The sequence below is a fragment of the Ursus americanus genome, chromosome 7 (assembly GCF_024610735.1).
Source record: "Ursus americanus isolate L20-20 chromosome 7, mUrsAme1.1.p, whole genome shotgun sequence".
Taxonomy (NCBI): domain Eukaryota; kingdom Metazoa; phylum Chordata; class Mammalia; order Carnivora; family Ursidae; genus Ursus; species Ursus americanus.
The window spans coordinates 40,014,576-40,158,754 of NC_142133.1; the positions used below are offsets into that span (position 1 = coordinate 40,014,576).

The 144,179-nt window shown below is 40.4% G+C and overlaps 3 protein-coding genes across 8 annotated transcripts; 2 read left to right on the plus strand and 1 right to left on the minus strand.

The window, feature by feature from the left end:
• Nucleotides 1–10,305: 10,305 nt before the first annotated feature.
• On the plus strand, nt 10,306–38,400 carry LOC123786100 (uncharacterized). 5 transcript variants are annotated; one of them, XM_087863620.1, is made up of 8 exons: nt 10,306–11,044; nt 14,091–14,250; nt 16,837–17,071; nt 18,200–18,314; nt 19,481–19,556; nt 20,226–22,775; nt 22,889–22,988; nt 33,124–38,400. In XM_087863620.1, the coding sequence occupies exons 1-2, from the start codon at nt 10,626–10,628 to the stop codon at nt 14,203–14,205; spliced, it is 534 nt and encodes a 177-aa protein (XP_087719746.1). In that variant the 5' UTR covers nt 10,306–10,625; the 3' UTR covers nt 14,206–14,250; nt 16,837–17,071; nt 18,200–18,314; nt 19,481–19,556; nt 20,226–22,775; nt 22,889–22,988; nt 33,124–38,400. The 5 variants fall into 5 exon arrangements, with proteins under 5 accessions (XP_087719746.1, XP_087719744.1, XP_087719747.1 ...); XM_087863618.1 differs by lacking the exon at nt 33,124–38,400 and adding an exon at nt 24,726–27,363 and having other exon boundaries at nt 22,889–24,315; XM_087863621.1 differs by lacking the exon at nt 33,124–38,400 and adding an exon at nt 24,726–27,363.
• Nucleotides 38,401–43,191: 4,791 nt separating this feature from the next.
• MRPL19 (mitochondrial ribosomal protein L19) lies at nt 43,192–62,658 on the plus strand. 2 transcript variants are annotated; one of them, XR_015725229.1, is made up of 7 exons: nt 43,192–43,345; nt 43,519–43,639; nt 47,312–47,430; nt 47,642–47,776; nt 49,820–50,001; nt 50,142–61,197; nt 61,863–62,658. XR_015725229.1 is itself a non-coding variant. In XM_045788381.2 (6 exons), the coding sequence occupies exons 1-6, from the start codon at nt 43,243–43,245 to the stop codon at nt 50,361–50,363; spliced, it is 882 nt and encodes a 293-aa protein (XP_045644337.1). In that variant the 5' UTR covers nt 43,192–43,242; the 3' UTR covers nt 50,364–62,658. The 2 variants fall into 2 exon arrangements, 1 of the variants encoding a protein (XP_045644337.1); XM_045788381.2 differs by having other exon boundaries at nt 50,142–62,658.
• A 4,734-nt stretch (nt 62,659–67,392) lies between these two features.
• GCFC2 (GC-rich sequence DNA-binding factor 2) lies at nt 67,393–114,866 on the minus strand. Its single transcript, XM_045810876.2, has 17 exons — nt 114,503–114,866; nt 111,030–111,155; nt 106,559–106,783; nt 105,551–105,645; nt 101,009–101,124; nt 95,171–95,357; nt 93,311–93,434; nt 92,286–92,367; nt 91,695–91,807; nt 90,098–90,297; nt 88,048–88,198; nt 83,445–83,566; nt 76,983–77,059; nt 74,726–74,792; nt 73,034–73,180; nt 69,738–69,862; nt 67,393–68,976 (listed from the first exon to the last, which is right to left on the minus strand). The coding sequence occupies exons 1-17, from the start codon at nt 114,774–114,776 to the stop codon at nt 68,859–68,861; spliced, it is 2,349 nt and encodes a 782-aa protein (XP_045666832.2). The 5' UTR covers nt 114,777–114,866; the 3' UTR covers nt 67,393–68,858.
• Nucleotides 114,867–144,179: the final 29,313 nt, after the last annotated feature.

The window sequence follows — 144,179 nt, forward strand, 5'->3', positions numbered from 1 at the left end:
AGAATCCCCAGGTTGGCTTAGCTAGAGAATAGAAATCACACGCATCGCACCCAGGAATTTAAACAAAAATGGAAAAATTCCAGTAATATCTAGTTTAGGATCTTCTGTGCACAAAAGTGATGCTGGGGCACTTCTCCCAGTTGCAAACAATTCATGACCAGTGAGTCCCAAAGCTGTCTGATCTTCAGAATCACCTGGGAAACAAACAAACAAATAAAAATGGCAATGTCTGGGTCTCACACCTGAAGATTCTAATTCAATATATACTAGAATGTGCCCCAAGAATCTATATACCCAACCCCCAGGCCCCAGGATTCTCATGATCATTAGATTTGGTAACTTTTGCTGAAGACATTCAAGTCCAGCCGTTCTCATGCAAGGCAATGCACCAGCCTTTCCACCTCACATACCACTGAGACCGATGAGCGACCAGGATGACCCAAAGTGAGCCATGAGCTCCACGGCAACGGAGTGAAAGGAATACCAGCAGAGAGTCATAATAACACCTACTACTTGGTCCTTGTTCTGAGTATCAATTGCTGCATAGCAAACCAGCCCCAAATTTAGTGATTTAAAATAACAACAATCATTTCATTTGCTCAAATCTACATTTTGGACAGGGCTCTGCCGAGATGGCTGTTTCTGTTCCACGTGCTTCCAGGAAGGAGGGCTTGACTGGAGCTGAAGGACCCACTTCCACGTTGGCCACAAAATGCTGAGTGTCAGCAGGGGCTGTTGCCCAGGGACCCCAATTCCTCTCCACGTGTGTCTGTAAGATGCTACTTGGGCTAGCTCACGGCATGGCATCTGAGTCCCAAGAGTACATGTTCACAGAGCAGAAAGTAGAACCTTCCAGTCTCTTAATGCCTGAGTCCAGAAACGGGTACAGTGTCACTTGGGCAGCTTTCTATAAGCTACGTAGTCACAGAGCCCGCCCAGATTCGAGGGGCGGGATACAGTCCTCCTCTCAATGGGAGAAGTGTCAAAGCATTTGCAGCCATCTTAATCTGCCACCATCCTCTCTCTGCCCTTTGGGCTCAGGCGTCTCACCTATGAAATCAAAGAGTCAAACTGGATTATCTTTGAGGGCCTTGCTAATCCCCAAAGGCTATGAGTCACTGGATCTGATGCATAATTTGCTGACTGACAAGCCCAGGTTGCAAATCCGTGCCCTTTGTAAACTTGTGCGCCATGACAGCTGAACAGAGCCTGACAGACAGGCAGGGCTCACTGGGCAGCAAGGACCCTGGGCACTCAGGCTCCTCTGCATTTCTCGCTAAACTCACCACTGCTCTTCTTCCCAGAGCCAAACTGGTGTCCTAATTCCTGGAACCTGGCAGCAGCTGCCCTGAGGGCTTCCTGACCCTGCACATCATTCTTGCCCCATCTCTTGGGCAATAATTCCTAAGTTAAACATGCAGTAACTGAACAAGAAATCTCAACAGGAGATTGGCAAAGCTCACGAGCACAACAAAGGGCTTCAGTAGGTGGGCTCTAGTCCCAGGTAGCCCGGGTTCAAACACCCCCCAAGACCACGTTCTAGCTGCGGGAACTTGCGTAACGTGACATCATCATTTTAAATTTTATATTTGTTTTAAAATGTTGATATAAATAGCACCTATCTCGCAGAGTTATTGCAAGAGTTACTTGAAATAATGCATATTAAACACTTAGCACAGAGCCCGATCCATAGCGGGCACTTGATAAATATTAGCCATTGTTTTATTTAAGTCACGATGCAAACAGTCACTGCGGCCATTGTTTGTCATGCATTTTGCTGAACCGGAGGAGATGGGTCTTGCTGGAATGAGCAGTGTTAGCTCAGGACCGCCAATCTGCAGGAGGCCTGGCCACGGATCACCGGAGTCCCACAGGGAAAAGAAAAGGTGCCACACCAGCATCTCCTGCTCACCCTCATCGGTAGGTGGAGAGTGCAGCATCAGCTGTGCATGGCTGGTCAGTCGTTTACTGATCCTGGTGTGGACACACACCTCACATCCTAGGCCACCCAGAGCCTAGAGACACTTGTTGAGTGTCTACCAGGAGCCTATCAGAGGCAGGGGCTGCAAGCGGGAACGAAGCAGCCAGGGACCCTGCCTTCATGGAGACCTCCATCTACTGTTTACTGTATTTGAAGGGCACACCTTCCAGAAGCCCTTGGCTGAGTCACTCCAGTCTGCCCTGACTTTCAGGCTCACATTCGAGAATCTGCAGCTTTCTCTGACACCCCAGAGCGGGCTTTGCAGCCTGCGGGACGGCTGAGTGGGTGTGCGCGACGGGAGGGGAGACACTGCCCACGCTCTGGACAGCACTTTTATGGCCATATGGGAACATTTTGGTGACGCAGTAAAGTGCAATTCCTCAGTGTTATTACAAAACTGCCAGCTCATTTCTGAGGAAACGCAAAACACAAACAAGCCGGCCTTGTTTGCTTTATCAATGCTGCTCCGTAGTGCTGAGCTTCGGGAAGCAGAGGCCCCGGCAGCATCTCGCTGTCCCTGCCGACTCCCACAGGAGACGGCTGCAGGGCTCCAGCGCTTCTGAGGAAGGGAAAAGCTGAGTCAGGTGTGCGGAGAGAGTCGGACGTGGAAGAACCAGGCAGCAGAAAACACGGGCTGGCACTCCGGTGGGTGATGGCCGGCGCCTGGCAAAGGAAGGACCCTGGTCCACTCGGGGTCAGCCACACCACGCTCCGGCCCATGCGGTCCTCTGCCCCTCACAGCCCCTTGACCACGACCTCGCCCGAGGTTTCTCTTCTCAGGCCACTCCCTGGCTCGCTGCCATCACCTCATGCTGTTGTCTCTTTGCTGGCAGAGTCTAAATAAAGTTGCAGCCCAGGCATCTCCCCTGAGCCGTCCCTCCCATTGACCCAGAGGCCTCCTGGACGTCTCTACCCAAGGTCCCACGGCCCTTCAAACTCGGTGTTCTGTGTTGAACTGTGTTCCTTTGCCCCCCCTCCCCCACCAAAGGCTGTGTTGAAGTCCTAACTCCCAGTACCTGTGAATGTGGCCTGAGAGAGAAATTAGGGTCTTGTAGATGTAATCAAGTTCAGATGAGGTCATGGGGGTGGGCCCTAATCCAATATGACCAGGGTGCTCAGAAGAGGAGGAAAGTGCCACAGGAAGACACGCGGGGAGAACACCACACGAGGACAGACGCAGAGACCAGAGCCATGCCGCTGTAAGCCAAGGACACCAAGGATCCCCAGCCGCCGCCAGAAGCTCGGCAGAGGCAAGGAAGGATGCCACCCAGAGTCCCAGAGGGAGCCGGCCCTGCCGACACCTCGACGTTGGGCACCACCATCTAGAACTGTGAGAGAATTCCACGTCTGTTGTTGGAAGCCTCGCAGTTGGAGGCACTCGGCAGCCCTAGGAAAGGAATCATCTCAACGCGGCCCACACCCAGTTCTCCGCTCTCTGCCTTCCTCAGACTTGCCTCTCTTCTGGGTCATCTGTGTCGTAATAAAGAAAACAAGCTGCCAAATCAGGAATTTGAGAGGCCACTTTGACTCCCTCCCCCTCCCCCCTGCCCATCCTCATGCCAACCCCTCAAGTGCCCCGTCATGTCAACTCGACCCCCTTTCACTGCACCAGTCCCCGAGCTGGCTCACCAGGGGAAGACTGCAGTGACCTCCTTCCTGTTGTGCACCCTTGGCCAGTCTCCCATCGTCTGACATCATCTGAGCCCCCCACCTCCCCTTCGCATCCTGCTGGTGTGATCTAAGCCCCCTCACATCACACCCTGCTTAAACCTTCCACAGTATTGCCCCCTCTGAACTCTAAACTCACAGGCTTGGCCTGCAGGGACCTTCGTGAATGATCTGGTTCCAAGATAACTACCTCCGTTTATCTTCTTTCATTTACTCCTTTCCCCAACCTTGAACTTTATGCTCACGCAATATTAAATCACTTGAGGTTTTCAGACTCGTCATGTTCTTTGATGCCTCCGTGCCCTTGCAGGGGCTCGTTCTTGTGCCAGAAACATCACTCCATCCTCTTATTTCCTGGTAAGTGTCTGCTCATTCTTCAAATCTTTGATTAAATGTTTTCTCACTTGTGCAACCTTCCAGATGTCCCCTGGGGCAATTTTGGGTAACTTATGTTCCCTCAGTCTTCAAACAGTAAGTATCTTCTTGTATTATAACTGGGCTGTTTACATGCGTGTCTCTGCACCATGCAATCTTGAGGGCACAGACCATGTTTCTTCCTTTGTATTTCTAATGCCTGCTCTCCATTCTTTCGTTTCATCCTTCTTTTCTTTATTCATTCAACAAACATTTCTTGTATTTAGTACCTACAATGAGCTAGACAAGGTACTAGGGACACCATGACAAATGGTGCCTACCCTCTTGGGAATTACTGTCCACTGGGGATAAAATTAAGTTAACAGGTGATTAAGGGGAAAGCCCACAGCGTCACCAGGGACATCGGTACAAGGAGCTAAAGGAATCAGTAGGTGGAGACTTAGCTGAGCCCATGGAAGGTGGCTCAAGGTGTGTGGTGAGAGCAGAGTATCTCGAGAATGTTTCTGGGCCTACACAGCTGGAACGCAGAGGGGGAAAGGCAGAACAAAAGGAAAAGAGCATGGTGCTGCCTGTGGAGACCAGATCCCAGGGGCCTCGTAAGTCCATTAAAGAGAGCGGACTTCATCCTGAGGGCCCAGTGAGTCATAGAAGTGTTTTAAACACTTTGTCCTTTTTTTCCCCTTTGAAATTGCCTTTATCCAATTGCTTTTAATTAAAAAAGCAAAAACATGATTCTTGTAATAAACATAAAGACCAAAGATACAGAAACAAGAAGTTAAAAATTATGCCCGTCTCATGCCTCAGCCTGGGGGTAGCACTCCCTGTGAAGTCACGGTTCTCGACACTGGAACACATACACGCACACACACGATGGACGTGGGTGTTAAGTTTTATGTGCTTTTAGTCAATTTTTCTACAAAAAGGGATCACACTATACACACTTTCCACAACTTGCTTTTGCTCTTAATACACCTCTCCAGAAGGGTATGTGGATCAGTCAGCTCTCTGCGATAGCTGCATACTACCCCACGGCACGGAGGCACCTGGTTTATTCCATTGTTTATTTCATTCCATATTTCGTCACAGCAAAGAGTGGTCTGTGAACATCCATGTCCCTCTATTCTTGGTACCAGTGTCTGTATAGCTACTGGAATAACTGCCCAGAATGGGGCTGCTGAGTCCATGGTGGCATTTCGAACTCTAGTAGCATTGCCAGGTTATTTTTGCTGGAGGGTTCTGCAGTTCATCATCTGCAAGGTGTAAAAGTGTTCCTCCTCCTCCGTTCTCTCAGGCGCGAGATGTTATTGGTGTGTTTAATTTTTGCCGATCGGACAAATAAATCATCAAATTCGACTTTCCCTGACCAATCCTTTTCGACTCCACTTAAATCTTTATTTTCTCTTCTGTGAATTGCCTGTCTGTGTTTTTCCTCACGTTGTTATTGCCTTTTGTCATTTTATTACCAGTTTATATGAGCTTTGGGCATATTCTACCCCCGTTCAGCTGAATCTACTGTTTGCCATTTGACCTTCCTTATGGTGTTTTTTTCTTAAAATTTGAAAAAATATGTAGGCACGTGCCCTTCTTTTTCCCCCCTCAGTTTTGTGGATTTCTGCAATTATTAAAAATATCCCTTCTACTCCAAAGTTACACAAACTTGGAAATTTGGAAAGTGAATTTTCCACTAAATTTTCCTCAAATACGTTATGTATTTATTTGTTTACTGGCAGTTAGATCTTTTTTTTTTTTTTTGAAAGATTTTATTTATTTATTTGACAGAGAGACAGCCGGCGGGAGAAGGAGCACAAGCAGGGGGAGTGGGAGAGGAGGAAGCAGGCTTCCAGCAGAGAAGCCTGATATGGGGCTCGGTCCCAGAACGCTGGGATCACGCCCTGAGCCAAAGGCAGATGCTTAAGGACTGAGCCACCCAGGCGCCCCAACTGACAGTTAGATCTTTAAACCAAACCCATCTGAGATTCATTGCTGCATATAGGAGCAATAGGTAGGAGGTAGTGTCTACCTTGATTTTTTTCTCCCAAGTGGAGAGCCAATTAGGTCAACACGATTTCTTGAATCAATCATAATTTTCCCATTGAATTGAAATGTCACTTTTATCAGATGTTAAGTATATCAACATACTATGTCCATTTGAAGTATGGACTTCTACTATACCTGACATCTAGCCTATTCCATTCCATGAACGTATTCCATTATTCCATTTACTCATGTGCCACAATATATACTTTCAATGACAATTACTTTATCTTAAATTTTAATATTTGGTGAGGTAAATGTTCCCAATTTTCTTTTTCAAAATTATCAAAGTCCACAAGTGATCTATTACAATGATGCACTATAATTACCCTTTTTAATTAAATTCCTCTGTGTTTCAAAGAGGATGTGGCTGAGAGAGTCTCAGCAAATCCTGGATGGTTGCATGAAGGAACGCCCAGTCACTCATGCAGCCTCCACCACCGCGGGCACCCTCATGAGCAGCCCCACACGCCAGGTCCTGCCCACCAGACTACCTCAAATATCTCAGAACTCGGGGCCTTGCTTGCTTTTCTCCCCTTTCCCGCAAGTTCTGGGGATCATTTCACCCAGATCCCAGGGGCAGCGCTCTCCTCTGGCAACTCTGCCCCAGGCAAAAGGGCTGCCTGCTGGGAGCTTTCCTTCCTTTCAGGTTCCTGTCAGTTCTAGGCACAAAGGCAAAGAGGAGCAAATCCCAGCACTGCTAGCTGCTCCCCCTCCCACGGGCCATGCTTTCCAGCACAAACGCTCTCCTTCCAGCACGTTTCCCTGCTTCCAGACCACCCTTTGATTTCTCCCTGGGGCAGCTCCCCAGACCCTTTCCGAGGCACAGTCACTCTGGCCTGGTAGCAGGAGGGCAATAAAGTCAGAAACATGGTGTTATGGTTGGAACTATGTCCCCCGAAAATTCCTACCTTAAAGTCTAACCCCCAGGACCTCAAAATGGAACCTTATTTGGAAATAGGGTAATTGCAGATGTAATTAGCTAGGTCATTAGAGTGGGCCCCCATCCAACAGGACTGGTGTCCTTATAAAAGGGGAAATTTTAGACACAGAGGCACATGCACAGGGAGAACACCTTGGGAAGTTGAAGGCGGAGGTCAGGGTGGTCTTGCTCAAAGACCACGGCAGTCTCGGCACAAAGCAGCCACCAGAAGCAAGGAGAGAAGCTTGGACCAGAATCTCCCTCACAGCCCTCGGAGGAATCAACCCTGCTGACATCTTGATCTTGGATTTCTAGCCTCCAGATCTATGAGACAATGAACTTCTGTTTTTCCAGCCACCTATTCTGTGGGACTTTGTTACAACAGCCCTGGCAAGCTAATACCCCGGCTGACACAGCGGACAGCAGCCTGCCTCCCCTCTCTCTGATCTCTGCTAGGGGCAGATCACAACAAGCTTCCAAAATATGTTTTGGGCCACAGCGACACTGGCCCCGGGAGCCTTGCTCTCACCTGGGAGGGAAGCACCTCAGGCCGCTCATTGCCACCCTCAGCCTAGACCCTTCGCAGAGGCAGGCTGAGGGCTGTGACTTCACAAGGGGGAGCGGAGCTCAGGAGGGCAGTGTGGCACCTACGCCCCAGGAGTTCAGTGGGAAACAAGGAGTTGACAACAGCTCTGCAAACGACCTAAGCACGGCCTGTGGAGGTTTCTGGGACTTACCCTCTGGTGCCTCCCCTCTGTCTGTCCGACTCTCCTGCACAGGATCCTCAATCTCTGAAATGTGTGGAGATGACCTGTGGGCATTTATTAGGACTGTGTCCAATCATTCCTCCTGCCACCCCAGGGCCTAACCCTGGGCCTGCCTCACAGCAAGTACTCAATCTTTGTTTATGGATGGATGGATGGATGGATGGATGGATGGATGGATGGATGGACAAACGGGCAAGGGGATTCCTTGGGCTAAACTTTCAGTGGTAGAGAGTCACCAAAGCAGCTATGAAGTCATTACCTCAAGGAGCTTCTGGGAACCGAGTAAGCCATTCTGTCCCTGTGGATCCCTGTTCTTGCCACATGGACCCTGCATTCTTTCTCGTTCTCTCTGGGCGGGAAGTCTCCCAAGTGCCAACTACCACAGCAAGGCTTCCAAGTTCCCTTCTTTAGTGCTCCCTCCTGGCAGCTCTTTACAGCACTTCACACAAAGGAGGTTTAAATAGCCTCTGGCAAGTCTCCCTGGAATTCACAGCCACCCCCCCCCACCCCAAAATCTACCAAAAGCTTCAGACAAAACATAGGAGGAAACTCTGCATTTAAAAATGGATCTCTTTCCCTGGCGCTTCAACAGCTTCTTCTTTTTAGAAAGCACAGGATCATCTTGAAACAACTGTCCCAGGGAAGATATGTGAAGAAACAAAACAAAATAAAACCCTGAGGCCGATGTGTCATTGTATTCCAGAAATTTCCACAGATGGGAACTGCACTGAGCAGAGTGGCTGCCAGACCCGGGGAGAGACTGCAAGAGACACAGGGGACTTGAGAACTGGAAATGGCAAGAAAAGTGCCCTGAGCTTGGCCCAACTTGGCTCTTAAAGAGAACCCCACCACTCATTAACCAGCCCTAAAACCTGCTAAGTGAAAAAGAAAAATAAATGAGCTCATTAAATCCAGAAGGAAGGAAGACCTGGAGGCTTAACCAAGGAAATTCCCAACACCCAGTTAGAAAAACAAGGGGGTGTGGGGCACAATTAGATTCATAGCCAGGAGTTGGCACTGGCCCCCAAATGAGGGGTTGAGTCCTCTGTGGAGGGCTGGAAACAGGCACCCGCAGGGGAAAGCAGGGCTCAGAATGCAGCCAGCTGGGATCGTTGGTGTGGTTTTCCAAGTCAAGCGGTCCAGGTCTTTGGTCGCGCTGGTGGGGAAGCCAGTTGGGAAACACCGGCGGAAGTTCCAGGAGGATGACGAGCTCAGCCCAGACTGCCAGACTGTGGTCACTGCCCATGACCAACAGGGCCTCAGGTTTGGCTTAAGAAGGCTGCTCATCACTTCAGCCTTTCCACCCCCATTCGTCAACCACTTACCAAGGACTGGCCACCTGTATGCAGGCACCATGCCACATGCACCTTGGGACCTGACTTGGGCTCGCTCCCACCACCCCCTCTAGGTGCTGGCTCCTGGCCCAGCTCCGCCCCCCCACCACCACCACCATGACCCCCTTTTGAGGGAGATCCCTTCAGATCTCCTTGTTCTTCAATGGTTGGGGCTCATTGCCGGTATCTGCTTTTGTCTTGAGTAAAAGAATTCCCCTCCCACCATGGCAGCCCTTGGCCTACACAAACAATGAATAATGCCTTGAATAATAATGGGAACACAGATGAGGGAGTGCCTAACTCCACCTGGGTGTTAGGGGAGCCACAGGGAAAGAAAGCCTTCTTCTGCAGAGGAGATAGACTTTCCACAGGTGGAGCAGGGTAGAAGTGAAGGTAAGTCCAAGCAGAGGCACAGTGGGGGCAAAGGCACAGAGAGATGAAGGAGGATGGACATTAACAAGAAGCCCACATGCTACCAAGAAAAAAGGAGTGGTCATGTTCATTCTGTGCGCTTTGTTCCCACCCACTCTTTTTGCCAGGGACTAAGCATGATTTTCATGGCTGACTCACAGGCAAAGCTATCATTTGTCTAAACTTGGAATTTCACAAGGAACTCTGAAATACAGCAAGATCCATTCCCAACTACCTTTTCCTTGCCATCCACTTCCAAGGTAGACACCACTCTTGAGAGGCAGCATAGCTTGATGGGATGAGAATGAGTTGTAGAGTCCTAAGATCTGGGTTTGAATCCCAACTCCACTAATAACCAGCTGTGTGACACTGGATTGGTTACTTAACCTCTCTGAGCCATACTTTCCTCATCTGTAAAAGGGGGAGTAATAAATACCTACCAAATAGACTGATCATGAGGATTAGAAATAACAAGTGCAGAGTACCCCCCGCCCCCAGATGCTCTGAGTTATGCCCATGTTCAAAGATGGCAGCCGGTGTTATCCCGGACTATGGGATGCACCATCCCACCCCGCTCCCCTCAGTGCCTGGCTCCTGCTCAGCAGAGTGAAGAGGTGGCTTAGTCACTGGTGTGACACCCAGCACTCCGTGACTCCTATCTCTGCAGCAAAAATACCGGGTTCCCCACTCTGCATTTCCACAGAGTCTACCCTTTGCTCTTGGAAGCTTTAAAAACTAATCGCCATGCATGAGCAAGCCCTTGGAATCTAAAGTCACTTACTTAAAGGCGAGAGGTTGCCTGCTGCACCAATTTCAAATGTGCTCCCTGAGGTCTGCTCTGAAGGTCAGGGCCGCAGACCGTTCTAGATCTTAAAGCATGTTAGACACAGTTTCACTTCGAGGCAGAGTGACTTACAAGAGGCGGCCTGGGAAAGATTAAAAGATTACACTTGTAGTCCCTTGCTTTCGTGAGAAAAGTGCCAGCTTCTTCTTGGTCTGTGGACTCAGACAGAAAACCCACTTGGCCTTCACGGGCTATTAAGCAGAGGTGGAGGGGAGGGGCAGGGAGAGCTAGGGCGTCCTGGACTCCCCTAACGAGTCACCCAGGGTACTTTTCCCAGAAGTCTAGATGGATGCCAGTAGCCCCCTGTCCAGACAGGGAGGTGATAACAGCTCGCTTTGTGTGGGGAGTGGAAAACAAAGGCTCGCTAGGATTCGCGGGAGCCTGCGCTGCCCTGGGGCTCCTGGGACCAGCTGGCACCTGGACGGCGGCTGTGAAAAAACACTGGAGGCAGGACTCAGCTGAGCTGCAACCTCGTGAGCTCAAGCGGGGGTCACCCCTGGCTGAGGTTACGGCAGAGGGAATGGGGTCATCCTCCCTGGGAGAACCTGAGCGGCGGCGCGGGGACGCGGACAAAAGCCGCTTTGTGGAGGCTGAGAGTCCCTCGACGGCGCCACCGTGTGGCAGCGCCGGGCAGCGGCAGCGGCGGCCGCGGCGGATCCCAGGGCTGTCCCGCGCCCACCCGGACCTTCTCCGGACCGGCTGGGACAGGTGAGTCGGGCGAACCTCAAGGAGATACTGATTTTCTGCTAAGTAGGTGCAGGTTACTTGCCATGCAGTGGACAAACGAGAGGGATAGGCTCACATTTACACAACAAGTCTGTGGAGCAATCTTAGCCACTTCCATACTCTGCTGAATTTAGTCCCAGCCAATAGCCTCACCTAAACATTGATGACTTAAAGGCCAACCACATTGAACGGAATAAAGACTGCTTAGACGTTAGGGCTGTCCAGTCCCCCGGTGGTTGCAGGTTCCCGACTCTCAGAACAGACATTCAGTGAGGGAGGAGGGCCAGAGCAAAGGAGCTGTGAACTCAGAGGGCCTGAACTTGACATTCCACCTGCCAGCATTTCCAGCTGCAATGTAGATGGCCTGGCAGATGGGACTTTCGTTGTCTCACCGGGCCCCACAGAGCTGGGTGTGAGTCAGGTCCCCATATCTAGAATTCACAGAGGAAATCTCCTCCAGCAGGTTCTGTGATCCCTGAACCCTGTCCCCTAATTGAGAATACAGAAGGGTCTGTGCAGTGTCAGGAGGGGAGGGGAGGAGCTGAGAAAGATTTCTTCTCAGGCCACTGTGGCCAAGTGCCCACTTCGTTTTCAAGGAGTGCTGGGGCAGGGGGCGGCCGACTCCCCTCAAGCCTGACCAGGGGCCTTCCACGGCTACAGCAGGCCCTCCCCGCTGTGTTCCCACAGACTGGGGGTGCAGGAAGTGCTCCAAGAGCTGAGGCAGCCTGGGCAGTAGGCTGGGACAGGAGAGGCTGCACAGGACGGAGCTGCTTTCCCAGGACTCATCAGTGAGGACCGGCAAGTGCTTCCCAGGCCCCTAAGAGCCTGGTCAGCGGGGTTTTCAGCTCTGCCGGACAGCAGAGCCTGGGAGGCTGAGGGGACCCCAACAGTGAGATTGCGTGCACAGTGGGCCACCAGCGAGCCAGGGGCTCGGGGGAATGACATCCAAAGAGAACACACTGCCCACATCACAGGCACTGCGGCCACCGGGAGCCACAGGGGGTCTCTGAAGAGTCCATGAAGGCAGGACAAGTGAGAGCCTTAGCTTCAGATAGCTGCCTCTTGACGAAGCTCCCGCAGCCGCAGTCCCACCACACGAGACCCTGTCTTGATCCCTAATTATCTCGCCTCCCACCGATTGCCACCCTTCACTAGCAAGCTGTGGGGGCAGGAGCTGAGAAAATAAGAAGCTGACCACAGGCCATTCACACAGCGGGTTTTCACCAACCTTCTGCTACAGCTAGGAGGAGGGGACAAGACTGAATGCTAATTTCCAGTCTGATGGTTTTCATTATTATTACACAAACTAGCCTTTCTAATTATTTGAGTGAGACTATTTACAACCCAAGTGACTGCAAGACAGTTACTGCCTGAGTGAGAACAGAAAAGTCTAGGGTCCTAGGCACATTTTAAAAGGATGGTAGAACAAAAATAAAAATGTATTTTGACTACGTCCCACTTGGGTTTGTTCAACATAGAGGTTACAATATATGCAACAAACCTTTCCCGGGCACTCTCTCTGTACCACGCCCTGCTGGGGAGCTACAGCCTCTACCCTCGAGAGCCCCCCAGTCCTGTTAGAGAGTCTAGTGCCTCCACTGGGACACTTAGTGGGAACAGGAAGTTCCCTGGGCATCAATGCGGCTTGGGTGCCCTTGAGTTCAGAGATCCTTGAGGCTCTCTCACTCTCTCTCTCTTCCTTCTTCACGGAGGGCTCTGTGGTGATGGCCTGCCCTGCGAGGCTCTGCCCAGCTCCTGGAGCACACCACCCTCCAGGGGCTGCCCCAAGCCCTGTAACACTCTTCAGAGGAGGAGGCTGAGGTGGCAGTTCTGGGCCTCAACTTTCCTGCTTCTCCCCATCACAGCTGTTCCCAGCTCTCTCTGCTGCACCACCATCCCCAAACTCCTCCCCCCATGACTCCCATCCCTCCTCTGCCCATGAGGGCCCCCCACCCCCATCCAGCACCCAGTCTTCTCAGGACGCTGACCTGGCTCCACAGTCCCCTCCCTGCTGCTGTCCCGCTTCCAGGGACAGATTAATCAGCACTGGCTGTCATCCGCAGTCCCTCTCCCCTGCCTCCTTACATCCTGCCCCTGCCTAGAAGTGGGACCATGCTGTGATCCTCATTTTACAGGGACGGAGGACCGTCGTGACAGGTCATGGTGTGGAGACTGAGTAGCAGTGTCAGAACTAGAAGGGACGTCTCTGGTAAAGACTCTTGGAGGAAGGGACATTTGAGCCGAAATGAGTAAGATGATCAGAGTTAGCCAGATAAATGGAAGATGGAATTGGGAAGGCCATTTCAGAGAGGAGGATGCTGGGAGGCAAGGAACCAAGAAAGTTCATGACTGATCACACACTGTAATTTCTTCACTGAGAGTTCTTTGGTGCCCCCTCGTCATGTGTGGCAGAAAACCCGTCTTCCTCCATACCATAGAAAGCCCTGGTCCTTCGCCAGCCTCCAACAGGCTCCCAGCACTCCAGGCGCCTGTTCTGCTCTCTGCATGAGTAGGACTAATGCTTTCACCCTTGGCGCCTTTGCACAAGCATTTCCCCCTTGTTTCCTGGCAATTTGCAGCTCAAACGGCAGCTCCTGTGGGAACCTCTTTGACCTCTGTAGACACAATCATACGTGCTTCCCTCGGACCTACACACGTTGACCTCACGTGTGCATTTGTAGACTTGTCGACTGCGCCAGGGGCTGTGCATAAGGTCCCCACAGGCCAGCTCTGCCCATTGCCATTATGTATCCCCAGTGCCTGCGACACCCCTGGCACAAAGCTGGTATTCAAAAAACTAGGAGAGGGTGAAGAAAAGGGGAAGAGAGGGAAGAAGTAGCCAAGGTATGTTGATTTCAAGGTCACACCATTGGGAGTGTTTAAAACACTCATGTCTGTGTCGGAACTCAGAGAATCTTGTAAGGTTTCATTAGGAGAGAAGCACACCTCACTTTTGTGGACACAAATTTCATTTTCAAAACAAGATAAGGTGCCAAGAGAATCTTCTATGTTTTGTGGGTTTTTGCAGGGTGGTATTGCATTTCAGAATCCACACCCGTAACGAACGCATCCTCAGGAAGATGAGAGGTCTGCTGCTTTCCCACGTCCACCTGCTCCCACAGGCCGCTTCAGCCAGGCACTGAGATTTCATGGCACACAAGCCACGTTGACTGTCAAGGCTCCAAAGGGTACTTCTGCTTATTTGTTTTTCTTGCAAAACACCCAGATTAGCTTTCAAAATTGCAGCTCCATCTAGGGCAAATAACTTACAAGAAAGGCAAGGGTGAGTCACTGAGTAATTATTACCTGGTTTGCGCCCAGCTGCTTGTATCTCGGCCGCGTTCTCCAGCTCAGCTTGGCTTAGCTTCAGAGCTGTTCAGTAAATGGCCCTGATGTCCACCCGCAGGGTATCGACCAGGGTATGCAGTGGTGCAACCACAGGGTTTAACACTCTGCAAACATTCACACTGTGTTGAACATCCACGTTTGTTCACCCAGGACAGTGTTCCTGACGTCTTGTTGGGTTTGAATCATACATGGTTCTTTATGCAGAAAAAAAGGATCTGCAATCTGTAAACCAAAATATTTATTATTTTTGTTTCTGTAATGTTCGGAGTTTTTAATAATGAACTCAAATTGCTTGTGGAAAAGTGATAATTTTAAAAAGTTAAATTTAATGATCAAAGCAAAAAAAATTAAATATATATTAGAGTTAGTTTAGGCGGGGTCATATGTGTATTACAAGGTATTCTATTACGAGGGAGATTTTACAAGGTCGGGAGGCCTACATTCCCCAGTTTTGGTCACCTGGGAAGGTGCCACTCCTACTTCAAGACTGAGCTCAATTGCTCCACTCCAAGAGTCTAGGGACTCTTCCTGCCCAACTCTGTATAAATGCCATTTCTGAGCATTCCAGTAGTCCCCTGGGCCACCTTACACGCCAGCAACCACTATACATAATGGTTTTCTCATAGCACGCTAGGAGCCCGTGTCAGGGGATTATTCAGCTCCTGGTCCCTGGGTCTACTTGCATATTGAATAACAGACGACCCAATACATTGATGTGCGATGTTGGGCACGTCATTGCTTCTCTATAAATCTCAGTGTCCTTATCGTTAAAATGCGGATCAGTGTGCCCATCCCAAGAGTTGCTGTCAGGATTGAACCAATGCTTTGTGCCCTGAAGAGCATGGTAGAGATCAGCGGACCTCACAAGGAGAGCATATTCGACAATCGGATCCTGGGGCCACGCCACAGCTTATCTGCTTTCAGCCCATGCTGTAGGTTGTTATCTGCTTCCAGCCCATGCTAATGAGACAGAGAGTTCCATTAAAAAATCACTTTGTCCAAGCCGTGAAGGGGAATTGTGTGCATGTGTTTTTGTTTTATTGTGTTAAGTGAGAATATAGTGGTCCTTTAGCCTCCTGCTCTCCTTCAAGGTCTCCACCAGAGGGCAGTCTAAACAGGGCCAAATAGGGCTTTCCAGAGCCAAGGACTCAGTTTGTAGAACTGGGTTCTTCCCATAGCTAGCCTAGGGCTTTAGAGCAACAAAACTATTTAATTTTTGTGATTTTGAATGGAAAGTCTTCTAAGGGTTCGTAAGTCAACACAACACTGTAAGAGACTTTTTAAAAAGATTTTATTTATTTATTCATTTGAGAGAGGGAGAAAGAATGGGGCTAGGGGCAGAGGAAAAGGGACAAGCAGACTCCCTGCTGGGCATGGAGCCTGACATGGGGCTCAATGATCCCACACCTTGAGATCATGACCTGAGCCAAAAATCAATAGTCACACGCTCAACCGACTGAGCCACCCAGGCGCCCCTGTAAACATTTTTATAACCATTTCTTGTCGTTAGGCTATTTTTCTTTTTAGGTAGTAACGTCATATACAAATAATAATGATAGCTAATATTAACTTTGGCCTTACCTTTCTGCAGACACCATTCTGAATATTGTACATATATTTGCTCAATGAATCTTCATAACAAATTATAGGAGATGGGTGCTATTGTTATTCCCATTTTCCATAGGAGGAAACTGAGGCCCAGAGAGGTTAAGTGAGGTGCCCAAAGTCACACAGCACAACATTTAACCCTAGCGCTGTGGCTCTGAAGCCCACAAGCTGGATATTATGTTACAGCAGCCACACTACACAAAGAGCACACGATGGGGAGAGAGCTGGGTATGGACTGTGACTTCGTTTCTCATTCCATTACGAAATGAACACGTACATATTATAGAACAGATTGAAAATAAAGGAGAGAGGAGGAGGAATCGCAGATCCACCAACCAGTGTAAATACTCTCATTTATACATAGTACCCAGCAGGATAATAGAGCGATTACACACAGCAGTAAAGCCATCGGTTGATGTGTGGGTGGTAGTGAAGTAAATAGGGCAGAAAGGTTATCGTTGTGGAAAATGTTCAGTGTGTAGTGAAAATCTAGCCAGACTGCACTAAATAAGGATTGTGCGTCTCCCCCTCCACCCCTGCAGGAGCATCCCTGAGGGCTCCTGGCTGCCCCCATATGCACGCTTATGATCATCCTTTAAAGGCCCTACAGTTCCCTCTAATTCCCTCTCTCCCTGGGCATGCTGAGAATTCCCTCGCAGAGTCTCTGCATGAGGCTCTTTTCTAGCGGAGCTGCTGCTCCCCGAACGCTGTCAAATGTGAATCAGGATTTACAAAGCCACTAGGGATCTTCGGGGCCCATACGCGGAACACGGTGGTCACTCCGAGCCCTGCACTCAAAACTTCTCCCTCTTCCTCAGGCTGCCATGCATTCGCTTTTGCTCCTTCCTTCACCCATCCCCGCAGTGAATGTGTCCCAGGCCCTCTGCCCCCAAGGACCCGGGGCCTAGCAGGAGAAACCAAGGGCGGAAGGTGGTAGGACTGATCACTGGACAGACAAGGTGCGAACAGCCACGTGAAGGATGGGAAGAGGCAGCTGTGATTTCTCAGCGTCAAGCCCTTGGACTTGCCAGGCACCCGATGGAGATGAGAAGGGTAAGACCTCCAGAGCGGGCAATGAGCCGGGGAAAGGGCGGGAGCGACTGTAGACGGAAGGAAGAGCACATAAGAGGCTGGACACCTTTGGGATCTAGGGCCTGCACCTCCCTGGCTACTGATGAGGGGGCACTTGCCCAGAGAAGAATCCGTACTAAGGGCGGGGCAGGCGCCCGATCCCGGATGGCTTCGGCCACAGGCTGGTCTTGGAATTTTCTCCTAACTGCGCTGAGCAGCCAGTGAAAGGACGTGAACAAGACAATAACGGAGAGGAACGCAGCATCCTCGCCCTCAAGGAATTCACAGTGCTATAATTAGATTATGAACTCCAAAAACTTTAATTCAGTCTGGGTAAAATTCTTAGATGATAGAGATCTCACTAATATTTTACGAGAAGGCTTGTGCAGTTAGAACCGTGTTGACAACTACTTTGAGAATTTCAAGTTCCCTTCTCTGGCTGTTGCCCTTCTCGGTAAAGATAGAGCGAGTCAGGGAATATTCGTGTTCTGGGGACTAAGGGAGCAGAATGAACAGAATACCGAGGCCAAATAGGATAAGGTCTTCCTTAAGTTTGAATGGATAGAGGTGTTTCTTATCATAAATTATCATTTCTTTCTTTCATGTTTGCTGGCAAGAATCAAGAAGCTTCATGATTTACTACATTTATTAATTTATCATGAAGTAGTTATTTTTCACACCACCTGTGTGTTTGACATTCGACATTATCTTTGGGCTCTTAGCTGATGGGATGGCAATCCACAGCCCATGGGCCAAATCGGGCCTGCCGCCTGTTTTTATATGGCCCATGTGTCATAACCATGTCTTGTCTTTGCTGTATTCCGATGCTCTGACACCTGGGGCCTGGCCTTCCCTGAGTTAGCCAATTCTTAGAGACGGTAAACAAATGAGTGCACTTTTCAAATATAAACCAACCAGTCCAGCGCCTACAACCCCAACCACCCCCTTTACTGGGTTCTCACTCCAGGCCACAATCCACCTGCCCTCCTCACCCCAGGGCCCGGTACTAGATAACCCAGGAACAGACCCTACGCCCTCGAGACTGCTGAAATAATTCAAACTAGCCAATCCTAAACCTGCTTACCCAGGCTCACTCATTCCTTCCCACAGAAACCACAGGAAAGGCTTCTGCCTGCAATTTCCCCCATTCCTCCAGAATGACCCTAATGCTTCCCTGTGTGTCCTCCCAGCCCATGGCATGGTGGGCCCTTGCCTCTTGGGAACCGTGAGTAACAAACTATCTTGTTAATGGCAATCATCTGATGTGTAGGCCTTTTTAGACCTCAAATTTTCTATTAATAAAGTATATTTTTAAAACACCATTAGCTAAGAATGGCTTTTACATTCTTAAACGGATGAAAAAATCAAAAGCAGAATTTTTCATGATACCTGAATATATATGAAATTCAAATTTTATTGGAATCCAGTCATATTCATTTACATGTTATCTGTGGCTGCTTTTTGCCCTACCCTGGCAGAGTTGAGTAGTTATGACAGACGCCTTATAGCCCACAAAACCTAAAATATTTACTGTCTTCACAGACAGCTTGTTGACCTCCATAACATAATCCCTAGTTATTTTATTTGCTCATTTAAGCTCTGAACTTGTATCCGTTGACCCATTGCTCTCTGTATGGTGTAGGTCCCCTCATAGTTTGAAAGGTTCAGAATCTCTGGCTATAGCTTTCTTCCTAGGGTCTACCCCAAATGTCTGAGCCTCCAATGTTTGTTTTTTTAAATTGTCCTCAATAAGAGGAACATTTTATTGTGACTCAGAACATCCAAATAGATAATAGAAACAAATTTCACGAGGCATTATTCATCCTTATAATGTCTGGATCACTTTGACGGTTTCTGATCTCTTCTTCATTTTTAAAATGTACTGCTCGCAGTCTGCTGTTTTCAAAACCCACTCATGAGTCAATGTGCACACTTTAGTTAACATCATGAATCTAACTGAGTCGAATCCAAACAACACAAAGTGTTTCTCTTACACGCTCTGCAGAGGAAGACAAATTTAGAAACAAATAATAGCGATAAAACACAAAAACATAACACAAGTTTAAAAGAATGCTCTAGAAGCAAAGAGGAAAAAGAGCTAATTTTTTTTTCTTAGAGCTGTTGGACAGGGTTTCGTAGAGCAAGTAAGATTTAAATTTAGTCCAGAAGGATGGTCAGGAAATCCTTGGTAGAGAAGCAAGAGAAAGGCTTCTGTGGCGCCCTGAGGGATTCTCTAGGTACTGGTGCAGAATGAGTACATGGATGTGTGATCCTTTCACTGAAGGCTGCCACATTCTCTACTTGCAGTCAAACCCCCATGCCCCGTGCCTTCTGTCGCATATACTTTTAAACCGAGCATGTTGTTTCCTTCCACATCTATAATTCTTCCAGACCTCGTTCAGAAAACAATGGAGTCATGTGGCCTTCTCATGATGGAATAAGCAGAAATGTTTCCAGGAGTCTCCTGGTAAGTTAGCATGACGGTGAAGCATTCATAAGAAAACAAGACCTGTGAGGGAGGAGTGTCAGTCTTCAGATTCATATGAAAGAGGCAGAGCTTCATCTAGCTTTAACTCAGTTTCTCTTTGGAGTCCCCGCACCACCAGGAGCGCAGAAGTCTGTAAGGAAGAGCAGAAATTCAATCCCAATACATTCCAGTCCATCCCCGCCCACCCTCACCGGGGTCCGCCTCCTCTTGGCAGTTGTAGAGAATTAACCATCGATTCCCCCACGGGGGGATCACTGCCTGCTCACTGGCCGCAGGTCCCCTAAGATCTCCCTGGAGTCCTATCACCCTTTACTCCCCCACTCACCCAAGAACTCTGCCCAGGTAACATCATACACGGGCCCTCCCTTCAGGACCCACTCGATCCTCTGCGCCTCAGGCCTTGGGAACCACTGGGAGGCTGTGGCCATTCCTTTCTGGAAACCTCCTAACTCTTCCGACTCCAACACCAGACTTCCTCCTAGCTCCCCCCACCCAAGGGAACTCTTCATTCAACTTAAACTGGCCCAGCTTCTTGGACCGAGGTGGTTGGGGGTACAATTCAGAAAATTTTGAAAGGAAATATGCAAGAGGGGGAAAAAATCTCTCAAAATATGATTCTAATACTTATGTTTGTTTGTATTTCCTCAGAAGTGGACCTTATCTCTAGTTCAGATCATTTCACTGTAGCTGAGACTCATATCAACTGCCAACTCACTCCCTCCACTTGAATGTTGAGGAAACACAAAGAGACTGTAGACTTCGTGCTGTTCTGAGTGTTAAGAATCTCCAGTGACACTGAACCCCTGCCACAAAGGAGGATTAGAAATAACCTCACATCTACACGTAAGCCATACCCAGTTTTCTCTAGTGGAGGTAACATGGACTTTCTAGGATCCCCTCACCACAGAGAGGAGGAGCCCCCCAGCAGCTGGGAAGCCGGTGTGGTGAGGAGCTACTGAGTTAGGGTTCTGGTAGCAGTTGGGTGATAATGGCTTCTGGTTGGTACTTGGGTGGTACTATGCTAATTAGGTCCTTTATGACTCAAAGTTTCTTTAAGAAATAATAGAGTCCAAAGTGCTCTGTTAAATTTGCAGAATGAGGGACACGTGGTTGGCTTAGTCCTTTAAGTTGCTAACTTTGGCTCAGGTCATGATCTCAGGGTCCTGGGATCGAGCCCTGTGTCAGGATCCCTGCTCGCCAGGGAGCCTGCTTCTCCCTCTCCTGCTCCCCCTGCTTGTGCTCTCTCTCACTCTCTCTGTGTCAAATAAATAAATAAAATCTTAAAAGAAATTTGCAGAATGCAACTGTAATGAATGTATTTTTCTAAAGGGCATTGGAGATGGAGGGTGGGAGAAATCTCCCCCTCAACGACATAGGAATAGACTTTCTAGTCCCAGCAGAGGAAAATGGACGCTGCCGAGGACTACACGTGCAGGCACCATGTATGTAGTATGTTATCAGAGAAGGTGTCTGAACATCATGAACGTGTGGGGCATCAGCAACCCCAAGAATGCGCTGCCGTGCCTGCTGTCTGCGGGGTGCGGCGTTGACCAGTGGTGCCACCTGGTGGAGCTAGTGTTTGCCTTTGCTGGTTGGTCTTTTCTTGCCTTAGGAAGGATGAGAGCGAGAACCCCAGCTGATGGAGTCCTTTCTGACCTAATGGCTTGCGTTTTGTTCTTCATTCTCTTGGTTTATTCCTTTCCCTTTTCAGCAAAGGAAAAACGTAATATCTGGTATATTCCTTTATTCCAATTTTCTTATGGCAATACTAAGGGTGTGTTTTGAAGCAAAATTCTCAAAAATGTAAATTAAAGGTTTAACTCCTTCATGACTACTCATGCTATACCAAAAATTTGCTTTATCAGGCAAGGCACTTCTTTTCTGCTTACCTTTATATAACAAGATATTGATACAGTTTTGTTTTGGGACCTGTATCTTCTCACCGAATGTCCACATAAGTACGTATGTTTATAATTATTTTTTAAATCTGTGCATAGTATCTTAAGATAGAACGAACCATAGTATATTTAGCCATTGATGTGCCATATTATATTTGGCCATCAGGTTTCCTTCAATGCTTTGCTCACAAGCAGCACTGCAATGAACATTGTGTGTTGTGCATATTTGTGACTTTTGGCAGGGGAGTAGATAAGAAGTGAAATTATTGAGTCAGAGAATATGTATACTTTAAGTTCTGAGATACTGGCAAATTCCCTTTCAATTCAGACTGAAATTGTATACCGTTAGCAGTATGTGGGTTAATACCTTGTCCTCACTCCTGTTCTCTCTCTTTCAATCTAGAGAGGAAATAATCTTTTTTTTTTTTAATAGGCTCCATGCCCAACGTGGGCTTGAACTCACTTTCCTGAGGTCAAGAGTCGCATCTCTACCAACTGAGCCAGCCAGGCAACCCGAGAAAGGAAATAATCTTACTGTTGCTTTCACTGTAATTCCCCTGATGACTAACTAGATGAAAATTGTTTTCATGTTTCACAGTCATTCATGTCATTTTCTGCTGTGAATGCCTATTCATGTGTTTCGTATAGTTCAATATTCAGTTGTATGTTTTTCTTTTTCATTTTTAGGAGTTCTTTATATATTCTGGGTATTTGTCCTACTCGGTCTTCAATTTTGTTTATGGCATCTTGTGTTCTTCAGAGGTTATCAATATTGATATAATCAGGTTTGATCTTTTTCATGCTTTTTTCATTTTTGTTATATATATATATATATATGGCAATCTGTACCTTTTGACCCTCCCTCACCCATTTCTGCCACCCCCACTGGGCTAGAGCAAGGCAGAGGGAGAGCGTGAGGAGGGCAGCCGCCAGTCTCTGTGTTCCAGCAGGCTCTTCGCCGTGTGTGGTAGACTAAACGCTGTACTCGGACTGGCACTTTAATATAAGCAAATGAGCCTCTCTCTCCTGAAGTCTGGGCAGTCACTGCTTCTGCCCTGGGCGCTGGGGCGGGAGTCTCAGCCTACGGGCCCTTTAAGAGCCGAGTCTCACTCAGATCGCTAGTCTCGCGCCTCTCAGGCACGCAAGCTCTGTTGGTTTTCAGAGCTGGATGTCTGGGCGCTCATCTCTCCGATGCAGGTCGTATAACTTAGGGTGCTGGTGTGGGGTTGGAACCCTTCACTCCTCAAGGAGAAGCTCCAGATTTCGAGTTCCCTGCCGGTCGCTGGTCGCTGCCCTGGGGGTAAGGTTCAGGGCGAGACCGTGTCCTCCCCTCGCCTCCCCTCTTTGAGGTGATTTTCTTCTCCTTTGCTCCATGCATAGTCGTTGCTCAACTAGCCTTTTGGTTATTTTCAGAGGAAATTCTTCCCCTACGCGGCTGTGGACTGTAGGTCTGTGGGAGGAAGTGAACTCAGGATCTTCCTCCGTCGCCATCTTCAACTGGAACCAGCAGAAGGTACGTGCCTTTTGTATTTTCTTCTATGACTTCGTCATTTTTCTATTAATTTCGTTAACCCACAAGAGTGTATTTCCATAATTGGTTAAGGATCTATTTCAACCTTTTCCCGTACGTATTGGACACGATTTGTTATTGAGTAGTTTATACCTTTTTAAATCGATTGGAGTAGCCATCTTTTTCATGTACTCAATTCCAAGGTCAGCAGAGATATCTTGGCCAGAGACACAAGGTCGGGAGAAATTGGCATTTACATGACATTTGGGGCTTGCATGTAAAATCAGTCTCCTGGGGGTAACATACAGAATAAGAAGAGGTCAAGAAGGAGACTGAAGACACAATTGAAGGAGGACAAGCAGAGATGTGAGGTCGCTGCATCCAGGCCCTCGGAGGAGCCTCCGTAGTCCTGCCCTAGGAGAGTATAAAAGCCCCCTCAGGGCACAGGGTCTCACCTCCAGATGTCTCTCAGGTCACCCCTGCTGGTTCCTGTGGTTCCACATTCCTCCTCAGTATCCCTGGGTCTCTGACCAGCATTAAACGCCTTTCTAGCACCACGTGTGGGAGGAGACATTGGTTCTTACAACCAGAGGGCACGGACACGTCATGCACGCAAGCTAGAAGTCCTAGAGTGCTGGAACTGTTTTACACAAATGCACAGCTGTCCTTCCCAAAATGCCAATAGCCTTTTCTCCTTTGAAAACCCTTGAAAGACAGCTCAGTAGGGAAGCAAATGCAAATCTACTGAAGAAATGATGAAGACCAAAGCCAGAGCAGTGACAAAGGATCCAGAGGAGAGGGTGGGTATGAGGAGTATTTATGAAGTAAAACCAACAAGACAAGGTCTCGGTTGATTGACCCAGGGTAGGCAAGAAGGAGGAGTCAATGAGGATTCCAAACATTGTAGTTTGGGCAGCCGAGGGGCTGAGTATTTCATCCACCAAGATAGAAATACAGAAGCGGATCTGGGTAGATAGAGAACAATTGATTCAGTTTGGAACATGGTGAATTTGAGATCCCTGTGGGAAATTGTGTGGCCATGCCCGGCAAGCCAGGAGTCTCTGGACATGTATGAAACATATGGAGAAAAATCCCACACAAGAGATTGAGGGGGAACAACCAGCTTTAGGAAGCACTCAGGGACTAGTAGCATCTGTGGGGAACAACCCGCCAGCACACACAGACCACGGGTCATTCTAGGTCAGCCCTGCTTCCCCACTGAAGCTTGCCTGTGGCCCTGAGGACCCACTGAACAGATCGTCTGTGGCCAATAGTCCTGGCTGCCGCAGAAACAGCACGCCCTTCCTGACCTGAGCTGGACCAAACTTTGGCAAGTGCAAATTTAACAACACTGGAACCTTCATAGCGTCTGTCTCTCCTGGGGGAAACAGCAAGGGGAGGAAAGATAATAAAACCAACTAATCATGAAGTTCTATCCCATGTGGCTGGGTGGCTGGGAAAAGGCATTTAAATCACAAACCCTTCTCGCTTATCTCTATCTGGGAGATACATAGGATGCAGATTATAATTTTCGTCAATGTCTCCTACAGTCCTCAACAAACACAGCTTCAAGCTCCCCCTACCTACGCATTGCTGTACCTTTTTAGAATATATTTTAAACTTTAGAATACATTTTAAACCTGCGTCTAATTCCTCCCGCAACTGAACCCTGGGGCTGCCGCTAATCCCATCACTGCTGCTTCATGGACCTCTCACATTCTTGTCCTTAATCCTTCCTAGGATGTGTCGTTAATGCTGAGTCCAAGGAGGAAGGATTCTCAGAACATCGCTCCCAGCAGAGAAGGACTGGCCCAAAGCCAGCTGTCAAGCCATGATTTGTAGATTAGAAATGTGCCCACCTCTGAGTTCCTAAGAGATCTACTCGATATTATTCAGGAGGAGAATTGCTTTGTTCATTTCTTTTGTTTCTTTCCCTTATTCTTCTGATTGGGGATCTCCCTTCTGTTGGCTTTGAACACCCTAACTTTGCCCTCTACATGTCCCTTGTTCATTAGCCTCCCAGTCTTACATGAAGGAGTTGATATGGATTCTAAGACTCATCTTCTCTCTCCCATTGCCATAACTATCCTCTCCCCAACCTCAAATCAGGGTAGACATCCAGGATGTAAGACAGGTCTTTGCTGGACCTTGAGTTCAAGGAGGGATTTCCCAAGGGGGTGACATATGTGTATCAACTGGGGAAGATCGGACAATTTCTTGCATTCACGGCTTGTATTCATTTCAAAATATCTTTGCTAAGTTTTTCATAATGCAGCTCTGTCAGCACCTGCATCAACTTCTCCTAGGGTACCCATTAATACCACAAATTTCTCTGCTTCTCCCCAGATCATTCCATCAGATCCCTGAGGGTAGGGCCTGGAAATCTCCAGGTTCGACAAATACCCGAGCTGCTTCTCAGCTGTTATAGGCTGAGAGTTTTGATAATAATCATCCAGTCTTATTTAACTCAGCCTCAAAATATCTGAGTCGTGCAATGCATGGTGTTTTTCTTTTCTTTTCAACCAACACACACATTTCTTTGAATATAATCTCAGTCAGATACTCGAGACATGCAGTAGACCAGATCGCTGGTTGGGGCACCGGCTGGAGTTGGGAAGGGGTAAGGATTGATGTTCCACCCTCCGTTTCTCACACGTTCAGCAAACTTTCTCTCTTCCCTGCCCTGAAAAGCACAGATTTGGGGATTTGATAGACCTGGTTTGAATCAAACACTCATTTTGCTGAGTGAAAGTGACTTTGAACAAGTTATTAAACTCAGCATTCTTTGCATATACTGGGAGCAGTCACACCTAACACACAGCTTTTGCAAGTGTGTTCTTGACCTGAGGGCACTCCCTTGGTTGGCTGATGTCAAGGCCCATCAGAGGAAAGGGCTGGGAGTGGCATTAATTGATTACTATTTAGTTAAATTTCTGCCCATTCAAAGATGTATTCACTACAAAATTCTGTCTCCACCAACCGCAGCCCTTCACCTCTTTTTTGATAAATGGACCGATTGACTGAGGGAATGTTAGTGCTGTAGGCTAAACTTAGTGGCTTGTAACCAACTATGAAATGGAATTTTGCTAATACGGAACTAGGAGATTAAAATTTTCATTAAGAAATACTAATCAACAGAGTCCAGGAAGTTTTTTCTTGAAAACAAAAACAAACACAAAAAACCCAACTTGTTCCAAAGTGTTAGTGTTTGCTAGGAGAGTAGGTTGCACAGGTTGGGGACCATGACGTGACCACCCCATTAGGGATTATTTCTAACGTGTGCTACTGGTATTTCTGGGCCCCCAGCTCCCTGGCTTCCAGGACAGCGAGCTGTCACACTGAGGGAGACAGCCAGCTTGGCTTGTGTTGTTACCTGAGTGGCTTGTGTTGTCTCCTCTTCCCTTGGGAAAGTGACAGGGTGACAACACAACCCAAGTCATGGTCTTCTTCTCAGATCTCATCTTGGTTTATTTACTTAGTTGTTCAAGCTGAGCATTTGCTTCCTTTGTAAGAGTATCAAGAGAGATGTTGATGATTTCTTGTATACTTTCTGCTCAATTCATTTTCTGTTACATTTTTAACGTCACGTGCATCTTTGCTAATACTATCAAGGTATATAAATACAGTAGTTTCCTCCCAAGGATTTTACACAGATCAAGCAATCATTTTGCCCACATCTTTAATTTTGAAAGGTAAAATAGCATCTTATTTAGCTATTACCAAAAAAATCACATGACATCATTGACGTCCATCATAATGAACACTTGGTTTATAAATACTTGCTTGAGATTTCCTCGGGTTTGGTTTCCTGAGGCCAGAAGCCTGAGCTCTTGGTGCCTAGGAGAATTTCCAGTCTGGTCGCATCTCAATATATATTTAATAAACTGAATGAAGAGGAAATAATGAATAGGTGATGGAGCAACGTAAAGATCTTTGAAATATGGGGCTCCGGGGTGGCTCAGTGGGTTAAGCGTCTGCCTTCAGCTCAGGTCATGATCCCAGAGCCCCGTTCAGCGGGGAGCCTGCTTCTCCCTCTCCCTCTGCCTAACACTCCCCCTGGTGTGCTCTCTCTCTCTCTCTCAAATAAATAAATATAGGGGCCCTGGGTGGCTCAGTCATTAAGCATCCGCCTTCAGCTCAGGTCATGATCCCAGGGTTCTGGGATCGAGCCCCACATTGGGCTCCCTGATCAGCGGGAACCCTGCTTCTCCCTCTCCCACTCCCCCTGCTTGTGCTCCCTCTCTCACTGCCTCTCTCTCTGTCAAATAAATAAGTAAAAATCTTTAAAATAAATAAATAGATAGATAGATAGATAGATAGATAGATAGATAGATAAAATCTTTAAAAAATAATAAAAATAAAGATCTCTGAAATATGACACAGCTTGAGGAACAGGGGCCTTCTGAGCTCAGAATTGAATGTGGTGTTCTGCTGTAGAGATCAGTCCTTATCTGAAGCCATTTTGGGGGGACTTGCTGAAATTTGGGGAGACAGCATGCAAGTGAAAGACAAGGGCTTGAAAGTGGGCAGTCGTAGGCTCCTTGAGGAAATGCTCATCACATTCTGAGACAGAGGGCATTAGCACCATCTTGTGGGCACCTGAAGTATCAGCCTTGAGATTTAGGGAAATGGAGACCCATTTGAGTCAACCCAGTCCCAAGTAGTAAGGCCAATAATGTATGAGGAGTTTTAGCTATCCCTAACAGGAGTATTTGTGTCACAGTTTCAAGAATGTTATCACCTGAATTTTATGTGTGACTCCAATGGGTGCCCATAAACCTCGCTCAGCTTTGGATCCATTTTGTAGAACTAAATTAACAACGAAGTTGGTGGAAAATGTTAGTAGGAAGTAGATTTTACTCTATTTCTTTTCTCACCTTTCCTGTAATAAGTCCTATTGGGAGAGAAAATCCTCCACAAGTCTCTGGAGGTCCTACATGTCTTCCTGGGTATGCCAAGAGTGCAAAGCTCTGGCTGCTCTTTATCCAGATCATTACTCAGGGTTGCGTTTGCAGGAAGCAGCCTTGAGGGGTAAGGTCATGTTTCCCCAGGACAAAGAATAGGCTTGTTTACTGTTTGCTATAAAAGCAGGATTCACCAAGTTCACTCTTCCTCAGCTGCAAAGCATACCCATTGCATGCGCACCCGTCCATTTACCCCTGGTGTCACCCGCGTGGGATCCGGGGGCAAAGGGAACTTGGCAAACATGCTGATGCTCGTGCTGTTTTCTGTCGTGAGCAATAAAGTCCAGTGGCCTTGTGTTTTCTACCGGTAACCATGAAACAGCAACAGGCTCACTTATTTTTACTGATAAGTAGGGTAAAATCAAATCCTCCTTCCTTCAAGTATGTGCTACTTTTGTGATAGCAAACCAATGAACATTATTATAAAATTAGAAATTATCCTTCTCTAGCAGCTTGTTACTTTCCCTCCTTGATTCTCTAGTTAACATGGAGTAAAATGCAGGGATATGTTTGTATAAACAAATACCTAGGACAGAAAATAGGAGCCTAAGTCATTACATTTTATGACTTTTCCTTTCAGATTAGAAAACATATTTCTCAGGCTAGTATTCCTCAGCAAAATTCAGTCTCTAGGAAAACTAATTCTTCTGGACAGTTGGCATCTCGCAGTGATTTCCGCATCCAGCTTCCTATATGCCTAACAGTGGGCAAGGGGCTCTGCCCACACATTGTGCATTCCTCCAGTCCCCAGCCCCCCTTCTTCAGTAGCAGCAAGATCTGCTACTCTCTCTAGATTGGGGGCTGCAACCTCTTCTCCAAACAGTGGTCAATACCCTTGTCTTCCCAGGAGAAGCATGATCTTCTCGGGGTCCTAAAACCCATAAGCTCTGGATTTCCCTGGGGGTTGGAAAGAGGGGAGGCCAACTCACATTGCCTTCCAGTGCCGGTGGGGGGAAAAAGCACTAAGGCTAATTAGCTGTATCTCAGCCAGTTACTCTGTAACATCTCTACTCAGTGTTTTCAGTCCCTCCACTCTGGGGGCGCCTGGCTGGCTTAGTCAGTACAGCATGGGAGTCTTGATCTCAGGGTCAGGAGTTCAAGCCCCATGTTGGGCGTGGAGCCTGCTTAAGAAAAAAAATCAATCCCTCAACTCTCATATGCTCTCTAAGAAGAACTAATTCATTGAACACCAGCAATGTGGCTTCTTACTAAACGGTGCTCCCTGAGGTTACCACTCAACTCTCTGGAACGACATCAAAAGCCAGTTGTCAGCTTCATCTCAGCAGGCAGGCCAGGGCTTTGGTGCTGACTGACCATCCGTCTGCTGCCTCCTCTCTTCCATCAGCATGCCCACACATCCAGCTTTCTTGCTTTCTGGCAGCTCCAGATAGCAGCTCCTTCTCTGGGTCCCTTATGGCTCGTTTTACCTACGTGTTCCCTAGAAGTTGCTCTTCACCAGGCTCTGTCCTAGGCCCCCTCCCTGTCTCACATACCAGCCCCTCCAGAGTGGCCTCCTCATATCCATGGTTCCACTGGCTGCTGCCCCACCCAGGCCTCTCTCCTGAGCTCCAGGCTCCCCTCTAGCTTTCTAGTGAACTTTTCTTTTTTTACTTCTTTTTTAAAGACTTTATTGGGGCACCTGGGTGGCTCAGTCAGTTAAGCCTCTGTCTTCTGCTCAGGTCATGATCCCAGGGCCCTGGGATGGAGCCCTTCATCAGGCTCCCTGCTCAGCAGAGAGCCTGCTTCTCCCTCTCCTTCTGCTCCTTCCTGCTGTGCTTGTGCTCTCTCTTTCCCTCAAATAAATAAATAAAATCTTTTAAAAAATAAAATAAAATAAAAATAAAAAGATTTTATTTATTTATTTAGGAGAGAGAGAGAGCATGTGAGCAGGGGAAGGGGCAGAGGGAGAGGGAGAGAGAGAATCTTCAAGCAGACTCCCTGCTGAGCATGGAGCCTGCTCAAGGCTCAATCCTCGGACCCTGAGATCATGACCTGAGCCAAAATCAAGAGTTAGATGCTTAACCGACTGAGTCACCCAGGTGCCTTTCTAATGGACTTTTCTGCTTGCAGGTGACATGCGCCCCAAAGTCAATGGTTCCAAAGCATACTTAGGCAAATCTGCTCCCCTCCTCAAGCCCCTATCTCAGCACATGATGCCACCACCCACTGAATTGCCCAGGAAGGAGTGAGAAGCTTCCTATACCCTGTCAATTAGCAGGGCTTATTGATTCTTTGTCCTCTCTTCTGTCACTTCTCATTGGCCCTCAGATGCCACCTGAGTCCAGGGCGCTATCACGTCTTGCTGGGATCACCACCTCTACCTCTTAAATCATCTCCCTAAACTCTGGCAGCAATCCGTTCTTCACTCTGCAGTGACAAAGACCTTACTCAAGTGCAAACCAGACCTTGTCATTTTTTGTTTTGTTTTGTTTTTTGTTTTGGGGGGGGAGCGGTGCTCGTCTGGGATATGAAACCCTTGTCGTTCTTTTTCTTTAAATCCCTGAACAGCCCTCAGTGCCCTCCTAAAGAAGAAATCATTATGACTTCCAAATCCTTACATGCCCTGGTCCCACCTGCCCATTCTCGTCTCGGGAACTAGAACTTCCAGCCTTGCTATGCGGCGTTGTATCCACCAGAGGGCAGCCTAACCATCAGCAATGCGGATCTCCGCCTTCCAGAGCCGAGAATGCAGTGTTTCCCAGAGAGCTCAGGCCTGATCCCTGATGTCATAATTTCAGTTTGGTGAAGGAGGCAAATGAAAAAGAAATGAACCACTGAAGGAATTTCTGTAGTTTGCTCCAAATATTATTAAAATTGGAAACAGGAATAATTAGGGACTCCGTTGGGAGGGTGGTCAGGTTTGGTTTGCTATGCTCCAAGATCGAGGACCAGGAGGAGAAACAATCCAGAGAATATTATAAAGATCTGATTTTGGTAATAAGGATATCTGTAATACATTTTTTAAAGTATCGGTTACTGGTTTTAATATATATTTATATTGCCCAAAGCAGCAACTCAACTTTCCAGAAAACTTGTCCAATATGGTGAAGACTCCAGAACTACCTATAGAACAGAGCATTCTCCATCTGTCCATCTTCCTACTGGAGTCTCATATCTGCTTGTGTGTCAGGGAGGGGGGTGATACCCTTCTCTAGCCTCCTGACTGATCCAGTCTTCGGACTTCCTCAATTATAGACATTGTATCTTCAGGGCTCAGTGCAATTCTCCTTCCTGCTGCAAAACTTTCCCAACTGCCCTGGTCTGGGCGGGATGCACTCCCGCGTGCCACGGCAGCCGCGGTGCACGCCTCCATCCCAGCCGCCATCATTCTGCACCGTCATGCTTTCTGCAGAATAAATTATTTCTCTATTCCATCTCCATGACTGGCTCAGAGAAACATCCAACACACGCACTGTGTGGCCTCTGACCAGTCATTGCTTTCCTGCAAGCCTCAGTCTTCTGGTCACCTGAGACTAACACAGCCTACAATATTGTGAGAAAACTTACCTGGATGTTTCATGCATGTTAGTAATAAGAACAGGATTCATAAGCAAAGGACCGTCTGGAATATCAGAACCTGATATATTGCTCCAGGGTTTCTTCTCCAACTTATCTTCTGGGGTGTTTGCAGAGGGTACCATTCAGTTGTAACAGCAGCCTTCTGAAGGGAATCTCCAGAAAGACTGTGGAGTGGACCTCGAACTCCCAGCCTTGCTGTGTGGTGCTGGGTCCACCAGAGAGCAGCCTAACATCAATGTTGTGGAGCTCTGCTTTCTAGAGCCCTGAGAATGCTGTGGTTTTCCAGAGAGCTCAGAAGCAACTTTCCTCCCCGAGCCATTTGGATGAAAATCTTTATAAAACGTATTACATGATCTCCTAGCCATGATAACTACATTGTTATCATGATTTCCTGTGAGTTAGTCTCACCATTTCCTGTCACTGTAGGTGTTAGCTTAATTCGAGACCAATGCCTCTTTTCAGTCATTCTGTAGAAAAATTTGTGTAAAGGAAGTAAGAATTGGTCATAGTCTATGCATTCATGTTTCAGAAATCAAGTGGAAAAAATATATTAAAAAATAAAAATAAAGTGGATTGCTTTCCCATTGTAAACCCCAAATAGACTTATTTCAGAAGATTTAGATGGAAAAATCAAAAAAGTGGGAAGACCCCCCAACCCCTTAGTCTCACCACTTTTCTGTATTTATCAAGAGCTAGGATATTCCAGGTTTTGTGCTGGGCCTCAGAAGTGCAAAGGTGAATACAGTGATGAGCTCGCCTTTACGGGGGTGCACAGTCCAGTGGGGAAGGCAGACAAGCAAGAGATGATTGTAATCAAGCATAATGAGCGCTTTCATACAAATATGCACCAGGTTCTCTGAAAGCATGCCGTGGAGGCCACACTTTGGCTCGAGTGACGGGAAATACTTTTTGGAAGAAAGACCAATGAAGTTGGATCTTGAAAAATCATGATGAGGGGGTGTGCGTGGAGGGAACAAGAAATCAGCAGATAGAAATATACCTTTCTCTTTCCATATCCTTATGGACAGCAAAATTCTGGCCTCCCCAACGGTTTTTAGCGTAAGCACCCAGAACAGTGCCTGATACACAGTAGGGACACAGGAAAAGTTTGTTAAATATACCAGTATGAACCTTGGTGATTTTGCTGAGCCACTGATGCTCCTTTAGTTTTTGTCCCTATGCTACTAGCCTCTCTCAGGTGTTCACATGGTTTGCTCCTTCTCTTCATTCAGGTCCCTGCTCACATTATCCACTTCATGCTCTTACACTTCAGAGCACTTACTGTTCTCTGATATTATATCATTCCTATTGTCTGTGTCCCCCACAAGAATTTAAGCTTAATAAGTAGGGGTCTTATTTTGCTCACTGCTGTATCTCTAGTGCCTATAAGAGTTCTTCAAATACAGGAGATGCTTGATAAATATTATTTTGAAAAAGAAAAAAGAATGAGTATGAGTCATCAACCTTAGCTTTACTTTGTTATTGAAAAATGCATATTTTTTAAAGCAAACAATGGAGTGAGGTTGCTATAACGTGTTGAGACATGTATTGGGACATCCGGTATTTTACTAGAAAAGTCACAAATAAAATAAGAAAAGAAAGAAACCCAGTTGTACCTATTTAGCTCACATTCTCTTCCTCTTATTTATCCCAAGGAAAGAGAAGAAAATCATCCATGACAAGTAGTGGCTGTCAGAAAGGCAGTTTCATGCTCAGGGGAAAGCAAAATCTCCCGCCATCAAAGCAGCATATCGCAGCTTCAAGTACACTTTTCTTCTGGAAGAAAATTGGAAAGACTGAAATGAGCTCACCCATCAGCATTACCCCACCATTCCTTGTCTTTGTGGTATTTTACAGCTCTGCAGGTTATAGAAAACTGCTAGGAATACAAGTAATTCTTGTCCATAGAAAACAAATAGAGTTTGGTGGAACGTGAGGTCACCCTATGGTATCTATTTGTGAATTCCCTCTGGCACTTCCCTGAATATAAGTGTGGGCAACTGTGAGTCTCCTTTGGACTGGTTACATAGCGTGCTATTGCTCTCCTGAGTAATTAATGAGCTAAATAGGACATTTCACAAGTGTTTATTTTATATTTGTATCAGAGTCATGATTTTACATTTTTTTAAAGATTTTATTTATTTGAGAGAGAGAGTATGTGCGCGTGAGTGTAGAGGCAGAGGGAGAAGCCAATGACTGACTCCCCACTGAGCAGGGAGCCCCCTCCCCAACGAGGGACTGGACCTGAGGACCCTGAGATCATGACCTGAACTGAAGGCAGATGCTTAACTGACTGAGTCACCCAGGCACCCCATGATTTTACTTTTTTTTTTTTTTAAAGTAGATAGAGACAGCCAGCGAGAGAGGGAACACAAGCAGGGGGAGTGGGAGAGGAAGAAGCAGGCTCACAGCAGAGGAGCCTGACGTGGGGCTCGATCCCACAACGCCGGGATCACGCCCCGAGCCGACGGCAGACGCTTAACCGCTGTGCCACCCAGGCGCCCCATGATTTTACATTTTTAAAAGAATAATCATGTAACACTTGTCACATATTAGAAAAATATCGCCAGAAGTATTGTCATATTATGCAATGCACCTTTTCAGTGGAAGGAAACTCATTTGCATTTCCCCAATAAAGGGAATTTTTTTCATCTCTATGACTTAAGGGGATGGAATGGGTCTAAAAAACACCCCCTTCGGATAGCAAAGATCAACGAGGTATTCTGAATGCTGTTGAGAACTACTTTTTGGTCCTTAAAGATTGGGCATTTCTCATGAACATGTTACTGCTTGATAGCCAGTCACTAGCTTGCCTCTCTATGCTGTTAATGTTATTCCCCAAGACGGTTTGTTTGCGGTGGATGTGTGAGACAGGAGTTAGGAGAAGAATGTGCCTTTGCTGGCAGAACTGTGACAGGACTCACAGCAACCAGAAACCTTTGTTTTCAAGGGGAAAAGGACAGTCTTTTCAACAAACGGTGCTGGGCAAACTGGATATCCATGTGCAAAGGAATGAAATTGGGCCCTTACCTTATACTCTATAGAAAATTTATCTCAAAATGGATTAAAGACCTAAACCTAAGAGCCAAAACTATAAGACTCTTAGAAGAACACACAGGAAAAACACATAATGATCAAGACAGTAAAGAGTCAACAAATAGAATGGGAGAAACTATTTGCAAGACATAAATATCTAATAGAAGACTAATAACCAGAATATAAAGAACCCCTACAACTCAACAACAAAACGAACAATCCAATTTTTATTTCTTTAATTTTAAAGAAGATTTTTTTAAAATTTATTTGAGAGAGTGAAAGAGAGAGAGCATGAGAGGAGGGAGGGTCAGCAGAAGAACCAGACTCCTTGCTGAGCAGGGAGCCCGCCCAATGCAGGACTCCATCCGGGACTCCAGGATCATGACCTGAGCCGAAGGCAGTCACTTAACCAGCTGAGCCACCCAGGTGCCCCCAAACAATCCAATTATTAAACAAGCAAAGAACTTGAGTAGACATTTCCCTAAAGAAGACATACAAATGGCCAATGAGCACACGAAAAGATCCCCAACATCACTTATCATCAAGGAAATGCAAATCAAAATCTCAATGAACTACCACTTCACACCTGTTATTAGGATTGCTATTTCAAAAAAAAAAAAAAAAGAGAGAGAAAATAATAAGTATTGGTGAAGATGTGGAGAAATTGGATGGAGCCTTCCTACCTTGCCAATGGGAATGCAAAATGGTGCAGCTGCTGTGAAAAAGTTTGAAGGTTCCTCAAAAAGTGAAACTTAGTATATGATGTAGCAATTCCACCCCAGGGTGTATCTCAAAAGAATAGACCCCAGGAACTCGGATTCTTTTACATCGATGTTCATAGCAGCACTATTCACCATAACTAAAAGGAAGAAATAACCCAAATTGTCCATCAACAGATGAATGGATACACAAAATGTAACATAAACGCAGGGAACATTATTCAGCCCTTAAAAAGAATGAAATTCTTATCATGCCACAACATGGATGAACCTTGAAAGCTTCATGCTAAGTAAAAGAAGCCAGACACAAAAGGCCACATATTGTATGATTCCATTCATATAAAGTTCCGAGGAGAGACAAATTCATAGAGTGAAAAAAGTAGAGTAGGGATTACCAGGGGCTTGGGAGGGAGTTGTGAGGATTAATGTTTAATAGGTGCAAAGTTTCTGTGGGGACGATGCTCTGGAGATGGACAGAGTAATTGTTGCAACAGCACTGTGCAATTGAATTGTCACTGAATTGTACACTTAAAAATAATTAGGGGCGGGGGCTCCTGGTGGGCTCAGTCAGTAGAGCATGTGACTCGATCTCAGGTTGTGAGTTCAAACCCCACATTGGATGTTGAGCTTACTGAAAATAAATAAATAAAAATAATTAAAATGGTAAAATTTATGTTATAGACATTTTACTACAATAAAAAAAAAACTCAGAAAAGAAACACATTGTTATGTTACTGGAAATGACAAAGCTGAAAAGGAATTAAAACAAGAATCCAGGTAAGACTCAAATAGTTATGGAAACAAGTAAATATCAGAGGCAACATTTTGAACCAGTAGGGAAAGGATGTTACTCCCATGCACCAAAAAGCACCACAGTCAAAATAAATAGTAATATCTATTTAAACAAATGTCTAATGTGGGAGTGGGTAGATATAGTGTCCTTTTGCCCCCAAACGTGATTCCACTAGCTTCCAAATGTCTGTATTTCATTTGCATTGGTTGACTTTACCCAGAGTTTAAAATGGACTCTGTATGCTGAAGCTGGTGAAGAGACCCAGGACCAGTCAGACAGTAGAGAGCGTGTGCCCAAGCACCACACCTTCCTTCTGTTGTTTCCTCTCTGCAGGCTCTTTCCAGAGCTCCCTCCCTTCCTTCTTACCTGCTTGCCTGGGAACCAAGAGAGCCGACCTGCTGAGCAGCTTTCATCTGCTGGACAAGCAACCCCTCCTCCCCAGAACATACTTCCCTCCCCATGTTCCACTAGATGGTGTTTTTATCCAGTTATTTCAGTAGCTTCCTAACTGGTCCCCTTGCATCTGTCCCTGCATCCATCCTGCGGCCGTCCCTTCATCCATCCCTTCATCCATCTCTGCATCTGTCCCTGCGTCCATCCTGCATCCGTCCCTGCGTCTGTCCCTGCATCCGTCCCTGCATCCGTTCCTGCATCTGTCCCTGCGTCCATCCTGCATCTGTCCCTGCATCCGTTCCTGCATCTGTCCTTGCGTCCGTCCTGCATCCGTTCTCTGTGCTGCAGCCAGAGTGATCCTGCTAATGTGAGATCACAGCACCCGTCTACTCAGATGCCTCTACAGCTGTCCTTTCCACTCAGAGTAAAACCAAAGTCCTCACAAGGCCCGACAGAATTTGGTCTCCCATCTCTCTCTGACCTCATCTGCCGGACTCTGTCTGCTCAGGCCCTCTGGCCTCTTTGCTGCTCCTCTCTGCCCCGTGCAGAGTGGGGACCCTCTCAACTCAGTGCCCTTGTGCTTGCTGTTTTCTAAGGCTGGAAAACTCTCCTTCGAGATACCCATATAGCTACATGGCTCATTCCCTCAAAAATTTGTTCAAAAATTACCTTTTTGGTGACCTGTAAACCATCTCACTTAAAACCTAACACACCACTGCTGGTCCCACCCTGCCTATTCCTTTCCGCCTTGTTTCCGTTCATAGGACTGACTGGTATCTAGTGAATAATATGGTTTACTTCCTTACTTACATTGGGTTTATTATCTTTATTCCCATTAGAGTGTGAGTTCTATGAGGTAGGGAGTTTTTTTTTACCTGTTTGGTTTATTGATATGTGACAAGCGCCTAGAATAGTGCCTGGCACATAGTAGGGCTTAATAAATATTTGTTGAATGTTGGATGGTCAACTGTCGACTCTGCACAAAGACTGCCATTAAAAACCTGTCGACCAAGCAAAGCTGATTATTACTTATTGCAGCCAGGGGAGACACCACCTGATAGAGCCAAAGGCAAAGGTAGGGGTAGGCATTTAGAGTTTTGGAGTCTATGCTCTCATGATTTAAAGTGGACTTTTCAAGATAGGGAACTGGTTGGCATTGAGCAAAATCCTGGTCATAATAGTTTAGGATTGGTGGTCACAGCAAGGTGAGAATCTTAAGGTATGTTTTTATGAGGAAAATGTTGTCCTGATAAGTGACTTTTGGTTCCAGTGAACAAACTGTTTTCTTGACAAGATGGCTGCTTGCCCAGATAGCAAACCACCCAGGTAACTTGGTTTGCAACAGTTTTCTGAAGCCCACAGTAAAGTTATTAGTTTACAGTCTTGTCTTCTGTTAAGTTTCTGTTGATGCAGGAGGACTCAGCTCCCAACATCAATTAGCGTGTACAACTCAGTGGATTCAAATATGTCTGGCCTTGGTTCCTTTTTGGAAACAGAATCTTACCATGGAAATCTAGTTCACAGAACAGATCAATAATGGAACTGCCCCGAATCTGCTGCCCATGCAACCTCTGACCCCAGCAACATTTGAAAAGCAAATTCAAATTTGGAAAACAGAAGACACTTTGCCTAAAAACATCCTTTTTCCAAACAGTGCTTTTCCAAACACTTTGTCAAGATAATAGGTTTATATAGCTTTCGTTATGGAGTGGTAGTAGGCTGATAGGAGCAGCAGGTATGTACAGGAATTGGCACACCCTTGAGGCACCTGGGTGGCTCAATTGGTTAAGCATCTGCCTTTGGCTCAGGTCATGGTCTCAGGGTCCTGGGATCGAGCCCCATGTCACATGGGTCCTGGGATAGGGCTCCCTGCTCAGTGAGGAGTCTGCTTCTCCCTCTCCTCCCGCCCCTCCCCCCACTCGTGTTTTCTCTCTCTTTCTCAAATAAATAAATAAATAAATAATCTTAAAAAAAAAAAAAAGGAATTGGCACATCCATTCTGACTGGTTGATGCCCCTGCCATAAGATTGTTAAATATTTGAACACCATGCATGATCACATCTATGATGGAAAGACGTTAGAGGAGGCAACAAAGCAGGACAACTGGGGGACACGTACAGGAGATAGGATGGTGCCTTTTCCACATTTGCTCTTCCATGAACCAATGGAACAGGCTCTGCTGCGCTGCAATATTCAGCTCCCTGTGGATAACAAATATTATACTTTTACACATTTGAATCCAAAAATGGCTTTATGGTGGGCAACTTCCAAAGTGGCCTCTAACAATCCCTGCTTCCTGGTATTTATGATCCTGTGGTCCTCTCCCCTTGTGTGTGAGCTGGACCTAGTGACTTGCCTCTAATGAGAAGAGCATGGCAATAATGATGGGATGTCACTTCTGAGATTAGATAACAAAAAGACTGAGACTTCTGCCTTGCTCACTCTCTGTCTCTTGCTAGCTGACTCTGAGGGAAGCTGCCATCGTATGATGTCTTGCGGAAAGGCTCACGTGGTAAACAACTGAGGTGTCCAGCCAGCAGCCAGCGAGACCTGCCACCAGACACGTGAGTGAGCTTGGAAGCAGGTCTCCTCTTACTGGGGCTTTGAGATGACTGCAGCCCCAGCCCACAGCCTGGAGAGAGACCCAAGTCAGAATCACTCAGCTAAGCCACCCCTGGATTCCTGAGCCACAGAATCATGAGATACTAAATGTTTTAAGCTGCTAAATTTTGGAGTACTTTCTCACATGGCAATAGATAGCTAATAGTGTGTGTGTGTGTGTGTGTGTGTGTGTGGCTTCTGAGGCAATATCAGGGTATTTTATCCAGGCAGGATGTATACCACAAGACTTCACATACAATATGTTTGCTTTGGAGAATGTGTCATGACCCTGAGTCTGCACTCTGGCTTGGAAGCCCAGAAACAAACTTGTCATCTCGGCATGACAGATTCATCCTTACTCAGAGTCACGTGAACTAGATTTATGGGACTTATATGACAACACCAAATGCTAGTTATTAATTTATAATGAGACAAAAAATAATCATGCTGGCCAGCATACCAGAACACTTACGTCTCTATGACAAACAAGCACTTTCTTTGAAGGCAAAATTTAACATCAAATAAGAATGAATGAGCTGCTTGATGAACATAAAATCAGAACGATGGAAGTTACGCATAAGTTTCAAATGTTTAATGACAGTAGTCTAAGTCATACTAGGAATAATTTCATCAGTGAAACCAGACAACTCCAAAACTGTTGGTTACAACACCATGAGTCTAACTTTATCCCAAGAGAAACTCATCAATGGGCCTGGAATTTCCCCAGATCACTTGGTGAAAGTTCCATGCTTTGTGGGCAGTGACTGGCCAACATCTTGTGTTGTGACCGGTTTTCTAGACCACCACAATGACCAAGCCCTCTTCGGAAGGGAAGATTTTCCTTTGGGTGAGTTAATAATACATGGATTAGCTTATAGTCTCTTCTTGTTGGTCTAGGAGATGTTTTTCAACTTTAAAGTAAGTTTAATGGTAATTATATTAAGAACATATTGAGATCCAGACATCTATCTAAGAACTTTATTTATGGATTGTCAGAGTGTAATCCATACAGCGACCGAGCGAGGTAGGTATACTAATATCCTAGTACCAAGAAGGAAACTGGGCCGGAGAGAAGATACTCAAAATCTCGAAGATAATACATGTCCGACCCTTATTTTGCCTGAATTTGCTTCAGATTGATTTCGGTTAACCACCTTTTCCTATCTCCTTTGCCCTACACCGATGGTTCGCAAACTTGAGCAATCATCAGACTCACATGGAAGATTCCTTAAAGTGCAGAATGCTGGGCTCCACCCCCAGAGTTTATGATTCAGTAGGTCTGGGATGGGGCCTGACAATATGCCTTTTTAACATGTTTCCAGGTGGTGCTGATGCTGCTGATCCAGGGACCACACTTTGAAAAGTTGTTTTGGGGGGGGGGTTGCTTGTTTGTTTTAGGTTAGCAATATCTCTCTTTTTGAGTAGTTTTCTGCCTCCTATTCATTTCCTTTCCTTTCCTTTCCTTTCCTTTCCTTTCCTTTCCTTTCCTTTCCTTTCCTTTCCTTTCCTTTCCTTTCCTTTCCTTTTCTTTTCTTAGTACAACTAGAGTGATCATCCTAATTTTACTTGACAATATTTATTGAGTGTCAGGCACCGTACTAGGCATAGAGGATGAGATAATGAGCGATAACCTGAAGTGGGGCATTTGCCTGGAACACTTCCTTTCCTTGGCTGAATACCATGTGATGTTGCCCACGCTCTCCTTTCTGTGGGTATAAAATATAGAAGTAATATAACTGAAGTTCTATTCCTGTAATCAGCCCACAAAATGGTAGAGGCAGCTCTGTGCTCTTTGATTTTTGCTCTGTGTAGTTGTCTGGTAGAATAATTAAAACTACAGTGCGTTCTTCACTGTAAGATAATGTCAGAGTGAACTGATGGATTTGGGGGTAAGCAGGAATATGGGAGAAGACGATAAGATTCTTCAGGCTCATTCTTCTAGTTTTATAAAACTCTACAAAATCATTTTTTCATCCTTTGAAGGGTGGGACATCAGGAATGACTTGGAAATGTTTACGAAGCCCTGCCCGCCTCCTGTGAAGGTCTATCTACCCCAGACCCAGGTCCAGTTAGCTGGACTTAGTTAGCCCAGGAAAATCCTCACCACAACCAGTCACAATTATCTTAGTCTCTCTTCTCTTTTCCCTCTTCTCTTAGAGGTTTGAAGTCTTCTTTTTGGGTGGGCAGAAAAAGTCTAAAATTTAGCTAATCTGAAAATTTGGTTGTGTAATTCCTTGTTATTATAGGATAAATTCTGTTCTAATCAAGGAAGCTGGAATTAAAATAGAAAACACTGTTTTCCTCATGGCGTCTTGAATTCTGTCCTCAAAACTTGGCCCTCTTTTTCAGGCTGATGTAACAGCTCATGCGTCTTCAAGCTGGCCAAGTAGGATACGTGGAGGGCAGGCTACAGAGGTTATTTCGGGTGCTTTTTTTTTTTCCCCAAGGGAGTTGTTTTTGTTTTGAGCATTTGATTTTTATCCCAGGGTCAACAGAAAACTATGGAAGGCTTTGAACTGGGCAAAGACAAGGATGAGGTATGCACATCTGAACCACCTTTTGGGTTGCTACTTGGAGAAGAATTGGAGGGACTTGGAGGCAGGAAGACCAATGAGAAGACAGGTGCAGTGGTTTGCAGTGATCCTGAGGAGAAAGGATGGTGACCTGGACTAGAGATAGGGATGACAGGATGAGAAAGTATAAGGATTCTTGAGATATTTTATGGTGCCAAGTGTAGTTTTAGGAATTTTACCTAGGGAGAGACAGGGAGACATCAAGGATGGCACTGAGATTTTTGGCATTAAGCAACAGATTGAATGTTGAACACATTACTTGAGATAGCCAATAGTGGGGAGGTGGTTTAGAGCTGAACATAGTGTATTAAATATGGACATGGTGAGTTTGAGGTGCTGTGGGACATTAATTCAACAGGAATGACCAACAAGTAATTAATAATCACATTACTGTGAGTGTGAAATCCTTCCAGTGGCTTACCACTGTCAAGGGTACAAATTCCAAATTTCTTAGCAACACTTACAGTTTACCCTTTTCAGTTTCATCTCTGCCATCTATCCCCAGGCACAGTTGCCCAGCCCAAACTGAATTTTAACTTTTTTTTTTTTTTAAGTAATCTGTACAACCATGGTGAGACAGGAACTTACAACCAGAGATCAAGAATCAAGAGTCACATGCCCTACCGACTGAGCCAGCCAGGCAGCCCCAATTTTAGCTTTTTTTTTTTTTTTTTAGATTTTTATTTATTTATTTGATGGAGAGAGAGACAGCCAGTGAGAGAGGGAACACAAGCAGGGGGAGTGGGAGAGGAAGAAGCAGGCTCCCGGTGGAGGAGCCTTATGTGGGGCTTGATCCCAGCACTCTGGGATCGCGCCCTGAGCCAAAGGCAGACACCTAAGGACTGAGCCACCCAGGCGTCCCTTTTTTTCTTTTTCTTTTCTTTCTTTCTTTCTTTTCTTTTTTCTTTCTTTCTCTCTCTTTCTTCCTTCCTTCCTTCCTTCCTTCCTTCCTTTCTTTCTTTCTTTCTTTCTTTCTTTCTTTCTTTCTTTCTTTCTTTTTCTTTTTTTTCCAGTTTTAGCGTCTTAAAAGGGTAATGCTCTCTGTAGTCTCAAGGACCCTGTGCCACCTGTTCTTTCCAGGAACTATCTTCTTTTCCCTTTCTTGCATTCAACAAAGAGTGAGGGCCAGGTAGCTGGTAGCTGCTGGGATAAAACAGTGAGCAAAAGATGACCTCCTCTGTCCGTGCACTCGTGGAGGAGTCAGAACTAGACAATAATCCAATAATTACACAAGTAATTAAAAATTAAATTAAATTAAATTAAATTAAATTAAATTAAATTAAATGTTGAATTGCAGATGATATCAGAGGTGCTAATGGAAGGTACCTAATACGGATAAGAAAGAACCTGTAATGGGGTTTTGAAGTAGTGAAGCTGAGAAAGTGAAGACAATTGATTCAAAGGAGGAAAGTTTTCTAGGCTGAGAGAACACCCCTATGGAGGGGCAAAACTTCGCACATTGTGGGGAACTAGAGATATATGCACTTTCCCTTAAATACTTAGGCCGGGTTGAGGGTCATTGGAGAGAGTAGACAGGAAAAGGGGGCGGAGAAAAGTCTTGGCCATTTTGTCCCATAGCGGCCGCCATGCAACCTCGGGTTGCCGCGACCTCTTCGCACTGATTATTGGGAGTTGTAGTCTTGACCTTAGTGAGCCGGCATGGCGGCCTCCATTGCAGGGGCCCGCGGAGCAGCGATGGAGCTGTACCGAGGCTTTCGAGCCGCCAGGGCGCTACTCCTTGCGCCAGCCTCCATTGCCCAGCGTAAGTGGAGAGGGGCTTGCAAACTGGGGCCAAGAAGGAGCTCAGGGCAAGGCTGGAGGGAGGCGAGCCTAGAAGTCAGGGGCAACTCTCGTGGGACCGCGAGTTGGGGGAGCTAGCAGGACTCCGGGGGAGCTCAGGGCGAGCTCTGTTGACCTCTGTCTTCCGCACTGCAGGGGCCTGCGTGGGGCCGGGCCGGCTGCAGAGCACCGGACCTTCTGAGCCCGGCGCGTTCAAGCCGCCGCCGAAACCGGTCATCGTGGACAAGCGCCGTCCCCCGCTTCAGGAAAGGGGGAGGTGAGGCCCGGGCTTGGGCGCGGTTCCAGCTTTTTGGGTCTGTGCGCTCACGAACCTGACTTTGCTTTGGAGATCTTGGCTCTAAAGCCGAGCTCACTGCACGGGCTTGTGTGTAGCATTCATGAGGCTTGTATGCAGAGCGCTACCAATTCAGGTTTGTCTTCCTCGTTTCTCCCAAGCCAGCTTTGAGCTTTCTCTGCAGTTCCACTAAATCAGAGCTTCAACCAAGGATTCCCCCGATTTGAAGCTCTATGCTCCGGCATTTAGCCTGTATTGAGAATTTTTCTCTGAAGCACATCGTACTTGCCTGTTTAAAGAGCCTTTTATTCCTTGCCTCAGTAGAAATGGATTGGCCAGAACTCACCGTTTCCTTTCCCAACTCACATGTTTTAGTTTCCTGAAAATGGGATACAGTGATAAATTTTCTGCTAATTTGCATCTTAAATTTGCTTTTCAAAGCAGTGTGTTTAAAAGCCTGGCCCACTTTAATGAATGGTGGTAACTTTGGAGGTACCTGTAAATTTAGATGACCTAGGATGTGCAGAAAGTTTAGAGCTTTATAGCAACCTTATTAAAAAGCCAGTTTTAGCGGGAAAAACTTGGTGTGATTTTAGGCTTTCTGAAAGGGCTCTTCCTTGTTGATTGGATTATGTCTGCTTGCGTATGTGTGTGTTTAACGTTGCAAATATCCTGTTCTAAGTTGAAATAACATTGAACTTATGGAAGCTAGAGATTCAGAAAAGATTGCCTTATACAACTTTTTTTTTAAGGTGGGAAAGGTATGTCTCTCTTAAATGGCAAAATTGCATACTATTCAGTTAACTGGGGATGTAAATCGTGTAGTTTGGAAAACAGTTGAACAAAATTTAGTAAGGTTGAGGTTGTGTATGTCTTTCCATCTGGTTGGTACATAACTTAATATGAAAAAAATAATAAAGGAAATTGTACAAGGAGACATTTACAGGAATGAAGACAGAGATATCCATTAGTAGGTGAATAGGCAAATATATATATGTAACAGAGTATTACACGGCGGTGAAGAACGAATGAACTAGAGCTAACACGGATAAACTTCACAAATAAGATGTATGAAAAACAAACTGCAGAAGAATTGATACAGTGTGATAACATTTCTATGTTGCACAGACATACATGCATATGTAAAGTATAAAATTTACAGGGGAAATCTGTACTTTCACAGAGCAATCAAACCTAGCTTCCCCAGGAGCCATACAAGCCACTTATACCTCCCGATGTGATAGAATAAGATGATCATACCATCACCAGTATGGTATTTTTACCCACAATGTTTGACCTTGGTCTAGGCATGTGGAAACAGTAAACAAATCCAGAATCCAGGGATGGTCTATAGTGCAATGGACTTTGACTCTTCAGAAAAGTCAGTGTTAAAAAATACAAAGATAGGGAACAGTACCAGTTTAAGAGACTAAAGAGAGTAATACCCAGATGTAATGTGTGAAGCTTGTTGATAGTTTGGATTGGGTAACAAATAGCTGTAAAAGACCTTTTCCAGGACAATTAGATACTATGAGTTTAAATATGTTTAAATTAGTTTAAATGCAAGCTACATATTAGGTTATATTATTGAATTAATGCAGAAATTCTTAGATGTCATAAAGGTCTTGTGGTAAATGAGCAGAAAGTCCCTATTCTTTTTTTTTTTTTAAGATTTTATTTATTTATTTGACAGAGAGGCAGCCAGCGAGAGAGGGAACACAGCAGGGGGAGTGGGAGAGGAAGAAGCAGGCTCCCAGCAGAGGAGCCTGATGCGGGGCTCGATCCCATAACGCCGGGATCACGCCTTGAGCCGTAGGCAGATGCTTAACGACTGAGCCATCCAGGCGCCCCAGAAAGTCCCTATTCTTAGAAGCTTTTTAAAGTATTCAGGGATGAAACACGTTGCTATTTGACATTTTCAAATAGTTCAGGAAAAAAAATTATATGTATATATGAAGCAAATACGTCAGAAGGTTGGCAGTTGGTGAAACAAGGTGAAGTGTATGTGGGTGTTCATTGTATTACCATTTCAATTTTTTGGTGCTTTAAAATTTTTCAAAGGAGGAAATTGAGTGTTGGGGATCATCATCATCAAAAAGACATGACCGCTGGCGCGCCTGGGTGGCTCAGTCAGTTAAGCTTCTGACTTTTGCTTAGGTCATGATTTCAGGGTGCTGGGATCCAGCCCTGCATTGGGCTCCCTGCTCAGCGGGGAGCCTGCTTCCCCCCCACCCCCCCTGCCACTCCCCCAGCTCATGCTCTCTCTGTCTCTTTCAAATAAATAGGTAAAATCTTAAAAAAAAAAGACAAAAAGAAAAAAAGATATGACCACTGATGGACCTGTGGGCTGATGCCGCCTCGTCACCCCCGCCCCGTCCTTGAATGTAGGTTTTGGTTGCCTTTCCTGCTCCCAGAGGCTGCTCCAAAGAATAGCCTTGAGATGGTGATGTCATGTTGAAAATGCCTACATGGTATATGTGACTGAGCCCACTTAGGGCCTCTTTGTAATAATTTTTAAGATTTGGTGGCATGTACAGGGATCCATTCGTCTTGCTGCCACCCAAGACAAGCCTGTATGTAAGTTCCCTTTGCTGTTACTGAAATTGCCACCTACCCATCTGGAGCGGCCTGCTTCTTTCTTTGGTATCTCCTTGCCCTTAAGAATATGGGGGCCAAGGGACGTCTGGGCGGCTCAGTCGGTTAAGCATCTGCCTTCAGCTCAGGTCATGATCTCAGGGTCCTGGGATAGAGCCCCACATCAGGCTCCCTGCTCAGTGGGGAGTCTGCTTCTCCCTCTGCCTGCAGCTCCCTCTGCTTGTGTTCGCTCTCTCTGTCTCTGACAAATAAATAAAGTCTTAAAAAAAAAAAAAGAGTATGGGGGCCAGTTTCAGAGTACACCTGGGAACTCCTGAGAGACTGGGGTGAGTCAACAAGAAGGAAGAGGAAGAAACTCAAAGCAATAGGCATCACCAAATTTAATGAATTACCCCATAGTAATTAACTGAGGGGAGGGAAGGGTGCACTGGGGCTTCAAGTATATTGATCATTTATTCCTTGGGATGGGTAATAAGGACATGGATCTTCATCGTGTTCATTAATGTCATTTATGCTTTTAAAGAAGTTAGCTTAGAGAAGTTAAAGAACAGAATAGGGAGAGAACTTCTAAAGTTAGTTTGCAGTTAATGATTTCTAGGTTTATATTTTTCCAGTGTCATTTCTTCTAACGCGTACAGCTCAATGTGAGGCCTGTGGTTTATGGCCATAGGCTTTGTAGTCTGACAGACATGCCTACGTTTATATCTTGACCTGATAAGTTTATTGCTAATATAACAATAAGTCAGTTATTTACCTTCTCCGAGTTTCATTTTTGTCTGCGAAAAGGAGATTATGAACCCACACCTGCCTGATAGTTGTAAGGATTAATTTATGCTCTCGGCTTTCATAAACCCTTAACACAATGCCAGGTGAGTACTTGGGAATTGTTAGCTATTTTCATGAACATTGACAACAATTTTGGAAATAACTGACTTTTCTTTAGAGAAGAAAGAATAATACACATCAACATCATAGGCTTTCATTTTTTTGGTAAAGCAACAGTTTCTCTTGTAAGTTTGCCTTTCATTTTTTTTTTTTTTTAATTTATGTTTTTCACAGATTCTTGAGTCCTGAATTTATTCCTCCAAGGGGAAGAACTAATCCTCTGAAATTTCAAATAGAGAGAAAAGATATGTTAGAAAGAAGAAAAATACTCCATATTCCAGAGTTCTACGTTGGTCAGTAAGAGCTGGATGCTTTTATTATTAGTGGTGGGAGGGGCTCCTTTTCTTCACTTAGAGAAGATTGTTTCCCACCTATCTGGGTTTTGCCCAAATGAAGTATTAATAAATACATTAAAATATTTATGAAGTTATGAGGTTACCTAGACATGCTGTTTGTGTGTTTCTGCGTGTCACATCAAAGTTCACTTCTCCTGTGACTGTGTAGGAAGCATACTTCGTGTTACCACAGCTGACCAGTACGCCAGCGGAAAAACCAGCCAGTTCCTGGGGATTTGTATCCAGAGATCAGGAGCAGGCCTTGGAGCTACTTTTATCCTTAGAAATACTATCGAAGGACAAGGTAGGTTTCTTTGCATTAGTTTGATTTTCTGGAAAGTGTTTTCTCAGGATTCCATTTTGTGTTCTGATTCTGGGATAAGACATCTGCAACTGCTCTGGAGCCTGTGGCCTGAGAATGGACCCGGCCAGAGGCTGCTGAGTAGACGGTCGGCGCGGTGCCGTCCCGTGAGGGCGGCTTCTAGTACAGCCCAGTGACCGGCAGACTTGCCAGCCTCTGGGAGCGTAACAGGAGGAGGCGGGGGTCTCTACACAGTGTGGGGACATGGATTTTTGCAGTAAATAACCCATGAGGACGTTAAGATAAACATAATGATGTCTGTATGAGTCACTTTTTCCTAAAACGAATGCCCCCATTTTGCTTTATGTTGTGATAGTCACCACAGTAATCACTGTTTGATAAGAATCAGAGGAATCTTTAAAAAGGCAAAATTTGTTCTTATGCCTAGTAAGACAGAGGCCCAAGTGGCAAAGTTCTAGAAAGATTATGAATCAAAATGGTAGGACAGTAAAGTTTTCATACTTCAAAGTTATGTGCTTCATGATCCCCGACAGTAAGTATCATGTTCACAGAAATTGAGCAGTGAGAACAGTGACTCTTCCTTCTGTGGTTGTGACCTGTGGCGCCCTGCATGGAGGGGCTCAGCAGGACTTGACCGGTTGCAGAAATATGTGCCTTCTGTCAGGTCATGTGCTCGAAGAAGCTTGTAATAGAAAAACATGAGCACAGGTGTGAGTTTGATGGACCTTGGTTTGATCTTCTTTCTTAAAATTGAGATAATAGTAGTTTCTGCCTCCCAGGGTTGTGGTCAGCTGTGTGTGATGCTACATATGAAGTACTGGACATCGAATCCTCCAGATGTGTTCACTCCCTGTTCATGCTCCCCAAAAGTGGGAGGGGGGAGGGGGACCAAAAACAACAAAAATAAATAAATAAAGGACTCTTGACTATTGCAACCTGCCTTGACCTTCCGTATCAATACTTTCTTTCGTGCTTCTTTTCAGTCCATTGGCTTTAAATACCATCCATATGTCGATAACCCCCAAATCTTTTTTTTTTTAAAGATTTTATTTATTTATTCGACAGAGATAGAGACAGCCAGTGAGAGAGGGAACACAAGCAGGGGGAGTGGGAGAGGAAGAAGCAGGCTCATAGCAGAGGAGCCTGATGTGGGGCTCGATCCCATAACGCCGGGATCACGCCCTGAGCCGAAGGCAGACGCTTAACCGCTGTGCCACCCAGGCGCCCCGTTGACCCCCAAATCTTTATCTCGAGAACTGACCCTTTCCAGATTCCAGATTTGTGCATACAACTAGCTTGTCCACATTTCCAACTGGATGTCTTTTAAGCCTAAGACGAGTTCAGGATAGAATTCTGTGTCCCCTCACAGTGTGTTCCTCTCCGTTTTTTCTACATTCAGAAATGGCACCACTGCCCACCCATATACTGAAACTGAAAATTAGGAGCTATAAAAATAGCTTACTAATAGCTAATAAATAGTTTGTTTATTCTCTTTCCCACATCCAATCAGTTTTTCTTGGCTTAATCTCCAAAATATGTTTGTTTCTCCAGCTCCATGGCCACCACTCCCGTCCATGCCACCACCGTCCCCTGCTGGCAGTGGTGCTCTTATCTCCATTTACTTTCCTGGCCCACTAACTAACTTACTAGGCTTCAGCCAGAAGGACCCTTTTCCTGTTTTTCCCAATATGGCAAATTTGTTAAGACCCCAGGGCCTTTACATTTGCTGTCCTTTCTGCCTGGAGCTTTCTTGGCTATTTATAGTGTCCGTTTATTTATTTATTTTTTTTAAGATTTTATTTTTAAGTAATCTCTCCACCTAATGTGGGGCTCACACCTACAACCCGGAGACCAAGAGTCGCATGTTCTACCAACTGAGCCAGCCAGATTGTCATCTTAAAAATGACAAATTTATGTCACATTTCCTGTGTGCAAAACCCTTACACCAGAAGTAGTTTTTACTGTTGTATGAGGCGTATGCAGACATCTGGATTTAGATTGTAAGAATATATTTTCTCTTTTTAGGTGTTGAGATTTGCTTTGAACTTTATAATCCTCGAATCCAGGAGATCCAAGTGGTCAAATTAGAGAAACGGCTGGATGGTAGTTTGCTATACTTACGAGATGCTCTCCCTGAATATAGTACTTTCGATGTGAATATGAAGCCAGTAGCACATGAACCGAACCACGAAGTTCCTGTGAATCAGGTATAAGTTGTACTTTTAGAACAGAAAGTTCTCTATAGAATGAGAACGAGTCATCTTAACAAAAACTTTTGGAAGAATTTTTGCTTGTGACTATCAGCCTAAATTATTATTATTATTATTTTTTTTTATATCTTCCATAGCTGAAAGTAAAAATGAAGCCTAAACCCTGGTCGAAACGCTGGGAACGTCCAAAATTTAATATTAAAGGCATCAGATTTGATCTGTGTTTAACTGAAGAGCAAATGAAAGAAGCCCAGAAGTGGAGTCAGCCGTGGCTTGAGTTTGATATGATGAGGGAGTATGATACTTCAAAAATTGAAGCTGCAATATGGGACGAAATTGAAGCATCGAAAAAGTCCTGATTCTGAGAATCAGTTTGGTTATTTGCAGAGGAGATACTGACTCCTAGAGGATTTATTGAAAGAGCAGTTTAATTTCACATATGAGGACATAGTCATTAAATCGACTAAACGTTCATTAGTTTATGAGTACTGTTGTAAAAAAATAAAAGAAGCACACCAGTTTATTACTTTAGAGTTAAATCATTACCGGAATGCTCTTCATTGAGCCTGGATCCTGAGCATGGAAGTGGTGGGGTGATTTTTTAAGTTTGTGAAATAAATGATAAACACGAGAAAGTGTATGATATAAAGAGTAACAATAAAGTGAACACTGATGTACCCACCTCAGGGTAAGAGGTAAAACATTTAGTAACCTCTAAGAAGGTTAAGAAGTAGAACGTTTACTCCGGTTTGAGAAGACCCTTGTGTGTCTGCAGTTACACCCTTCTCCCCTCCGCTGGATACCAGCACTAGCCTGACTGTGCATCTCTTTTAGTTTATTATGTACATGTACATTCTAAAACAACGAACCTAGTTTTGGGAAACCTGCTGGCAGATATAAAAGGACAATTTCCTTGTCACATGAAGGCTTCGGGGAGAACGTCACAGTCTTGGTCGTACTCTGGCTGCGTTTTCCCTGAGAGTTTACAGAGTGACTTTGAGGCAGTTCATGGCTAAGGTCGTGAGCGAGTCCTGTTACAATAGAAGGCTCAGCACAGGCCATCTGTAGGCTAGAGTGCAGGTAATTGATGTCTGGAAGAAATGTGGTTGGAGGGAGTAGAATGCTTTATATGATCTGGTTTTCAGCTCGTGATGAATCAGACTCCCAACTCATAGGACAGCTCAAAACAATACTTCTGTAGGATAAGATGAGTATCCTTGCCGATCTGTTTGAGAATGGGACGGAAATCTGGCACCTAATGACATCATGAACACCAGCCTCCGGATAATTTGAGCTAGGCTTCCCTGAGCCTGCTGTTCCTCAGGTTAAAAAGGGCAATACTAGCCCAGGTCTTGATGAGGGCAACCCTCCAACTGTCTGAAGTCATGCTGTGCGGCTCTACCCTCTGGTGCTTGGTGAATTGGGGATTTGCATTCACTTCTCTCCTGTGCTCATCTGTTTTCTGGGTTTTTTGTTTTTCATTTGATTGGTTACTAACTCTTTTCTGGAGCATATCTTTTGGTAGCTTCTAGAGGAAGTATGTATGGAGGTAAATCTTTTGAGACCCTGCATGTCTATCATATTTGATATTTTGTAGAAGTCTAGGTGGGAAATAAGTTTCCTTCAGAATTTTGAACATATTGCTACATTGCCTTGTTTCCAGTTGTGTTGAGAAATCTAGAATTATTTTGATTTCTGTTCTTTGTGACTTGAAAGCTTGTAGACTATTCTCCTCGAGGTAATGAAACTTCACAGTGATGGGCCTTGATGTGGATCTGTATTTATCCATTATGTCGGGGTAAATGCAGATGGGCATTTGATGAATCCTTTCAGTATGCTAACTTGTATCTTTCATTTTCAGGGGAAACTTACTGCTCATTGATGATGCCCTCCCCTCTGCTTCTCATTCGGGAGCAGTTATTTTGATGTTGGATCTCCAGGCCTGGATCTCTGTCCCCCCCTCCCCCAACCCCATCTCTTTGTTTTTTAGATATTTAATTCAATCTTCCGACTCTTCTTTGCTCTCATATTTCTAAATCTGAAGATCCCCTTTTGATTCCTGAATGTTCCTTTTCTTATATAGTGCTTTGTTCTAATTCTGTATTTTTGCCTGTGGATTTGTTCTGTTGTATACCATTGAGTATAGTCATGATAGTGTTTGTGTGTTGTTGTTATTGTTGTTTTAAATTGTTTTTCTGCAGAATCTGTTTTCTTCAAATTTCTTCTTTCTGTGCATGTGTGTGTGGGTTTTTTTTTTTTTTCCTGTTTTAGGCGTTTCCAGGACATCTGGCAATTCTCGGCTGTCTACTTCTGGTTGAATAGTGGACTAAAAAGCTGATTAGGAGCCTTGGACTTGTGAGAAGGGGTTGTTTTCAGTGTTACCTGGGTGGACTTTGCGGGGGAGGGGCGCGTCCCAACCTCCACGTGAATGTCTTGGTTTGGTCAGATCCTCCAGAGTAGAGGCTTCCAGTCTCCTTCCTGGATGGTAAGGATCTGTCCGGCAGTGTTGTGGGAACCTCACGGGGGAAGAAGGATAGAATTCCTGGCACGGTGCGTGTATGGGGCCAACTTGTCCATCTGCCCCTCCCCACCAACACGCTTCTGGCTTGCTACTCACACAGTGCCTGAAGTGTAGAAAACCTCTTTGGCCAGACAAGCCATGCTGAGGAATAGGGGAAGGGATATTAGGGATATCACCTCCCAATATTTTTCATTCGATTCTTATTTTAACCACTGTCCTTAACCCCCCTGTTCCTGAGGTACTGGATCTGCTGACTGGACAGTTCTGAGGGGAGACTTAGGTGGAGTCTCACCTTTCCCCGCTGCTGGCTTGATTGTTTCTTGCTGGGTGCCGTGGTTTTATGTCTCGTCCGTGCGCTGGCAGTGTTTCGGACTGCTCGCATCTTGTCCTCTTTTCTCCTTCCTTGTGGATTTGTTGCTTTCCCTGTGGTATATTTTTAATGGTCATTTAAATAACTCATTTGACAAATTAACCAGTGTAGCCCTTTTTTCAATAATAGATGTCTTCTCCAAAAGAAATGTTTAGATACTAACCTTTGGGGTTCTCGACATTCAGCGCATCCTCGATCTTTTTCACGAATAGTTGTTCCGTGGCCATCTGACTGCTTTCGGAAAGCAGCGGATGTACCACGTTACGTGGATTACTTACTGAGATAGCTTCTCAAAATAAAATTTTAGCAAGAATCTATATTTGGTATTTTTCTTCTCTTTAACTTGTCAAAAGATGACCATTAAAGCCTGTTCCTTTCTTACCTCGATAAACACACTTCAGCCTTGGTAGAGGAACAGATGAACGATCTGTTTCAGGATCTAAAGCTGTGTGACCGTGATCTGCTCGTAAGTACGTGTGCTCGTAGCAGCACAGCGAGTCGTGGTTTTCAGTCTGTGAGATCATCTTCAAGATTCTTGTGAATTTTCCTCCGGAAACAAAGCAAATCTTAGTGTATTAAATGTGTATAGGATAAAATTTTATTGTAAGATATAGAACATAAAATTCGCCATTTTAACCATTTTTAAATGTACGATTTCTGTGGCATTAATGACATTCACAGTGTCGTGCAGCCATCACCACTACCTCCAGAACTTTCTCCTCACCCCAGACAGAAACTCTGTGACCATTAAGTAATAACTCTATTCCTATCCCCCTTCTCCAAGCTCCTGGTAAATCCCACTCTACCCTTTATTAATTTGTCTATTCTAGATACTTCTTTTAAGTGGAATCATACAGTATTTGTACTTTGTATTTGGCTTATTTCGCTGAATATGTTTTCAAGATTCATCCATGTTGTAACATATCAGAATTTCATTTCTTTTTGGCTAAATGATATTCTGTCATGTAATATACTGTATTTTGTTTATTCATTCATCTGTTGATGAACACTTGGGTTATTTTCACCTTTTGGATATTGTGAGTAAGGCTGCAGCGAATGCTGACATCCACATATCTCTTTGAGCTGCTATTTTCGTGTTCTCCTTATACTCCAGGTATATACCCTGGGATGTAATTACTGGTTTTTATGTATTTAAATGTTCTTGCCAATTTCTTCTTTAACCCACTGGTGCTATTTGATTCCTACATATTTGTAAATTTTCCACTTTTCCTTTTGTTAGTGATTTCTAGCATCTTTCTGTTATGGTCGGAGAAGATACTTCGTATGATTTCAGTCTTTTTAAATTTATCGAAAGTTTTGTAGCCTAAGATATGCTGTAGCCTGGAGAATGTTCCATGTGCACTTGAGAAAATTGTGTACTGTGGTGTTGGATGGAGTGTTTTATATGTGCCTGTTGGGATAGTGATGTTTCTGACATTCATTATAGAACCGTCTAGTTTTCCCTTCAGTTCTGTCAGTGTCTGCTTCATAGGTTTTGGGGCCCTGTTGTTTGGTACATAAATTATTATATCTTTTTGATGAAGGGATTTTTATCAATATGTAATATCTTTTGTTTCTTTTAACAGTTTTTTGCTTACTGACTATTTTGGCTCATACAACTAAAGCCACCTGTGCTCTTGTCGGGTGACTGTTTACATAGAGTATCTTTCTTGGGGCACCTGGTGGCTTCCAGATCGTGAGCTCAAGCCCTTCACTTTCAACATATTTGTGTTTCTGGTGCTAACGTGAATTTCTTGTAGAAAGCATATAGCTGGATCTTGTGTTTTTGTTTGTTTTTTATCTGTTTTGACAATCTCTGCCTTTTGTTTGCAGAGTTTAATATATTTACATTTAAATCAATTAGTAAAAGGATGGGCTTCTGCTATTTTGTTACTTGTTTTCTTTAAATATATCATTTTTGTTTCTTGTTTTTTCTATTACTGCCTTCTTCTGTGTTGATTTTTTTGAGTGAACTGATTCTCTTCTCATTTATGTATATATTTGTTAAATGTTTTCTTTGTAGTTAACCATGGGGATTACATTTAACATCCTAATTTATAATAATCTAGTTTGAGTTGATACCAAGGACTTCAATAACATATAAAGTCTCTACTCCTATAAAGTTCTGTTCTCCCTTTACATTGTTGATGTCACAAATTTCATCTTTCTATATTGTGTGCTCAGTAACAGATTTATAATTATTTTGTATGCATTTGTCTTTTAAATCATGTAAGAGATAAAAAGTGGAGTTAGAAAACAAAATACAACAGTATTAGCTTTTATATTTTCCCCCCTGTATTTACGTTTCCTGGAGATCTTTATTTCATCACGCAGATTCAACTTACTGTCTACTGTTCTTTTATTTCTGCCTGAAGGACTCTCTCTAGCATTTCTTGTAGGGCAGGTCTGATTGCAATGAACTCTGTCGGGTTTTGTTTATTTGGGAAAGTCTTTTTTCTCCCTCATTTTTGAAGGACGGTTCTGTCAGATACAGAATTACTTGTTGGCTGTATTATTCCCTGAGCATGTTAAATATGGCACCTGTTGCATTCTGGCCTCTATGGTATCTGGTGAGAATTGGCTGCTAATTTTATTGAGGATCTTTCATTCATGAGGAGCTGCTTCTCCTTTGCTGCTCTCAGGACTGTCCCTGCCTTTGTCTTTCAGCAGTTTCATTGTACTAGTTCTTGGTGTGGGCCTCTGCCTTTCTCCCACTTGGAGTTCATTGAGATTCTGGGATTTGCAAATTCATGTCTTTGATCAAATTTTGGATGTACTTGGTCATTCTTTTTTTAAATATTCTTTCTACTCCTTTCCTCTGGGACATTCGTAATGCATATATGCTGGTCTGTTTGGTGGTGTCCCACCAGTTTCTCAGGCTCTGTTCACTTTTCTTCTATTTTCTTTCTGGTCCTCAGACTCGGTCATTGTAATTGTCCTGTTTTCGAGTTTGCTGATTCTATTTTGTCTGCTCCAATTCTCTGTTGAACTCCACTAGTGAACTTTTAATTTCAATTATTATACTTTCTGGTCTGAGAATTTGGTTCATTTTTATAATTTCTGTGTATTTATGGATATTCTCATTTTGTTCGTATATCCCTTTTCTGGTTTCTTTCAGTTGCTTGTCCATGGTTCCCTTTAGCTCTTTGAGCATATTTAAGACAGTCGTTTTAAAGTTTTTGTCTCTTAATTCCAATATCTGTGGTTCTCCAGGGATGTTTTCTATTATTTTGTTTCTTTGGTGGCCATACTTTCCAGTGTCTCTGAATGTCTTGTGACTTTTTTGTTGTTGTTGAAAACTGGACATTTAAAAATCATAATGTGATTCTGGAAATCAGATATCCCCTCTCCTTTCCCAGAGTTTCTTTTATTATGATTATTGGACTGTAGTCCATTCGTTTACTGATATTTCCAAACTATTTTTGCAAAGATTTAATCCCTTATTATGTGTAATCATTGAAGTCTTGTCTCTTAACTTGTGTTTAGATAGTTTTCCTCGAAGGCCGGGAGCTAGACAAATACTTCTCCCAGTCTTTGACAATTGTCTCTTTTCTGGGTTACTCCCTGAGCACTTACCCAGGCTTGCACCAAGTCCAACAGCCTGAGTTGAAAGCTTAGGGTCTTCTCAGGTCTTTTCTGAGCATGCATCTTCCCCTTGACATATGTGTGGCTTTCTAGATTTCCCTGTATGTGCTTTTGAATAGTCTAATTCCCCAAAGTAACTCTCTTCCCCCCAGCTTTTTCTCCCAGGCCTGAGGTGATACATTGTGCAACTGTAATCTTTTCACCCAGGCATTTGTGGGTTGTTGGTTTGCCTTACACTCATTTTTGAGCAATGCCTGCTGCTTTTCTGGACTGCGTTTCAAGTTAGGCAACACAGGTGAGTGCTTTGCTTCAGTCCTCCAGGTACCCACAGGCAGGCTACAATAGATATAAGCCATAATTTGTGAGTAAGGTTGTTCTGTTCCCTCCAGAAATAGGGACCAAAGTCTAACACTGAGAATATAGCTGCCATTTTCAAATCTGCTGCCACATCAAAAGGCCGAGTAAAAATGCCACAAAGCTTTCCTATCGTTTTATTTTCTTCCAGTTTTATTGAAACAGAGTTGACATACGGCACTATGTAAGCTTAAGGTGTACAGCGTAATGATATGATTTTCGTATATTGTGAAATAATTACCACAATAAATTTAGTTAATATCAGTCCTTTCATACATATACCCCCCAAAAAATAAAAAATGGATTTTTCTCCTTGTGATGAGAAGTTTTAGCATCTTCTCTCTTAACAAGTTTCAGATATACCATACTTTAGTGTTTATAGCCATTGTGTTGTACATTATTACATCAGTACTCATGTATCTTAAAACAGGAAGATTGTACATTTGATCACCTTCATCAAATTTCCCCATCCCTCCCCATCCCCTGCCTTTGGTAACCATGAATCTGATCTCTTTATATTTGTTTCACGTCCACTTTTATGTAAGATACAGTATTTGTCTTTCTCTGACTTCTTCACTTAGCGTAATACTCTCCAAGTTCCATCCTTATTGTCACAGATGGCAGGAAATCCTTTTTGTGGCTGAATAATATAATATTCTGTGTGTGTGTGTGTGTGTGTGTGTGTGTGTACATACAAACATAACACAATTTCTTTATCCATTCATCTGCCACCGGACACTTGGTTTGTTTCTGTGTCTTGGCTATTATTGATAATGCTTCTGGAATGTGGGGGTGCAGGTAATTCTTTGACAGTATTTTTGTTTCCTTCAGATACATATATGCCAGAAGTGGAAATGCTGGATCTTAGGGTAATTTATTTTTAAGTTTTTGAGGAAACCCCATACTGTTTTCATAGGGGCTGTACGTGTTTACAAGCCCCCCCCCCCCCAGCAGTGCAGCAGGGTTCCCTCTTCTCCACATCCGCACAGGCATTTGTTTTCTCATGTCCCTTCGATGATGCCGTTCTGACAGCCGGGAGGTGGTAGCTCATTCTCTTGATTTGCATTTCCCTAATGAGTAGTGATTTTGAGCTAATAATGATTTTCATGTACCTGTTGGCCATTCTTATTTTTTCTTTGGAAAAAAATGTCTTTTTAGGGTTTTTGCCCAGTTTTAATTGGATCACATGTTTTGCTATTGAGTTGGAGGAGTTCTTTCATATTTTGAATATTAACCCCTTGTCAGATATATGGTTTGCAAATATTATTTTCCGATTCTGTAGGTTGTCTTTTCATTTTGCTGATTGTTTCTTTTGCTGGGCAGAAGCTTTTTAGTTTGACATAGTCCCACTTATTTATTTTTTTATGTTTTTCCTTGAACTTCAGGTATCATCCAAAAGATCATTGCCAAGACCCATGTCAAACATCTCTTTTCCTGTGTTTTCTTCCAGGAGTTTTATGGTTTCCAGTCTTACATTTAAGTCTTTAATCCATTTCAAGTTAATTTTTGTGAATGGTGAAAGAGGTCTATTTTTATTCTTTTATAATATGCAAAATTTCCAGCATCATTTATTGAGAGACTATCTTTTCTCCACTGAGTATTCTTGGCTGTCTTGTCATGTATTAGCTGCTTGTATATGCATGGGTTTATTTCTGGGTTTTCAGTTGTGTTCCATTGGTCTGTGTGTCTGTTTTTATGCCAGGACCATACTGTTTTGATTGCTATAGCTTTAAGATATAGCTTGAAATCAGGAAGTGTGATGCTTCCCACTTTGTTCTCCTTTCTTAAGATTGCTTTGGTTTTTTGGTGTCTTATTGCCCATGTAAATTTAGGATTTTTTTTTTTTTTCTGTAAAAAATGCCATTGGAATCTTGATGGGAATTGCATGTATTTCAAAGATGGTTTTGGGAAATACAGGCATTTTAACAATATTAATTTCTCCAATCCATGAACATGAGATACAGTTCCATGTATTTGTGTCTTCTTTGATTTCTTTCATCAATGTCTCATAGTTTTCAGTGTAGAGAGTTTTCATCTTCTGGTTAAATTTATTAAGTACTTGCATTGTTTTTGATGCTATTGTAAATGGGATTGTTTTCTTCATTGATTTTCAGGTACTCGTTATGTTATAGAAACACTACTGATTTTTATATATTAATTTTGTTTCCTGCAACTTCACTGAATTCATTAGTTAGATTTAACAGTTTTGCGGGGGGGAGTCTTTAGGATTTTATACATATAAAGTCATGTCATTTGCAAATAAAGCCAATTTTACTTCTTCCTTCTCAATCCTGATGCCTTTATTTCTTTTTCTTGCCTGATTGCTCTGACTAGGACTTCCAGTACTGTGTTGAACAGGAGCTGTGAGAGTGGGCACACTTGCCTTGTTCCTGATCTTAGAGGGAAAGCTTTCAACCTCTTACCATTGAATGTTAGCTGCTGACTTGCCATATATGGTCTTTGACTTTTGATAATTTATAATATGTCTCAATATAGTTTTATTCAGATTCAACCTGTGTGGGGTCTTTTGGTCTTCATGGATCTGGATGTCCATTTTTCTCTCAAGGTTTTGGAAATTTTCAGCCATGATTACCTTAAATATACAGTTGATCTTGAACAACACAGCTTTCAACTGTGCAAGTCCACTTGTCTGGATTTTTCTTTTTTATATAGTACAGTACTGTAAATGTATTTTCCTTACACTTTTCGTAATAACGTTTTATCTTCTCTAGCTTACTTTATTGGAAGATTACAGCATATGTATTGTATTAAATGCATGTAACATACAAAATATATGTTAATTGACTAGTTATGTTATCAGTGAGGCTTCCAGTCAGTAGTAGGCTGTTGCGTAGTTACGTTTTGGGGGAGTTGAAAGTTTTATGTGGATTTTCAACTGCATAGGGGTTGGCATCCCTAACCCCTGCATTGTTAAAAGGTCAACTATACTTTTTTATCCCTTTTTCTTTTTTCTGGAATTCCCATAATACAGATATTGTTTCTTTTGATTGTATCCCACAAGCCCTGCAGACTTTCTTCACTCTTTTTCATTCTTTTTGCTTTTTTGCTCTTCCGAGTGGATAATTTCAAATGTTCTGTCTTCAAGGTCACTGATTCTTTCACATGGTCGGGTCTGCTTTTGAAGCTCCCGTTGAATTCTTCAGTTCAATCATTGTATTTTTCAGCTCTAAGATTCCTGTTTGGCCTTTCTTTGTTGAACTACTCATTTTGTTTATGCATTGTTTTCCTAATTCCTTTAGTTGTCTGTGTGTTCTTGTAGTTCCCTGAATTTCTTTAAAAGGATTATTCTGAGTTCAGTTCATAGACCTCAATTTCTTTAGGTCGGTTATTACGTTTTACTAGTCTCCTTTGGTGGTGTCAAGTTTATCTGATATTTTGTAATCCTTGATTCTTTCTGTTGGTATCTGTACATTTGAGTAAGCATTCTTTCTTCCAGCCTTTGTAAGATTGCTTTGGCAGAGAAAATTCTTCACTAGTCTTCTCAGTTTGGGTGTTTGGACTTGTTAGCTGGTAACATCCTTGAGCAGGTGGGGCTTGCTATAAGGGTCTGTTTTGGAGTGAGGCCACTGCTGGAGCTCTGAGGTGGGGGTGGGATGGACTCTGATTGCCTAGGTTCTCTGGTCACCTGGGTTCTTCGGTCAGGGTTAGGAGACAGGGTTGCTAGGTGCTATACTCAGCAGGAGGTAGGATTATGAATTAATTTCCCTGTCCTCACAGGGCAGCAGAACAGGTCCCAGGTCCTTTCACAGCAACTTATTTGGGGACCTAAATCAGATAAGACTGTACACTGGATTCCCTGGTCACATGGGGCCAGCAGACCCTGCCAGAGTCTCCACTTAAGTGTTGCCAGGCTATGGAGCTTTCCCGGGGTTCCGGCCAAGCTTTCTGGGCAGGCGGGATTCCGGAGCTGCACTCAGTAGTGGGAAGGGCTATCAACCAGCTTCCCTGCCCGGGCAGAGTAGGAGATCGAACGCCAAGCAGCCTCCCAGGTGTTCCCGGTTAGTTTCTCAACTAAGATGAGCCAGAAGCTTCTCGGCAGTGATTGGGCCCGTGACGGAGCCGCCCGGACGACGCAGGAACGCCAGCCCTCAGCGTCCCCTCAGGTGTTTCCAGTCAGGCTTTCCGGTCAGGAGCGGCCAGGAGCTAGGCCCAGTGGTGTTATAAATCAGCTTCTCTGCGCGGGTGGAGGAGGGGAATTCGTTCTGCGTCCTACACGTAGGTGGTTTGTGGTGGTGATTCAGGCCACTGGCCCCCCAGACTCCGCTCCGAGGACGAGCCTCGGGGCCGCCGCGCTCTCCGCTCCGGCCGCTTGCGGGTACCCCGAGCTGGCCTCTCCTGCGAGGTAAGGCTGGGCGGGACTCCCACGAGGGGACCACACGTTCCGGGCGATGCCGGCTGGACCCCTGTGTTCTCTTTTCCCGCTGGGGAACTGTAGACGCAGGAAGACCTCTTGTTGGGGCGCTGCCTCGCCGAGCGTAGGGGCAACGTGGTGAATCTGTAGCTACTCCCCGTCCTCTTTGATCGCGGTCTGTCTTGGTCTCTGTGGTGGGGGGCGGGGGGGGGCTCAGCCTCACGGCCGTGGTCTAAGGTCTTTCAGGGGCGTCTTCTCCATGCGTCCTTGTTAATTCTTCTCGTGAAGAGGTGCAAAGTCTGGAATGACCTGTGTTGCTATTTTGGTGACTTCCTGCCTTTGTAAAGTTTTTTTTTTTTTTTTTTAAATCCTGTGTTTGGTTGCTATCAACGTGCTTGTGTTCTTGAGTTCTGAAAATGTTGTTTTTGACCATTCCTGCTTGTTTTTTAATGTTTCTGTGGGAGGGCAAGACCTTGACTCTGCCTACTCTATCATTTTGCTCGTGCTGTTTTAAAATCTCCCTTTAGCGTTGTGGTAGGACAACTGGTTAAAAGAAATAACTCCCTGAGTCTTTTATATACTGCACAGCATTCAAACTGTTAGGTTTTTCCAATTAGAAAAAGAAAAACGATACATTTAAATTTTCGGTTTTCCAGGCTAGGCTTAGTCTCCGCCCCATTCGAAGGGCTGCTATGTTGCAGACACTGTGCGAGGCATTTCGTGTCTCTTGCTCACAGAAGCTCGTGAGACCGGTGCTTCTCCCTTTTACAAACGAGGTCGCTCAGAGAGGTAAGCAGCGAGGCCCAAGGGGCAGGGGGGTAGGTGGTGAGGCTAATGTTAAACCTCAGGAGTGCCTGAGTCTGAAGTCTTAACGTCCGTTCTTTAAAGAAGTCTCCAGATTGTATCAGAATACGATGGGACGGTAAGGGATGTTTTACGAAGCTCCTGATAGGATTCTAATGCACAACCAATTCTGAGAATCCCCGCACTTCACATCTTGCTTCTTATAGAAACGGCATAATGGAGGTGAAATTCAAGACCGGTCATTCTGCTCTAAATGAGGCCTCTAACCAAAATGCTCGGGTCGTTTTCAGTGAAGGCAGTAGAGTGACCAACTTGTCCTGGTTTGCTGGGGCCTTCTCCGATTCCAGCACTGGGAGTCCTGCATCTTGAAACACCCCCGAGTCCTGGCAAACCACGAAGGCTGGCTGCCCTACCAGGCAGATGTTTATGGAATTTAATGATCTGTATTAGTCTTTGATGATTAAAAAATCCTAGATGTGTTTCTGAAAATTTGAGCATAGTAAGGAAGTGGTTTCCCTACATATTTCTCTTTAGCTTTAAGAAGTTCAAATGGGGGCACCTGGCTGGCTCAGTCTGTAGTGCATGTGACTTGATCTCAGGGTTGTAAGCTCGAGCCCCATGTTGGGTGTAGAGATTACTTAAAAATAAGCCCAAATATGTCTGGAATATTCTGCATTTTTCAATGAACAAACTCTGTTCTTTTCTTAACAGAGAACTTAGTTTTTTAGAAATTTTTAAAGGGCACCCCCAAGCCAGAAGAAATACTTAGCACCATTTATTAACCATTTATGTCCAAATATTTAAAAATAATACATAGGGGTGCCTGGCTGGCACGGCCAGAAGAGCGTGTGACTCTTGATCTCGAAGTTGTGAGTTTGAGCCCCATGTTGGGTGTAGAGATTACTTAAATGTTAAAAAAAAAAAAGATGTTTTTTAATGTGTATTTGTTATAATTACTAATTGGGATGTTTGTATCTCTCGGCCACTGAGCAACTTATCTGAACTTGGCATCAGACTGGACACTACCACTCATTTTCTGTTCCACATGGAATTTCACGGGGTACTTGCTTTTTATCACCACATCGAAAGTTCAGAAGTAACAGAAGTAAAACCAGTGAATCACCAAAGTATAATTAGTAAAAATAGTTTGTGAACTGGGAGCACTTAAGCCAAAACATGGAACGAGGCTCAGGTGTATGCTGTTATTTTTTTTAAGTTTATTTTCATAATGTCTATACCCATCGGGCTCAAACTCACGATCCCGAGATCAAGAGTCGGCACACTCTTCCGACTGAGTCAGCCAGGTGCCCCTCAGGTATATATCGTTATCAACAGTTTATAAAGGTAAAACAGGGACTTTATTCTTCAGCCATTGGTTATATTAGAATTTTTTTTTTTTAAAGATTTTATTTGACAGAGACAGCGAGAGAGGGAACACAAGCAGGGGGAGTGGGAGAGGAAGAAGCAGGCTCCCAGCGGAGGAGCCCGATGTGGGACTCGATCCCGGAACCCTGGGATCACGCCCTGAGCCGAAGGCAGACACTTAACGACTGAGCCACCCAGGCGCCCCTAGAATTTTCTTAAATGATAGTGAATTGGTCAGTGGTGACCTCATATCAACCTTGGGAAACAGTTCATGTTTTGCTTATGATTTCGGAGGTGTAAACAACAACAAAAAAGGCCCAGGTTAGAGCAGTCTTGCAAAATAAGCTGAATTAAGCTTGGCTTGTAGGATGAAATTGGTTTTGCCTGCTCAGGGGATTTCCAAGGCTGTTCTCCATTTGCCTTTAACAAGAGCAACGTCTGGTAACCCAGCTGCGTGGATTCTGTCTCCTGAAGTACTGTAACGTGGTGCAGTGTTGACATGAACAGCCTTGAGCTGGGAGCTCCAGTGGTTTGTGGCCGGTGTTGAGTACTGCTGTCCCCCTTGAGAATTAAACATCTCTGCTGTGCCCGGTGAGTTACAGCCGTGCCCAGGGCTCTCAGCTCAGTTGGGAACTGTGGGTCTGTGGTTATTTAATTCTGTCTCAATACCATCTACATGAAAATACTCAGTTGAATAGTCAACCTTAATCCTCTTTTGGCATTAAATAAAAAGCCTGAAAAACCTTTACTGACATTAATTCACGTTTGTCCGGACTGACTCCATGAGACTTTAAGAGAATATTGTCAACCTACATTAGTCTTTGATTCTCTTACAGAATCTTCCTGGGGCGTTTCTGGTTAGCACATCGCGCTGAATCCCTAACAGGAAATCCTTCAGGGCAGTGGTTCTAAGGCACTATTCTTGATGGAAATTTGTTAGGTTTAGGTTTGTTTCGGTAGAAAGGGCTTAAAAAACACTAGTCTAATGGACTATATGTTAAAAACAGGAATCTCTCTGGATATGTTTTCTTGGGTTACCATCCACTAATGACCTTTGAAAGTATCACGAAGAGCAAGTAGCGTGGTGTTCACTGGTGCTCAGCCCACTGATAACTGTCTGAGATCGTTCACTATTCCAGACACTGATCTGATTGAGATTTTAAAACATGGGTGCATCACTCTAACATTCAGTAAAATACACAGATCTTAGGTTTTCCATTCAATGAGTTACAAACTGAATACACCCATGTACCCATCATGCAAATCAAGTTTTTGAGCACATCCATCACTACCAGAAAACTTGTCTATTTTCATTCCTCCATCATTTTCGTTACGTCTGTTCTTGCATTTGTTATACATTGAATCATAAGGTATGTATTCTTTCATTTAATGATGTTTTGTGATTCAGTTGTTATATGCCTTAGCTCATTTCTAATGCTGAGTATTTTTCTATTTTATGAATACAACAGTTACCCATTCTATTTTTGGCTATTACTAAGGCTCATGTCAACACTGTTATATGTAGGTATACTCTTATGTATTTGTGAACTTATTTTTCTTTTTAAGATTTTTAGAGCAAGAGAGCACGCACGAACATGCAAGGCTGGGGGCGGGCAGAGGGAGAGGGGCACCCAGCATGGAGCCCAGTATGGGGCTCAATCTTACGACCCAGAGATCATGACCTGAGCCGAAATCATGACTGGGATGCTTAAACAACTGAGCCACCCAGGTGCCCCAACATATTTTTCCTTTCTTGCATAAGTGCTGAGGAATGGATTTGCTGAATTGGATGGTAGATGAATGTTGAACTTTACTAAGAAGCTGACGAACAGTTCTCCAGAGCGGTTCCATTTTACGCTTCCAGCCGCAGCGTGGGAGTGGCTCAGTGACTGCACATTCTTGGCACTTGTGGATGTTAGTCTTTTTCAGTTACTCTAGTGGGTGTGAACTGGTGTATCGTTGTGGTTTTAATTGGTACTTCCCAGAGGACCCAAGATGTTGCACAAATTTTGAATTTTTTTTTCCTTTCTTGGCTAGTGCTTTCTGTGTCCAACCCAAGAAATCTTTACCTACTCCAAGATCAAAGCTAAATCTTTTTTTTCCTACATGCTTTTCTTCGGGGTTTTACATTTAAATCCATGATTGTGTGTGTGTGTTGCACACGTATATAGGCACATCTGAGTAGAAAATAAGGGTCAAGGCTTTCCATTTCATACAGATATTCAGTTCCACCAACAGTTATACTTTCCTTTTCCCACTGAATTAACCTGGCATCTTGATAAAAAATTACGTGGAGGTCTGTTTCGGGACTCTTGATTCTGCTATATTAATCTATTCTCATTCTAATACCAGTCTTGATTAGACTTTTTGTTTTTCTAAAGTTTATTTAGTCATCTCTACACCGGCTGTGGGGCTTGAGCTTACAGCCTGGAGATCAGGATGGTTTGCTCTTCTGACTGAGCCAGCCGGGCGCCCCCTTTATAGTAAGTGTTGACATCAGATAAGCAAGACGCAACTTGTTCAGGATTGGTTTGGCTATTTTGAGGTCTTTACACTTCTGCGTAATCTGAAAAATACTAACCAACCAGGTTTTTTTTTGTTTTTTTTTTTTGTTTTGTTTTTTTTAAAGTCTAAGGAAATCTTGCTATGGATAGCTAACTATAAAGCCATTTAGGGAGAATAGACACCTTAAACAAAAATCATTTTCCAATTCATGAACATGCTAGGTCTCCCCTTTGTTCTACAAACATCATCTCAGCAATGTTTTGCTCTTTAGTGCAGAGGTCTTGCATATCTTTCTATAAATTTGTTCCTAGGTATTTGATATTTTTGCTGCTCCTGCAATGCTAGTTTCTAAAACTTGTTTCCAGTCAGATTACCAGCATGCCCTGGTCTTTGATTTTTCTAAGATCTTGCTAAATTCATTTTAGTTCTTGTTTTCTTTTTTTGCAGAGAGCATAAGGTTTTCTATGTAAACAGTCATATCATTTGTGAATGACTGTTACAATCTCTCGTGTATCAATCTTTATGCTTTTTCTCTTGACTGCTTGTATGGTTATGACCTATAGAACAATGTTGAAAGGAAATGGTGAGAGCAGACATCCTTGGTTTGCTTAATATTTCACCCTGAAATATGATGTTAAGTGTAGATGTTCTTTTGCAGATGCTCTTTATCAGACTGAGGAATTTATACTCCCAGGGTTTGTATTGTGAGAGGATGTCGAATTTTGTCCAATTCATTTCCTATAATCATTGAGATGATAGTATTCCTCTTTTACTCTGTTCATAGGTGAATCATACTGATTGGACATTCTAATGTTAAACCTTGCCCTTCTAGAAGAAAACCTATTTCGTCAAGATGTATTATCATCCTTATTATACACTGCTAGTGTTTGTTCATGTTTGAAGGACTTTTATTCCTATGTTCATGAGGGATATTGGTTGTAATTGTATCTTTTTCAGGTTTTGTGTCACATATGGTATATTTGGTATATCTACAGAAACACTTTGTCACAGGCCTAAGAAATGCAAAAATCAATTATTTTGAGGTGTTTATTCATGGCCATTTTTGGGTTCCTAACAACCATCATGAATAAGTTTTAAGTCTTCTTTCTGATTCTATAAAAACTTCTTTATGTGAACAAAATACTAAAAAATCCAGGGAGAGAACTGAGATAGATGAATTTCTAACGCAAAATTTTGCTCTTGCTAGTTGTTCCTCCCCTTCATTCCATCCATCCCACAGTCACAGGGGAAAAAGAAAAAATCTGCATTGGGGATTAAATTAAAAGCAAGTTTCACACGTTTTTGAATATCCTCAATTAGAGTATATGATGGATAAAAATCTTGAGGTTCAAACTCCACATAAAATGTAGTCCAGTATAAACTATTGGGAGTTTAAATCAATTTGTAGTTTTGAAAGCAGTTCTAATAAATATTTTCCATTCTACAAAAAATCTCTCCCCAAATTAAAAACGTAGGCAACACATCTTTAATTAAAAATGCAGAAGCCTTAAGGAAATTTCCAAATACACATTTTATTAGTAAAATTAAAAATTTCATATGCAACAAAGATCTGTCACTTATGTTAACACACACACATGTTTGTGTAAGTAAAGGTCTGAAAGGATAATATTAAAATGAAAGAGCAGTTACCTCTGGGACAGTAATTGTGCAGGAATGCTAAATTATCTCTCAGTAATGGTTTGAATTTTCTAGAAGATCCTATTAAAAGAAAATTTAAACTGTTCCTACTAGTGAATCACAAGTCTTCACTGCAGTAGAAATAATCTGTTAAAATATACACAGCTTTAAAACTAGAGGTGATAATGGCAGAAACCACATGTTCAAATCCTATATAATCAAATTTTTCCCGATTATCCTTGGGGCAATAATTAACAAAATACATATTCAGGGGTGCTCTTGAGTTAAATAGATTTAAGAAAAGATTTCTCAATGAGCGTTTACTAGTAACTTTTTCAATTTTTTTTGATTACACATATTTTATCAGGAAGTTATCACCTGTTCTGAGTATTTAAATACCTGTTTCCTAACAAAATAGGTACTTCCCTAACAAGTACGGCCTTAGCACACTAAAACATCATATACAAAATTAAAATAAAAATGGCAATGAGGACGTTATAACATAGAACTTTATAAAGATATTGATGTTTTGCCTGACAAATCCGTAAGATGAATGGGTTATTTTAAAAACCAAGTATTTACTCTCTAATAGCCAAAATGAATAATTAAAATGCAAATTTAGCTGTAAAAAATCTTGAGTTAAAAATAGTACCTATGGGGTGGTGGGGGGAGTTCACTGGCCTGTTACACTTGTGTTGGCAAAATACGTTGGTACAGATTTTTTTTTTAAGCTTTTGTCTGTCAGAGCACGAGGAGGGGGAGCGGCCAGGAGAGGAAAAAGCAGGCTCCCAGCCAAGCAAGGAGCCAGATGCAGGACTCAGTCCCAGGACTCTGGGATCATGACCTGAGCTGAAGGCAGATGCTTAACCGACTGAGCCACCCAGGCGTCCCTGGTACAGACTTCTGAGGTACAATTTGACAATCAGTAGTTATCAAAAGCCTTAAGGTGCCTTTACGCAGTTAACACTTAGCAAGTAATTCATTCCAATTAAGATTTCCATTTTAACTTATTTGTAAACAGATAGTTAAAATGAAGATAACAGATGTTTTTATGGTGCAGTTCAGAAGACTCACCAAAGCCCAAACAGCAAGGTTTCTCCAATTTCTCTTCAATTGGAAAAGTGAAAAGAATCAAAGCAAGTATGTTAAACACTTAGTGCTCCCGTGTGCTTAATTTCTGCAACCACCACGGGGGGTGGGGGTGGTGGTTTTCATGATACCAGAAGGTAAAATAAGAGGATGGGAAGGGAGGGATGGAGTCCTGCTCCACCCAGCCCCCAAGCAAAGGAGGCAAGTGTGATTATATTAAAATCTCATATTAGTACTTTCCTGTAGTTTGTTCAAACTTCTCTAATTACTGATTTCAGATGGTCTAGGTGATACTCTTCTATGAAGGATTCTGCTTGATTCAAAGCTTTTATTTTCACCAGAATAGGAATTATTTCTTTGACTTCATCCCTGAAAAACAAAAAAAATGTTTGAGAGCATAGTGAATCAGCAGTTATTAAACAAAAATTTTAAGCCAATATCTAGAACAGCATAAAATATTCAGATGTTACCTTTTCCATACAGCATTCAAATATAGGTTATTAGAGGATGTATGCTGACAAATTTTAATGTGAATGATTGTAAAAAGCAGTTAAATCTAGCATCAAAAAACTGAGTTATGGTGTGGGGCTATCAGCCTGTAAGGACTATTATGGTGGGGGCCTCTATGGGAATATTTACCCACAGAAATGCTACAAATCTGTGATTTAAAAAAATTTTTAAATTTTTCGAGAAGTGGTTTACCAGAACACCACTGTACATTTAGTGGTGTTAATGAAACATCCAAAACATATTCTAGCTATTGCTGGGTAAACAGCAGGCTGCAGACCTGTACTTAACAATTGTTGAGATTTTAAAATGGCCAGGAAAATGAAAAAACACGCTTAATAAGAGGCTTTTGATTTATAGTTTCCTAAACTCTCCTGTGTGATAGTTTTCTGGAAATGCTTATTTTGGAAGAGATTTACATTTAAGAATATGAACTATTAGGCATGAGGTGTGAGTATAAAATAGTGATTCCAAAGACAGCACATAAAAATATCTACTAATTTTATAGTGGAAGTCTCCATAGACTTTTAAAAACAGCAATTTTTAGAAAGATTTGTACTTTCCCTCTGAGTGTAAAACAATCCTTGAACTATGCTTATGGAGATACAAGTATGCAAAATTACCTGAATTCACTTCCAGATAATTTATGTGCAAACTGCAACAAAAACTGGATGAAGTTTTCTAGCTGGGGAATAGATGTTCTCATGGCAGAGTTTTGGAACCATTTTTCTGGTAAATATGCTGCTATCTGTTAATTAAAACACAAGGTCAAGTTTTTAATAACGATAGTTACTTAAGGCCTTTTGCTCCTTTACAGTTATGGTAGAATAAATTTTGAGAATTTTTGTCAAAGTTTATACTTCTTAAAAAATCGTATTTTAATGCCAAGAGCTTAAAATAGACTATTCTTTGAGTACTCTCAGGGGTATTTGTCATACTTTCTATACTCAGTATTACTGAGCCATTAAATCTGTACAAATGCAATTTACACTAAGCACTAGAAATGCCTAGACACAAAACAGTCAACTTAAATATAAAATATATACATTTAGTATTTCACACTAAGAAACTGGGTGACCTAGCATATGATCTACATAAATTACAGTTAAGGAATCAAGTAGATGAATATAAGATACACAGAATAAAAAAAATTATGGTTTTGATCTTTTACTACGCTGCTTTAGATGTTCATGGCAGCATACAGAGGCTGCTGCATTCAATTTTTCTTTGGGGGGGGAAACACCAACACCATTATGCTAAAGGTAATATGATTTTGGGGACAGTTTTGGTAAAAACAAAAAAATGAGAGAATGGGAGGACGGAAAATCCTGATATCAAAGAAATTCTTGGACAAATAGGTTATCCTACAGTTAAGATCAGTACCTCTCAAAGTACAAAGTTGGGAAAAATATACCACACATTATAAAGGATGTTAAAGTTCTGGAATGTACTCTCTTGAAAACACAGTTGAGGAAAAAGCTTCTTTAATCACCTAGCTCATCTTTAAGGTTTAAAAACCCAGCCCTTACCGGACTGAAATTTAAAATTATTTGCACATGCTTTTCTCTTGCTTTGTATCACATATCTCAATAAAATTTTCATAGAACTACCTAGCTTTCCCATAAATGATCCCAGAATTGAAAGCCATACTGTCTTGGCATGGTTTTTTCTTTTCTAAGATTTATTTATTCATTGGGAACTTGGGTGGCTCATTTGGTTAAGCGACTGCCTTCGGCCCAGGTCATGATCCCGGAGTTCCAGGATGAAGTCCCGCATGGGGCTCCCTTCTATCAGGGAGTCTGCTTCTCCCTCTGACCCTCACCCCTTCATGTTCTGTTTCTCTCAAATAAATAAAATCTTAAATTTATTCATTTGAGAGAGAGAGAGAAAGAGCACACGCATGTGTGTGAGTGGAGGGTGGGGCAGTGTAGAGGGAAAGAACCCCAAGCAGGCTCCTCGCTCAGCAGGGAGCCCAACGCGGGGCTCCATCTCAGGACCCTGAGATCATGACCTGAGCCAAACCAAGAGTAGGCCACTCAACCACCTGAGCCACCCAGGTGCTCCCTGGCATGGCTTTCCAGCCACAAGCTGTGGAGAGAATGTCCTCCTACTTTTCTACTTCTGATAGTAGACTCATGGTCAAAGGGGACTAAACTGAACCTGAAATATAGAGGATGGGCAATGAATTCAATTTTGGGGAGATGATGTAGTTTAAAACGACATGATATAAAAACCATAGCCCAAAAAATTATGACGGGTTAGGAATTGCTATCTAATGTCTTACGTTGTTTTTAAATTTATAAACATTTTTCCATATTCTTTTATCTGATGAATAGACAATGTTTTTGGATATTTAGGTTGTTTCCAACTCTATTATAAATGCTACAATAATATTATTTGTACTTAAACTCTGACAAAGAAACAAGCCCCAAATAGGGTCCTTTGCTCCTTACAACAGCAAACCCAAGGCTTTAACTTGCAGTTTCAACTCCTCCAAGGAATGTCACTTTTTAACAATCTCCAAGTTTCTGGAAGGGCACTATAGTGAGGTCGTCTGCATGATAAAAACCATGCCATTCTCCTCTCCTCAATAAGACCTTGTGCCGGCCTGAAATAGTCCTTTTCTTTTGCTAATAGCTTTCTTGTCTCACCTTCTTTCTTATGAAAGCCTTCCTTTTTGTACAACTCCTGAGAGGATCTCTCTACTTGCTAGATGGAATGCTGCCCGATTCACGGATTCTTAATAAAGCTACTTAGATCTCAAATTTACTCACTGAATTTTCTTTTCTAACAAATCTACATGTGCATCACTGATTTTTATCTTAGGACAAATTCCTTGAAGTAAAATTGCTAAGTCAAGGGGTATGAACTTTAAAGGTTTGTAGCCATCATGCCCAAACTCTGGAGTTCTATCCCTCATTCCACCAGCAAAGACTGTTTTTCAGAACCCCCGGCACCACCCATTCTAGGTGCCCCTGAAATAAGCGCTATTGTTTCCTCCTGCTCATGACAAGAATTAGGAAATAACAGCAAAAAAAAAAAAAACCCCTGCAAAACAAAAAAACTGGCCAGCATAACAGGTACAATAATATCCTTACTATATTATTTTGCATTTCTGATTACTAGTACTGTTAATCTTTTCCACATGTTTAGAAATAATTTTTACATATTTTTTTGGTGAATTTCCTGTTGCATGTCTTTTGTCCAATTTTAACTGTAATATCTGAATTGTTTAAAGAGCTTTTTAGGAATGTGGATATTAATCTTTATACGGCTTATAACTTTCATTTCTCAGTTTTTCAACTCCCTTTCAACTTTTCATTATAGAAAATTTCACACCAACAGAAGGAATAAGTATGGTAACCAATGAACCTATCTATCTTCTAGTTTTAACAATGACCAAATAATCTTGATATCTTTTAAATGTTTGTAAAACTTCAGTGAATGAAAGCTTTAATCAAGTCGCTTTTTTTCATTATTTCTTCTCTTGTAAAGTTCAAAAGGACTCCCTTACCATAAGATACATTTTCCTCTTAATATTTGTTTCATTTTTATACTTTATATGAAATTTATACTGGTATTTAGTGGAAGTTGAGACTTTAACATTCTTTTTGTAAAGAGTTAACCAGCTGGCCCAGCACCATTTATTAAATATTTCTTTTCCCTGCTGGTGATAATTCAAACCAGTATACTAATTCTTAAATACTGAGGAGTTGGTTGCTTTTGGGTGTCTAGTCTATTAAATTGATTACCACCATTTTAATTATTCTCTTACAAAATAGACTTAAAAAAAAGTTTAAAGTAATCTATACCCAATGTCCTGACCCTGAGATCAAAAGTCACATGCTCTACCAAGACAGCCAGGGCCCCACAAAACAGACTTTAATGTAATTTTAAAAAATGATAAAATTACACTGACCTGTTTGCACTTTTTAACAACCTCTGGCCCAGGTATGGCATTAAGAAGAGCTATAATAAGGTAACGATTTAGCAGCTTCCCCAGTCCTAGTTCTTGCAAGGTGTCATCTGGGAGGAGTCCATTCCAAAGAAGAATATTGCGGAAGAGCTAAAATAAAAATCAAATGAGTACGTAGCTGTTTCTCTAAAGGAAAACTGCATAAGCCTCCAACAAACATAAAACGTTGGTCAAACTCTTTAGAACTCATTAGAAGTATCAATAGAAAATTTGTTCATTTCTGAATATCTAATTTTATTTGCTCATCTTATTTTGTAGGACTATCACCCAAAATCCATCTTTTTCAGATGGAGCCTTTTCAGATCAATAATCTTCCTCCTCAATTCACACTCCCAGAGTCTGGAACCATCCGGGTGCAAGCCCACAGGACCCAAGGATTCAGGAAGGACTGCCGTTAAAGCCAGTGCCACTGTTACTAATGTGTGAGCCTGAGAAACTGTCATTGCTCTGATATATAAGATTAAAAAATATGACATTCTAATAAAACGAATATTGGTTGCCCTTCCTTCCTCTAAATCCGTATCTTTGTGAATTTTATAGTCTTTTCCATTTTCTTTCCAGTTCTGTGTTTATTACTCTAACATGCAATGCTTTTCTACACTGTGTATCATTAGTGTTGTTCCCTCTTCCTGGAAAGTGTTTTTCCCTGACTCAACCACATAACAAATATGGATTCACCCTATTAAAAACTAAGTCTGCCAAGGTCACCCAAGACCTAATTGTCAAATCCAGTAAACATTTTCAGTCTTTCTCCTAATTCTTTTGGGTGGCATTGTCTTCACTCTTTTTCCATGATGCCACCCTCTTGTGACCAGTCTAAGTTTCACAATAAATTCTAATGCTTCTTTGAAGACTTCACTTTCTCTGCCTGCCTCTTATGTTTCCCAAGGTTGTATTCTTAGCCTTCATCTCCTCAGAGGTGGTCATTCGTGACCATGGTTCCAAATACTGCCTACATGTGGCTGACTCCCAAATCTCCAACTCAGATCTGTCCCCTGCAATTCAGACTTTTAGATCTAGTATTTTTCCCCATAGAAATCTTCAATTCGCCATCTGAAACAGACCTTTATCATTCCTTCAAACCTGTTCTTCCTGTATCCTCTCCAATGCCCTCAAAGAATGTCACTGTAAGTTACCAAGTTGCCAAAGTCAGAAACTTGGCTAACACCCTACTCTTCATATGCAATTATAATTCAGTCATCAAGTCCTTTCAATGCTCCATCCTAAGTATCTTCTGAACCCAACTTTTTACCATTCCTCCCTATTACCACTGACTTAGCAATGACTTCATCCTTTATCTTTCAGACTAGCGCTTGGCCAACTATAGCTTGTGCGTTAAATCTAGCTTGCTGCCTGGTTTTGCAGAGCCGGTAAACTAAGATGGTTTTTATATTTTGTAACATGTGAAAGTCAGGACACTGAAATTTCAATGTCCATAAGTAAAGTTTTACCGAAACACAACCATGCTCATTTGTTTACATATTATTTATAGCTACAAAGGCAGAGAGCTGAACAGTTCTGTAGACATTCAAAGCAGAAAATATTCACTATCTGGTCCTTTACAGAAGTTTGGTAATCTCTGCTCTACAGTATATCAGATTTAAAATAAATTTATTTTTGTAGTCTTCTGCTTACCTTTACACCTGACCAGAACTGCCTTTCTTGGAACTTTGAATGTGGTGATGTTTTGTTTTCTACAGTGCTAATTTGAAACCGAGAGAGGACAAAATGTAAACTGTTAATCTTTCAGAACCAGAGTTCAAAAAATTCATTTTTTTTTTAACCGAATTAAACCATAACACATTGACAGAATGTAAATGGAGTGCTCTGATGATATCGAAGTTACACGTACACTTTGATCCAAGCACCCCATTTCTGAGAATGCCTTCTGGAGGTATGGCTGCACCTGTACTGGATGGTACGTCTATAAAATTATTCACAGCACTGTTGGTAATCGTTTACCACTCATATGCCCACCAGTTACAGTACATTATATGAAGGCATATTATGCAGCTTAAAAAATGAGGAAACTACTCTTGTGATGACATCTCAAAGATGTACTAAGTCAAAGTACCATACAAGATAATGGTTACAAATGTACTTCCTCTGCTATAGAACGGGGGTGGGGGAATAAGATTATGGCGTACAGAAGTATTCTAATTGCATGAGGAAATTATGGAAAGGTAAAAAAATTAACAGTGATTATTATGGCATGCAGGTACGTGTATGGAGGAGGAAGGGCAAAAACTGGATGGAGGGCAGGAGTGGGAGGGAGTAAGACCCCATTTTAAATATAAATTAAAAAATACATACTCATACCTTTGAACCATATAAATAATTTCTTATTTAAATATTATACAACAAAACTTAACAGGGCATATTTTTACATTCAGATATCGCTTCACAATTTCAATTAGCTAGAAAGCTTAGAAGTTCCTTTCTGTTCTCTTCACAAAAGCTCTTCCACCCTGTGAAGACTCACTGGATAGCTTTAGTTCATGATCCAGAACTATAAACTGATGCCTTCTTAGCAAATGTTTAAATATGCATCAAATATTACTTGCTTCATGATACTGTATATAGAACCCTGAAGATTCCACCAAAACTACCAAAACTGATAAGTGAATTCAGTAGTCACAAGATACAAAATCAATACACAGAAATCTGTTGCATTTCTATACACTAATAATGAAGTAACAAAAAGAGAAATTAAAAAAAATCCCATTTATAACTGTACTAAAAAGAAGGATAAAATATCTAGAAATAAACTTAACCAAGGAGGTGAAAGACCTACACTCTACAAACTACAAAACCTGGATGAAAAACTGAAGACGGACAACACAAAACACATGGAAAGTTAATTCCATTCTCGTGGATTAGCAGATCCAATACTGTTAAAATGTCCACACTACCCAAAGCAATCCAAAGATTTAATGCAATCCCTATCAAAATACCAACAGCATTTTTCACAGAACTAGGACAAATAATATTAAAATCTGTATGCAACAACAGAAAACTCCAAATAGTCAAACCAATCATGAGAAGCAAGAACAAGGCTGGAGGTGTCACAACTCCAGATTTCAAGACATACTACAAAGCTGTAGTCAGAACAGTATGAAACTGGCACAAAAATAGACGCACCTATCAATGGAACAGAATAAAGAACCAGAAATAAACCCATACTTATTAGGTCAACTGATCCTACGATAAAAAAAGGCAAGAATATTCAAAGGGGAAAAGACAGTCTCTTCAACAAATGGTGCTGGAAAACTGGACCACTTTCTTATACCACACATAAAAATAAACTCAAAATGGATTAAAGACCTAAATGTGAGACCTGAACCCTTAAGAACCCTAGAAGAGAGCACAAGCAGTAATTTCTTTTGGCAACAGCTGTAGCAACATTTTCCATCTAGAAAAATGTCTCCTCGGGCAAGGAAAACAAAAACAAAAAAACCCCTACTTGTTTCCTCAAGTAAATCCACCACTCACAGACAGTTTCTAGCTTTCTGTGCCAGGCACTGTTCTGAGCACGCTCTTCATCGTCACGATGTCCTATGAAGTAGGCATTAATACCTCACTTCACATACAAAGACACTGATGCACACAAAGGCCCAGAGTCAGTGGTAAATCTGGGCTCCAGAATCTGGGTTTAACCACTCTGTGATGCCACCTGCCATGTTCTTAACATAAACAAACCGATGTCCAAGTGTGCCAGGTATCCCACATGGCATACAAAACGAGAAATATTTTGTTGAAATCCCAATCTGCACCTTAACACACTGTGTGCATGTTTGAGAGAACACTTTATATAGTTTCTTCTGTGTTACCTTCTTAAATCTGTGCTGCAGGATTAGCTACTTCATGCAATCTAGAAATTAACAGCTCTTACCTCTTCGGATACAGAGGAATAAAAACATCATCTTCTATTGCTTTCTTCATTCTCACAACAATGGATTTAAGTAAATCCTATTATATAAAAATATAAAAGCATCAGTTATAGCCATATGTAGAAGTCTTTACCAAGAGAAGTAATTTTAAGAGTATAGTACAAATTTGTACACACAGAATCAGGTGTTAAAATAACTATCAATTAGGTACAAAAGAACTTTATTCACCCATGTTGGTGCATACGGCTAGCTTGTGCATTCCCACTGCTGTACAACATACTCTGTCACATGAATACTAATGATGGGACATTCACGTGGTTTCCAGTGAGGGGCTACATTACACACAGTATTGTATGTAAGTTCTTATACGTCTTCTAATATACAAAGGCGTATATTCCTGATGGATATACACACAAGAATGGAACTGCTGGAACTCAGTTTATGTCTATACATTCAACTTTGTACATAATGCCAAATTGTTTTCTGAAGCAGTGATGTCCCATTTACATTTCCACCAGCCATGTACGAGAAATCCTGCCTCCCTATACCTTTACTAACATGTGGTATCCTTTTGTTTTTTAATGTTTGTAATTCGTGGGGTGTACAGTCATACTTTAGTTTTTATTTTCCTGTTGAGTAATGTGATGATGAAAATCCCCTCATATTCTTTTTAGGATTTGAGAGAGAGAGCATGCATGTGAGTGGGGGAAAGGAAGAGGGAGAGAAGCAGACTCCCTGCTGAGCATGGGGCCCAACGCAAGAGCCTGAGATCACGAGCTGAGCCAAAATCAAGAGTTGGATGCTTAACCAACTGAGCCACCCAGGGGCTCCGAGTGTTCACTCATATTCTTATTTTGCCATTTGGACATGCCATTTTGCTAAGTACCTAATTAAAAGCTGCTTGTTTATGTATTTTTTAATAAATCACATTCTCTTTCTTATTGATTTGCAGAAGCCTTTTATATATTCTAGCTATGGGTCCTTTGTTGGTTTATCAATGTCCTTTGATGCAGTAAATTCACTTTGGCACATTCATTTCATTGTGAATAAAAAATTGGGAACAATCAAAATATTTAATCACAGAGCGTTTTTAAGATATCATGTTATATCCATCCATTGCAAGAAACTACTACTTAGCTAAAGTTTGTAAAGACTGTAGTAACACACAAAATTAAATACTGAATGAGATAATGTTAAGGGAAAGAAGTAGGATACAAATGTACATGTCTATTAGGATTATAACTTTGAAGTAAACGGCTGGATAAAAATATCTTACAATGGTATCAAGTCCTAGTATGAGGATGAAAAGATAAGAGGAATTTAAATTTTTTTTCATGTATTACCAACGTTTCTCTAATATTATTCTTATTCTTAAAAGGGAATCCATATTTGAAAAATAAAAATGCCACAAAACACACTAGAGTATTTTTCAAGTCGGTGACAATGCGTGTAGCACAAATTAAGCTCTCAAAAACCCCATACTGGCCAAATTACTCACAAATGTAGAATTCAAATATATTTTTTTCACAAAAAGTATATCTAACTGAAGTCCTGTTTCTTTTTCCACTTTTTATCTAGGACATATTCCTCCAGTGGCCACATATCACTATTAAATTAATGTTAAAAACAAAAATTCAATTTTTTTTACCCCATTTCAAAAATATTTTGCATTATTTTAAAAGAATAAAGATCATTTTTCTAGGCATTATCTCCACAAAGTAGTATCTGAATTTATGCAGGTTACTGAGTTAGTGTTTGTACTAGACACGACAGTTATGTTTAATTTTTTTCCATTTAGATTACATCATTTTGAATGCTAGCCTTGACAAAATTTCCATATTGTTTAAATTTTTGTTTCTTAAAAACAGTTCTCTAAAAAAAATGCTATAAAGGACATTACTGAGTCAAATGATGGAAGTGGAATATGGATTGTAGATTAAGTATCATGAAGTTTACTGAAAATGATGTGTCCCATGGTTACGTAACAGACTATTCTTAGCAGATATGCAATTTACTCTCAAAGTGTTCAGGAGAAACAAATTGTGTATATATACAATGGGACAGCAGATAATAAAGCAAAATGCGGCAAAATATTAATGACAGGTGAATCTGGATATAAGGGCCTATGAGTATGCTATTTTTACTCAGAGTTTTCTGTAAGTTTGACATTACTTCCAAAAATTTGTTTAAAATAAGTTTATAAATTTTAAAACTCTGAGCTCATTAACTTTTTTCAAGTATTCAAATACATTATTTCATGGGGAAAAAAAAAGTTCTCCAAACAGTAAAGTTTTAACAATCACATACACACACACTCTGTATAATTCTTTAAAATAGCTTTGAAAAGGCTCTTAGAAGCTTTAGCTAGTAGTTTTTACACAGCTCTCTATATCCACGGAGATAATCCTGGGTGGCTTGGGCAGGTGCTCACTACAGCAAGCAGCTTTGCTTCTGTGTTTGTGGATAGGGGTGTGTAAGATTTTATGTGAAAAAAAGTTCTGTTAATAAAAGAAATCTGAAAACTAGAAATCTAAATACCTGATAACATTTTCACACTTTCACTAACTGGTCAGCCAACTTATGCCTAAAAACATATAGTGATAGGGAATCACGATCTCCTGAGGCCGCCCATAACTTTGGGCAATATTAACTATTAGATTTCAGTTAACAATGAGAAACAAACTTTTTTCCTATACCTTCCACTCCTTGGTCCTAATTTACTTCTTAAGATCATACAGAACAAATCTAATCTCCCTTTCACATGACAATTCTCCAGATTCTAAGACTGATATTTCACTTTTCTACATTTTCTCTTTCCCATACCATCTTAGACACTTTCCATTTAATATAGTTACACCCAGAATTAAATGCAACATACCCAGGGAAGTCTTACTTGTGAGCAGAGCACATATAAACATTTTTACTCAAAATAGCACACACCCAGTAGAAAGAACTCCCCTTGGTTTTTCTGTTACTCAAGTGACACTATTGACTCATATTGGATCTACTGTTGATTATATCCCTCTGGTTTACTGATGCTGCTTCAAGGCCGTTTCTTTCCTATCTTTTATTTACGCAGTTGAATGTTTGAATACAGGGGTAGGACAAAATATATTTCCTTTTATACCATATATTTTTAGAGTCAGTCCATTTTCTCAGTATTTAAAATCCTTTTGGATACTATTCTACTATCCATAAGTCTATGCAGAATTCCTAGCTTCGTGCCATTGGCAAATTTTATTAGCATGCATTTTACATCTTCATCCAGTTCAATATTGAACAGGGCAAATATTGAGAAGATATCTAATACTAAAAGACTCCCCCCAAAGGTAGCCACATCCCTCTTGGTCCAGTATTCTGTAGCTATACTCTACCAGTTTCTTGTACCTAACTGTACCACTGCTAAGCTTATCTTTCCCCCATTTAATCCACAGGAACAATCATAACATCTTTAAATACACTACCTACTCTACCCGCACAGTACCTTATTCATCAGTGAAAGTAACTGAGATAATATGGGAGCACCTGCTTCAATAAGCAATCACCTGTATTTAGGAACCTTATCAGTGACAAATTATAGTAATTGCTACTTTAAGTATTCATAATCTACCTCTGTAATAATCTATTTTAGAATCTTAACAAGAATCAAAACTATTCTCAACCAGGCATTAGCTTATAGAATCATCTGATTCTCACTTCAAAAACAAGAACTATGCTGAGTCCATTCTTCTAGAACCTTTTCCATTCTCTTCAATTTCTTACACATCACTGAAAAAAATACAGTGATCTCACTGGCAAGGCAAACTGTCTTAGTAGCCAGGAACACTAACTACGTAGTTCAGTGATTCTTACGTAGGAGTGACTGTGCCATGCCTGGGGAATATTTTATAATGTCTGGAGATATTTTTGGTTGTCAAGACTAGGGAGCACTGCTGGCATCTAGTGGTCAGAGGCCAGGGAAGCTGCTAAGCATACTACAATACGCAGGACAACTTCCCACAACAAGTAATTATCTGCTCCAAATGCCAAGACTGTTGAAGCTGAAAAATCCTGATGTAGTCCAGTCTCCTACTAATTACACAAAGGACCCGTTTTCCGCATTCACTGTGGGAGGGCTTCCAGAATAAAAATAACTGGTATAAAAACTTCACGAGTGAATCTGTAACACTTTTGAAAGATTTTAGTTATTACAAATTATGAAGTGCCCGGTCTACCACTTAGTACCCAAGTGAACTTTTACAAGGTACGTGGCCCTCTAGACCCCAGCTTCTTCATCTGTAAAATGCAATTAGTGTCAACACATTTTACAAGGTTGTGAGGATCAAATGAGTGAAAGGGTTTAATAAATAATAAAGCACTATTTATATTTAGGTTACAATTACATAGTCCCATATAGAGAGCAAATATAAGATTCCATATCTACTTCCTTGTGGCTCTTATCTACTACTCCTGGTTCTATGCTCTGTAACAACACAGATTAAACCCATTCCTTCTTCAAATATAGAATCTCTATATATATCTTCTTCTAAATTAATATCTCTAATTTCTGCAATGATTTTCAGGTTATATGTCTTTATTCTGTTGGAAGGAGGTGAAGAATGCCCTCCTTCCCATCATAGTTGCTATATGTTCAAATCCATTACTTTCCACTAGGTTCCAGCTCAAATGCCACCTTGAACATTTCACAGTATTTTATTTGGGCTACTTGGGCGGGGGTGGGGTGGGGAGGTAATGTGGTCAGTGACATGAGCTTAGGCTTTAAAATAAGATTAAGGTTCTGGGGCGCCTGGGTGGCTCAGTCGTTAAGCGTCTGCCTTTGGCTCAGGGTGTGATCCTGGCGTTCTGGGATCGAGCCCCACATCAGGCTCCTCCATTGGAAGCCTAATTCTTCCTCTCCCACTCCCCCTGCTTGTGTTCCCTCTCTCGCTGGCTGTCTCCATCTCTGTCAAATAAATAAATAAAATCTTTAAAAAAGATAAGATTAAGGTTCAAATCCTAGTTCTAATTCAAGGTATTACTATGAACAAATTTCTGAGACTCAGTCTCTTCATCTGTAAAATGAAGATATCACCCATTTTTTAACAGAGCTGCTAGAACTAAGATGACACAGGACCAAGACCTAACAGAGTGCCAAGTACACAGCAGGAATTAAATAAGTGTTCCTTTTCTTCCACCCCTTCTCACTTCCTATTTTACATAACACTTTAATGTAGGCTTCATGACCAGTGTGGAGCTCAATGTGGGGCTTGAACTCATGACTCTGAGATCAAAGACCTAAGTGGAAATCAAGAGTTGGAGCTTAACCGACTAAGCCACCCAGGCGCCCCTTAAATAACAATATGTACATTTTATTTCCTTTATGAGTACATGCTTCTTGAAGATGGAATTATCTGGTTCCCCTCTTCTCCCTCTAACTTCTTACAGCTTCCCTCCTTCATAATAATTCCCAGTGCTAAAATTTAATGGTGTTCAGAATATGAATGCTTCTCAACCACCTTGCTTATTCTACTCCGGATGCTCTCCAGACTGTCAATCTCTCAATTTCCTTAAGGGTCAACATATAATTGGTTTACTGATTTAACTGTATGAATATATGACACTCTCATCAACAAACAGAATGATAAAAAAGAGTACCACAATAAAACTAAGATTTAACAAACTCCTACCAAAGCCTCTAAAAGGTCTCTCCTTATGTCTTATGTTGAATAAAACTCAATTCTAAATCATGGTGAGATGAAAATCTATCCTATTGAACCTTTTAAGGATTAAAAAAAATTTTTAAGTATAATCTACACCCCAATGTGGAGCTCGAATTCATGACTCCCAAGATCAAGACTCACATGCTCTACTGACTGAGCCAGCCAGGTGCCTCATATCCATTGAACTTTGACTCCTTAAAGAGATTACTGTTCTTAACTTCGGCAGATTACAAATAACTAGTTAATATAATGAAAGTTAACCTCATTTTAAAATGATTGTTAAAGCAAAGCCACAATACTATGAGATTTTTGCTAAAAGAAAAGTAAATAATTTTTTTCCCTCTTAGACAGAACAAATTTTCACTAATGCATTTATGCCTGTTCATCTCTGCAGGGCCAATGTATATTCACAAACCTGAAAAATGGCTGGCTGGACCATGAGAACAAAAATCAGACCACTGAACAGAGAGGAATAAATAAAAATAAAAATAATCTGGGTCTATTACATGTATGTGTATCCTATAATTAATAATGACTGTCATCCCTGTTAGAGTGTTCATAAATATAAAGGTATATTCTTTCATCTTATTATTATAAAGAAGAAATGGTCAATCCTAGTTTATATAAATCAGAAGTAAATCTATTCTTGCCCAAACTGTTTTTTGGTAATTACTTCTTTTGCATCTTCTATAAACAAAGATTTAGAACAAACTTACATTAACCTATAAATAAATCAAGAAGTTTATTAACTCTAGAAATTATTACCTGTTTGCCTTTACTAACTTCATTTGCACAAGTGGAAAGTTCTTCAAGAATCATTCTGCAGTGTGTTATTAAACTTGTTGTCTGTGAGGTCGACAAGGGATCCCAAATGAATTCTACAAAGTCTGAAACAAAAGTTTCTGTAGTGTACAATTTATTTACCAGACTGCTTTGCTTTTTACGTATAAACAACTGAGGCCTCTAGCAAAGACTTCCATCCTATGCAATTTAAAATCCATGCCAATCATTACCATTATGTATTTGCATACATCCTCAACTTCCTTGTTCTTTCTGTGCTGCTGAACTTGTCTAACTCAACCACAGCCCTAGTTAAATCCACTTGTCACCGAGTCTGTGGCTCCAACCATGTGGCTAAAACATGGCTAGAAAAAAATACACTTTAAATTTATCCTTGCTCTCTCAGTTAATGGACTTGACTCTTCTAGACAACTATTTACCTTTCCTTTTCTCTTCCCTTGCTCTCACCCTCATGCTCATAGTTCCTCAACTGAAAACAGAAGAAAAGTTCTATAAGCAACTACTGCAGAATCTACACACCTACCTACATCTATGCCCACATACTCTTGTCTTCCAGTCTTACGGATGAAGCACCCAAGCTCCTCACTAAGGCCAACATTTTCTTTGTGCAAAAGGTCTCAACCCCTTTGGCTTACAGGAAGATCCTGTTCCCAGAATTCTTCCCTCTTAACTTCGGTACTGCCATCACCTCTACTGGATCTTTCCCATCATCCTACAAACAATCATTCTCTTATACTGAAAATAATCCCTCCCTTGACTCTTCCTTCCCCTCTATTACTGCCTTCTTTCCTTCACTTTACAACAAAATTTAAAAAACTGTCAAAACTATCTCTCATTTCTTTCCTATTAACTCTTGAATTCACTTCAATTAGGCCTTATCTCCAACCATTCTACCTAAACTATATACCACTGCAGATGACCACCACACTGCAAAACCCAAGGGCTGATTCTAGTCCCCATCTGACTTATCAGCAACAATTGGAACAGTTGATCATTCCCCTTACAAACATTTCTTTTCTTGGCATCCAGGGTAGCATTCCTGGTTTCCCACCTATCTCTGTGGTCTCCTTTGCTGTCATCTCTTTGATTCATAAATGCTAGAGTACCTTAGGACTCAGGTCACTTACCTTCTCTTTCCCATCTACATTTATACCCCTAGTATTTAAGGTCAGTTTTGTGGCTCTAAATGTCATCTATGTGCTGATAAACTCCAAATTTATGCCTGCTACTTGGCCCTCTCCTTTAGACTCATATATTCAACAACCTAGTTGACATCTCCACTTGGATGACAGGCATTGCAAACTCAACATTTGTTGAACTAAGCTCCCGATAACACTGCCTTACCCTAAACACGCTCCTCTCAGTCTCTTCCACTTCAGGAAATGGCAACTCTGTCCTCCTAAATGCTCAGGCCCAAACCCATGCAGTCATTCTTGATTCCTCTCTTGTTCCACATAACCAAACCATTAGAAAATTGTTAGTGCTATCTTTGAAATGTATGCAGAATTCAACCACTTTTCAGCATCTCCACTTATAACACCCTAGCCCGAGCCAGTATTATCTGTTGCTTTGATTATTGCAAAGGCTTCCTAAGTGATCTGCCTATAGTTTATTCTCAAAACAGTAACCACAGTGATTCTGTTAAAATGTTAGGCAGACCAATTACTTCTCACTCTTTCACTTACAATAAAAAATGAAGTCCTTACAAATGATTATAAGGATCCATATAATGTAGCCCCTGTCATTTTTTGGGAAAGATTTTTATTTTGGAGAGAGAGAGAGAATCTCAAGCAGACTCCATGGAGTGTGGAGCCTGATGCAGGGCTCGATCCCACGATCCTGAGATTATGTCCTGAGCCAAAACCAAGAGTCGGATGCTTAACCGACTAAGCCACTCAAGTGCCCCAGCTTTTGTCATCTTGTTAACCTCTTCCTGTTCTCTGCCCATCCTCACTCCACTAAAACTATAATGGCCTATATGCTGTTTTTCAAGCAAATCAGGCTGGCTCCTGCCTCAGGTCCTTTGCATTTGCTGTTTCCACTGCCTTGGATTCTGTTTCCCCAGATACTCTGATGGCCCACTTCTTCCTTTCAGAATCTACTCAGTTGTGACCTTCTCAGGAAGACCTTCTCTGGCCAATATATTTTAAATTGCACTCCTCTTTGATAATTTGTATCCCTCTTACTTTTTCATCTCAGCCCTCATAACTAACATTTTCTAAATTTTATTTATTATCTTTTTCACAGTATGTAAGCTCCAAGAAGGAAGGGATTATTATTTTGTTCACTACTGTATATGCTGTGTCAACAACAGCACTTGACACAGGGTAGGCCCTTGTAAAATACAAGTTAAGTAACAGAAAAAATGAAATAGGTTAAAAAAAAGACAAGAACAAAACAGCGATTTCTCAAGCATCTAGAAGGTTAAGTTTCTTCTTCTTCTTCTTCTTTTTTAAAGATTTTATTTATTTGAGAGAGAGCACAAGAGAACACAGCAGGGGGAGTGGCAGAGGGAGAGGGAGAAGCAGGCTACCCACTGAGCACAGAGCCCAATGCAGGGATTGATCCAGGATCATGACCTGAGCCAAAGGCAGATGCTTAACTGAATGAGCCACCCAGGAACCCCTAAAGGTTAGGTTTCTAATAACCTTAGAAATATTTGGTCAACTGAGAGCCTACTATATGCCTAGTGTTCAATACAAGAGACACAGCAATGAATAAGATTAGGTAGGTAGCTGCCTTTGAACAATTTTGTCTAATAGCAAATACATTTATATAAGCAATTCTAATTCAGCGTGCTGGTGTTACTGTAAGTATGAGTTCAGAGTGCTATAGGAACCCAGACAGGTATGTGTAAACCAGTTCCTAAAAGTGATGTCTATAATGAGTCCTGAAAGATGAAGAGGAATTAGCCAGGTGGAAGAGGTGGGGCTGGGAGGTTTGTCAAACGGACGGAACATAGAAGATAAAGGCCCAGGAAAAATACAGCTGAAATGCAGTAGAAGTAGGGATGAGAAAAAGAAGGAACAGAGCTTAGCAAGAGATGGGGCTGGAGAATTACTAAGCAGAGATGTGATTCTGAAAGGCCAAGAAAGTCATGTTAAAGAGTTTAAGTTTCATTCCAAGGGCAGTGAAGAATGATGAAAATATTTTAAGTGAGGTGTGATAGGATACAGACTTACATTTTAGACAAATTACTTTGGTTGTAGTAGAGAAAATAGGTTAGAAAATGGGAAAAAACAAAAAACAAAAAACAAACCCAAACCAGATGTGGCAATTGCTTACATAAGGAAGTAAGAAAGATGAGGAGTGAATGACTCCAAAATCCTGGTTTGACTACAAGGGTAGATGGAGATGTTACTTTCTAGATAAGGAATATAAGAGGAGCAGATCTGCAGCAAAGATGGTTAAGTATGATTTCACATGTGGACTGTGAAGTGCCTGTTGAACATCCAAGTGGATGTACTCAGAAGGTACTTTGATAAGAGAGATCTAGACTTCCTCCAGTTCTTTTGGATTTAAAATTATGTAGAGCACGACTATCCGAAGTACCTTTCTGAATGATGGAAAAAACACATTATATCCGTACTATCTGAAAGCCATGAGCTACATATATATGACTATTAAGTATTTAAAATGTCATTAGTGTGACTGAGCAACTGAATTTTAATTTTACTTGGTTGAAAATTTTATTATCACATTTAGTTACTGGTTACCACACTGAACAACACAGAAATAGATGGCACTAAAGGAGAGTATGAACTGACACACAGGGCTCATGAAGAGTACATGGGGGTCCAGGACAGAGCTTGAGAATAAATACATAATATTAATTTCTCATACTTCTACTTGTTTGAGGGGCTGTTTAATTTTAAATGATGCATTTGGAGTTTTTAGAAGAGTACTTAAATGAGGCACACATATTCTGTGCTATCATTTACAGAGCGAGGTGACAGTAGTTACTACTACAACCATGACTGTACTGCAAGATACACTGAGAAAAATCTTTAAAGTTTAGCCAAATTGGCTAAGAAGCAATACAAAAGTGGTTGCTTCACCTTGTAAGAGTTCTGCAGCCTTTGCTATGAGAATCCGTTCTCAGGGACATGGTGAAACAGATCCTTATCAAGTACAATTTCAGATGAAACAAGTCTTCAGACTGAAGCACAGATAAGCATCAAGGCTAAGTGCGGATGAGGGGAAGATGTAGTAAGGTTTTTTAAACAAAGAAATGAAAAGAAACAGGGAGAAGTCCAGGGAAAGAAAGAAATCCAACTGTAGTAGGAATGAAAGCATGCCACTAATAAATGAATTAGGTATTACAAAACCAACACTAATGTCACAAATGCTAAAGGCTGAAGAATACTAGCAGTCTGGTAGTCAATCACTTGTGCAAAGGAGCACTTTTTAATCACCTTCAATTATGACATCTATTGATTTTTGCTGCATTTTACATTTCCCTGGGTTCAAAAACTTCTGAAAAAAAATCTGTCAATGTAAAAAGAAATTAATGATCTTAGACTCTGCCAGAGAATAATTTAATTTTACCAAGATTACAAAGCAATACCTGTAAGTCGAGGAATAATTGTTTTGTTGATGACAGTGGACAAGATTTTCTTATCAGAACTATCTTCCTTCTTTGAATCCTCCATACCACTAGCCATAAATTCTTCTATAGATGTGAACCACGGCATCTGTTTTAAACCTATGGCATCAAACTTATAAATAAAGTTATTAAAATTATCAATACATTCTTAAACATTTTAAAATAGTTATATTTTTCAGTAATCACCTGAACTTTTCTGAGAATCAAAAAAGAATAAGTTCATATTTTAACTCCCTGTATTTAGCACTAGGCCACCGAGACTAGGCAGGATCATATGACTAAGACATGATGTCTAAACAGTATGACAAGAAACTATATTCTATCCATCATTCGTATGACAAATACTTCAAAAACGCCCACTGTGTTCAGAACCTGCTACACTTTACTTTTGGGAACAAAATATACATTTTTAAGAATAGCACTTAAAATAACCATGGAATTTGTTTATAAAAATTCATTTACCTCATGCAAAATTCATTTCTGGTTCCCTCAATTCTCATCGGCACAAATGTGTATTTTACAGGTGGTTTAGCTTAATAGGCAAATGGCAGACGGCCAATTATTATTTGTTGAATGAATGCACAGATCAGCTTGAGTGGTTAACAACTAGGCTGCTGTCCAACCAACTACTTATTTTCTCAGGGATAAGCTTAGTTCCTGTACTATGAAGACTGCCTGGCCCTGAACCTAACACAGCAACAGGCATGCATGACCAGGACAGAGACAGATAAAAGGACATGGCTCTGTCTCCTTCACTTTGTTAAATCTTCATCTTTGGTTCTCTATTCCTTCAATTTCATTTTCTCATTTGTTTCCTTACTAGACATATATACATGGATGTTGCACTATCAGTAAAACTTCCTTCAAAATCTTCTTCCCGCTGGAAAGTCCCCGTTCCTATTAATGGAACTACCACTGTTCTAATAACCCAGAATCAAAACACTGGGACCATCTTTCAATGTTATGATGTGTCAGAGTTATTCTCAGTATTTTACTAATTCTTTATTTTAGTTCCAATATAGTTAACATACAGTTGTATTTGTTTCAGGTGTACAATACAGTGACTAAACACCTCTATACATCACCCTGTGCTCATCAGGACAAGTACACTGCTTATTCCTCATTGCCTATTTCACCCATTCCCTTGTCCCCCTCCCCTCTGGTAACCATCAGTTTGTTCTCCATGGTTATGAGTCTGTTTCTTGGTGTCTGTCTCTCCATCAATTTGTTCTCCATGGTTATGAGTCTGTTTCTTGGTGTGCCTCTCTCTCTCTCTCTCTCTGTGTAACCAACCCTTTCTTTCTCTCTCCTTTGTCACTACCATTCTATGTGAGAAATTCACTGCCTTGGACTTGGGGTACAGCAATAGCCTTTCAGTATTATATCCACCTCTTATCTCCCTTCTCTTCAAGTTAGCCTGCTGCTAGGACTTCCTAAAACATTACTTTCATAATGCTACTCCTCCAATTATTTACCAAAATAAGTTCCTATCTCTTAATTTAGGATCTGAATCTCTATACAGTCTCTAGCTCCTGAACAACGATTTCTCCTTATGCACCCTTACAAAAAAGTTTGTCTCCTGTTTAAATCTTCTATACCCTTCCAATCCTCATTTCAACTCCCCCTCCTCAATGCAGCTTTCCAAACCAAATTATTACCAATATATCATCTCCAACTTCAGAACTCTTGGTACCTATGTTAAATTTCCCCAAACAGACTAAAATTCTTAAAAGCTAATACCATCTTAACATTTTTAAATCATTTAAAAATAATATTAAACTCATCACAGAAGAAGCTAAAAAACAAAAAGTGTTTCCTTGACAGATGTTCAGTCCTATTCAGCCTTAAAAATAAAGGGGGAACCAAAAATAAAAAAGATGAATGTAAATTATTACCCCAAAGCACTAATTATCAATTCCAACTCTATGTATTTTAAAGCTAATCTGATAACAAGGGCATTTAAATAATGAACGTGACAGAATTATTTCTGTTATATGTTAAGCTTAAATACCTTAAGAGGATTCCAATCAATCAACTGAACTCGGATTAGGGGATTTAAAAGCTTCGGTATGCACAAACTAATGAAAGCTTCGTAATAAGAATCAGGATACTTTTCTCGCCATTGTTGAAATTTCAACAAAATATGCTGGATATTACAAAAATCATCATGTACATCTTCAAAAATCTTCTTACGATCTTGTGAAATGTCACCTGTAAACAAAATGAGTCTGTGTATATAATACATTTTAAGTTTGTGAACTTTGTTTCCTATAAACAGTCATGTACAATGATATATAATCAACGAAACTGAAAACTTTCCTTGGATATTGACATATAAATTAGTTTTTATTTAAAAAAATCACTTTAATAGCAATATTGACACTAACAAACTCCACCACTTATTGAATCGCTGCTATGTCAGCATCATAACTATCTTCTCTACAAAGCAGGTGTTACTATCCTACTTATTACAGACAAAAAACAAGCAAACAAGCAACATGAGATTCAGGGAGGTCAATGGATCTGCCTAAGATCCCACAGAATACAGCCCTTCTTCAAACCCATCTATTTGACTGTAAGGCCCACATTCTTTCAAATATACAATATTTTGCCTTCTCATATCACTAAAATTTCTAAGTAACCTCTACCCACAATGTGGGGCTCGAACTCATAATCCTGAGATCAAGAGTTGCATGCTCTAGCGACTGAGCCAGCCAGGCGCCCCTAAATTTACTTTCTATATCATCATTACAGAAAGTATACAGTAGAGAAACGAAACAAAAAATGTCCATGGTTCCTTTAAAAAAGATGAGGAAGGCTGAGGGAAAAAACTATAAAGATGCAGAATACTCAGAATGTTCCTCCATTTTATCCCATTTTTTCAGAGGTAGAAAAAGTCTTTTTTTTTTTTTTTTTTTTGAGTAAACTCTAATCCCAAAGTGGGGGCTCAAACTCACAACCCCAAGATCGAGTCACATGCTCTACTGACAACCAGCCAGGTGCCCCAAGAAAAGTCTAAAAAGGGGGAGGGGGAATCAGAAAGAACGAGTTCTCAACATTTGCTACAACATGGACAGCACTGGAGGAGATAATGCTAAGTGAAATAAGTCAAGCAGAGAAAGACAACTATCATATGATTTCTCTCATCTATGGAACATAAGAACTAGGATGATCAGTAGGGGAAGAAAGGGATAAAGAAAGGGGGGGGTAATCAGAATGGGGAATGAAACATGAGAGACTATGGACTATGAGAAACAAACTGAGGACTTCAGAGGGGAGGGGGGTGGGGGAATGGGATAGACCGGTGATGGGTAGTAAGGAGGGCACGTATTGCATGGTGCACTGGGTGTTATACACAACTAATGAATCATCGAGCCTTACATCGGAAACCGGGGATGTACTGTATGGTGACTAACATAATATAATAAAAAATCATTAAAAAAATAAAAAATAAAAAATAAAAAGGGGGGGCGAAATGTGTTCATTTTTTCCTGAATTTTCCCAACTATTTTATATAGCTTATGTATTTAAGGTCAAGCATAGTGAAGCATTTCCTACTACCATTTCAATATTTCAAATTAACACATATTAGAAACTTGGTAACTGACCTTGGGTTTTTTGGAAGTCATTCATGTCTGCTGAAGATAGTTCATCATCACTAGATGTCCCTTCCTGATGATCACAATTTCCAGAAAGTGCCCTTGCTTGTCTTCTTCGTGACCTATGTTTTGCAATAAACCCAAAACAAATTAAAAACAAACAGTTCCTGCTGAAAAGAAATGCTTTAAAACAAAAAGTAGAACTCATCAATGCCCAGAATATACACCACAGAATTTTATGCTAATGTTTTTGGCCTTTCAGTTTGATTAATCTGAATTGGTGGTCCTCCCTTTTTTTCTTACAGGACATTCCCAGGGGCTACCCAGACTTTAAAGAGGGGATAACAACATAATAATGCCTGGCTGTAGTTACACGCAATTCCTGGACGAGTTAGTGCCATCTTACCCGTTCCTTTTGACTGACCCAATACACCAATGTGTCTTTAAACCCTGGGGATGAGGACTGTTTAATTTTGGTTTTACGTCATTCTCACGAATTAATGTTTAGTTATGGTTAATTATACCATATGGGTTAACTATATTTAAGTAGTGAAAAATACTTGCTCAATGATGCTTTAAGTCTTCAGTTTATATAGCTACCTTCGAGACTCAATCTCTTCTAAAATCCATTGAGTTTTTTCATCTACAGCCAAGCTTTCATTTGTTGATGTCTCAGCTCTGCCTGTTAATGAGTAAAATTGATTTCATACTGCAAATTCTTAAAAGAAATAAAGTGAGACACTATTAAACCAAAGTTGAATCTTGGGTGTATATACATATAGGTATATATATATATACTTAATATGCTTAAATTGCATATTTCATCATGCAATGCAATTTCAATATTAACTCCCTATCACAATATTAATAAGCATTGAGCTTGCTAGCCTGATACCTTGGCTGGTGAATATAGTTCAGCACTTGACAATACTAACGAAATTCTACCAAGTTTCTTTTTCTCATGGTCTTTTTCGGTAGTTTTCACCAGTTTTTTTTCTGTCCCTGAATTGCCAGAATTATTTGCGTTACGTTATTCATATTATTTTCTACTTTAGTATGTACCATAATTTATAAGCAACTACAGGTCATGTGTTTGAGAGTCACTTTGCTTTAATCAGCTATTGGTTATGATCTCCTTTCTTTCACTATTCCCTGGACAGCACTTTAATAAAAGGAAGGCAATTCTGAAAATACAAAACCAGTGCGAGAACTAAAGGCAGCATCTAAATCTTATTTGAGATCTCACAGATGATTTTCCACTGACCACCAAAACATCTTTAACCTCCATAACTAATCTGTAGAAGGGCCATGAAATCTTTATTAAGTTAGATTTCTGACACAGCGTATAGGTTTATGTCAACTCATCTCAAAACAGTCATCACCTGACCATATATCCTGTCTCAAATACTAAATGATTAGAAGTTACAATTTTTGTCTTAGACTTAATTCAGGACATTTTGAAGCCCTAGCTCTAAATATTTTGAGGTTTTTGAAAAGGGATAGGTGAAAGGTTAGTGGGAAGATACGCAAAAAGCATTTTTTATATAGGAATAAAAATATTTTATTCTCCAGCTGATTGCCAGTTTAATGAATAATAAATTATATTGAACATGAAAAACACTAACGTGATAACTGCTGTAAATACGTTGATTCATGTTTTAATTCATCTTGCCTGCGTTTCATAAAGGTCATGGCTTGTTTTAAAAGGAGTGCATGCATGGATGATTCTATTTCTTGGATGCTGATAATCTGAAATACACATATAAGTAACATTTTGTAGGTCATCAATAATGAATTACAAAAAGTAATACATAAGCATATGTTTATGCTCAAGTCTTATATAAAGGAACATTTTCAATACTACCACATTTTAATTAAAAAAAATATTGTGATAAAAATGTGAGAAATAAATGTAGATATAAATTAAAAGCTGCCAATGCTTTTAATATTGATAAAACCAGAAAATCAACTTACTGTACTAAAACAGCTATAAATATCATAAGTAATGAAAGCAAACGGGCTGGAGTCAGGGCCATAGATAAGAATGCATAGATAAGAAAAAGGATTCTTTATTTGAGATATGAGGAGGAGAAAATAAGGGATGCAGCTGTTTTTCACAAGCTGAGGGGGGACACTGTAAGAGAGCACTTGATGAAACTGATAAATTTGAAAAAATGGAGAATGGAAGAGACCTAACCAGACAGGTAAAAAAGCTGTGAAGCAGAAATGAATGATTATTTAAAATCAGCATTCTTATATTTCTTGGGCAACAATTCCCCCCACTCCAATGATGTTCCATAATAGCTGCCACGGGTACATCAATGTGGAGGCCAAGAGATTTTAACAGTGTCATTCTTCAAGGATCAATGAAGAAAGTTGTACTGCAATAAATATTTCAGAAAGTAACTACCAAGGGACAGTAAAGTGTAGCCAACTTGAAACAACAGGAGAGAAAAACTCCAATTGTTAGGTAACATTTTAAATGTAAATAAAAAGCAATGAAGAAAGAGCATATTTTTTAAAAGGATTCACCTACTTAAAAAGAAGTCAACTCAAGACCCTAATGTAAGGACTTAGTATGTATAAAACAAAAACAGAAATTATAAAGGGAAAGAATGAATCACGGATTTGATTAACACAAAAATTTCAAAACATCAGGATGTCAAAAAACCACTGCAAGCGAAATCAAAAGACAAACCATAAGTTTATCTACATCAAGTAGGATAAAACATTTAAAAATTTTAAGCAGTAAGAAATTTTCACCATATAAGGAAAAAAAGAAAGGAAAAAAGTCTTTTCTCGCAAGAAAAAGACTACATGTGTTAATAAAACAAAGGGTTGTTTCAGATCAAAATAAGTATGTAAGACAAAATCAGAGAGGAAGACAAACCACAAGAGACTCTTAACCATAGGAAAAAAACTGAGGGCTGCTGGAGGTGGAGTGGGGGATGGCGTAACTGGGTGATGGACATTAAGGAAGGCACGTGATGATGTAATGAGCACTGGATATAAGACTGAAGAATCACTGAACTGTACCTCTGAAACTAATAATACACTGTATGTTAATTAGCTGAATTTAAATTTAAAAAAAGGAAAAAAATGGGAAAAAACCAAATATGTAAAAACAAAAACCATTTTTTAAATGAAATAAGCTAAAAATAAAACTGATACAATCCTTCTAGCAAATAATTAAACAATGTTTCATAAGCCTGAAAGATATTTAGACACTGACTTAATAATTCCCCTTCTAGGAATTTTTCTTAGATGGAATTTTAACATAAAAATTTATATACAAAACTTTGTAATACTAAAATAATTGCAAAACACCTCACTGTCCAACATTAAGGAGATAATGTTGCAGTATGTCAAAAATGTATAGGAAAACCCTAGAGGAAAGTATTTCATTGTAGGATTTACTTTTAAAAATCTCACGGTAAGGGGATTTCTTTATAAAAAAGGAAATGTTGTATTTATAACCACATTACCTTTTCATTAAGACAGTCAATTAAATTTTCCACATAAATTTTCATGCTTTTATAGAATTTAAAATTTAGGGCTTGATTTGATGAATTCTCTAGGTTCTGGATGGTACTCTTTGAGCTCTTGACATCTTGTATATATTTTTCATATTCCCTCAGGTGTGAGCGGTGAGTATCCTGTAGCAATGTTAATCTAAGTGAACAAAATAAAGAAAAATGAAAACTTTTGTTTTTCTAACTTTTATTTCTACTATAGTAAACAGCAGTATAATGAAATTTTTTCAAAGCTACCTTACAGAGACCGCCAAGGAAACTGACAATCATATAAACCTGGGTTTATGAGACTCGTTATGCAAAGGAGAGTGGCACAATGAAAGAGGTCTCAAAGGAAAAGGTAGGAAAAGACATAGGTTTTTTAGGTGCTTGAGCTAATCAGAGGGTAATTTTAAAGCGAAAGTTAACAACTGTGGATTGATCAGAATTGGTGAGTTTCTAGAACAATCCAAGGTCATATATTTGAAACTCAGGAGTCCATCGGGAGTTGCTGTTAGATCTGTTTGTGGTCTTTCTCGGAATATTTCAATAAGCTGGTATTAAAACCATTTGAGCATGTTATGATTCGGTATAATCTGTTTTGTGACTCAATGGTTTTATCTGTCATTAGAATTTGATGTTCTTTGAGGCATATTTCATTTTCTGTTTTTGCTGTAGTCCCCCATACAATTCTCTGTTGATCAGACAGCCTTTTTTCCAACCCTTATGATTATCGCATATATTAACTGATGTAACATGAAAAAAAAGTGTCAAATATAATTCAATGTTTGGTTTTTTTTTTTAAGATTTTATTTATTTGACAGAGAGAGACAGCAAGAGGGGGAACACAAGCAGGGGGAGTGGGAGAGGGAGAAGCAGGCTTCCTGCCAAGCAGGGAGCCCGATGAGGGGCTCGATCCCAGGACTCTGGGATCATGACCTGAGCTGAAGGCAGACACTTAACGACTGAGCCACCCAGGCGCCCCAATGTTTGCTTATTTTTTAAAATTCAGTTATCTCTCCATATACCTGCCAGTGAAGGAGTAAGAAACACTATTTCTTTAAAAATATCTGGAATGTGTTTTCCACTAATATTTGACACTGTGAGTACATTTTAATTAGAGAATTAACTACAAATGAAATAACAAATTTGTAGTGTGTGGTCTTGAACTGAATTTTTCAAAAATTCTCAACTCCTCCAGCTAACCTGCTGTACAATGAAAAGTCATTAGTAAGTACTTGCTTAGACCAAATGTCATCTATCCAAGTTTCCCTGGAACATTGATTAATGCATTTGTCTTTCAAAGTTTTTCCTTGCTTTTTGTAAAGAATGGAGACAGTTAAGAAATAAGTCGATAATAATGGACAGAAAACATTATGAATAAAATGCTTTAACTGAGTGGAATATTACTGGCTATAGCAATAAGCTCATAAATATATAGTACATGAAAAAAACAAAGTAAGACCAGGGTATACAGTGTGCTTCATTTCTGCATTAAAAAAATGGCACAATACATAAGTATATATGTACTTGTACAGGTATACAGACTACTTCTGGAAAGAAACATAGGAAAGTGGGAAGAGTAATTTTCTCTGGGGAAGGTGACTTTTTTTTTTTCTGTGTATCTTTTTGTACTGTTTGATTTTGTCTTTGACCATGAAAACATATTTTCTTTTTAAAATAAAGAACCCAGTTAATAAAAACATAAAATAGGGGCAGCTCAGTTGGTTGGGCATCTGACTCTTAATTTTGGCTCACATCATGATCCCAATGCCATGGGATCAAACCTTGCATCGGGTTCCATGCTCAGCAGAGTCTGCTTGTGATTTTCTCTCTCCCTTTCCCTCTGCTCTCGTGCGTTCTCTCTCTCTCAAATAAATCTTAAAAAAAAATACACTAAAGTTAAAAATAAAACCTATCCAGATAAAGTGAAATGCTAATCTCCATCAGTGGTCTGCTACCTTCTTCCTATTCTATAATTCATGCAAGACAACTGTCTCCAACACAATTTCAAAAAAGCCAAAAAACAAAACCTCCCAAGTCCTAAATTACATGCAATTTTTGATGCAATTCTAGCTCTTTTCTTCCAATTAAGGAAGGACTATCAGAAGGACAGTAAATAATAAAGAGGTTATTACAAAAATAGTCTTGAATCAAGGCAATCTTCATCATTTAATATCACTACTGCAAACAATGACCTAGAACACAGCTTGGCAAACTTGCCCTGTAAAGGTCAAGATGGTCAATATTTTACAGTTTGGAGTTAGATGGTTGCTACTGTTACTACTCAATTCTGTTATGTAGCACTAAAGCAGCCAAAGACAATACATACATGCGTAAGTATGGCTATGTGCCAATAAAACTTTGTTGATAAAAATAGGCAGTGGGCTGGTGGTTTGCTAAGTCCCTATAATATAGATAGCCTAATATCTGAAACAGGACATCTAAAAATTTTTGTATTTATTTCACTATACAAATGCTATAAAATGCCTTTTCTATATCAAACCATTTAAATGAGCAACTATGACCAATCTATCTTGGCTGCAATATGATTACAGAATGAACCTACTTTAAAGCCGATTCATACAAAAGATACAGGGGAAGAAAATTTGGAATATATTACTGTGTATTAGAAAAAAATTCCCATTAAAAAAAAAGCAATGTTCTTCATGAACATCATCGTTCCATCGTGTTTGGAAAAGATACTTGGTGTGACTTCAATCTTACATATGTTAAGACTTTTCTGTTACCTCACATTTGATCTTTCTTGAAGAGTGTACTCCATGTGTGCTTGTAAAGAATGTACATTCTGCTACTGTTGGGTGGAATGTTCTATATGTCTGGTTAGGTCCATTTTGTTCAAGATCACTGTTTCCTTATTGATTTTCTGTTTGGAATGTTCTATGCATTACAGAAAGTGGAATACTGAAGTCTCGTATTGTTATTGTATTGCTATTTCTCTCTTCAGCTGTCGATATTTGTTTATATAGGTGCTGTAATGTTAGAGGTATACATAATTGTTTACTGTTATAATTTCTCATAAACTGATCTCTTTATATACCATAATGTCATTCTCTGTCTCTTGTAATAGTTCTTAACTATGCCACTACTGCTCTTTAGTTTACTATTTGCATGGAATATATTTTTCAATCCTTTTACTTTCAATCTATATGTATCCTTAAATCTAAATGAGTCCCTTGCAGACAGCATGTAGCTGGATCTTAATTTTTTTTTATCCATTCAGCCACTCTGTCTTTTGATTGTACAATCATTTTATATTTAAAGTAATACTGATACAGAAGGATTTGCTATTGCCATTTTGTAAATTGTTTTCTGTCTTGTAGTTATTTTCTGCCTTTTCTTCTCTTGCTACTTTAGTGTTTTGTTGATTCTTTACAGGGACTTGCCCTCAGTCTTTTCTAATCTTTTGTGGTTCTATAGGTTGTGTGTGTGTGTGTGTGTGTGTGTGTGTGTACACACACGATGGGGGTTACAAAAAACAACTTATAGTTCTAATCTATTTTAAGCTGATAACAACTTCAATCACATACAAAAAACTATACTTATTCCTTCATATTTCCTCCACCTCTTTTTACTGATGTCACAAATTACATTTTAAAATTGTGTATTCAGTAACAGCATTACAGTTTTTTGTGTTTATCTTTTAAGTTCTATACCTGAACGAAAAGTGATTTTCACATCACCCTTACAGTACATGAATATCTATTTGTCTACATATTTATGTTTGCCAGACAGCTTTATATTTTATTTTTATATACTTCATATTACCAGCTGGCTTCCTTTCCTTTCCTTTCAACTTGAAGGACTTTAAATAGTAATATTTGTAAGGCAGGTTAATGGTAATGAACACTCTCAGCTTTTATTTATCTGAGGTCTCTATTTCTCCTTCATTCTTGAAGGACAATTTTACTGGTTTTAATAGTCTTGGCTGGGAGTTTCTTTCAGCACTTTGTGTATATCATCCTACTCCTTCTGGCCTATAATATTTCTGTTGAGAAATCTGATTATCTTATGGGGCTCTCTAGTATCTGATGAGGTGCTTTTGTCTTGTTGCTTTCAAAATTCTCTTTCTGCCTTTTGAAAGTTTGATTATGTCTCAATATGAGCGTCTCTGGGTTCAACCTTCTTGTAATCTTTTGAGCTTGAAATTGGATATCCACTTCCTTCCTCAGATTGGTAAATTTTTGTCCATGGTATCTTCACATAAGCTCCCTGCCCCACTCTTTCTTCTCCTACTTGGACTTCCATAATGTATACATTGTTCTGCTTGATGTATCCTGTAAGTCCCTTAGGCTTTCTTCACTTTTCTTCATTTTTTTTTTGTTCCTCTGACTTGATAATTTCAAATGACCAGTCTTTGAGGTCACTGCTTCTTTCTTCTGCTTGATCAAATAGGTTGCTGATCTCCTCTAGTGAAGTTTTCAGTTCACTTATTGTATTGCTTAGCTCCAGAATCTCTGGTTCTTTTTTATAGTTTCTCTTTGTTGATATTTTCACTTTGTTAATGTATCATTTCCCTGATTTTGTTTAGTTGTGTGTGTTCTCTTATAGCACTTTCAGCTTCTATCACATTATTCTGAATTGTTAAGTAATTCATAGATATGTTTCTTTAAGGTTGGTTCTGGAGATTTATTTTGCTCCTTTGGTTGGGCCAGGTTTCCCTGTGTGTGTCTCCTGTTATTTTTTGTTGTTGTCTTATGCATTTGACAATGCACTTAAGGGAAATAGTTTCATACAGGGAAGGACATCACCAATCAGCCTGGCTAGAGACCTGGGGGGTGGGGGGAGGTCTCCTCAAATCTTTTATGGAGGATGTATCTTCTCTGGGCTTCTATATGAAATTTCCTTATTTGAGAGGTTGTGGGTTTCTTTTTTTAAGGCATTCAGTCTCTTGCTCCCTCTGGTGTTTGTCTGCAATATGGCAGGCTTTCTAGCTCGCAACAACTGAGCTTTCTTTTGCTCTTTGGGGCCCCCAGTCATCCAAGGTATGACAGTCCCCCATTACAACTCTGAGACAGATGAGGCAGAAACAGTCCCTCAGGCAGTCCCTCCAAAAGCCAAAACGTTGGAGGTTTGTTCCACTCTTCTTTCTTCCCTCTCAATGGAGAAGCTGTGAGTTGGGCTATTTCTCTCACAAGCAAAGCAGGTTTGCAAGAGCGGCTGATGCAGTTGAAATGAAATGGCTTTGGTAATGGACATTAAGGAGGGCACGTGATGTAATGAACACTAGGTATTACATTAGACCGATGAATCACTGACCTCTACCTCTGAGACTAACAATACATTATATGTTAATTAATTGAATTTAAATTTAAAAAAAATAAATGAAATGGATTCTTATCCATTTCAACGTGGCTATTATTGGCTTTGAGCTAACTGGTTTCTAGAATTCTCAAAAAGGCTTTTTAGACTGTATATTAAGTTGGTATCTTGAAGGGGAAATGAGGTCTGGGGCTTCCTACTATGGCATCTTCCTGACATTACTCTCAACTTATTATTTTTAAAAATTAAAGGCTGTTTAACAATGCAGATAAAGGCTTATAAAAATATTAAGAAAAAAGCAGAATTTGATATTTATTGATTTTAACCATGTAGCATGTATCTATTATAAAGACTAAAAAGACACATACAGAAAAGAAAATCAGTTGTGCTAACGTGGTAACACAGATGATACTATTTTTTCCTACAAATCTGTTTAATATTAATATTTGTACTTAACTAAGAAGAACAGAGCTTTTTTTCACTATTACATGTCTAGGACAAACGTATTTTAAAATCATTATTACTTACCTAGTATTTAATTGCTTCTTTATAATTTCTAAATTTACTGGTGGTAATGAAATCAAAGTATCAAACTTCTTTACTGTTTGAGGTTCACTGCTGTAGGAAAGATCTAGGTCTCGTCCCTAAAAATATGAAAAGTTGCCTTGTTTTAAAAGACTCATTAATCTTATAAATATTGATAGCATGAAAGCAGACTGGGTATTCCAGTGTCTCACCAGCTCAAAATTCCATGCCTTTGACGTTTTTTATAGTTACAATAAAATGTTTTTATAATTCTCAGTTTTAAGATATTAGAACTTTAGGGGCGCCTGGGTGGCTCAGTCAGTTAAGCGTCCGACTCTTGATTTTGGCACAGGTTGTGAGATTGAGCCCTGCATTGGGCTCGGGGCAGTGTCTGCTTAAGATTCTCTCTCCCACCCCCAGGCCCCCCACCTCCCATCACACTCTCTCAAAAATAAAAAAATTTAAAAAATAAAATACATAACTTTTGCATACGCAAGAGGCAAATCACAAAATCTTACTTTTCACAAAAGCTTGCTTCTCAGTGTTTTTAAAGCTAGTTTTATGATCTAACGTACTCTCAGAAATTTGTTTTCCATGATAGAAGTATCCACCTAATTCCTCTTGTCAAAGAAAAGTAAATGGAAGTCTTCTGGAGGGTTTCTGGGTAAAGCTTTCAGCTCTGTTTAAGCTACTGTTGTTATTCAATTTTATTCTATTACTAGTCGAGGACCATGTTCTAGTTAGTACATCTCATAACATTTCATATTATTGTCCTCTGGCTAATCATAGCTTATCACCATCATACTTGAAATGTCAAAAGAGCTCTGAAGAATGTGTTTAGACAAGGATACGCAAAGAAGTGAACCAGATAATTAGCCAAATCACTGGCTTAACTATCCTTATATTTTCCACAAGGCATCATCATTTTTCATGTTAATTCTTAACCAATCCTCTCATCCGGCTCCAATCACTCCCACAAATCCTCAAACGAGTCAGACTATTTCATATCTTATGTCTTTACATCCTGATATAGTCTCAAATCCCTTACATTATAAATATCTTTCAAAAACCCATCTAAGGGGCAGCTGGGTGGCTCAGTCGTTAAGCGTCTGCCTTCGGCTCAGGGTGTGATCCTGGAGTCCTGGGATCGAGCCCCACGTCAGGCTCCTCCGCTGGGAGCCTGCTTCTTCCTCTCCCACTCCCCCTGCCTGCGTTGTCTCTCTCTCTGTCCAATAAATAAAATCTTAAAAAAAAAAAAAAACATTTAAATATGATCAACTTCTATAGAGGCTTTTCCAAATCTCCCTATTCACCTATGAAACTGACCACTCACTTGCTCCTATGTGCCATCCCAGGACCCTGTCCAGGTTCTGTCAAAGAATCTGTAAGATTTCACTACAATTATTTTGTTTAGCTGTCTCCCCCCTATAAATATTGTACATTCTAGTGTCTATCATTAAGTGGTATAGGGGCTAAATGGTAACCCCAAAAAGGGAAGTCCATGTCCTAATCTCCCAAACCTGTGAATTTTACCTTTCATGGCAAAAGATGTGATTGAAGATTCAGAGAGAAGGAGCTTATCCTGGATTATCCAGATGAGTCCTAAATGCAATACACGTATCCTCATAAGAGAGGGAGAGGGAGTTCTGGGGTGCAAAGAAGGAGGTGATGTGAAGATGGAGCAGAGAGAGAGGTAGCTACATGTCAATAGCTACCACAAGCTAGAACAGTCAAGGAACATCCTCTAGAGCTTTTGGAAGGAGTGTAGCCCTACTAACACCTGGATTTTGGATTTTGACCTCCAGAAATGTGAGAAAATAAATTTGTTGTTTTAAGCCAAAAAATTTGTGGTTATTTGTTACAGTAGTCACAGGAATCTAACACAGTAGCATGTGGTAGATCTTTAATAAAGGAACCAGTAAATATACTCGCAGTTAATAAAAAATGCAAATCAAATAGCTTGAGATTCCATTTTTTAGGTGCAACTAATCTTGCACCTAAGCTGGCAAGACTCTAATGAAACATTCCCCTGGTATCAGTGGCATTACAGACTGATCTAAATTTTCTTTAGAAAGCAATAGGGAAAAATGTAGTAAATGCCATAAAAATGTTCGTGTCCTTTATTCGTAATACCACTCTTTGCCATTATCCTAAGATAACATACATCTGAACAAAAGAAAGAAAAGGAAAAAAAGGCAAGCAAATATTTACCAATTCTTATTATTTCTTTTAAAGTTTTATTTAAGTAATCTCTACACCCAATGTGGGGCTCAAACTCAAAACCCTGAGATCAAGAGTCAGATGCTCCACTGAGCCAGCCAAGTGCCTCTTCTATTTCTTATTAATAACAAAAAATATTCAGATTGTTAATAACCTAAAATGTTTGCCAAAAGGAAGACTGGCTAAGAAATTATGATTCATTGACTCTAATAAATATTAGGCAATTTAAAAAATTAGCTATGATAACTATGTATAGAAGTAGGGGAAAATATTTATAACATGTCAGGCAAAAAAACCCAGAATTTGAAATTGTATGCATACTGTAGTTCCCAAACTACATGCCAAGGCAGGGGTGCTGTGAAATATTTTAAATATAAATATTTTAAATATTTTAAGGGAATAGATATTCATCATTTGTTGGACTACTGGCTTTTTTTTTTTTTTTTTACTAGTTCACAGTTGCAACATTAGATTGTGCTACAGTCCTCTAATAAAGTCTTATTAGTGAAGGTGGGTTTTTGGTGGATATAATAAAAAGGAAGTGATTGAAAATCAATTTGGAAAGGAGGTGAGAATGACAGTGAACAATCTGATTCCAAGGTTTGAGATGCCATGCAGTGCCCAAGAGGTGCATCCTAGTAGTAAGTGTTGTTATTTAAAAATGAAATAATTTTCTTCTTTTTTCCAAAAGCTACTAGGTTATTAAGACATAAATATTATTAAATTCTTTGACCCTAACTACTCCATAAATGGAGTTGTTTGGTACTTCTTGTGGCCTGGGGGAACCAGGATAAAGTTACTGACACTGAGGGTTCCATGAATGCGAAGTCTGGGAACTTCTAATATATACTATGACTGCGATTAAACAAATACTTAAAAAGGAATTATGCAAACTTGAGCTGTCAGAGTAAGGACTATGATGTTTTTTTCTCAAAGTATTTTTTCCATGCTGTTTAGCTATACTGATTTTACTAAAAAGAGGAGGTGGGACCTACGTCTATTATTTTTATATCATAAAAATAGCCCTCTAAACCATTGCTCTGGTGAGAGATTTCTAAATGTTGTTACAACCAAAGGCTTACCTTTACTTAGCTTTTTAGTTTTAATAACATGGAGATCTTAACAATACTTTCTTACTTAAAAGAGCAAATAATCTTTCAAAGCATTCTTGTTAAACAGATTAAAAATAAAACCTTTATATTTGAGTATTATGTAATTTATAAGTGCTTTGATTTAAATTACGATTTTGAGCCTATAGCCACCTACTCATGTAGGTAACATCATCTTCCCATTTTACTGATGAAAGAACAGATTTAGAAAATCAAATAATTTGGGGTGCCCGGGTGGCACAGTCAGGTGAATGTCTGACTCTTGGTTTTGTCTCAGGTAGTTATCTCAGGGTTGGGAGATCAAGCCCTGTGTCATGCTCCATGCTCAGCGTGGAGTCTGCTTAAGATTCTCTCCCTCTCTTTTTCCAACGAATCCCCGGCCCCTGCTCAGGCATAAATAAATAAATCTCAAAAAAAAAAAAAGGATTAAATAATTTGCTCAAAGTTGCACAAGTATTTATTGAGCACTCATAATATTAGGCACGGAGGAATAAAACACTGAATAGTTAATAATTCTTGACCTTGTGAAGCATGTATTTTAGTGGTACAGCCAGAACCCAAATCCAGGACTTTTGACCTCAATAACAGTATTTTTTTAATTAGATTTGTTTTAAATCTATCTATTTAAATTTTACATTTATGCACCTACCGTATGTCACAGTTATAAAATTAAAGATAAAATATGGTCCCCTCAAGTGGCCTTAAAATGTAGAAGGTGTTTATAATCTAGTAGGAAAAGAACATAATATATAAGGTATAGTAAGTTGAACAGTGGCCTCACAAAAGATATGTCTATGTCCTAACCCCCAGAACCTGTGAATATGACCTTATTTGGAAAAAGGGTCTTTGTGGTTTTAATTAAGTGAAATACCACAGATGAGAAGTCTTGGATTAGCCAGGTGGGCCCTAAGTCCAATGAGAAGTATTTTCATAAAATAAGAGTAGAGGCATAGAGAAGAAGGCCATATAAAGGAGATACAGGGGTTATGCAGTCACAAACAAGGAACACCTGCGGTGACCAGAATTTGGAAGGCAAAGAAAAGATTTTCCCCTAGGGCTTTCAAAGGGAGCACAGCCCTGCTAACACCTCGCTTTTGGACTTCTAGCCTCCACAACTGGGAGAGAATAAATGTTTCTTGTTTTAAGCCATCAAGTTTGTGATATTTTGTTACAGCAGCCACAGAAAATTAATACAAATGGTATAAAAAATTATTACCTCTGTGATTTTAACTGCTTTCCTCATTTGTTGTTGTTCCCAAATATCTTGATTTTCATCTTCCTGACTTTCTTCACTTGTTTCATTTCTGGATGCTAGGGAAAAAAAAAACCATGAATAGTCTGTATTTTTCCATTCTAATAGCATCAGCTAACATTTTTGGGAGACTTATAACTTGCTGGCTTAGTAGCTTTATATGTGTTAACTTATTCTTTGCAGTAATTCTGGGAAGAAAGCACTATTATCATTCTTTTTTTTTAATGAGGAAACTCCTATCAGGGAGATTAAATAACTTGTCTGAGGAATGTGCTGAAGCTGAGTCTTGCATCTGGGAATCTGTACTCATCACCAAACTGTCCCACTGAAAACACTACAGTTTCACATATGGGGGAAAAAACTTGGAAAAAATGAAACATTTGGTATTCCTTATCAGAGATGATAAATTCTACCTTAGAATCTAAATACTGAAAAATAATTTCTGGGTTATAAGGAAACCAAAAGTCTCATTCTGAAAAATTATTATTTGACGTAACTAAAGTTTTGGTAAAATATATTATTTATAAATATGAAATATGAAAATAGTCATTTGAGACCTAAAGATTATCAGCAGAGGAAATATTTTATTAGACCAGGGGTATTTAGTAAATGACAGCTAAAATCCCTATAGGTGCTTCCATATTAAAAAAATCTTTATAAAGGTGACAAAGTTTTCAATATCAAAAATAAGCTGTAATCAAAAAAAAATGTACAATTTTTTTTAACCTGTCAAAAAAGATCAAGTGGAGGTCAGATAACAGTAAACTTTATTACACATTATTTGATAATAATATTTTGACATGTCTTTCAGAGACTATGATGTCACGGATTCAATTGGTATCAAATAAAAACCAACTTCTAACACTTTTAAAGTATGAGACACTACATTATGTTTCTATGGAGATTTTAACATAATATTATATTCAAGTGAAAAATCCCTTAATGTTAATATATTGTAAATAAATTGTGTACTTGTTTCTTCAGCCATTCTTTGTTTAAGGGTTTGAGGCTTTGGGGTAAATGGTATTCTCTCTTCATGGTTGTCAGGCTCACTCTCAGGATCTTCATCACTGTTTTTCTTCATCCCAGTGATGGCAGAGGTATGTTTTACATCCAAAGAGATATAGTCATCTCGGGCCCTGGCCAATTCACGTTTTCTGCGGGCTGCCTGAATAAAAGCTGCATCAGGGATATTTACTAAAAGAAATAAAGAGGAAGACAATGAAAATCAAACACCAACAGAAATACATATTCCTCATATTATAAACAAAAAGGCAGTGTCTTTCTAATTTTTTTCATATTCTGATATGAATGTAACTGCACAGGCTCAAAACCTACATCAGTAATGAAAGAAAATTATTTTTACAGAGATTAAATGTAAATTAGAAAATGAATCTAATCTAGAAGTATCAGAAAATATACTGATATCACATCAATTTATCTTTCAGCTCTCTTACTCATCAGATGTTGTTGCTGGCTTTTTGTTGAGGACTATTTCTCATTTCTAGAAGCTCTGAGATTGTAAGGGTTGGGATTTTGAGAGAGCTGAGTGTGGATTTGCTTAGTCAGTGAGAATTGCAGAGGTTAGAATGATGGGGGATAGGCCACTCTGACTCACAAAGAGGGAGAGGATGCCCCTCTCCTTAGGGCATCCAGGCATATAGGGAGTGAGAAAGAGACTAAAAGCAGACAGCTAAGTCACCCTCCAAGGTCCTGTGGTAATTTCCACATGAATAAATGGTTAAAAAGTGTAAAGAAAATAATCAGGTTCATTTACCAGGTGAAAAATATTTATGTGACATCTTTTAATACAGCCTTTAGTTTTTCTTTATAGAGTATAAACCATATTAATGTATATACTCTTTTTTCAAAACAAGTTTCTTCATGCATGATCTAAGCTGAAATTTATCTTTACTTTCTGGAAAAAATAGTTTCTCAAGCAAAATACTAAGGTAAACAAAATGGTAAAGGAAATTTTCACTATTTCAAGCACTTCAAAATGTTAATAATACGGATGTTAAGCTACCAAGGCTCAAGTAAAATGTACTGAACTTTACCATAAACTGTTCCAAATTCTTTGAGAAATAAAAAGATGTCCTATGCCTGGAGATGTGTAAATGTTCCAACTTTTGAGACAGAAAAAAATATGGAAATTATGTACCAATATGCTTGACACTGGTGCTAAGGAAAACAAGTGCTTGAATTATGAAATAGTAATAAGTGATCACTAAAAACCAACATATGTTCATTAAGAACAACGAATATCAGGGGTGCCTGAGTGGCTCAATCAGCTAAACGTCCAACTCTTGGTTTTGGCTCAGGTCGTGATCTCAGGGTCATGGGATCAAGCCTGCACTGGGCTCTGTGCTCAGCGCAGGGTCTGCTTGAGATTCTCTCCTTTTCCCTCTCCCTCTCCCCACACCAGTGTCCGCTCTCAAATAAATAAAATCTTAAAAAACAAAACAAGGAATATCAAATCAAGTGACTTACTTTTTATAGACTAGTACTAATTTATAGATTAGTATCAGGGAAATGATGTAGGTCAGATGTTTCTTCAACCTCCCAAAGAATCTAACAGTTGCATGTTTTCCTTGTGGATAATGTTAAATGTGTGGGGAAAAGCACATCCTCGTGCACTGGATTCTTAACTGGTTGAATAATTACTCCGAAAAAAAAAATGTTGATTATGAAGCACTGTAGGGATCTGCTAAGGGCTTTGTAGTTTATCTTGCCTGGCTTAACGATCTTGATGTGATATAAACAAAGATAAAAAGAGATGTCTTTAAAGCTGGGAGGGACAGCTAAATATAACCCAAAGCAGAGTTAGGACTCAAAACCTTCACAACAGGTTACACTAGCGTTTCTTGACGCTTGTTGCACATTAGAGTTACCTAGGAAGCTTGATATCTACTGGTACCTAAGCCCCCATTCTGGAGATTCAGATTCAGTCGATCTGAGGTGGAGCTGAGCAGCACTATGTTTTTACAGCCCTCTAGGAAATTTTAATGTAAAATCAGGGCTAAGAAATACACTTAGGTTTAAATACTCAAGTAAAAGCAGAAATACTGGAAGTGTAAGTGATTCATCTGCAAATGACTTGATGGGGTTTAATAAATCAGAGGCAATGGACTCACGAATAAAATACTAGTGCTACATAAAGCTAATCCTCTCTCAAACTACAATAAAGAAGAAAAAGTTCAAGAGAAGAGTTATTATCCTGCCCTGTCTATACCCAACATTTAGCTCATAGCAGATACTGGCCAAGCATGGAATGAATTAATAAAGTTAGCATACTGCTTTATAATAAAAACATGCAGATTTATAAGTTAAATAATTTTCATATACATCATCTTATCTAAGGAGTACAGGTTAATATCATGCCCCAAGTGTAACATGCAGTATCTGCAACACCTCAAGGCCAACACCCACTACTGGATCATTCTAAGAGTTCTACTGTTTGAACAAAAAATAAATGCACTCCTTGATCCACAAACCAATCCCCAAACTTCTCACATTCCTTCATCTTTTCTTCTCCAGAAGAAAGAAAAACAGGACAAATTTTCAACTTTCAGTGTTTCTGAAATGAGCTCTGGGGAGGGACAATTCTTCACTGTGTTAAACTGTCCTGTACTCTGAGACATTTATCATTTCTTGCCTCCAGGGTCCTACGTGCCAGCAACACCTCAGTCACAACAATAATTAAAAACTATCGCACACATTGCCAAACACTGTCTTCTCTCCTTAGGTGTGCAATGCTGCTAACACTTTACAACTACTGGCTTATACCATCTAATCCACCATTTCCTAAAGCAGCACCGTACAATATGGTGAACACTAGTCATATGTGACCATTTACATTTAGCCAAATTCAAAATCCAGCTCCTTAGGTGCACTAGTCACATTTCAAGAGCTCTACAGCCACATGTGGCTAGTGGCTAATATACTGGACAATGAAGATATAAAACTTTTATATCATCACAGAAAGTTCTATTGGACAGCACCATATCTAGAGTCTGGACAAGGCATTACTTATCTACTAGGCTTCAATTCTTAATAGTGGTTTCATCACTAAGTATTTCTGTACCTTGTGAACTTGTATAACAAAAAAATTACAAGAGCTACTGGTTCTTGTTATTTATTAAGTTAACAAAGCACTTCACTACATCACGAATCTATTTTTTTTTTAAGATTTTATTTGAAAGAGAGAGATATCATGGGAAGAGGGAAAGGTAGAGGGAGAAGCAGACTCCCCGCTGAGCAGGGAGCCCGATGCAGGACTTGATACCGGAACCCGGGGATCATGGCCTGAGCTGAAGACAGACGCCTGACCACTGAGCCACTGAGGTGGCCTACTATGAGTCTTTAAAAATGTATTTAAACAATTACATTTCAAGTTAATTTGTTTCTTTTATAAAGCTACATAAAGGGGTCTCAGACTTCATGAGACTGACGAGTCCAAAGCACAAAACAAGTTACAAACCCTTGAGCTTGAGTAACAGGGCAGAGAAATACTTTCAGCTTTGTGGGCCATAAAGTATCTGTCACAACTTCTTTTTTTTTTTTTTTTTAAAGATTTTATTTATTTATGTGACAGACAGCCAGCGAGAGAGGGAACACAGCAGGGGGAGTGGGAGAGGAAGAAGCAGGCTCCCAGCAGAGGAGCCCGATGTGGGACTCGATCCCGGAACGCCGGGATCACGCCCTGAGCCGAAGGCAGACGCTTAACGACTGCGCTACCCAGGCGCCCCTCTGTCACAACTTCTAAACTCTGTCACTGTAATGCAAAAGCAGCCACAGACAATACATAATTGAATGAGGGTGGCTGTATTTTAATAAGGATTTATTTGCAAAAGCATGTGATGGGTCATATTTGGCTCACCAGTGGTAATTTGCCAAACCCTGAACTGGATTGATCTTTCCAAAACACAAAAATGGTCATGCCATTTATTTGCATAAAATTTTCAGTAGTTCTCCCAAACTCTATATTATCTGACTCCAATTTGTCTGTTTTTGTTGTTCCTCCTTCTTAAACTCCAACCAAATATTTTCATTCCAACAACTATTTTTAGTTCTCTACATATGCTAGGTTAACTTCTCTAGTTTAACATTTGCTATATTCTATACCTGAAACATCCTCAGTAACAAATTCTTACCACCCTTCAGATATTGGCATGAGTCACCCAGTATAGCACAGTGGTTAAGAACACAGGTTCTGGAGCAGACTACCTGGATCTGAATCCTCGCTCTGCCTCTTACAAGCTGTCTGACCTTGCACATGTCATGTAAGGGAAAGGAGCAGTCAATTTTGACACTTTGACAATCATTGGTAATGACTTACTTGCTCCATACTTCACTATAGCTGTGTTACCAATAGTAAGAATCACTGGTACAGAAAATACCGATATTAGAAATAAAGTTAATCAAAATTACAAAATTTACCAACCTATTGATGAAAATTCTTCTTCCAGAGAGGTAGAGCTGTTGGATGATGAACTCTGATCATCCTTACTTTCTGAGGAATGAGATGTTTCACCCTCTTCATCTGTTGAAAGATCAGCCACTCTGGATTCTAACAGGACATTTTTTGAATGCAAAAAGGAAGAGTCAAGATAGTGGAATTAATAACTGAAATTCTACACAACACATAGCATTATACATGTACAGTGTTTTAATTTTTCTCCATGTATTTAAAGTATATATACAGATCTTTCTCCATTTCCCTTCTTTCTGAAACCAATGGATGATCTAATAAATGTATAGATTTACCCTATTTATACGATTTACTTGTCTAATAAAATATTCTCTTAAAAGACGCAATGAAAAAAGGGAACAGAAAAAAAGCATCAAAAAGTGAAGGAAAATTTAAAACAAAAAAGAAAAATAGTGGTAGTTAAGTTCAAAAAGAAAAAAAACCTGATTTATACTTACTATATGCTAGGCACACTTAAATCTGTTTTACAAGGTCTACTTCACACAATTATAGAATTTCACAATTCTATAAAGTAAACGCTATTATTGACGAGGACATTAGGGATTGGAGAGGCTAAATAACATATCCAGTGCCACAAAGTTATTAAGTGAAGAAGCAGGGCTTTCAATCTAATTTTATTCAACTCTGAAATTTAGACTCTCTTTATGTCATATTTTAGTGGCTGGTGGCAAGTAGTACTATAATGAACACTGTGGTCTCCATTAAATCATTCAATCTTTTTGTTTCCACTACGTGATTTTGGGAAGGACAGTCTGTCAATAATCTATTACACAAAGATAACATTAAGAGATAACACCCATAAGGGTGTTGTGAGAATTGAATGAACAAAATGTGAAAGAATTAATGGTATTATTGACAAGAAAGGCCTGGTTAGTTTATAATTATTTTGTATTTTCTATGAACAACTTTAAAACTTAAGACTACATAAACAGTACTCTTTATCTTAAAAATGTCCCTTAACAGACCTATATAGAATTAAAAAGAATCTGGAGTAAGATCAAAACTTGGAACACAAAGTAGTATAACTACACATTACATCTTTCTTTGCTACTAGTTATGACATCCTACCTGTTCTCAAACTGGATTAACACCAGAGCAGTGGTTCTCAAGAGCGTGGTCCATCAACCCCTGGAAATCCCTAGGGCCCTTTCCGAGGGTATGTGAGTTCAAAACTACTTTCATCACAAATTATCATGTTATTTGCCCTTTTTAGTCTGTTGATATTTACATAATCACCATGCAGTGATGAAGAAAAACAGGAAAAACAACCCCCCCAAAAGCAGTTGTACTTACCATCCTTAATGAAGCAATAAAAAGTTATTAATTTTATTAAATCTTGACCTTTGAGTACACATCTTTTAAATATTCTGTGGAACAAAATGTGAGTGTGTATAAAGCACCTCTGGGACATACTGAAACATAATGGTACCTCACTGAAAAGCATTTGTATGATGAGTTTCAAGTTGAACTAGCCACTGTCTTCAAGGACCAACACTGTTTTACTTGAAATGACAAACTAGTTATTCCTAAATGTATACCTGACAAATTTTCTCAAAAATGAGCAAAGGTGTACCTATCACTTCAAGAATTAGAGATTTCAAGTGAAAACTGGAATTTTGGAAAACTTACATCCGGTACTGTGAACTTAATATCCTTCCATCACTTAACAACTGATGATTATCAGAAGTAACACAGTAACGTTAACAGATTTTTGGGGGGGGGATATTATATAATAAAATGTACCAACATTTGCAAACTCAGTGAAGAACCAATACTTTCCAATAGTCAATGTGTGATGTTACCAATCGTGCATGGGTAAAAGATTCTTTGAAAGTGCAAAACAGGCCAATGGATTTTAATGTAACGGAGTATAAAAAAACTGACAGGGTTTCAGCTGCCACGTTGCAAACTACATTTAAGAAGCTACTATTTGTTGATCTTTTTGTAATATCAAAGCAGAACACCCTCAATGATCTAAAAAGGCTATTACCTATTCCTATTACACCACACACCTGTGGTTTTCTTTTCCTATTTCAAATGAAACAACGTATCACAACAGACTGAAAGTGGAAGCAGCTTTGAGAAGCCAGCTGTCTTCTATGAAGTCAGACATTAAAGATTTGCAAATTGAAAACAATGTCACTCTATTTTCTGGAAAAGTTTTTTTTTTCCTCCTACAAAAACGTTATTTATCCTTACATGTAATGGTTTAATTTAGAAAAAAGTGAATACAAATTTATCTTAATTTCTAACATGGTAAATATCAATAGATACAATCCACAGAAACAAAAACCCTCTGGGATACCCTTACAAAGGGAATACTAAGACGAAAAAGTTTTGAGAACCACTGTTTTAGAATGCAAGCAAAAAGGCAACTCCTGGGGTCGCCTGGGTGGCTCAGCCGGTTAACAGGCTGCCTTAAGCTAAAGTCATGATCTCGGGGTCCTGAGGCAGTCCTCATGGGGCTCCCTGCTGGGGGGGGGGAGCTGCTTCTCCCTCTGCCTACCCGCTCTCCCCCTCCCCCGCCCCGTGTTCCCTAATAAAATCTTAAAAAAAAAAAGTCAACTCCTGGCCTCAGTACTCCCTATTAAAGCTTGACCAGGTGACTTCCATAGAGTAGAAAACTATAAAAAGTCATCACAGCTTTAGACAAACAGAAGGTCATAATTAAGAAATCACCAAAATCACTTGTACTAAAAATAGTGGGGGGAATTTTTTTTTCCCCTCAATACTAACTGAAAACTGCATTTTTATTAAGCTCCAATTGAAACTAGAACACATTTTATGTAAACAACTTCATGCTGCTTAAATTCTATATTTAAAAACGAAAGGGTACTTCAAAACTATTACATTGTACTTAACGCCATTATTGGTACAGTCTACAGGGTCGTCAACCATGATACTACTTAGTGACATACAGCGTTATTCTAATCTCCGTTCTTGCAAATAACTGATGAAAAACAAAACAAGCAAAAGAAAACGTCCCAAGTGTTTGTCACCTCTGTTCTTCTAATGTACTATTCAGGTTAAGTGTTTTCTAGAAAAATAATTGGGGATGTTTCCAAAAGTACATAAAACTTTCCCCTACCTAAAAGTACTAGGAATTTTTTTTGAACTCCTGTGACGAATTACGTTCTTCACAAACAGCAGGTAATGCACTAAAGCTACAAATGGTGAGAGTTCACCTGATGGTGCAAACACAGACGAGCCACAAACCACACAGGATTCTTTCTGGTCTTCCCCTCCGCCCCCCACCCCCAACATGGACTTGCAGACAGCAAAGCGAGGGCGCGAAGGCGGGCTGTTTTGCTCATTGTCGCCGCGACTGCTCGCGGTCAGCAGCGGGTCACAGGAACCTCTGGAGAACCCCAGGCGCCCCCCTCCCCACCTCGCGTCACCTCCGGCTCCCCCCCGCCCTGCCTCACCTGGGGCGCTGGAGCCGCCCTCAGCGCGCGGAGCCGCTCCCGCGGGGCGCCGGGAACTTGCCCACACCCGGCCCCGGCCCCGAGGGCCCGGGCCCCGACCACTCCGGGCCGTCACCTCCACGCGTCCCCCTCCGGAGGGCGGCCCTTCCTCCGTAAGGCCCGGAGCCGTCTGCTCCTCCGGCGCCCCGGGTTCAGCAAATGGCTCCTCGGCGCCGCCGCTGTCACTAGACTGGGCTCGGCGCTGCCGGAAAGTCCTCTTCGGCCTGTGAGCCATGGCCGAGGCCCGGGCGCCACGCTCACCTTCTTCTCCCGTGCACGCCAGCCAGTCTATGGCGTCCACTCCGGCGCGCGCTCCCGCCTATACGGTCTTTCCGCCGTCTGCGCGCGCCGGCTCCGAGCGCCGTCCGCGGCGCCCCTCCGCCCTGCGCATGCGTGCTCTGTCCCTTTAGATCTGATCTATGGAATTGTGTTTCGGGGCTGGGTCCCGGAGATGCAAAGCGTTCTCTTTCTGAGGCCAGGTTGTGCTGTGGCGATTCGTTTGTGGAGAAAATCCAGCAGACTCCTGGAACTGAGTGTCACGGAGAGCATCACTCACAGGTTCTCCTTATGTAGACCCTATCTAGGAATCAGGCACTATACCTACATCCTAGACTGGAACCCAATCTGCTGTCTTCTACTTTCTGAAGAGAGTAAAATTCTCTTCAACCAAGAATTAAAACAAACCAAAAATCAGAAGAGTGTGTGTGTTTGGGGAAATTGCTTCTGAAAGCTAAACAGTAAAATCTACACATAAATCATAGATGCCCAAGTAAGCAAAAATCAAATGATTGCTCCCAGGCAGCAAGGTTTCAACAGAGCCTGGTTAAATGCTTTGCCCCATCAGAAAAAAGGGTATCTGGGAAAAGGGGGTTTAGAAAGACGTGAAGCAATAAGAAGGACGGCAAAAACCGAGGGAAACTTGGACTGGATCCATTAAGCACTGTTGAGAGTGAGGAAGCCTTCACCATGTACTGAGTTGTTGGTCTCCTTGGTAAAGCCCGTTCTTACTTGGATGTCTCCGACCACATTCATCTAAAGCAAATAACCATTCAGTTCATCTTTATCCATTCATCAGTCGATGGACATCTGGGCTCTTTCCGTAGTTTGGCTGTTGTGGACACTGCTGCTATGAACATTGGGGTGCAGGTGCCCCTTTGGATCACTGCATTTGTATCTTTGTGGTAAATACCCAGTAATGCAATTGCTGGGTCATAGGGTAGCTCTATTTTCAACTTTCTGAGGAACCTCCATACTCTTTTCTAGAGTGGCTGCATCAGTTTGCATTCCCACCAACAAGAGCACATCTATTTTAAAGGTGCTGGCGCACCTGAGTTCCTCAGTCAGTTGAGCATCTGACTCTTGATTTTGGCTCAGGTCATGATCTCAGGGTCATGAGATAGAGTCAGGCTCTGCACCTGGCAGGGAGTCTGCTTCAGATTCTTTCTCTCTCTCTCTCTCTCTCTCTTCCCCTCCCCCCACTGAGTGCTCTCTCTCTCTCTCTCTCTCAGATAAATAAATAAATAAATACTTAAAAAGTGCCAATATGTATAACACACCAGAAATTGCATCCTTGGCAACTGACAAAATCTATGATGAGAACTCATAAATGTATACCTGAAAATGTGCTGAGATAATGGATTTTTAAAACTTCTGAAGTATTATACAAGCAAAAAAGTGTACAGTTCACCATCACAGATGACTATACCACCTCTAGCTTCTTTCTACTAACTATGGAAACCCCAGTTGCTCAAAAAACAGAAAAAACACTTCTTGCCTGGGAAGTCTCATAAGGATTGTATTTTAAAAATTGGTTGGAGGATAGAATCATAGCTAAAATAGACACTGCCATGCATTTGGAGGGGTATACCCCACCAAGAGCCAATTCTCCTCTAGAAATGCATCCTCCACCTCAAATCAGGTTTCTGTAGCTATGTCCAATGCCTGGGACAAGGCTGGCAGGATCAGAATACACCCCTCACCATGGCAGGCCAAGTACAATCTTTCTCTAGGATATTAACTTTTGGGATGAACCACGTTTTCTTCTCTGTGTGGCATGAACCATAGCCGTGAATGACTAAGCTGTGAGGCAGCTCTTTCAGCGGCGAGCCGAGGTCAGCTCCTGTGTGTGCTGGGCAGGTGCTTGCAAAATATTCAGGGGGTGTGTGAGCCAGTTGTTAAACACACTCATCACGAAAAATGGAATTATAGAAAAGCAATCAAATAAAGTATATAAAAAATAAAGGTAATAAGTACTCAAAACTCACCACTTCCCAATTCCAACAACCTTTTTCTGTAATCTCTGCTGTTGGGGTTATTTATGTCCACTCTTTCTGTATGGTGGAAATACTGTGTATTGTTGTGCTCGTACACATCTATTACCAACTCTGTGTTGTGATGTCATGTTGGTATCTTCAAATCAGCCATGGTGGGAGTATTCAAACCACAGAAACTTACAGACCTCAAAAATCAGGACTTTTCTTTCAGAGAGCCAATTTTTAAACACTTACCATTGTACTGCTGACTATAGCCCACCAAAGGGATAAGGAATGGGCAGAATTTCCCTGACCGATTTGGTTCCTTTCCATGGCTCATCTTGATGAACTTGTACTTTCCAGAACACACTTGGGAAATGCTATAATAAAGTATTATCAGTAATTCATAATTTATTAATGACTTCTAGAGAGAGCTTTTTAAAAAAATGTAGGTAAAATTAGGGCACTGTCTGAAAGACTTTTTATTAGGGTGGTGGCAAATAATTGGAAATGGAGATATTTGTGTTATCTAAAAGAAGAGCTTCCCAGCACATGGACCAAGCATTCCTTATTGCTAGAAAGAACTCCAAAGACTGAAGGTGGGGTGTGTGGTGTCAGTGACTATTTCCTTTGGCCCACTGCTTTTTGCCATACCAGCTGTCCATGTGGGATTCCCAAGTCCTGCGGTGAGTGCTGCTCTATTCTCCCTAAGCAGAGGAGGACATCTTTCTACATTATACTACAAAGCAGTTAATGTAAAACCAGTAAGTAGACTATAACTTTATTTATTTTTAAAGGTTTTATTTATTTATTTGAGAAACAGCGCGAGAGAGTGCACGAGCGGGGGGAGGGGCAGAGGAAGAGGGAGATGCAGACTCCCCGCTGAGCAGGGAGCCTGCTACTCAGGGCTCTTGATCCCAGGACTCTGAGATCACCACCAGAGCTGAAGGCAGACTCTCCCACTCAGGTGCCCCTAGCCTATGACTTTAAAATGGTGAAGAGAATGAGGAAGATGATCATGCTTATGATTAGAAGGAAATTCAGTGTTTCTTTGTGCACTACATAAAGAACATGGTCCGACATTATACAATTCAACCAGCATTTTATGCAGCTACTGGTCCAAGCACCACGCTAGGCCCTAGGCCAGTGCTCCTCAAATCCAGTGTTCTTCAAATAATCTAGGGATGGTGTGAAAATACAGATGCTGATAATCAAGTCTGTAGTGAAACCCGAGTCCTCATTTTTAGCAAGCTCCCAGGAGAAGCCAAAGCTGCTTGTCTGAGGACCACACTTTAAGTAGCAAGGTTCTAGGGCAGATACGAAGAAAAATTAATTACCCTTAAGCGATTAAAAAAATGATTTAATAATCATTGATGAATTTCATATCGCATTGGAACAGCATGCAACTGCCATTATGTACCTCAAAATTTGGAAGCTAAATAATCCTCACAGAGGGAAACTAATCAGAATCTAAGTATGATGCTGATGTTCCAGGAGGCTGCCCTTTCCCTTCAGAAGTCAACAACTCACAAACCATGTGTAACCAAAATGTGAAAAGAGTAGGCAGACTTCACTTTTTCAGCTGGGTTCCGAGGCATCAGCTGATATGAGGTACTTGTTGGCCTCCTCATTTTAAATTACCCTGCCTCGCCAGGGAGGACCCCTCTCTTCCTCCTGATATCCCTGTGCCTAGCTAATATAGTGTCTAATGCATAGTATACATTGAATTAATATGAATTCAATGAACTAAATGTGTGGATGAGGCAATTCCGAAACACCTCTCTTCAATCATGATAACGAAGCCTGAAAACAAATCATTTCAACTTGTTGGACACAAGTTATCAGATAGAAAGAAACACTCGGCTATTTAAAACATAAACCAAATATATGTTCCAAGGGAGAGAAGTGAGATAAGTCATTTTTTTCTGGGTATTGCCTGAAAGGGAGAAGATAAAATAGGACTCATTTAACAAAGGGGGCGGAATCCTGAGTTTCCTCCTCTGACCCCAGGGGAAGCAGAGTAAAGGCTCTTAGGGTAACGTTGCTAGATTTGGAAAAATTATAGGATGCCTAGTAAAGTTCGAATTTCAGATAAACAAGGAATTGCTTTTTAGTGTAAGTATGTTCCATCCAATATTTGGGACATACTTGAATAGGACATATTGGAACCCTAGTCTCGGGTAAAGAAAGGGCCTCTGGTGTGGCTGTGAGAAAGACCCCTTCCCCAAAGGTACCCAAGAAGGCACAACTTTAAAGGGGAAGATGCTCTATATGTTTACCTATGGAGATAGGAAAAGAGCAGCCAGACAGCAAGAATTATATTTCTCCAAACAGACTTTCTGGGTACCTATACTCATTACTGCCTTATATTATTTGCTTTTTTCATGAATACTAGGAATTTTTCCCCTAAGAAGGCAAGAATAATGCATATCTCTTTCTTGCCCCACACCGTACTTATAATAATAGCTTATTAAATTGATTGACAGATTATTCGGAGGCTTTGCATTATTTACCTATTATATAAGTAGAAATTGAAGTTAATAATTGGCATATAAAAAATCACCAACTTCTGGAAATCAATGTCATGTTTACTCAGACTCTTTCCCCAGAAGTGAAACGACATTTTGTTCAGCTTCTCTTGCCCTTGATCAGTGGGTTCTGAGCTCCCTCTAGTGAGACATGGGTTGCTTGCAGAAGAATTGTGTCAAATATCTTTTGGAATTTGCCTCCTTCTTATTATAGAGCTATTTTTTCTTTCACTCTTGTTACAAGTAATGGATATATTCACTTTTAAGCCAACCTATGTCAAAATTTCTCAGACGACAAAATTTTGCAGTCATGTTTATAAGTAAAGTATGTCTTTCCTTTGAATGAGTTCCTTTTTCCTTTTTTTTTTAGTTATTGAGGAAATGCATCCATAAAATATGTACCTAACTGTACTTTCATTTTTTTGGTATCTATTTTTTGAGTACTTACTATGATGGGAACTTTGTGCTGGGACCAGAGGGCCACGACATACATGGGGTCCTGCTCCCAAAGGTCAGGTACTATTAGCCCAATTAGCTCTACAGGTTGGCTTACTGGAAATGCCTCTTTTTTTTTTTTTTTTAAAGGGCAAAAGAGGCAAGAATATGCAATGGGGAAAAGACAGGCTTTTCAATAAATCATGTTGGGAAAACTGGACAGCTACGTGCAAAAAAATGAAACCGGACCACTTTCTTACACCATACATAAAAATAAACTCAAAATGGATTAAAGACCTATATGTCATAAAACTCCTAAAAGAAAACGTAGGCAGTAATCTCTTGGACATCGGCCTTAGCAACATATTTATGGATGTGTCTCCTCAGGCAAGGGAAACAAAAGCAAAAAGAAACTATTGGGATTACATTGAAATAAAAAGCTTTTACACAGTGAAGGAAACCATCAGCAAAACAAAAAGGCAACCTAGGGATTGGAGAAGATTTTTGCCAATGATACATTTGATAAGGTGTTAATACCCAAAATATATAAAGAACTTGTACAACGTAACACTAAAAAATCTGAAAGAATCCAATTAAAAAATGGGCAGAGGACCTGAATAGACATTTTTCCAAAGAAGACATACAGACAGTCAACAGACACATGAAAAGAGGCTCAACATCACTCATTATCTGGGAAATGTAAATCAAAGTCACAATGAGATATTACCTCACGCCAGTCAGAATGACTAGTATCGAAAAGGCAAGAAATAAGGTGTTGGCAAGGATGTGGAGAAAAAGGAACCTTCATGCGCTGTTGGTGGGAATGTAAATTGGTGCAACCATTGTGGAAAATGATATGGAGTTTCTTAAAAAAATTAAAAATGGTTATGCCATATTATCCAGTAAGTTCACTGGTGGATATTTACCCAGAGAAAACATAAGGAATAACTAAAAAAAAAAAAAGATATGTGCACCTGCATATTCACTGCAGTATTATTTACAATGGTGAAGATATGGAAACAACCAAAGTGCCCATCGATGGATAAATGGATAAAGAAGATGTGGTGCATATATAGAATATTACTCAGCCATAGAAATGAATGAAATCTTGCCATTTGCAATAACATGGCTGGAGCTAAATGGTATTATACTAAGTAAAAGAAGTCATACAGAGAAAGACAAATACCATATGATTTCACTTATATTTATAACATAAAAAGCAACCAAATGAACAAACAAAAAATGAACAGACTCAAATACAGAGAACAAATTGGTGGAGGTGAGCAAGGGAATGGGTGATATAGATGAAGGGGATTAAAAAAAGACTGGGTATAAACTTCCAGTTATAAAACACATAAGTCATGGACATGAAAAGTACAGCATAGAGAATATAGTCAATAATATTTTAGTAACATTGTATGGTGACAGATAGTATCTGTATTTATTGTGGTGAGTGCCGAGTAATGTATAGAATTGTTGCATCAATGTATTATATACCTGAAACCAATATCACATTGTATGTCAATTCTATTTCAATAATAAATTGTGATAAGAACACTTAAGATGAGTTCTACCCTTTAAAAAATTTTTAAAGATTTTTTTATTTTTAATAATTTCTACACCAATGTGGGCTCAAACTCATAACTCTGAGATCAAGTGTCACATGACCTACTGACTGAACCAGCCAGGCACCCCCCTTATAGCAAAATTTTAAGTGTATTGTATAGTATTGTTATTTCTAAGCACAAAGCTGTACAGCAAATCTCTAGAACTTTCTCATTTTGTTTAACTGAAACTTTATACCTGTTGAACATCAGCTACCCATTCTTCCTCCTCTAAGACTCTGGCAACCATCCTTCTTTCTGCTTCTATGAGTTTGGCTACTTAGATACCTTTTATAAGTGGAATTATATAATTATATAGGATTTGTCTTTCTGTGACTTAGCATAATGTCCTCAGAATCCATCCATATTGTTCCACATGGCAGGTTTTTCATCTTTTTTAATGCTGAACAGTATTTCATTGTATGTGTATACCACATTTTTATCCATTCATTGGAGGATGGACATTTAGGTGGTTTCCAAGTCTTAACTATTGTGAATAGGGCTATAATGAACATGGGAGCACATGATATTTCTTTGAGATCCTGATTTCAATTCTTTTGGATGAATCCCCAGAAGTGGGATTACTAGATCACATGGTAATTTTATTTTCAATTTTTTGAGGAACCTTCATACTATTTTCCATACTGACTCTCCCTGTCCACATTCCCACCAGCAGTATGTAAGAGTTCTAATTTCTCCACAATTTTGCCAACACTTTTTTTTTTTTAAGATTTTACTTATTTATTTGAGAGAGAGAGCACAAGCCAGGGGTAGAGAGAGAAGCAGACTCCCTACTGAGCAGGGAGCCCAATGCAAGGCTCAATCCCAAGACCCTGGGATCATGACCTGAGCTGAAGGCAGACACTTAACCAAGTGAGCCACCAGGCTCCCCTGTTTTTTGTTTTTAAATACTAATTGTCCTAACAGGTGTGTAGTGATATCTCATTGTATTTTGATTTGGATTTCCCTGATGATTAGTGACATTGAACATCTTTCACATACCTGTTGACACCTTTGGAGAAGTCTATTCAAAACCTTTACCCATTAAATTACATTACTTAATTAATTTATTTTTCGAAAAAGATTTATTTATGGATTTGAGAGAGAGAGAGCGCGTGCCAGGGGAGAGGGGTGGAGGGAGAGGAAGAGAGAGACTCTAAAGCAGACTCCCCGCTGAGCATGGAGCCCCACACAGGGCTCGATCTCACGACCCTGAGATCACGACCTGAGCCAAAATCAAGAGTTGGACACTTAACTGACTGAGCCACCCAGCCGCCCCAAGACCTTTGCCCATTTTAAAATTGGATTATTTGTTTGCCATTGAGCTGTAGGACTATGTTGTATATTTTGGGTATTAATCCTCTGTCAGATACATGGTTTGCAAATATTTTTCTCCCTTTCCATAGGTGATCTTTTCTTTCTGTTGAGTGTTTCCTTTGCTGTGCAGAAACTTTTTAATTTGATGTAGTTCCACTTGTTTATTTTTTATTTTGTTGTTTGTGCTTTCGGTATTATATCAAAAAAAACCTCATTGCTGAGACCAATGTCATGAAGATCCCGAATATTTTCTTTTATGAGTTTTACAATTTAAGGGTAGAACTCATTGCATTAATATATTTTGAGTTGATTTGTGTGTGTGTGGTGTAGGATAAATTTCCAGTTTCATTCTTTTACATGTGGATACCCAGGTTTCCCAATACCGTCTATTGCAGAGGCTATCCTATTTCCATTGTCTATTCTTGGCACCTTTGTCAAAGATCAACTGACTGACTATATGTGTGGGTTTATTTATGGGCTCTCTATTCTGTATCACTGTTCTGTATGTCTGTCCTTATGGCAGTACCATACTGCTTTTAATTAATGTGGCCCTGTGATATGCCTTAAAATCAGAAAATATGAAGCCTTCAACATTGTTCTTCTTTCTTAAGGTTGCTTGGCCATTTGACATGATTTGTGGTTCCATACAAATTTTAGGATTGTTTTTTCTGTTTCTGTAAAAAGTGCCATTGGAATTTTAATAGGGATTGTATTGAATTTGTAGATCATTTTACCATACAATTATTGTAATACAATTATTGTAACAATACCAAGTCTTCCAGTCTGTGAATACCAGATGTCTTTCCATTTTGTCTTCTTTAATTTCATTAGTGTTTTGCAATTTTCAGCGTATTAGTCTTTCACCTCCTTGATTAAATTTATTTCTAATTTTTTTTTCCTTTTTGATGCTGTTATAAATGGGATTATTCTATTAATTTCCATTTTGGATTGTTCATGTTAGGACATAGAAATGCAATTAATTTTTGTGTTTTGATTTTGTATTCTGCAATTTTGTTGAATTCTTTTATTGGTTCTAACAGTTTATGTGTGTGTTTGTAGTCTTTCCTACGTATAAGATCATATTATGTGCAGATAACAATTTAATTCTCCCTTTTCAATTTCTTTATTTCCTTTTTATTTCTTTATCTTGCCTGATTCCTCTAGCTAGGACTTTCGGTAGAATGACAAATAGGAATGGTGAGATTAGGCATTCTTGTCTTGTTCCTGATTTTAGTGGAAAAGCTTTCAACCTTTCACTGTTGAGTACAATGTTAGCTGCAAGTTTGTCATGTATAGGCTTTATTATGTTGAGGCATTTTCCTTCTGTACCCAATTTGTTGAGGGTTTTTATCATGAGAAGATATTGTGTTTTGTCAAATGCTTCTCAGCATCTATTGAGAGGATTATATGATTTTTCTCTTTCATTCTGTGGTGTATCTCATTAATTGATTTCTGTGTGTTCAATCATCCTTGCATCACAGGGATAGACCCCATTTGATCATGGTGTGTAGTCTTTGTAATGTATTGTTGAATTTGAATTGCTAATATTTTGTTTAAAATTTTTGCATCTATATTCATCAGAGATATTGGTCTGTAGTTTTCTTGTAGTGTACTTATCTGACCTTAATATCAGTAAAGGGCACTATAAAAAAACTCTTTAAATGAATTTGGGAGTGTTCCCTCCTCTTCCATTTTTTTAGAAGAGTTCAAGAAGTCGTGTTAATTCCTCTTTAAAAGTTTAAATGTTTTAAAAAATGTTTTTATATGAGGAGTGCCTCAGTGGCTCAGTCAGTTAAGAGTTGGACTCTTGATTTTGACTAAGGTCATGATCTTGGGGGCCTGAGATCGAGCCCTGCATTGGGCTCCACACTCAGTGTGGAGTATGGTTGAGAGTCTCTCTCTCCATCTCCCTCTACTCTGCCCCCCATTCACTCTCTCTCTCTCAAATAAATAAATAAAATCTAAAAAAAATGTTTTTACGTGAATATCCAATTGATCCAGTTTAATTAAAAATTATGGAAAACTTCCAAACATATATAGTAAATACACAGGACAGTTTAACAAACTCTCATCACTCAGCTTTGATCATTTTCAACCCATGGACAATTTGTTTCATCTCTACTATTTACTTCTCTCCTCATACATTATTTTTGAAATAAATCACAGTCACGGTGTTTCATGCATAAGTAGTTCAGGCATCTCTAAAATGTAAGGACTATACTATTTAAAAAAATATAATCACAATATAATTATCACACTTAAAAATAATTTACAACAATTTTTTAAAAGATTTTTTATTTATTTGAGAGAGAAAGAGAGAGTGAATAGGGGGAGGAGTGTGAGGGTGGGGGGAGAGGAAAAAGCAGAGTCCCTGTTGAGCATGGAGCCCAATGAGGGGCTTGACCCCAGGACCCTGAGATCATGACCTGAGCTGAAACCAAAGGTAGATGCCTAACTGACTGAGCCACCCAGGCACCCCAACAATAATTTTTAACATCATAAAATATCAATTACTATTCAACTGTCCAATCTACTCTAACTTTATTTATTTATTTATTTATTTATTTATTTATTTATTTATTTATTTATTTTTTACAATTTGAATCAGGACCTAAAGGAGGGTCAAAATGGTGATTAGTTGATATCTTTTAAGCTTTTAATCTGTGATAATCACTCTCTCTTTCTCTCACTGTTGCTCTTGCATTCTTATAATTCTTTTATTGAAAAAACTGCAGATTTGTTTTCCAGAGTCTGGTTGGTTTTTGTTGATTGCAATGTACTTGTTGTAGTGTTTAACATGCTTCTTTGTCCCCCGTGTTCCCTGTATGTAGGGGTTTGCTCAGATTCAGTTCAACTTTCATAGCAAGGATACCTCATAGATAGGGTGATTTTCTGCCATCGAGAGGCATATAATGTCTGGTTGTCTGTGTGTATGTGTGTGTGTGTGTGTGTGTGTGTGTGTGTGTGTGATATTAGCTGCCATTAAGGCTTACTATCTAGGTCTGAAATTTCATTAGGACTTGAAAATGGTGATATTCTATCATTCATTTAAAAATTTATTAGCTGGAGTGCTTTTTAAAAGAGAAATTTCTCATCTAATATTGGGTATTTAGTAATATCATTCATATAGGAAAAGGGAGTCTAAATGCTTATTCCTTTGTCTTTATTTAAACATTTTCAAACAAATAAGATGCTTCATAACATTCTTCTCTAATGACCAATTAGTATTTTCCAAGTTTTGTATGTGCTCACAATTTAAACATACAGTATGTGTTTTGGATCATTGCAGTTATTATTCTAATTGATAGTCAAATTATCCCAACTCTTGTCAAGAGGAGCAAATAACATACACCAATACTACTTAGGCAAAGAAGAAGAAAGAAGAGGAGGAGGAAAAGGAGGAGGAAGAATTATTATGAAAATACACGGTGGTTTGTGAGTAGTAATATAAATGGGTCTTAGACAGACCTGAAAGTGGAAATTGGACTCTCTTCCCCTATCTTTTGTCAGCACGTCTGCTTCCTTATCTCTCTCGGTCAACTCACTCTCTTAGCCTCTTAGTTTTCACAGTGGGTAGAAATCCTCCCGAGTTACATTCCATTCCAGCTTTATCTTTTACTCAGAATCTCCACTATCCTTATCATCGACAAACCTCAGGAAAAATGAAGAGAACATAGGGAATTCTAAAACCATAACTATTGAAGAAACCTCACATTTTCAAGGCCGATTTCTTGACATTAGCCATGATAGCAATAATGATTCTCCTTCTTGGAACCATGAGTTATCTCCCTGTGAGTTAAAAACAATTGCTTCAAGAATTTGGGCATTGCTTCCAATCCTAAATTCTAGCCTATTATAAGCTGATAAGACTGAACAGTCCTGGAGGCTCATTTGGTGCTTCCAGGCTAATTAGCAATGAGCTGCATTTCTTTTTTTTTTTAATGTTTTTTTTTTTAATTATATTATGTTAGTCACCATACAGTACATCCCTGGTTTCTGATGTAAAGTTCGATGATTCATTAGTTGCGTATAACACCCAGTGCACCATGCAATATGAGCTGCATTTCTAAAACATCCACCGAGGTAGACTCTACATGATCTGAAACCTGGATATTTAGTTTTGTATAGGAGGCATTAGAGAAAAAACTGCCCTCAAGCCTCAGTGGAATAGACCTTACCTGGTAATGTTAACGACTGACATCCTGGTAAAACTCCAAGGTTTTGATCTCAACTTACAAGACATGTATTACTTTCCTCTGACTACTTGTTGTCCATTCCATTCAGAGACCTTAAATTTATATTTTTTAGGAATTTTCCAGAAGCCTCTGACTATAGACGTTTTTTACCCAAGATGACAGAACATATTGCTAATTACAGAAAAAGCAGGTTCTGCCCAAGAAAAGACTTATTTTCTAATCTTTTATCACCCATTTGCTTTTCCTTTACTCTATCTTATTTATTATTATATTTTGATACCCTCTATTAACTAACTAAAAGACTTCTCCGTACAATTGCCCTTATCTTTATTCTACCATTTTAGACTCTGTATGGTGTTTGCCACTTAAGAAAAAACTCAAAACTTCCTGATGCGTTTTTCTCAGATCATAGCGAGGCTATGAATTTAACTGTCTGCCGACAAATTTAATAACCATTCCTTCAAACACTTCAACAGGTAGATTATTATTTTTTTTAAAGATTTTATTTATTTATTCGACAGAGATAGAGACAGCCAGCGAGAGAGGGAACACAAGCAGGGGGAGTGGGAGAGGAAGAAGTAGGCTCATAGAGGAAGAGCCTGATGTGGGGCTCGACCCCGCAACGCCGGGATCACGCCCTGAGCCGAAGGCAGACGCCTAACCGCTGTGCCACCCAGGTGCCCCAAGGTAGATTATTTTTTATAGGACCTTCCATAACTTAAATTTCCCTCACATCACTAATCCCAACCTTTATTTAGTCTTGTAAAAATTAAACCTTGACCTCGCGGTAGCAAAATGCTTTTGCTAAAATCATTACAACTGTATCAGCAAAACCCCTAGCCTTTCAAAAATACGAACTAATATTAGGGCCATTCTTCCTACAATAGTCAGCTTGTTTTCTTCAGAGATACACCTACTTTGCAGGAACTGTTTAACCCACTCAAGGAATCTGCCCAACTAAAGGGACAAAAATTTTGCCTGCTCCTGTTGTATAAATTTATACTTATGCTCTCAGTATAAGCTGTCTCTGTTAAAGTACCACTTATGTGAAATATACTTGCTTGCCACACGCTAATGTAACCTGTGTATTCAGGATAATTGTTAGAGATTTTCAGAAAATTAAAAGTACTGGGAAATCATGTTTCCTTGAAAATAATGCCCAGAAATCTGTAAAGAGAAGCAAGCACAGGCTATTTGGAAAAATTTCCTGTAAGGACAGCTACCTCCCTCTTTGTGCATAATACATAGGCTACAATTCCCACGGTTAAAAAAAAAACACCAAAACTTCTTGGGCTTAAATTTTACATGATCAAGTTAATCATTTGCTCTTTGCACATAGTACTTTGTCATGTAGTATTTGGCTTCAGAGTTTTAGCCATCTTGGGGCGCCTGGGTGGCACAGCGGTTAAGCGTCTGCCTTCAGCTCAGGGTGTGATCCCGGCGTTATGGGATCGAGCCCCACATCAGGCTCCTCTGCTGGGAGCCTGCTTCTTCCTCTCCCACTCCCCCTGCTGTGTTCCCTCTCTCGCTGGCTGTCTCTCTGTCACATAAATAAATAAAATCTTTAAAAAAAAAAAAAAGAATTTTAGCCATCTTGATCTGTGGACGACTGTTAGCGGGCTGCTCTTGGTGGGTGGAGTGTATTAGCCTCCTGCATATTTCTTTTTTTTTTTTTTAAGATTTTATTTATTTATTTGACAGAGAGAGAGAGCCAGCGAGAGAGGGAACACAAGCAGGGGGAGTGGGAGAGGAAGAAGCAGGCTCCCAGTGAAGGAGCCCGATGTGGGGCTTGATCCCAGGACTCCGGGATCCCGCCCTGAGCTGAAGGCAGACGCTTAACGACTGAGCCACCCAGGCGCCCCCTCCTGCATATTTCTGAAAAATACTCAGTAGCAACAGGTCACCCAGTGGAGTGTTTTTTCTTAATTTTTTTTCCCACATGTGAGCACTATCTATTTTGGCTTTGGCAGTTCTCAACGGATACATTTCCCATTTTGCCCATTGATGTCGTAGCACCCTTTCTAGATCTGTTTAACCCTACTGCATCTGCAAACGTCAAACTGCACGTTTACATGGGAGTTGAACATGGCAGGTCCTCGCCCTGCAGAAAAGGAGAAATGGGCGGGGCCTCTCCACTGGCTCTTATCTGCTGCTTGAGAACAACTGGACCTCCAGGCTCAGCCAAGCCGTGCAGGTTTGGTGGCTGGCCTGGCATAGATGTTTAATGATGCCATCCATAGACCGTGGCAGGGCTTGGCTGACTGGCACTATCTCATGGGCCAGCTTCAAGTCTTACTGGGTGAGGTGTTAGGTAAGGTTTCTGAGGCCCCGAGGATTTCTGAAGAGATATATTCACTGCAGATAGTGAAGCATATTTGGTACCATGTCCACAACTCCCTGGCTACTATCCTGGGACCCCCGGCCCATCCATTCTCCTAATTACTACAAATCCCAGTGGGCAGACTAATTCCTCCAAGGGGGGCCAGGTCTAGGGGTGGACATTCATTCTGATGCAGAACTTAACACTCCCAAACTTTGTACCACATCCTAGGTCCTGGTTACAGGAACTAATGCATCATGGAATTCTGGGTCATTGGTTCTTGCCCTTGCATTTAAATAATGATGGACCCAGCTTTTTGACCCAAGGCCCAAGAAGCTGGGCACATTTGAGGCCAGTTATCTCATGAGGAGACAGCTGCCGCTGACATCCAGGCTGTGTGAAGCCTGCCCCAAGAGGGCACAGCATGCCAGAACAAGACATGCAGACCCCCTAAGCGTGGGGCAGCTGAGAGAGACCGGGGCTTCCACAGTGCTCCAGAGATGTAGTATGTGAGCATCTTATCTTTTCCCCGTCAGCCTGAACTCCTGGCCAGACACGTTCTTTCCTGGAATCAAGAGTGCTACAGGTTCAAGCAGACACTTACACCATCAGCAACCCTGTCGCCTGAGATTTTGCAGCTTGGCAAGAGCAGCAGGCAGATAACTCCACACAACAGTGCTGCTCTGAGAACCAGTGTCTCACAGCTGCCAGCTGGCCAGGGCCAAATAGGTAGGAGAGCCAGTCTCAAATGTGGGAGACCGTGTGGCCCTTCTGGATACTTTACCCAGGCACTTTCACTATGCCATGATACCATCTGGCTAGCTGAATCACAAAAGATGAATCCACACGGGTTTCGTTGGCTTTACACTTTACAGATGAAGGCACAAAAACACCATTTCTGATATTTTTGGCAGGACCATGAAAAGACCCCTGTACCTAAAAGAGCTGCTGTGTCCTCTTGAGATGGTTTTGCTTTACAGGACATTCCTTTTCATATTTCCATTCATGTCATGGCTTGGGAGTGAAGGACATTTTCTCCAAGATGGCATACCTTACTGATCCTACATGCAACTTGTTCCCACGGGCATCTTAATATCATCCTGTTATCTGCCTTCCCAGGCTGCAAATCCCCCTGGGATTGGACACAGCTCCTAGTTTGTGGCCTGATTTTGAAGGGCATTGTATCAGACTCAGTTCCTAAAGATAAAGAGTCAAACAGGACGAATCATTTGAGTGTTTAGCCAGTCTATGTCAGATCAAAAATATTTATTGAGTATTTATTGTTTCACCAAGAAGTACTACTTGTAAATTGAGTATTAGCAAGACAAAGGTGATAAAGAAGGCAGCTTTCAGCAAGAAGGACCAACAAGAGCCCTTTGATGGGAAAGGCATAGTGAATTCAAGGAGTGAGGTGGTGCTGATTATGTTGGAACTGGGAAGAACTGGGTAGTGGGGCAACATGATGCTGGAAAGGCAGGCCAGTGAGAAAGCATACAAAATCTTACTGGCCTGCTAAGGATTTGGGGCTTTATTCTAAATGCAGCTGGACTGAAAGATAACTTACATTTTTATTTCTCCTTTTGGCAATGCTTTCTTACTACAGTGGAATTTATATCTGTGATGGGAAGGAAAACTGGTATTTTAAACAAAATTGACCATAGCAACTTTTGTATTATTGGCCAGTGGCATAATCTCAGGGAAGCTGATTTTTTGTATTTGTTATAAGAAAACACCATAATAAACACACCTCAACATAATAAAGTCCATATATGAAAAACTCACTGCTAACACTATACTCAATGGCGAAAAATGAGAGCTTTTCCTTTAAGATCAGGAACAAGACAAAGATGTCCCTTCAAAATAGTACTGGAGGTCTTAGCCTCAATAATCAGACAAAAAAAAAAAAAAAAAAGAAAGAAAGAAAGAAATAAGAGGCATCCATATCGGTAAAGAAGTTAAACTGTCACTATTTGCAGATGACATGGCACTATATATAGAAAACCCTGAAGACTCTATCAAACAACTACTAGAAGTGGTAAATGAATTCAGTAAAAGTTGCAGGATACAAAATTAATATCCAGAAATTGATAGTATTTCTATACACTAATAACAAAACAGCAGAAAGAGAAACCAAGACAGTGATTCTGTTTATAATTGTACCAAAAATAATAAAATACCTAGGAATAAATTTAACCAAGAAGGTGCAAACTATACTCTGCAAACATAAAATACTGATAAAAGAAATTAAAGACAACACAAATTTGAAAAGATATATGTACCTCTATGTTTATTGCAGCATTATTTTAAATAGCCAAGATATGGAAGCAACCCAAGTGTCCATCAATAGACAAATGGGTAAAGAAGTAGTGATACATACAGACACACACACGTTGGAATATTATGCAGCCTTAAAAAGGATGAGATGTGCCATTTGGGACAACATGGATGGATCTGCAGGGTATAATGCTAGGTGAAATAAGTCAGACTAAGAATACGATTTCACTCATATGTGGAATCAAAAAAAAAAAAAGAAAGAAACCAAAACAAATGAATAAACGAACAAAAAGCAGAATTAGACATGTAAATACAGAGAACAAGCTAAACTGATGGTTGCCAGAAGGGAGGCAGGTGGAGGGATGGGCAAAATGGGTGAAGGCGAGTGGAAGATACAGCCTTCCAGTTAAAGAATAGAATACGTCACAGGGATGAAAGGCACAGCATAAGGAATATAGTCAATGATATTGTAATAGTGTTGCATGGTTACAGATGGTAGCTATACTTGTGGTGAGCATAGCATAGCATAAAGAGAAGTTGAATCACTATGTCTTACCCCTGAAACTAATGTAACATTGTATGTCAACTATACTAAAAAAAATTTAAAAAAGAGAACATCATAAGATAGCTTGATGTGTTTTGGAGTTGAGGAACTGGAGTCTTCTCTGGACCTAATCTGGAGGGGGTAAAGGTAAGACAAAGAGAGAAAATTAAATTGTTTTACACAATAAATAAGAAGAGTTTCTCAAGAGTATTTACTTAGAAGTGCAATTGCTGATGGAGCCTGCACATTCTCTGCTTTACTGCAGAAATATTTAATAATATCTAGTAGATATTATTAAATTGCTTTCCATATTGCTCGTTCAAATTCATACTCACATCTGCAGTATGTAAGAGTTCCTGTTGCTCTGTATTCTTACTGATCCCTGGAGAATCAAACTAAAATTTTATCAATCTCATGAGTGTGCATGCTTTTTTATTATTGTTTTAATTTGCATTGATCTGATCACTTCTGAAGTTGAACATTTCTTACATATATATATATATATTAGAGGGAGAGAGAGAACACCCAAGTGGCGGGTGGGGCGGGGTGGGACAGAGGAACAGAGAGAATCTTAAGCAGGCTCCATGCTGAGCATGGAGCCCAAGTTGGGGCTTGATCTCACAACCCTGAGATCATGACCTGAACTGAAATCAGGAATCAGACACTTAAGCCACGCAGGGGCCCCTCTTCATATGTTTAATGGCCTTTTTTTTTTTTTTTGGTGTGAACATTTTTCTTTTCGTTTTCTTTGTCCATTTTCCTGTTGGATTTTCCATATTTTGCTTATTGATTTTTAAGTATGCCTTATGCATTCCACATCTATTCCTTTGTTAGTTTTATCATTATAAATATCTTCTTCCAGCCTGGACATGACTTTTAAACTTTATTTCTGTGATGTTTTCTGTTTTACAGAAGTTTTAAAACTTAGGGTAGTAAAATTTATCAATATTTACCCAAATAAGTTGTGCTTTTGGGGATCTTGTTTAAGAAATCTTGTTTAAGAAACCCTACTACAGGGGCGCCTGGGTGGCACAGTGGTTAAGCGTCTGCCTTCAGCTCAGGGTGTGATCCCGGCGTTACGGGATAGAGCCCCACATCAGGCTCCTCCACTATGAGCCTGCTTCTTCCTCTCCCACTCCCCCTGCTTGTGTTCCCTCTCTCGCTGGCTGTCTCTATCTCTGTCAAATAAATAAATAAAATCTTAAAAAAAAAAAAAAGAAGAAACCCTACTACAAAGTCATATTTGCTTTTGAAGTTATATAGTTTCATTTCTTATATTTAGGTCTTTAAATCACTTAACACATACTTTTGTATAGGATGGAAAGTAGGGATCTCATTCAATTTTCTTTTCTTTTTCTTTTTTTAAAATTGTGGGTAAATTGTCCTAGTGCCATAGACTGAACAGGACATTCTGCTTTGCAGTGTTCCTTGCGGTCACATACCTTGCTCTCCGCATTGTTCCTTTGGCCTATTTGTCTGATCCCGCACCAATATCACACAATCCTTTACCATGGCTTTAAAATAAGTTTTAATATCTGGTGGGGCAAATTGTACTCTGTCGTTGTTTCCAAATCATCTTGAATATTCTTGACCGTAATTTTTTCATATGAATTTTATATAATTTTTTAAAAGAATTTATTTATTACGCTTTAAGTGAGATTGGTCTATAAATTTTTTCTTATGCTGTTCTTGTCTGGTTTGGGTATTAGGGTTTTTCTATGCCTCATTGAATAAATTGGACAGCTCTTCCTCTTCTATTATATGAAACAGTATGTCTAAAATAGAGGTTATAGCTATGCTGTATAATATGGTAATCAATGGCTACATGTGGTTAGTGAGCACTTGCAATGGGGCTACTATTAATTGAATATAAAATACTTAGTGGATTTCAAAGACTTAGTATGGAAAGAGGTATGTAAATTATTTCACTAATACTTGAAAAACAAACTTTCCATTATTATTTATCAAAATGAAATATTTTCATTATTGTAAATAAAAATATTATTAAAATGAATATAACCTTTTTAGTGTGGCTACTAGAAAATATAAAATTACATGGGGGTTTGCATAATATTTCTATGGGAAAACACCAGATTAGAAGCTCCTTTAAGGTTTAGCAGTCTCCCCTATAAAACTAGGATTGTTGTCAGTGATTGGGAGAGGGAGGAGAACTTTTGATTGATTGATTTGGTTAGTTTTAAGTTTTTATTTAAATTCCATTTAGTTAACATATAGTGTAATTTTAGTTTCAGGAGTAGAATTTAGTGGTTCCTCACTTACATGTAACACCCAGTGCTTATCACAAGTGCCCTCCTTAATACCTATCACCCGTTCAACCCTTACCATTTATTTAATGGTTATTGGTTCACTTTGGTTTTTATTTCATCTTGAGTCAATTTTGCTAATATATTTCTCTAGGAAATTGTCCATTTTATTCAAGTTTATAGTTTTTGGGGTGGCAGATTTTTTTTTAATACTACTCTATTATGGAAAAATTTCAATTCTATGTCCAATTTATTTAATGAGGCATAGAAAACCCTTTGCTTAATATATTTTTTGTTCTTAATACTTCTTAATATTTTTTAAAAAGGTTTTTTATTATGTTATGTTAGTCACCATACAGTACATCATTAGTTTTTGTTGTAGTGGTCCATGATTCATTGGTTGCGTATAACACCCATTAATCTTTTTTCTTGATCATTATTGCCAGAGATTTGTAAATCTTATTCAGAGTTTCAAAGAAACTGCCTCTCTATTGTTTTTTTCTAATTAATGAATTAATTTTGAGTCTACATTTTTTAGGTTTTATTTTCTTTCAGTTTTTTACTTTTGAGATGAACAGTTATCTCATTTAATTTTTATCTTTTTGGTTTTTTATACATGCATTTAAAGACATAAGTGTAACACTATGCATTGCTTTAGCTGTATCCACTAGTTTTTTTTTTAAGATTTTATTTTTTTAAGTAATCTCTATATGTAACCCCAAGAACTCACAACCCCAAGATCAACTGTTGCATGCCCTACCAACTGAGCCAGCAAGGCGTCCTACTATCTACTAGTTTTGCTGCCAGAACTTTCATCATTATCCTTCTCTTTATTCAGTAATTTCTATTATTATTTTGTTTTAACCTGTGAGTTAAGAGACCATTTTTTCTAAGTTTTTAAACGTACATATGGGTATCTTTTAAAAAAGGTTCTTTTTACTACTGATATGTAATTCAGTTTCACTGTGGACATAGAATGAGGTCTGCATAATCTGGATTTTTAAATTTTATTTTATTTGTTGAGACTTTTTAGTTTATATATTTAATTGCTCAAATAATCCATATACTATTTATTCCTTTGCTTCATACACTAACTTCTGACTGTGGTAGTATGATTATTTATGTTTTTAAAAACATTTCTTCTTATAATCCTGTCAATTTTTGCTTTATCTAGTGTAAAGCTTTGCTACTAGTACACACAAGTTCAAAAGTATTATACTTACGTAATTGTGTAATGTTCCTCTTTATCCCTCTGTAATAATTGAATTCTATTTTATCTGGTATGAATATTATTACACCAGCTTTCTTCTGGTTAATGTTTGCCATTGTGCCTGCCAGCTTCCCTGTCTTTTACTTCTCATTTTCTTTTACTGTTTTTTTTTTTAAACACAATTATACAGTCAAATAATCTGTGAGGCTTATTGTAAAAAAAACCTAGGACACCTTATTTCTCTCCCCCAGATGAAATACCTTTTATTTATTTATTTATTTATTTATTTATTTATTTATTATTTTTAAAAGATTCTATTTATTTATTTGACAGAGAGAGAGGCAGTGAGAGGGAACACAAGCAGGGGGAGTGGGAGAGGGAGAAGCAGTCTTCCCCCCAAGCAGGGAGCCCAATCCGGGGCTCGATCCCAGAACGCTGGGATCATGACCTGAGCCGAAGGCAGACGCATAACGACTGAGCCACCCGGTGCCCCTATTTATTTGCTTTTTTAAAAGATTTTATTTATTTAGGAGAGAGAGAGAGCGTGTGCCCGTGTACGAGTTGGGGGGGGGCAGAAGGGGAGGAAAAAGGAGGGGGAAAGAATCTTAAGCAGACTCTCTGCTGAGTGTTGAGCCTGATGCAGGGGCTCCCCTAGAGGCTGGATCTCAGGATCCTGAGATAGGGACCCTGAGATCAGGACCTGAGCTGAAACCAATAGTCAATTGCTGAACCAACTGAGCCACCCAGGTGCCCCACCTTTAAATTCTTTCAGATGAGTCTTTTAGTACTTCCCTCTACCTCTGTAGCTCGCTAATATTGCTCCTCCTCCATGTTTTGTAAATTTATCTATTTGTTTCTCATGATGGAGTAATAACAGCACACTTGTTCTGTCTAGACACTACGCTATGTGCTTTACATGTATGACTCCTATAACCCTCAAGCAGCCCTATGACAGGATCTGGAGAACTGCTGCTTAAACACTTTCGGCCAGTCTTTCTATTTGCAGGATAATTTTCATTATTTTTCCCATTCCAGAGATCTCTGGTGCTACCAGATCGTAAGCATTTGAGTCTGCAGTGTAAATCAGGTTGCTTTCTTGATTTTCACTACCAGCTAAGTCAATTACCAAGAATCCATTTGCTTTACAGCTTCCAAAATGATATGGCTAATGTCTCTTTTACCATTGTCTTTGTTTTTGTAAGTGTAGGCCTTGAAAACACTTACTGCCATTTCTAGTGGGATTTCAGATGGGATCATAAGTAAATTCATGTGTTTCATCTGTCATTTTTTACCTGCAAGTCTGGTACAGCTTTCTATCCATTCATTTTCAACCTTTCTGTATTGTTTTCATTTAGGTACATGTCTTAGATATAAAATTAGAATAAAAAATACTTGTGGGTTAATAGAGGTATTTAATCTCTTTATATGTATTGTGGACTATTTCTACTATTTTTACTTTGTGTTTTCTCTTTATTAACCTTTTCCCTTGCTTTATTTCCTCCGATATAACAGAAGGAGAAGCTTTCCATATTTTCTCCCTATTTTTTCCCCCAAAGAGGTTTGGAAGCTATACATTGTAATTTTTAGACTTTTGGTAGTTTTCCTTACATATTTACCATAGTGTTGTTCAGTATCTCTAGTCAGCTCCAAAACAGGAGAAGGACCACACCCGTAGTCTCTTTATCATTGAACCCTCCTTTTTTGTCTAGAGTTTTAGTGGGCACGTTTTTAAACATACAGAATTAGTTCTTATTTTAAAAAATGTTTGCAGTTGGGGCACCTGGGTGGCTCAGTTAGTTGTGTCTGCCTTTGGCTCAGGTCGCGACCTCAGGGTCCTGGGATCAGCCCCACATTGGGCTCCCTGCTCAGCAGGGGGTCTGCTCCTCCCTCTGCCCCTTTCCCCTGCTCATGCGTTCTCTGTCTCTCCCCTTCTCTCAAAAAAAAAAAAAATCTTAAAAAAAGAAGAAAAAATGTTTACAGTTGATAGTTAATTACATTTATCAATACATTTTATCAATTGCTGTAGTACCATTATTTTTTTGTGTTCCCTGCAACCTCTCTGGTCTTGCCCTTCTTCTAATAAAGTATTTTTTAGTAGTTCCTTCAATGAGGGTTTGTTCATGGTAAACTGCCATAATCTTTGTTTATCTGAAAAAGTCTTTACTTCCTTCCATTTTGGATTATAGTACAGAAATATTTTCCTCCCTTCCTTCCTTTTTTTCTTTTCCATTCCTTTAACAAAAAACAGTGGTGTGCTGGAGCCAACTCATATTGGCTCATGAGAACCAATTGTTCCTCTTGCTTCTCAATTCCATGTTTAGTGACACAGAACTTGAAATTGGATGGTATATATGCCATGGACATGGGCAAATGCCATAAATCAGAGGTGTTTTTTGTTTTGTCATTGTTGTTGTTTTTGAGAGCTGGTCACTGAACATTTACCAGCACAGTACTATACATTGAGCACCTACAGTATGCCAGGCCCTGTTTTAGTTGTGTGATCCAACAGGAAACAAAATAGATAAAAATCCTGGCCTTGGGGAATTTACACTCTAGTGGGCAGAGATAGCAATAATTGATTAAATAAATAGATAAGTAGTATTCCTAATGATCGTAACTGCTGTGGTGAAAATATAAAGTGTAAGAGGGGATAAGGAGAGTTGGCTAGTAGGCAGATTTGCAAGGGAAGACTCCCTGAGCTATGAGGGCAGACGATACCTGGCAAAGCTCAGAGGAGGTGAGGGAGCGAGGTCTACAGACATCTGCCGGGAGAGTGGCCTGAGTAGAGCAAATAAGCGCCAGGCCCTGAGGCAGGAAGGCACAGGACGTCTGCTGTGTTCAAATAACATCAAGTTGTCTATCGTGCCTGGAGTGAGATGAAGCTGAGAGGTGGTGGAAGAAGAATACTTGGAGATGAAGTCTAAGAAGAACAAAAAAATCAGATTGGATAAGGCAATGTCATTTAGTATAAGGGCTTTGCTTTTTATTCTGAATGTTGTGGGAAGCCCTTGGGGGGTTTTGATCAAAGAAATACCATGATCTCACATTGATGGAAAACAACCACTCTAGCAGGTGTTAAAATAGACTCTAAACCTTAGCTTAACCAATGGAATGTGGCAGCAGGGATGTTCTAAGACGTTCAAGACTGAGTGATGGGAACCCTTGCAGTTTCTGCCTGGGTCTCTTAAATATTTACTCTAGGCAATAGACACCATGTAAGAAGACCTATTACTCTAAGACTACGATGCTGTGAGGAAGTTAGAACCCTTCATAGAGATAGAGATGCCTAACTGGCCCTTAACTCTAGAATCATCCTAGCCTAGGTATCAAACCTGTAAAAAAATATGCTTTCTGTGCCTCCTGCCTCAGACTGTCCAGCTGAGCCTCTCAACCGCCAGAAGTGAGAGATAATAATAAATAGTTATTTTAAGCTATTAAGTTTTAGGGAAGTTTCTTATGCAACAATAGATAACTGAAACAGAATTCTTTGACATACAGATGGCATAGAGCTATGAGGCCAGATGAGCTCATGAGGGTGTGAGAGGAGATAAGAGGAAAAGATCCAAAGATTGAACCCTGGAATATCCCAGCATTTAGATGTTGGACAGATTGTGAAGAACATACATACACACATACTTACATACATAAATGCAAGACACACAGTTATCTCTCATTATTTTCCAAAATGTTTTTCTGGAAAACAAATCTGCTATCAATCGTAGTGTGTCTTTTAAATAATGTATCTTTTCTCTCTAGTAGCTTTTAAGATTTTCTTTCTTTTTTTATGTTCTATAATTCCTCTCTCTGGTTAAGTTTGGGTTTGTTTTTATTTATCTTACTCAGTAGTTGGAGTCTGTGTTTAACTTGAGGACATATGTTTTCGATTCTGGAAAAATTTCAGCTACTACTTTGTCAAAAATTGCTTTTCTATTCTTCCCTCTAGTCTGTGGGATTCCTATGAGACATATGTTGACATCTCTCAATTTTTTTCCCTTGAAGTCTCTTACTGCTTTCTACATATGCACATATGTGCGTGTGTACATATATGTGCATATGCACATATATGTATGTGTGTATGTGTAATTTTTCCTGTCTTCACTGTTGTGCTTTTGGTGAATCCCCAGACTATTTTCTGATTAACAATTCTCTCTTCAGCTATATCTTTGCTATAGTTGGTCTCATTCATTGACTTAAAAAATTTGATATTTTCATATTTTTATATTTCTAGCAATCTTTTTTTATATCCATCTGTATTTTAAAAAATTCTGCTTGCTTTTATTCTATAGTTTCCTTTTCTTTTTAATGGCTGTATTTCTTTTACTAATGTAATTGGAGGGCCTAAAATGTTTATTTAAAAGTCATTTAGACTGTTCTATAAAATTAATTTCACTTGGGATAAATTCGAGCTTATTATATTAAGTTTGTTAAACGTCTTTCTTAGCACTAGATATCATCATGTTATTTGGAATTTTATTTTATCTATGTCTTTGGCTTCCCATGGCTCTTACAATCTACAGTCTGAGGCAGAGTGGATATGAGTTTTCTTTAGCCTGCTTTCATGAAGTGCAGATCGTTTACCAAACTCAGACTCCCAAATTGAGTTAAGGAGTAGAAAGTGTTCTAGACTATAGGCCTGTTGAGCAAAGTGGATTGGAGAACTGGTGGCACCTCCCATCCTAGACCCTGAGATCTGCTAATTCTGAGTTCCTACTGCACACCCCACCCATCTCACTTACAGGTCATGAAGCTTAAAAGAGCAGTCACCCCTTACTGGGGTGGTGGTGGTGGGTCCCCGTCTGGTGATCTTACTTCAAGAGCTAAGTGAGCCAAGATGTCAAGAGACAGGGTATCCTACACAGTAACCAAACCAAACCAAACCAGAGGCTCGCTCTCTCCAATTCTGCAACCATATTAGTCACTCTTCCTTCCTATGGGAAGGCCAAGTTCAGTGTCTACATGGGGTCTAGAAGTGTTTGTACCTGGCCTGTCCATGCCCTGTAAAGACACGGGAGCTGGGGGCACCTGGGTGGCTCAGTTGGTTAAGTGCCTGCCTTCGGCTCAGGTCATAATCTCGAGGTCCTGGGATCGAGACCATGGTGGGCTCCCTGCTCTGTGGGATGTCTGCTTCTCCCTCTCCCCCTGCTGGCCCCCTGCTTGTACTCTCTCTCTCAAATACATAAATAAAATAATAATAAAAAAAAAGACATGAGGAGCTGAAAATACAGTATTCTTTTAATACTTCTAATCCAGTAATTCTATTTCTGGAAATCAATCTGAAGAAAATAATCAGAGATGTGATCGATTTATGCATAAATATGTTTGCCTTAACTTTTATCTGTAACAGTAAAAAAATTAGGGAAAAAACCCTAATATCCAAAAGTTATAGTTCATTTATATGCTAGAACATTATATAGCTTTTATGTGCAGGATAGTTAGTGGCATGGTGCATGTTCACAGCATAATACTAAATGGAAAAAGCATAATTAAATGTAACAATACATGCTGTAGTTTACATTGTAAAAAAAGATTTATTTATTTATCTTAGAGAGAGAAAAAGGGTGGGCGCATGAGCAGGGGGAGGGGAAGAGAGAGAGAAGCAGACTCCCCACTGAGCATGGAGCCCGAGGCAGGGCTCCATCTCAAGACCCTGAGATCATGACCTGAGTCAAAACCGAGAGTCAGACACTTAACTGACTGAGCCACTCAGGAGCCCCTATAATTTAAAATTTTAAAAGCAGAATAAGAAACATAGCAAATACTCAATGTATTAATAAGTTTCTCTTCTGTATTTTCAGAAGTTTCTTATATAAAAATATATTACTTTTACAATCATAAAAATTCATTGTTAAATTAAAAGACATCTGTCCCTTAACAGATGATACATTTTGATATATAAAGTGGCAGAGCCAAAAATTGGGGGCTAAGCTACTATGCAAACACCTGCTGTTATGAAATTTCATTGTGTGTAACTGTATGTAACTTTCTGTTCTACATAGTTAAGGTGGAGATAAGGAAAAGAATAGGAGTTGTGTATAATTTATAAACTTTGCTTGCAGGCATTTAAAAAATCTCTAACAGAAAATAAGATCACACACAATCTTTTTATAGCAGGGTGACGAATGTCTCATTAGGTAAAGTGCATATTGGCATAAAAATGAATGTAATTTATATTTGAATTTTTGGCTAATCAAATGACATATGTTTTATTGTCTTGCAGTTATATTAATGAGCAATATTTAATTAAAAGCTAATTGAATATTCCAGGCAGCCAATTATCTTGCAATAGAGATGCCAAATCTGACATGAGGAGGCAGGTGAGCAGAAAGCAGAACTTGTGTAATTATTCCTCTGGGAGATAGAAAAGAAAGAACCACCCTAAGCATTGCCACAGAGAAAGATTTGTGAAGATCTGCCCTGAATCACACTGCTTGTTTTGCTGAACTTTGTTTACGTTTTCTTCTTAGGGTAAAGCATATGCAAACTAAAGCTACTGTAGTCAGTGCTCATTGGTTCACAAATAAAATTCTGTAGACTCCTGTGAACCTGAGCCAGCGAGAGGAGAATGAGTCTCACTCACTTTCATGAAATCAGACACAGATTTTGTGTAATATAGCTTGGGTAGTTGTCCTTTTGCACATGTGGTGGAAGACAAAACAAAACAAAACAAAACAAAACAAAAAACCAAAAAACAAAAACAATTAAGAAAACTTTTTTAACATCAGTGGAAAAGTGGGCAGAATCTACTGGTTGAATTTAAACGGAAACTTTTTTTTTTGGAGACATTTCATTTTATGTACAGATGTACATTTCCCTTGATTTACTGACTCATAATTTACATGTGGTGGATTCACTCATTTTTAAGTGTACAGTTTAGTGAGTTTTGGCACTTTGGCACTTTTCACATCTATGAAACCACCAGCACAATCAATATTTAGAACATTTCCATCATTCTGAACGTTCCCTTGTGCCTCTGTGCGCTCAATCCTCTCCCCAGGTCCCCAGCCTGAGGCAACCATTAATCTGTTTTCTGTCCCTGTACTTTTGTTATTTCTAGGATTTCATGGGAAGGGAATCATACAGCATGTAATCTTTGGTGTTCGGTTTCTTTCTCTCAGCATAATGTTTTTGAGATTCATCCATGGTATTGCGTATTTTATATAAATTATGGTACAACCTTTATTAATGAGACTTAGTTTTCTCTTATTTCGCCTTAAGAAAGAAGGAAATCCTGCTGCCGTATGTGGTAACAACAAAGAACCTTGAAGACATTCCGCTAAGTGAAATAAGCCAGTCACAGAAGGACAAATACTGCACGTTTTCATTTATAGGAGATATCTAAAGTAGTCGAACTCATAGAAACGGAGAATGGAATGGTGGTGACTAGGGGCTGGATTCAGGGGAAATTGGGGAGTTGTTGCTCAGTTGGTACAGGGTTTGAGTTTTGAAAGTTAAAGAAGTTCTAGATCTGTACAACATTGTGCCTAGGGTTAACAGAATGGTATTAAGTACTTAAAATTTGTTAAGATGGGGCGCTGGGTGGCTCAGTCGTTAAGCGTCTGCCTTTGGCCCAGGGCGTGATCCCAGAGTCCTGGGATCGAGTCCCACATCAGGTTCCCCCGCTGGGAGCCTGCTTCCTCTCCCACTCCCCCTGCTTGTGTTCCTTCTCTCGCTGGCTGCCTCTCTCTGTCAAATAAATAAATAAAATCTTTTAAAAAATAAAATAAAATAAAATGAAATTTGTTAAGAGGGTAGATTTCATGTTGTGTTCTCACCATAATAAAAAGAATAAATGAAAACCCCAACAAGCAAACAGAGGAAGACAAAACCAAAAAAAAAAAAAAAAAAAAAGAGAAAAAGAAAAGAAAAGAAAAACAAAAACAAAAAAAAGCTCACACATGTTGTAGACCTCTCCGAGGTCATTGGAGAAACACATGTCAGCCATACAGGCTATAATTCATGTTCTTCCAGACAAGGGAGAGAACTGCTAAGAACAAAGGCTCAACGTGGGTTTGAAAGAGAATTTACAGAATGGTTTTTATCAGTTTAGGACTGGAATTAGGTTTAGAGCTTGGGTGATTTGAGGATGGAATTTAACAATTTGGGATTAGGTGAGGACAGTAGGTTGCAGTCACTTTCAATTGTTTCTGGGGCATAGAATGGGGTTTTCAAGCAGTTTGTTCATGAGAACTTTTACAGTTTTAGGTTTTTTATTTTTATTTTTATTTATTTATTTATTTTAAAAAATTTTTTTAATGATTTTTTATTATATTATGTTAGTCACCATACAGTACATCCCCGGTTTCCGATGTGAGGCTTGATGATTCATTAGTTGCGTATAACACCCAGTGCACCATGCAATACGTGCCCTCCTTACTACCCATCACCGGTCTATCCCATTCCCCCACCCCCCTCCCCTCTGAGGCCCTATATACAATGGAATATTACTCAGCTATCAGAAAGAACGAATTCTCAACATTTGCTGCAACATGGACGGCACTGGAGGAGATAATGCTAAGTGAAATAAGTCAAGCAGAGAAAGACAACTATCATATGATTTCTCTCATCTATGGAACATAAGAACTAGGATGATCAGTAGGGGAAGAAAGGGATAAAGAAAGGGGGGGGTAATCAGAAGGGGGAATGAAACATGAGAGACTACGGTTTTAGGTTTTTTTCTCCCAGAGCTGTGTGTGG

Excerpts from the sequence above, each read along its gene's own strand:
- MRPL19 (XM_045788381.2), top strand. The coding sequence starts at position 43,243 with ATGGCGGCCTCCATTGCAGGGGCCCGCGGAGCAGCGATGGAGCTGTAC. Across the intron at positions 43,346-43,518 it reads GCCAGCCTCCATTGCCCAGC|GGGCCTGCGTGGGGCCGGGC; the intron begins GTAAGTGGAGAG and ends TCCGCACTGCAG. Across the intron at positions 50,002-50,141 it reads ACGAAGTTCCTGTGAATCAG|CTGAAAGTAAAAATGAAGCC; the intron begins GTATAAGTTGTA and ends TATCTTCCATAG.
- GCFC2 (XM_045810876.2), bottom strand. The coding sequence starts at position 114,776 with ATGGCTCACAGGCCGAAGAGGACTTTCCGGCAGCGCCGAGCCCAGTCT. Across the intron at positions 90,298-91,694 it reads TGACTTCCAAAAAACCCAAG|GTGACATTTCACAAGATCGT; the intron begins GTCAGTTACCAA and ends TTTTGTTTACAG. Across the intron at positions 88,199-90,097 it reads TTGATTGGAATCCTCTTAAG|TTTGATGCCATAGGTTTAAA; the intron begins GTATTTAAGCTT and ends TTTATTTATAAG.
- LOC123786100 (XM_087863620.1), top strand. The coding sequence starts at position 10,626 with ATGCCAGTAGCCCCCTGTCCAGACAGGGAGGTGATAACAGCTCGCTTT. Across the intron at positions 11,045-14,090 it reads CTCCGGACCGGCTGGGACAG|GGTGGTATTGCATTTCAGAA; the intron begins GTGAGTCGGGCG and ends GGGTTTTTGCAG.